The 102500-nt window shown below is 41.7% G+C and overlaps 2 protein-coding genes across 3 annotated transcripts in view; one reads left to right on the top strand and one right to left on the bottom strand.

The window, feature by feature from the left end:
* Positions 1-27028: 27028 nt before the first annotated feature.
* Positions 27029-59771, bottom strand: LOC147032902 (melanocyte protein PMEL-like). Of its 2 annotated transcripts, none has more exons than XM_085870922.1 (11): positions 59506-59771; positions 53162-53296; positions 48648-48794; positions 45294-45401; positions 44820-44981; positions 43550-43954; positions 40344-40925; positions 40033-40132; positions 38542-38747; positions 38089-38176; positions 27029-29177 (listed from the first exon to the last, which is right to left on the bottom strand). In XM_085870922.1, exons 1-11 carry the CDS (start codon positions 59573-59575, stop codon positions 29036-29038), a joined length of 2145 nt encoding a protein of 714 aa, XP_085727048.1. In that variant the 5' UTR covers positions 59576-59771; the 3' UTR covers positions 27029-29035. The 2 variants fall into 2 exon arrangements, 1 of the variants encoding a protein (XP_085727048.1); XR_015055399.1 differs by having other exon boundaries at positions 29041-29177; positions 38558-38747.
* Positions 59772-73747: 13976 nt separating this feature from the next.
* Positions 73748-102500, top strand: part of LOC147032903 (uncharacterized) — a 56543-nt gene continuing 27790 nt past the window's right edge. Inside the window, exons 1-5 of the mRNA XM_085870924.1 lie at positions 73748-73907; positions 81987-82115; positions 86546-86668; positions 88666-88926; positions 100774-101034. Coding sequence (XP_085727050.1) covers positions 73862-73907; positions 81987-82115; positions 86546-86668; positions 88666-88926; positions 100774-101034 — 820 coding nt within the window. The 5' untranslated portion in view covers positions 73748-73861. The remainder of the gene's footprint in view (positions 73908-81986; positions 82116-86545; positions 86669-88665; positions 88927-100773; positions 101035-102500) is intronic.

A 102500-nucleotide genomic window follows, 5' to 3' on the forward strand; every position in this document is an offset into this window, starting at 1 on the left:
TAATACATAGTCTCTACCAATGAGTGGCGTGCATTAAGGGAAAGGGTGGGAAGTTTGGGACTCCAGGAAGCACACACAGCATCCTCGCTCCCTTCTCGCATCCCCCTCTCTTCTTTCTTCTCTCTCTCTCTCTCTCTCTCTCTCTCTCTCTCTCTCTCTCTCTCTCTCTCTCTCTCTCTCTCTCTCTCTCTCTCTCTCTCTCTCTCTCTCTCTCTCTCTCTCTCTCTCTCTCTCTCTCTCTCTCTCTCTCTCTCTCTCTCTCTCTCTCTCTCTCTCTCTCTCTCTCTCTCTCTCTCTCTCTCTCTCTCTCTCTCTCTCTCTCTCTCTCTCTCTCTCTCTCTCTCTCTCTCTCTCTCTCTCTCTCTCTCTCTCTCTCTCTCTCTCTCTCTCTCTCTCTCTCTCTCTCTCTCTCTCTCTCTCTCTCTCTCTCTCTCTCTCTCTCTCTCTCTCTCTCTCTCTCTCTCTCTCTCTCTCTCTCTCTCTCTCTCTCTCTCTCTCTCTCTCTCTCTCTCTCTCTCTCTCTCTCTCTCTCTCTCTCTCTCTCTCTCTCTCTCTCTCTCTCTCTCTCTCTCTCTCTCTCTCTCTCTCTCTCTCTCTCTCTCTCTCTCTCTCTCTCTCTCTCTCTCTCTCTCTCTCTCTCTCTCTCTCTCTCTCTCTCCCCCTCTCCCCCTCTCTCTCTCTCTCCCTCTTCATATCTCTCCCTCTCTCTCTCCCCTCCTCTCTCTTTCTCTCTACCTCTCTCCCCCCTCTCTCTCTCTCCCCTCCTCTCCCTCTCTCCCTCTCCCCCACCTCTCTCCTTCACCCCACTCTCCCTCTTCCTCTCTCTCTCTCTCTCTCTCTCTCTCTCTCTCTCTCTCTCTCTCTATCTCTCTCTCTCTCTCTCTCTCTCTCTCACCCCTACCCTCCTCTCTCTCCCCTACGCTCCTCCCCTCCTCTCTCTCTCCCCTCCCCAGCCTTCTCTATTCCTCCCCTCCCTTTTTCTCTTCCCCCCTTAATCTTGTCATCAATGTTGCGAAGGGTTGTATGAACTCGTCCATACTATGAGAGATGTTTGCCTGTGTGTGTCACCATTTTTCTCAGAGATGGCTGAACAGGTCTTTGTAAAACTTTCAGTCATGTTTGAGCCCCAAGGAGTGTTTTAAAAAAAATTGAAAAACTTGAAGAAAAAAAATGGTCGTTTTAAAAATATATATTTTTATTATTATTATTATTATTATTATTATTATTATTATTATTATTATTGTTATTATTTTAAAAAATCGATCCATCGTGCCTAAGCCTTTGTAGCTATGTAAAAGGTAATATTAAATGATCCCTGACCACATTCCTTAGTATGTGTAGGAAAGTATTTTAGACCCCCACAAAAAATAGACCAGACAACGCCAGTTACTCCCACTAGTATATAATACGTACATTTACCTTATTTTTGTATGATGGCCAAAATATTTTTTGTATGATTTTGTATGATTCAAAACAGCTGTTCACCATCACCTCTTATCGTCCCCCATCCAAATCCTCATTCTTTTCTACCCCCGTTAATCCACCCCAAGCCCACCTTCAAATTCCCTGCTTTCCTTCCTGAAATTCCCTGTAATGTCCATCTTATTTACCCTGTGTACCCCGCCCCATCCCTCTCCTGCCCCCCTTTTGCTCTCATACGAGCCTCAATAATTTTTTTTTTTTAAAACAGCAAACTGCTTGAGGAATGTTGTGTTGAGTGTTGTTGAAGTGAAGGTTTCTCAATTCTCATGCCATTGTGAGATAATGGAAGGTACACAATGTTAAATCTATTCAAAGCACACACATCCTACATCACAGCCGTTGCCATAGCACATCCTGCATTATTCGATGATGATGAAAATACTGAGAAACGACATTCCTCTGAATCAAATTGATGTTTACAATTGGACATTGGGGTGTACATACAGAACCTGTATGTGGAAGAGATACCAGGCTTTTGGAGAAGGGTGGGTTTCATGTGCATGTACCGGGACGGTCTGATTGTACAATCATTCCGACGGTCCCATCAGTCGTTGGGTTTTTTTATTTGACAAGGTGACGTTATGGCCTTCTGGGTGATTCCTCTCTTGTTCCTTTACAATCAGATAATCTACGTGTCCCCATTTGATGTATACAGTGCAATACTAGAGGGGGAGCACTCAGTAGAGTGCAAAACCTCCGCCACCAATACTGCTGGGTCACTTAAGTGAACCTGATATCCCATTCATTGTAGGTCAAAACGGATCAGACTCTACTGAACCACGATTGAATAAACTAAACTAGATCGACGCGCATGTAGAAATGCCAAAAAAATAAAATCGAATTTTTTTTGAAAAAGAAGTTGCAAAATTTCTAATTTTTAACCTCCACCATCTTCGAAGATGGATGGAGGTTACTGTTTTCACCCCTTTCTGTTTGTTTGTTTGTTTGTTTGTGAACAGTATTACGAAAAAACTCCTCGACGGATTTTGACGAAACTTGGTGGGGGGGGGGGGTTAGGTATGGTCCAGGGATCATGCCATTAAATTTTGGACTTGGTCCCCCCCCAAAAAAAAATAGTTCGAGAATTTATTTTTTGATTTTCTACATGTTTTAAGTGATTTCCAACCCCCCCAAAAAATTTTTACCCCCCCCCAAAAAAAAATAGAGAATTTTTTTTTTGCATTTCTATGTTTTAAGTGATTTCCAACCCCCCCCCAAAAAATTGTTATCCCCCCAAAAAAAATTGTTAGAGAAATTTTTTTTGCATTTATACATGTTTTAAGTGATTTCCAACCCCCCCAAAAAAATTGTTACCCCTCCCAAAAAGAGAAAATTTTTTTTTTGCATTTCTACATGTTTTAAGTGATTTCCACTCCCCCCCAAAAAATGTTTCCCCCCCCAAAAAAAAATTGTTAGAGAATTTTTTTTTTTGCATTTCTACATATTTTAAGTCATTTCCAACCCCCCCCCCCCGCCCAAAAAAATTGTTTGAGAAAATTTTTTTTGCATTTTTACATGTTTTAAGTGATTTCCAACCCCCCCCCAAAAAAGTTACCCCTCCCAAAAAAGAAAAAAATTTTTTTTTGCATTTCTGCATGTTTTAAGTGATTTCCAACCCCCCCCCAAAAAATTGTTACCCCCTCCCAAAAAAATTGTTAGACAAATTTTTTTTTTTGCATTTCCACATATTTTAAGTTATTTCCGGCATAAAACATGTGTCAAATCACTATGCGGATCATACGGATGATCCGCTGTGGCGACCCTTAATGGGAGCAGCCGAAAGAAGAAGAAGAAGACATATTTTAAATTATTTCCAACCCCCCCCCACAAAACAAATTTTTTGAGAAAAATTTTTTTTTTGCATTTTTACATGTTTTAAGTGATTTCCAACCCCCCCCCAAAAAAATTGTTACCCCCCCCAAAAAAAGGAAATTTTTTTTTTGCATTTCTACATGTTTTAAGTGATTTCCAACTCCCCCCCAAAAAATTGTAAGAAAAAAAAAATTTTTGCAACTTTTTTTTCAACAAAATTTCGATTTTTTTTCATTTTTACGTTTTAAGTGATTTCCAACCCCCCCCCCCCCCAAAAAAAAAATATGTTGGAGAAAGGAACTATAACTCTCAGCACTGTTGACATCATATTTAATGAATAAGATATAAGGTTCACTTGAGTGACCCAGCAGTATTGGCGGCGAGGTTTTGCACTCTCCCGAATGCTCCCCCTCCAGTTTGTTTGTTTGTTTGTTTGTGAACAGTATTACGGAAAAACTCCTTGACGGATTTCGACAAAACTTGGTGGGGGGGGGGTTAGGTATGGTCCAAGGATCATGACATTAAATTTTGGAGTTGGTCCCCCCCCCATGCAAAAAAAAAATTGTTAGAGAAAATTTTTTTTTTTTGCATTTCTACATGTTTTAAGTGATTTCCAACCCCCCCTCCCAAAAAAAATTGTTACCCCCCCAAAAAAATTGTTTTTGCATTTATACATGTTTTAAGTGATTTCCAATCCTCCCAAAAATTGTTACCCCCCCCCAAAATAGAATTTTTTTTTGCATTTCTACATATTTTAAGTGATTTCCAACCCCCCCCCAAAAGAATTGTTAGAGAAAAAAATTATTTTTTGCATTTTTACATGTTTTAAGTGATTTCCAACCCCCCTCCCCCCAAAAAAAATGTTGCAGAAAAGAACTATAACTCTCAGCACTGTTGACATCATATTTAATGAATAAGATATAAGGTTCACTTGAGTGACCCAGCAGTATTGGCGGCGGAGGTTTTGCACTCTCCCGAATGCTCCCCCTCTAGTTTTTTTCTCTAACAATTTTGTTTTTTGGGGGGGGGGTTGGAAATCACTTAAAACATGTAGAAATGCAAAAAAAAAATTCAAATCTTTTTCAAATAAAATCGAAATTTTTTTGAAAAAAAGTTGCAAAATTTTGTTGTTTTTTTTTCTCTAACAAATTTTTTTTATGTTGGAAATCAGTTTAAACATGTAGAAATGCAAAAACAAAAATTCAAATATTTTTTCAAAATGGCCGCCATAGCGGCCATATTTGACTTTTTTTACCAAGTTTAAAATCTAATGGAATGATCCTTGGACCATACCTAATCCCCCCACCAAGTTTCGTCGAAATCTGTCAAGGAGTTCTTCCGTAATACTGTTCACAAACAAACAAACAAACAGACACGGGTGAAAACAGTAACCTCCGTCCATCTTCGAAGGCGGAGGTTAACTCGAGGGGGAGCACTCGGTAGAGTGCAAAACCTCTGCCACCAATACTGCTAGGTCACTCAAGTGAACCTGATATCCTATTCATTCAATTTGACGTCAACAGTGGTCACAGAGTTATAATTTGCAACTTTCCCTTTTACTTTTAACTATTACATACTCAATTTATTTGTCATAACTACATTCCTTGAGACAGAAATTGATTTTACGTGGGTATATCCACCTGAAGTTCCAAAATCAGCCGCAATTATAATTTTGGCATGTTTTTTGTTGGAAATCACTTATAACATTTTTGAAATGCAAACAAAAAAAATTCAAATATTTTTTCAACATGGCCGCCATAGCGGCCATATTGGATTTTGGACCGAGTCCAAAATTTTAATAGCATGATCCTTGGACCATACCCAATCCCCCCACCAAGTTTCGTCAAAATCCGTCGAGGAGTTTTTCCGTAATACTGTTGACAAACAAACAAACAAGCGAACAAACAAACAGAAAGGGGTGAAAACAGTAACCTCCGATCTTCGATGGCGGAGGTTAATAAATGACCTTAGATGACCATCAGGCCTGGTCAGCAGGTTCATGAAAGACTTGGGCTGAAACTTGTCCCCGCCAACCACACAAAAAGGTGGTAATAATTGTGGCCATTGTGGGAGAGAATATAAAGTATCGCAGACAAGTCGATGGCCTCTCTCTTTTATACTGGCTCTTCTCCAGTCTTGCCTCCAATCCTCTCTCTCAGCTCTCCGACTCTCTGGAGCTCCTCCGGGATGCAGGCATTTTCCAGGAACCCCCTCGTATTTCAACTGAAAAATTCCAGGCTTTCTCAAAAAAAAAAAAAATTCACACCAGGGGCTCAATCAAGCAATGCACCACGATCTCATGTCATCCCCCATCCCTACTTGCAATCTTTACTCCCCCCATTAACTCTCCCCCATGCATCCCGTCCATTAAACACTCCAACTTCCAAGTAATTGTACTTCGTCCCCTCCCTTCTGTCTTGTTTCGTTGTTAGCTCCTTCTTGCTTAGTGTGTCCAACTGTGGTCCCTCTGTCACTGCATCACCTTTGAACCCTTTGTTACCTGGCTGTGAATCTTGATATTGTATATGAAAAAAAATTAAACAGATTATCATGATAAGGGCATCATGAATGATTTAAGTGTTCAAGCTGTGAGCACGTCTGAAGATTTGAGCCTCTGCTCTGGGCCTCCTGTTGCTGGAGAATAAAGCCCTAGATGGGTGGGGATATAACAGCTTTGATCTTCTCACATTATAGTCATAATTTTTTCAATCACACCTGTCACTCTCTTTCTGTCGAACATGCATCGGAGCCGACTGGCGCTGGCAGCTCGACAGATTCACAATTGGGAAGGTGGCACTTGGACTCTGAAATGTGTGGGCCTCTTTTACTCTTGGTTAGTTATTAAATGATATTAACTATCACTTGCTATAACTTGCCAAAATTCCTCAAGGTACAACAACTGTGCATGCAAATATGTGTGTTGCAGTGAGGTGTGCGTTTAAGAGAAAATCAGTTGGTGCAATCCCCTGATGAAGAATCTTAGTGACCATCTTTTTTATTATTTATTTATTTATTTATTTATTTTGTATGCATTGTCGAGGCTCGTATGAGAGCGAACACACAACGTACAACAATGGGGGCAGGAGACAAGAGGGGCAGGAGAGGGAAGGACAAAGTGGGGAACAGAGACCGTGGGAGAGGGATGGGGCGGAGAACATGGGGTGTACAAGATGGATATTACAGGGACTTTCAGGAAGGAAAGCAGGGAATTTGAAGGAGGTGGGTTTGGGGTGGATTAACGGGGGTAGAAAAGAACGAGGATTTGGATGAGGGATGATAAGAGGTGGTGGTGAACAGCTGTTTTGAAGACCTGGAGGGAAGAATGGGATTGAAGAGAGAGTGGGAGTTCGTGATTCTGGTAGTTTTACCAGAAGGGGGTTGCTGGTGGACCTTGAGCACACTGCGGAAATATGTGGGGGGGGGGCATTTAGGGGACAAGTTGATTGAACAACAGTCGAATATGTCACCTGTGAACCTGGTTAATTATCTCCGCCACCGAATGTGTATGGGGCTTAGGTTTTCACCCCTGTACGTCTGTCTTTCTGTGAGCAGGATATCTCAAAACGTTGTGGACGGATTCGACCAAAATTTGGCGGACAGTTTGGGTGTGTGACAAGGATGAATTGATCCGACTTTGGTGAAGATCTGGATCTGGATCCGAGAATTATTTAATTCAACCCGCAAGGCGGGAGATGGGGTTTTTACAATCGCTAGTGTGTGTGTGTGTGTGTGTGTGTGTGTGTGTGTGTGTGTGTGTGTGTGTGTGTGTGTGTGTGTGTGTGTGTGTGTGTGTGTGTGTGTGTGTGTGTGTGTGTGCGTGTGTGTGTCTTTGGTTGTTATCTCCATATGTGGGTTTCAGAATGCAGAACAGAGCTCTCCCATGTCTCAAAGTATCTATGTGTGTGTGTGTGTGTGTGTGTGTGTGTGTGTGTGTGTGTGTGTGTGTGTGTGTGTGTGTGTGTGTGTGTGTGTGTGTGTGTGTGTGTATAATCCTGACTATAATTCACAGACTGGTGTGTCTTTGTGTGTTTGTTACCTGAACAATTGAAGATTCGCAAGTACTGTATATTGGTTAGTATGGTCTGTGATTCTGTTTGTTTATTTGTCTGTCTGTATGTCTGCATATCCATGACCTACACGTCACAATTTTAAACCGATTTTTACGAAATTTCACCAACTGGTACAGTTGGTCATAAGCAAAAGCCTATTGATTTTGGGGTCAAAAGGTCAAAAACTTTGTCAGATTCCTAAAATCATAAATTTTCATCAGACTGACTTGAAGTTTGAAGAGGATTTGTATATCAGGTCAATGAATTCAACCACCAATTATTTTTGAAGTCAACATGGGCCAAAAGGTCAACATCGGCCAAATGTCAACAACTTCGATGAAATATCTAAAATCCTCAATTTTCATCCAATTGACAAATTTGAAGACGATTTGCATCTCAGGTCACCAAATTCAACCACCAATTATTTTTATGGTCAAATTTATTTTCGGAATTTCGCAAGTATAGTGCTCTGCACAATGTCTTCCTTGTTTGTGTTTGTTTGTTGCGCGACTTCTCCGACAATTGTGGGCCGATGACATCCAGACTTGCGACAAAGGATCAGCATAACTCCGATTCATGTATAGGGGTGTTTTAACAAAATATTTTCTGGTGGTGTTGGTGTGGGAGAGAGAGAGGGGAGGGGGGGAGCAAATTGTCTACATAAATGTGTATCGTGTAACGCCGCCTCCAGGTGAAGGAGGTCAGGTCAGGTCAGATATGGGAGCATGCACAAGATCAGCACGTCACAGTGTCCACTTTCCGCCGGTACTCCAGGGGCCTCCGTCTAGCCATCCCCAGGCAGATGCCTGGACCATCCCCATCTCCTTGAGATGCCGATCAACCTGCTGCAACCACGAGGCACGTGGTCGGCCCATTAGCCTCCTACACTCATGAAGCTACCTTGCTGAGAGAATCTGGTGAGCAGGATCGTCAGGAAAATGAGCCACATGTCCATACAGCCGCAGCTGACACTCACGGACTATGCAGGTAACAAATCTCATTTGAATCTCTCTCAGCAACCGCTCGTTGGACACAAAGTCCGACCAGCGATAGCCAAGGATTCTCCGAAGAGACCTGGTACAAACAGAATTAAGTCTCCATCTCAGATCCCTGTTCAGAGACCAAGTCTCACATCCATCGAGCAAGGCTGGGAGCACAAAGGACCTGAAGACTTGGACTTTCGTTCTCCCACACAGGTACCAGGAGTGCCACACCTCATGATACAGTGAATCGATGATTCCCCAGGCCCCATGCAGATGTCTGTTGACTTCTGACTCACAGCCAGCAGAGACATGAATATCACTGCCAAGGTAAGTGAATCTCTGCATTACTTCAACATGCTCACCACAAACAGGTACAGATATGATAGCAGCAACCAGCAACAGCTTTACCCCATTTCACCCGGTTCACCGCAGCCTGTGTTTCCACAAACGAAGGTGGACGACAGTTTATTGGAGTGTCAGCAATAGGGATTGTAACACCCCTGACATCCAACTCCACAGCTGGTGGATCACCTTGGTACAACCGCTCAAAGTAACCTGCCCAGGGGGCCTTCACTTCAGACTCCTATGTCAAGAGCCTACTACTCTCTGCTCTAACTGCAGTGCTCCGAGGGATGGTCTTGGATGAACATAATGCATGAATTCCCCTGTAAGCGGGACGAGAATTACATGACCACAGGTGATGCTCTACCCCGTCACAGATTACTCGCACATAGGCCTCCTTGTCCACCCTTAGTGCACGTAAAGTTTTACGCCTCAGCTCCCTGAACAGCTCAGCTCTGCCACGGCCCTTGGACTCTGGGCAATGGTATCCAGTGTCACTTGAGAGATAAAATTCTTCTTCGCCCTCCAGTGAGTTCCAAGATATCTACCGGCAGCATCAAGGATGGTGTTTTTGAAGGCACTCCGCAACTCTTCAGGACCCCCCAAAGCACCCAGACCCCCCAAATCTCCACTCAGGCTGTTCGCAAACTATTCAGCTACTCTCTTATCCCTGAGCTTGCCAACATCCAGCCTCAGCTGGGATGGTACCATTCTCCTGGATTTAAGGTGCAACTTAAGAGTTGCTACAACAAGCCTGTGGTTGGTACTGAGGAACTGAGCACTCCGGTAGAGCCTGCAGTTCTGGATCATCCTCCAGCGACCATCAACAAGCACATGGTCACTCTCCTTTGCCACACCGCCAGCGTTGGAATACCAAGTCCAGCGATGAGCTTGTGGGCGCTGAAACCATGAACCAGCCACCCTAAGTCCATGACTTCTTGCAAAGTCAAGGAACTTAGTGCTATTCTGGTTCATAGTTCCTGACCCATGGGGACCAACACATGTCTCATTAGCGTCCCTATCAGTTTCAGTCGATGCATTGAAATCCCCCAAGACTCAAAATGTGTCTTGCCTTGGAACTGATCAACCACAGACTCGAGCGTGGAGTAGAATGTGTCCTTCACTCGCCTCAGTCAGAGCATAAACAGAGACCAGGGAAATGACACCTAAGGAGTGACGAATCCTCAATCTCATAATACGCTCGTTGACCGGTGTTACCTCAATTATCATTGGAGTCAGCTTGTTGGACACAGCTACAGCAACTCCTCGGGTATGGTAACCATCAGAGCGACCAGACCAATAGTAGGTGTAACCACCTACCATGATCTCACCACAATCCGGTCTCCGAACCTCAGAGAGTGCTGCAATACCGATGTCCAATGCTTGAGCTCAGATGATAAGAGAGACAGGTGATCATCCTCTCTTAGGGATAGGACATTCCAGGCACCCACCCGAAGGGACCGCCTCAGGTTAACCCAAGGAGACCGCCGTGTGGTGGATGACACCTCAGCACCACCGCGATCTGACCCGGGAAGGTTACCCTGTGGTTTCCCTCCTATCATCAAAGATTGGGGGTCCCGAAGGCTTTGCCCCAATCCCGTAATCCGGTGAGCTGTCCTGGGAAGGGAAGCTGCACAGGAGGTATTCCCATGGAGTGGGTTTTCAGATTTTTTTTATGCTCCTGTAATGTTTTGCAGAATGAAGGGTTTTACGGTGGCCGGAGTTCAAATCCTGGCACAAACCTCCTCATAAGATGTAACCCAACTGCAGGAGGACGTCCGTAGACACAGCTGGGCACTAGATATGGATGGCCGTTGGCTCACAAGGAGCTCCTCCGCCCTTTGACAGGTTTTGTTTTTCATCCTGCTGGGTGTCCATATCATACAACCTCCTCACCAAGAAACTTGGTGGGGGAGACGGTTTAGTCACCGACAACCCGACCACGGAACAGGTTAGTACAAGTTTACATGGTACATGTAGCAAGTCACAGATCTAACCTGACCTGACCTTCGTAATACCCATCTCATGTCATCCCAGTGTTCCATGCATGTGAAGTAGAGGAGGGTATTACAAGTATCTACCATTTACCTTGCAATATTCCTGTCCCACCTATGCCTGGTGTTGGTTTAATGGTTAGGGTGATGGGCTTGGGCTCTTTCGGTCTTGAGTTCAAATCCCACTTGGCTGTTGAATTAATACTCGGTGGGGTTGACTCAGCCTGTCATCCTTCTGAGGTTGGTAAAATGAGTCGCAGCTTGCTGGAATGATTGAGCCATTTGAGTATCATGTGTTAGAGTGGTGACCCATCCAGGATTGTGCCCAAGAGCCCAGGAGACTGCTTAAGCAGCACTGACGCTCTGTACATAGTATGGTCCTCATAGATGGTTGTGGCATACCCGCTCCACTGTTCATGTCTTCATGAGTGGTATTGCTCATATTGCTCGTCACAGCAGGTTCTTTCCCATGAGGGGTCATGCCGTCATCTTCAGGGGTCATGAGAACTGGTGGTGGCTCATTCCTTCTCAACAGATGACTTCTGTTTCTGCGAAAACCACTCCTGATGCCGTTATCAACCCAGTATGATCTGGAGTGTGAATCCACTTTTGTAACGATGGCTGGCTGCCAGGTGTTCTTCCTCCTGATGGTCACAGTGTCACCCGGCTGCAGGTTAGCCAGTGATCTTGCTGATCTGTCATGATGGAGTCTTTCATGTTCATGCAACAGAAGCTATTGATGCAACAGAAGCTGAAACAGAGAGTCTATCAGATAGACTCTCTGTTTCTGCTTCTGTTGCATCAACTGTGCTCTGGGATCTGCGATTGCTGGTTTGAGCAGCTACTTGGTGACTGGTATCTTGGATCTCAAAATCCTGCTCATTATGATCTGTGCCAGCGAGAATTATGTACCTGTGACGGGGGTGTTTCGGTACTCCAGAAGTGCCAGGTAAATGTCGTCATCAGCTTTCTTCATCATCTTCTTGATGGTTTGGATAAAGCGTTTGGCCATTGGACTGGGCAAATCCAGGACTGGATGTCGACTGTTTGATTCCCCAGTTTTGTGTGAACCGCCTGAACTCTTGGCTGTCAAATGGCATATTATCACTCATGAGGTCTTCTTGAATGCCATGACGTGCGAAGACCTCCTTCATCTTAGTGATGATCATGGTGGCAGTCTTGTCCTCGATCTTCAACACCTCCAGATACTTTCTATAGTAATCAACCACCAGGAGATAGTCCTTGCTTTTATATGTGAGGATATCGGCTCCCACCTTCTGCCATGCAAGCTCAGGTATGGAGTGTGGTCTCAACGGCTCCTTGGGTTGTGCATTCCCATGGCTGAGGCAAACTGCACAGTCGACCACTGTCTGTTCAATGGCTGTCGTCATGTTGGGCCAAAACAGAGCACCAGCGGCCCTGGCTTTCATTTTCTCAGCTCCCATGTGACTCATGTAGCAGAGCCAGTCATGTAGCACTCTTCAGTGAGCTCGGGATCACAATGCGGTCACCAACACACAGCAGTCCATCAGCTATGTACACCTCATCTTTGACCGACCAGTAGTCTTTGAGGATGCTCGGAGCACTGTGCTTCTTTTTTGGCCATCCCATCATGGCTGCCTGCCTTACCATCTGGAGGTCAGGGTCCTCAGCAGCTGCAGCTCAGATCTGCTCTTGTCTCATGATACTCACCGGCATGTCACGCACCAGGCAGTGAACCCTGACTTCCATGTCATCCTCCATCTGGTCGTCTGATCGGTCACCAGGTAAGTATGCACGACTCAGTGTGTCGGCGTGACACTACATACATGTACTTACCTGGGACATACCTCACATCTAGTTCATAGCACTGTAATCTCAAAAGCATTGTCTGCAGTCACTGAGTCGCGTTGCCCAGGGGTTTCTAGAAAATTGCCTCTCGAGGGCGGTGATCCGTCTGCACATTCACTGGCTTCCCGTACACATACTGGTGGAATTTGTGCCATGCGTAGCAGATTGCCAACAGTTCCTTTTCAATCTGTGCACAGTTCTTTTCAGTATCTATCATGGACCTTGATGCGTATTGAACTGGTCGACCCTCCTGGAGAAGACAACAAAGAATCCCACTCTGGCTAGCATCTGCTTGGATTGTCACCGGCTTGGAGGCGTTGTAGTATCTCAGAACGGGTTCCGTTGCCAATGCTGCTTTGACCTTGTTGAGACTTTGTGTGTGTTCCACTTCCCAGCTCCAGGCTGTATCTTTCTTGAGCAGTGCACGGAGCGGTGCCATGGTCCCAGACTCGTTCGGTATATATTGCGTTAGGTATTTGACCATGCTCAACAGGCGCTGCGGTGCTGGCTTGTCTTTTGGTGTTGACATGTCAGCAATTGCTCAAATGTTGGACTTGTCTGGTGTCAGTCCCTCTGGAGTGATGATGTTGTCCATGCACAGCACTTTGGACACTTGGAACTGTACCTTGGTCCTGTTGAACTTCACCTGTTGTTGGTGAGCTCTCTGCATAACCTTGTGCAATATTTGGTCATGTTCTTCTACAGTTTCAGGGGCAATGATCATGTCGTTGGCGATGACCTGTACACCCAGAATGTCGCTGAAGGCCTCCTGGTTTCTCTTGTGCATGATTTCACTTGCTGACAGTATGCCAAAAGGCATGAGGCAGAATCTCATCCTTCCCCAGGGTGTATTAAATGTGCACAGGTAGGAGGACTTGTCTGTCAGCTTCACATGCCAGTACCCATCAGCCATGTCAATCACTGTGAACACCTTCTTGTTGTTCAGTTGTCTCTGCACATCACCTGGTGTAGGCATTGAGTATCTCTCTCTCTCTCTCTTGATTGCATGGTTCAACGGCTTTGGGTCTAGGCAAATTCTCATGCGACCATCTTTTTTTTCAGTGATTAGGAGGTTACTAGCCCATTCGGTGAGCTTGTTGACCTTGGCCACTACACCATGTTTCTCCAGCTGCTCCAGAGTGTCTTTCAGCTTCTCATACTTTGCATAGGGAACACGTCTGGCGAGCTGAACAGTCGGTGTGACATCTGGATTCAGCTCAATTTTGTACTCCTGCTTGTACTGACCAGTGCCTGTGAACACATCTGTGTCCTACTCGAGCAGCCTCTCCTTGGTCAGTGGAGCACGCAGTGAATCTATACGCTTGATAAGGTCCAGCTTCTCACATGCGTTTTGCCCTAGTATGGGAACAGTGGTTTACTCAGTTACATCGAATTTGATTCTCCAGTCCTGCCCTTTGTGCTTGCAGGGAATCACTGTTGTACCCAATGGCTGAATCTTGCCATCACCAAAAGCAGTGAGCATGACGTTGGTGGGTGTTATGGAGTGCTCAGGCATTGCAATCGTCAAGGTGGCAAGCGAGATTACGTTACCTGGGCACCTGTATCGTGCTTGATGTTCACCACACTCTGGCCACCTGTAAGCTGTTCTTGCCACCTGCCCGCAGGCCGGGTGACGTCATCATCTAGGATACCGATGAGCACTGAATCTATGACCAGAAACTCTTCAGTACCTTGCTCAGGATCTGCATCCAGAAGACATACCCTTCTTGTGCCTCCACCCTTGCCCAGTGATTCTTGCCTCCACACTTGGCACACGTTTTACCAAATGCCGGACACCTGCGTGGCCCAGGACTGTGCTTCTGGCCACAGTACTCACACACAGGCTGAGTAAGGCTTTCCTGTCGCCTTTTTATAGCTGCTGTCATGGCTCTGGCTGCAGGTTTGGCCTTGGCTTGCTTGGGAAAGGTGGTGTGCTGTTGTTGCCTCTCTTTATCCACTGCATCGACTTGCTTGGCACCCTTCATGTCATCGAGCTGCTGCCTGCTTGATTCGGCGGCATGGCACGTGTCCAAAGCTTTCCGCAGGGTGGCCTCACCTTCCTGAAGAAGTCTCTCCTTATATCTCTCGTCTCGCACACCAAACACAATCTCATCTCGAATCATGAGTTCTTCTTGAGGTCCAAACTCATACATCGCTTCACTTATCTGACACCATTTTCTCGAAAATTTCTAAATGTGCCTTAGGGCCAGTCGAGGCTTAATCCAGCACTGGCTAGCACCATTATTGTTTGAAATATTGATTAATAATTTGGACTGCAGGGCTAAGAATACAATTTCAAAGTCCCCATGGGTCAAGTTTAGAAATAAGGTACATAAGCAAAGGGTGGGGTGATGAGATTCAACAAAGCCTTGAACCGAGACAGTTGGAGAGCCCAGTGTGGTTTAATCAAACTTTTGAACACAAAACGTTTAAGGTGCATGTGATGTCAGGTTCCATGGGGGCTCAGGAATGGCCATTCCTCAGTGTGCCAGTTGGGGCCACTGGGCCAGGTTGGCACCCAAATGGGCCATTAAAAAACGACCTTGATCAAAACGTGTTGGACAAGATTTGTTTTATGCAAAAAGGTGTAGGACAAGATGAGTACATAGTGATTCTCAAATTGAGAATCATTATATATTGCAGATAAAAAGTGCACATCATCTGTTATCACCTTACTGTAACTTTTAGGAACAGCAAACAACACTAATTAGGCTTCATTAGGCGATGAATCCAATTTTTGACCACATCGTTCATTTATATTCAATAATGTGAACACAGATGACTCAAACAAAGGATGTTACTTAAAAATGGTAATTTTATAGCCTACGGTACTTGGTACTTCGTTACACATTGAAGGTCATCAATGGGGCCAATTTCATGTGGGTGAAGAGGGGGTCGTGGCAAGGGGTGGTTGAAAATTCAATTTTAATCAAAATATCAAGCACAAGCTTCATTTTTGCATTGTAAGTGAAGGTGCATATACCAACACCCCACAACTTAAGAATGCTAATTATGGGGCCTAAGGTACTTAACAGCAACAATAATGAAGCCTCATTAAAGACCATTAGTTAAACTTTTGAGCACACAGCTGCTTTCAGCAAAGACTGCTGCTTAAAAAACAAGCTTTAATTCTTGATAAATCAAGTGACTTGGCAATAAATGGGTTTTAACAGATAAAAATGTCAACAATACATCTGTGAACACAGATCATTATAAATTTCATCCTTCAGTGAATATTGCCGCAGGCAGAGTTACATTTTAGAAGTGAGCTGGGTCTTTATACACGGCCAAAATGTGGAAGTGCTCAAACTGTGATGTATGTGGTTAATAAGTGGAGATTCTGAAATTCTGGCAACGACGACTGTTCCTTTGACGTTGACACCAATTAGTTGTTACTCGTGATGGCTCCCGTCTCTTCACTGATCCATTTAATCAAAGGACAGTATGTTGCATTGCACAAATGTATTGCATATGTCTCTCTGTGAATCGCGATGAAAATGTCAAATGAAGTGAAACACACGAAAAAAAAGGTTCTTTTAGAACATATATTTGTTGTTGTTGTTGTTGTTGTTGTTGTTGTTGTTGTTGTGGCTGTGGTTGGTGTTGTTGTTTGTGTGATGCTACTGTGTACTTTTATACATATTTAAGCATTCTCCTACAGAATATATAGGATAGTGGGAGACTTATAGCTGTTGTAGGTTTTTTTTTCTACCATTTTTTCCTTTCCTTTCTTCCCCCTCCTCCCCCAATTTTATTGGCATCCCTGAGTTTAGTAGACCCCTTCGGAGTACTAAACCACCATTTAGGTTTTTTTTTTCTGCAAAAACATTTTCCCACCATTTAAAAAGTTTTTCTTTCCTTTATTTTTTTCTGCCAATGTCTTAGCTGTATCTCGGAACCAGCTGAGACTTTCGGAATGAAATTTTGCATCAACAACACTGAACAACAAATTTCAAAAATTTTTTTTTACTGGAGATGTGTAAAGTGATTAAGACTAATGTGGGTACGCTGATTTCAAAAATCATAACCATTTTGCTGTATCACGTCAGGATTTTCAGGAACAGAAATATTCCCATTGCCTAGAAGTCAGGATTTCAATGAAATTTACATATGTCTTTAACATGTCTATTTCGTACAATTGTTGTTAACTTGTGTTATATTTCTTTCTTTCAGATAAAGATGAGTAGGCGTTCCTGTACCAATCATCCTGACAACTTCTGTTATGTCTGTGGTCGGTATACCAAAAAAGATCAACAGCGAAGTATATCTACAGCAGTGAAAATGAAGGCCGCCTACTTTCACTACTTCGTGTGTAAGGTGGGGGACCAAGAACAGAGCTGGGCACCACACATCTGCTGCACAAGCTGTCACACAACCTTGACTCAGTGGTTGGTGGGCAAGCGCGCGAGCATGCCATTTGCGGTGCCCATGATATGGCGTGAGCCGCAGAATCATCATGATGATTGTTATTTCTGCTGCACAAGCATCGCCGGCTTCAACAAGAAGAATAAAGGTCACATCAAGTACGCCGACTGCGTCTCTGCTCGTAAACCTGTGCCTCATGATGACGAGAACCCCGTTCCAACACCTCCAGCTGATCAGAACATAGCTGTAAGCAGTGGTGAAGAGGATGGTGATGATGAACCTTTTGAACCCGACACTCAAGAATCACACCTTCTGAACCAGGGAGACTTAAATGATCTTGTAAGAGATCTCTCGCTGTCAAAGGCGAAGGCAGAGCTGCTTGGATCAAGGCTGCAGCAGTGGAATCTACTTGAACCTAACACCAAGATATCCTTGTTCAGAGCACGTCACAGAGACATGGCTGAGTTCTTTGAGATGGAAGACACGATGACATTCTGCAGTGACATCAACGGTCTGTTGAAAGAACTTGGGTGTGATCACGATCCTGCAGACTGGCGCCTCTTCATCAACTCGGGGAAGAACAGCTTGAAGGCTGTTTTGCTCCACAATGGCAACGAGAAACCATCAGTCCCACTGGCTCACGCGTTCGGCATGACAGAGACCTATGAGACTATGCGGCAGCTGCTTGATTCCATCAAGTACAATGACTTCAACTGGCACATCTGCGGAGACTTGAAAGTGGTGGCGCTGTTGTTAGGGCTGCAGTCAGGCTACACGAAATACATGTGCTTCCTTTGTCTCTGGGATAGCAGAGACGACAAGAATCACTGGACGAAGAAAGATTGGGAAGAGCGAAAAGAGCATGTACCTGGTCGACACAACGTGAAGCATGTCGCCCTTGTAGACCCAGCCAAGGTTTTCCTTCCACCACTCCACATAAAGCTCGGCTTGATGAAAAGTTTTGTACGGGCAATGGATCTGAATGGGTGTGGGTTTTTATACCTCAAGGAAAAGTTTGGCAACACCTTGTCGGAGGCCAAGATCAAGGCTGGTGTCTTTGTTGGACCGCAAATCCGACAGATTATGAAGGACGAAACTTTTCCGACAACTCTAAACCCCAAAGAGCTGGCAGCATGGAGGAGCTTCAAAGCTGTGACGGACAACTTCTTGGGGAACGAGCGCGCGGACAACTATGAAGAAATAGTGCAGCAGCTGCTGGAGTCCTTCAGGAAACTTGGCTCCAGGATGTCCCTGAAAATCCATTTCCTACACCAGCACCTGAACTTCTTCCCTGACAACTTGGGAGCAGTCTCGGACGAGCACGGCGAGCGATTCCACCAAGAGATTTCACTCATGGAGACGCGTTACCAAGGGCGGCACAACCCGAACATGATGGGCGATTTCTGCTGGTTCCTGCATCGTGAAACTGACACAGAGCAGCACAAACGCAAAGCCAAATGCCTAAAGCATTTTTAATTACATTCTAGTGGAGTTTTTCTGTAATTTCTATAATTTTGAAGCATTCATGATGAAATAAATGAATAAATGAATTTTTGTAAATTTCATTGAAATCCTGACTTCTAGGCAATGGAAATATTTCTGTTACTGAAAATCCTGACGTGATACAGCAAAACGGTTATGATTTTTGAAATCAGCGTACCCAAATTAGTCTAAATCACTTTACATATCTCCAGTAAAAAATCTTTGTTGTTCAGTGCAATCAGAATAAAAACTATGCGGGGTTGACTTAATTCCTGACATTGACCTAATTTTAAGGTCATCACCTAATTATAGACACTAGTGCGGGCCCATAGGGGCGGGCCCGTAAGTGAGTGCCAGTATGTGCAGCCTCTCTCTCTCTCTCTCTCTCTCTCTCTCTCTCTCTCTCTCTCTCTCTCTCTCTCTCTCTCTCTCTCTTCTCTCTCTCTCTCTCTCTCTCTCTCTCTCTCTCTCTCTCTCTTCTCTCTCTCTCTTCTCTCTCTTTCTCTCAAACCTCGAAAAGGCACATCCGCGGGTCCCCAGCAATATTCCTGGCAATTTTCAATCGTGCAAAATAAATAATAAATAAATAAATAAATAAACGTTAATTGTGATGTCATTCGTGATGTTATAGCACCGTGTTCTGTCATTGGTCGACAGATAAATGGCCGTAACTTGGGAACCGCTCGTCCAATTAATATCAAACCTTGAAAAGCACATCCGCAGGGCCCCGGCAATATTCCTGGCAAGTTTCAATCAGATCGGACCGTCGATCCTGCAAAAAAAATGAATAAACAAACAAACATTAATTGTGACCTCATTCGTGACGTCATAGCACCGTGTCTTGTCATTGGTCGACAGATAAATGGCCGTAACTTGGGAACCGCTCGTCCGATCGATGTCAAACCTCGAAAAGTCACATCTGCGGGTCCCCGGCAATATTCCTGGCAAGTTTCAATGAGATCGGACCGGCGGTCGTCGAGAAACAGCGGTCGCAGACAGACAGACAGACACACACAAACGCACACACACACACACGCAGATTGCTGGAATTATAGATAGATTTCAATATTTTACACCGTAACTCAACTCAGATTTGTCTGATAAAAACAAAATTTCCCTCCCAAGATAGCCGAGAGCAAGGCACATTTATGCTTAACCCACACTATTCCCTTTCAAGGTGAAGGTCAAGGTCAATTGGCGGTGTGAAAAACACATTTTTCCACCATTTAGAAAGTTTTTCTTTCCTTTCTTGTTTTTCTGCCAATGTCCGAGCTGTAGCTCGGAGCTGGCTGGGACTTTCAGAATGGAATTTTGCATACTAATGGGAATACAAATAATGTGGGGTTGGAATATTGTTGACCTTGAGCTAATTTTAAGGTCATGACCGAATTATAGACATGTTAACATTTTTAACTACAACTCAACTAAGGCCTGTCCAATCAGAACTAAATTGTCCTCACTTGATAGCCGAGAGCAAAGCACATTTATGCTTAATTTACATCTCAACCCTCTGAGTTAAAAGTCAAGGTCAAATGGCAGTCTACAAAAATAAAAAATGCGTTTTCTTTTTTTTTGTCATCGCTAAAATTTTCCAATCCAGAATCTCAAGGACCATTGGCCTTCCAATATGTTCTTGCATCATAATAGTGTACCGACACTGATGTCGTGCAGCTGTTTGATTTTTGTCCTTGACCTACTTTTATTGGATTGTGACCTAATTAACAAAAAACACCTTTTTGATCATAACTTGAATAATTTTCCTCCAAATTTCATGATGTTGAGTTTTATGGGTAGATTGTAGATGGCGACACATTTTTTTAATATACACTCTATCCCTAAATGTTGAAGGTCAAGATCATATGGCAGTTCAAAAATAATGTATTTGTTTTGTTACACCCACCCCCAGGGTGTCTGCAGGGCAAACACAGTCCATATCAACCCCCTTCTGGTGAAACTACCTAATATCATCCAACCACCAGCGAGGTTGGATCACTGCTCACCTTGACTCATTTGTTCCTCTGTTTCCCCAATTGTGGAATCAATGTCCACATTGTGTTCAATCTCATTCTTCCCTCCAGGTCTTCAAGACAGCTGTTCATCACCATCTCGGATCGTCCCCAATCCAAAACCATGATCTTTACTTCCCTTATTAAATCCCCTCCCCCCAACGCTACACCTCCCTAATTCCTCCTCCTTCCAAATTTCCAGTTTTTCCCTCCTGAGAGTTTACCTCTTTATCCATCTTGTCCACCCCATGCATCCTCTCCTGCCCCCCCCCCATTCCTCCCCACACCAATTGTTTGTCTGCCTCCCTTTGTGTTAGGCTTCGGATGTTGTTGGTGTTTCTCCACTCTCTCTGCTGTTCCTTTTGGCCTGTTGCATCCTGATCCGTTCAGTGTACTCGTACGTACTAGCTCTTCCACAAGCCTCGACTATGTATATAAAAATAAGGCTCAGCAGGCAAAAAAAAAAAACATTAATTTCTTGACCAATTTTGACTTTTGACCCCATTAAATGGAAAAGCAAACACCAGAACAATGTCTACCTACTGTACTTTCTAAAGGCTGTGGCAACATATTTTTGTACTATGTTTTGTCTGTGTTGTTTGAAATATAGATGATTGACAGACCAGAAACCCTAATTTTGTATCTGACTTTGACCTTTGACCCCTGTTGAATCGAAAGAAAAGCATAAAACTAATGTCTATCTCCTTGAATCTGTTGGAGCTGTTGGTCAGCATCATTTTGCCAATTATTGTCTGGATTGGTACAGAGGCTTGGAAATCCCAAAACCTTTAATTAGTGACCATTTTTGATCTTCAACCCTTTTATAATCCGAAAAACTAATTTGATTAAATTTTTTGTGCATATTCCTATCGAAGCTGCTTTGGTTAACTTTTTGGTTATGAGAGAGAGACAGAGAGACAGAGAGACAGAGAGACAGAGAGACAGAGAGACAGAGAGACAGAGAGACAGACTTTTATGTCCTTTTATTACAAAAGTATAAAATTAATTTTACAAAACATTTGCAAAACAAAGAAACAATGTTAAGGAAACATTTTTAGGAAACAATGGAAGAAACAATTCATGAATACATCAAAAGGAAAAAACAAGTGTTTCATTTGTTACACAACAAAAAACATTTTTCACACATCATTTATCAATAAAGTCCTGCGCTTTTCCATAACTGCTACAGCAAAGATACTCCAGCTGGATTGGAGAAGAAATTAAAGTTCTAAAAGTCAATAATATATTACAAGCAGAAAGATCAACACTTTCCACCTTCTTTTTTCTGGTTTATAAATTGACATTTTCACCTCAATGACCAAAAAGTTAACCAAAGCAGTTTCAGGTTTACATACAGAGGACATAAAGTAACCACAGATAAATTTCTCAGAAGGAAAGGCAAAACCGAGTTTCAAAAAAATGTCATGTAAAAAATTAAACAAGGGAGCAAGTCTTGTGCACTCAACATATGCATGATACAGCGTTTCACGATTCTCACAGAAAGGGCACTCTTCCAAAATTTCATTGGAAAATTTGTGCAACAAAACATTACAGGGAAGAATCCAACGCACGAATCGAATCTCCATTGCAAGTCACCTGAAAGTTTTGAAATTGGAGCTGTGTCTTGACTTCGCCATGCAGGAGTAAGCGAAGAAAAGGTTGAAAAAGTTGACAGGTGCTCTTTCCATTGGACACCAAAAGGGCCTTTCACTAAATCAGCAAAAATAAAATGAGCAAAAAAGTCATGTAAAGTCTCTTTCTCAATCGAGTTAAAAGGTACAGATTTACCATGACAACTCAAAAGCAACACAGGGAAAGCATATTGGTTGAACAAGCCACCAGATTCAAAGAGGTTCTTAAATTATACTCCCAGATTATTTAATGCTCTTGAAATTGCAAGAAAAATCTGACCAATAATCCGAATTGACCTAAAGCCAGAGAGGCCAGAAATTTTACAATCGGACTTCCATCTTTCTCTTTGAAAGTCCAACAAATTATGGACTGAAAGGAAATCTGACCCTACAAAGTGCTGGACAAAGGTCCTGGAAAAAGGAATGGCTGCAAAGAGGGGGTTGTAAAAAATTGGTTCATTTATAAACATTGAGGTGGTAAAGGAACCGGTCTCACGACGCAGTGACAAAGCTTGCCAGGCATTGATGACACTCTGCAAGTATTGAGGAGGCGATGACACATCAGTCTTTGTGAGGTCGAGAAAAAAAGCTCATGACCATATCCCAGCTGACCTGCTGGCTTCAGCAAACACAGGGTTAAACTCTCCCAAGGCATGTGACTGTAAATAAGCTTCTTTACGAAGAGAAGGTGGAAAGTCATTAGCCTGCTGGTGATATTAACAAGCTCCTGGTCCCCCTCATTACGAGGAAGGCTGAGGACACCTGGTCGGAGCCAATGTTTACCACCCCAAACAAAAATAATCAATTGTTGATGGGTGTTTTTGATGAGCCACTCTGGTGGCTGTAGCACCATAAAACTGTGCCACAGAGTGGAAGTGATCAAATTGTTGGCCACCAATACTCGACCATGGTAAGGAAGTTTAAAAAGCAGCCCTCTCAATTTTTGGAGTTTGGAAAACACTTTAGTGGTTCATCCATCCCAATTTTTTTGGATACATCTAGAATCACCGAGATGTACGCCCAAATGGTACACTCCATAATTATTCCAGGACAAATTTCCAGGGAGCGACGGGAAAGCAAAACTTGATGTTAGTCCAAAAAAGGAGGTATAACTCTTCGACCAGTTCACCTTAGCTGAACAAGAAACACAAATTTTTTAAGACCTTTAAGTAACTCGCATACATCATCTTGGGTCTGCATTACAGCACAGACATCATCTGCGTATGCTATAACTTTTATGGGAGGCTCATTTGGGGAAGCAGAGAGCCCTGACGGTTTCTCCTGCATATATATATATATATATATATATATATATATATATATATATATATATATATATATATATATATATATGTATATGTGTATATATATATCTGTATGTATATATAATATATATATATATATATATATATATATATATATATATATATATATATATATATATATATATATATATATATAGTTGCGGTTCTGCAAAACCGCATGCCTCTAAGGCAATGGCACCCAACATACAGCGATCCCCAGGCAGTTATTTCATCAGTCTTCGTGCAGTCAGACCTTTCCCTCATTTCTCGTTGGTTAACCGGACGAAGTGTGTTGCACGGGTCTTATAGCTTGGTCTAATAATTATATCTCTATCTTACATTCTATTCTGATTTCAATTTTAACCCTTTCATTTTTGCCATGATACAAATCCAACCAAGCAAGGAGCACACATACACGATGTGAATAACAGACACACGCACAGCCCTGTAAGAGACTCACCACCAATACTGTACAGGACGCGCATGGCGCGCCCTTTCATTCAAATCTGCACGCCAATTTACAATGGCGTCTCACCTTGCTCAACCTTCACTCACCAAAAGTTCACCACCTCGACCACCAACATCTCACGCACATAGGAAAGGTCATTCCGTGCCTCCTTGCACCCCCACATCGATACAGTTCGCCACCAAGCAGAGGCATGCTGCGCGGCTCAACCTGCGGGTGGCGTGGGGGCGGGCCAAGCATGTTGGCAGTGCCGGCTGCATCTCGCTGGGGATGCCCCGAATGGGCATGTGGGACCGACGCGACCCTCGTCCAGTCACCAGAACATGGCAGGATGAGCAGCGAGGAGAGGGGTCACAGCGGGGGGGGGGGGTTGCAGGGTGGTGTGAGGCTCTGGTTCGTGTCACGCTGGATGTGCACAAGACCGCTTCCAGCCCAAGGAGCCTGGAAGGGTGGGGCTATGATTGTCGTGGCCCAATAAGGAAACACGATTCGGGTCACAGCACTTCGCTTTGGGTCGTCACCCCACCCTTCGCCCTGGACTTGTAAAAGGTGGATCGTGAAGCCGTCCGCCCTCTCTCTCTCTGCTCTTCTCCACCTGTCTGCCTTGCCCTCTCCTTCGCCTCTCTGCTCCGTCCTCTCTTCACTGCACCTCGTCTGCTGTCGCTGCATCTACACTCGGGGTTGGTGTGCGACAGACGTTCTTCTGGACCACGAGCCTCAGGAAAGTGATTAAGCAGGAGATATCGTGCCGACTCTTAATGTGAGATCATTCAAGCGGAGCGTCCCCCAAAGCGTACTAGGTTACGCGGTCGGCTGACCTTGCCAGGAATTGTGAGGCTGTTAATCCTCATCTGCTCTCCTTCCTTCTGGCTATCTAATCTTCATCAGGTTTGTGTGTGTGTGTGTGTGTGTGTGTGTGTGTGTGTGTGTGTGTGTGTGTGTGTGTGTGTGTGTGTGTGTGTGTGTGATGGTACCTTTCGCAGCATAAGTTAAGATTGTATAAGAGATAACGGGATAAGTCTGCTCTGTTTCTGCTTTTGTAAATTTCTTGCCTTTTGTCGCACCCCACAAATTCCATGCTATCCCTGCGTTACATATCAATAAACCCCATTCACTGTGCCAGATACCATTCCTCGCTTAATTGTAAATAAATGCTTTTTATATAAATCTTCCCAGCTCGTTTTCGTCTTTTCCTTCATTAATCCAGCATGGTCCGTATCCTAGCTTAGCCGGAACGTTATCTCCCAACGATCTATTTTCAGCCGGTACGTCCTTGGCAGTTATGCTCGGCTGCATCTGATCCCGTTACGTGATCCAGTTTGAACAAGGCATACTGAGGGCGTGTCCCCCGGTAATTAGATCACGTGACCATAAGGTAACAGGTATTCAGTAGACAGAGGACCCTAATTCACGTGTGTTAAGTTGTTGGTGTTCACTATCTGTGTGTGACAGCTTGCGATTCCGGAGAGTCTGGTGGGAACCAGAGGTAGCTTCTCCCCACCCCCCTCTTTTGTAGTCTTCTCGCCCCAACCCCTGGTCCACAACCATATACAAATCTATATATACACTGTATATATATTGTATATATTGTATGTGTGTGTTTGTTTGTGTGTGTGTGTGTGTGTGTGTGTGTGTGTGTGTGTGTGTGTGTGTGTGTGTGTGTGTGTGTGTGTTGTGAAAATCACGCATGTATACATCACGAATCATGTGCATATACAATCACAATGGTGTGTGTGTGTGTGCGTTATGAAAATCACGTCTGTATAATCATGAATGAGGTGCACGTACAATCACAATGGTGTGTGTGTGTGTGCGTTATGAAAATCACGTCTGTATAATCATGAATGAGGTGCACGTACAATCACAATGGTGTGTGTGTGTATCCAAGCCATATCTTTCTTTTTGGAGCTTTTGTCAGTAAATTTTCAACAAACTTTTATCATGAGAATATGGAGAAAATAATAAAAAAAAATTGGCCAAAATGTGAAAGGGCAAACTCAAAGAGTCTATAAATAGCCCCTATTACCCCACCCTTTTTAACCTTAACCCTGCCGAGATGCCCCATTATTTTATTTTATTTTTATATCGCTTCTATGTTTCTTCATTTTATTTACCGTTGAGTTTCAGTGTGTCCGTCAAGGCCATCACTTTCTGTTTTTCTTTTTTTCTTTTTTACCATTTAAGCTTTTGTCATCAAATCTTCAACAAACCTTTGTTAAGAGAATATGGAGAACAAAATGAATAAAATGTACAATCATTTAAATTTTGTTTTTGTCAAGTTTAGTTTGAGTACAAAACGGAAGTGGACACACTTTGCATTTTGAAATGCTTTCTAGTTTCATATTTGCATTCATCTGTGGTTTTATCTCATAATATTTTGCTTAGATGAAGGTTTTCTTTTCATGTACCTGCATCTTAACCCAGACATGTGGGTGTGGTGCCCAAGATAGCTTAATGAACATGTGTTCTTCAGAAGTGACATAATTCGAATCATTTATAAAAGCCAAAAGATTACAAGTCTTGAATGATCACACATCCTCTATTAGGCCAAAGCAGTACCTTTTGGAAACCAGTAGGATAGTTTGTGTTCATACCCTGACCAGATTAACTAAAATTGAATTTCAGCAGAAGATAGACCAACATCTAATGAACAAGAGCTGATGCAATTCATTCCCAGGTAGACACATAATCTTTTGCGAAAAGAGACATAATAACCTCACACATTCTTATTCCCATGAATGAACAGTTTTGCAAGTAAGAATGTTTCTTTGGAGGCATTTGACAAAATAATGACAAATATTATTGCTTTAATAGTTTATTTGCCACATTAAAAATCATCTCTTAGTACTGCATTTGGATTAATAGGTAGTAAGCGAGAAAATGACAATATAGTATAACTAACTATTTGCATGCTTTGAAATCAACCAGCTTTTTAATGCAAAGAAAACAAAACAGACACTTTATCATGCAATGCAGACAAACATTGGCGTTGGTGGACATCTATTCATGAATGTACACGTACAATATGTATGAATGTTTACATTTTTGTGCAAACAAATCAGACATACATTAGCACTTTTAGCAATACTGATTTTATGAAATCATTGCCATTGAAAATAATTGTTTTTGTCATTTATTACAAATCAACGAAGTGGCATTTTCACAACTCCGAGGTAAATGATAATTAATTAATTAATTAATTAATTATTCTTAATCCTGTTACACGTGACATGTGTCACAGAATGGAGATTGAGCAGAAGTCTCACTCTTGGTATCATCGTGTTTTATTTTTTTTTACACAGTGCATGCGCAAAGTCCATCATGTTCTCAGCAAGTCTACAGATCTCGCCATAACCATAGCTGCAATGGTGCCAGAATCTACTTTGGGTGAAAAGAAGGAAGAATGTTCTTCAAAACGTAGACGTCAATCAAGGATAACTCGGTGTGTTTGGCTATTAATTGGTCGGAAAAAAACAAAGAAGGTATAATCTGGATGAGTTTCTTTTTGATTTCCAAGAGATATTGACGCTCCATCATTCGAATGATCTTTGATCTGGTAATTACTATATGTCTCCAGGCCTATTGCATCTCTGGATGAACTAATTATTTCGACATCATATCATTATTCTTCTTCAGTTAACATATGTCTCTTTGCAGTTTGTTCAACCACTAAATCATAGAAAATAGATAATATTCATAAAACTGTCACATTCTCAGACCAAGTCCCAGCAAAATTTCAGATAATGTAGTTCACCTGTCACGTTCAAACAAGGTATATATTCAGTTGTTTTAATCCTTTTTGGAGTTCAGGTGATGGAAGTTTGATTTCAACAACTTTGAATGTCAAAATAATCTGCTCAGCTAACAGTGTAGTGAAGTGTTCACTGACACCAAAATGATTAATATCTGATGCTATTTTCTGCTTTGTTACCTCTGAGAGGTTATGTTTTCACCCCTGTCTGACTGTCTGTCTGTCTGTCTGTCTGTCCGTGAGCAGAATATCTCAAATAGTTATGAACAGTTTTGGACGAAACTTGATGGATAGGTTGTGTGTGTGTGACAAGGACAAATTCAATTCGATTTTGGTGATGATCTGGATTCAGATGCTAGAATTTTTAGCAATTCTTTACCATTGAGAGATGGAATAAAAAAAAACGATATATCGCACGAATTATCTCAAAAGTTACGGATGGATTATAAAAAAAACTTTGGCGGATGATTTGGGGAGGTGACAAGAACAGGCCGACTCGATTTTGGTTCAGGTTCGGAAGCAGATCCGGCCTATCAGTGGGATACAAAACGTCAACCGTTAAACTTGGTGGAGCTATGCAGTCTACCGAGTGCCATTCTAGGTTTTCTCGTTGAAATTATTACCACCAATCTCATTCTTGATAATACACTCCGGAGTAGAAAGAATTGATTTCAGATCACCTTCCCTTCGACTAACGTGTAATCACTTGGCTAGAATGTTTTTCAACTACAGTATGTGACTGATCTAATTCTTAATGGTCTCATGCATGATGGTCTGTATGCAGCTTACGCCAGTGTTCGTGATAAATTGTTGGGTAATTTTGTGCTGCGAAAAAAAAAAAAACAGCAATAAATAGTCTCTATCAATGGAATAAATTTAAATAGGAGTAACGAGACGGAACACTTTGTAATTAATTGACCTCACCCCATCCCCCCTCCCATCCCATCAATAGTTCCCCTCTCCTCCCCTGGCCATCGGCCAATCTACTCTCTCCACTTTTCATTTCCTGGATCAGTGCTTGGTTTTAACAGAATAAATCACAGCTAAAGTGGCTAATTTTAATAAACCTCAATTTCTTTATAAATGCAGCAATATTTCTCTGTTTATTAAAGGAATGGACTTGAGAAGTCCAATAAAATGATGTTGTTGTTTATTCAACAGATATGCAGGTCTTCCATGCTTTATCACTTTAAGTTAAATCAATTTCAGGGCCTTATGTTACGTCTTCCTGTCCATGGGTCAGTGTTGTATATTAATCATTAAATTGCAAAACCAACAACGTAGTCATATTTACTTGCATGCTTTCTCACAAATACTACTCTTTCAAACCAAGCTCACTTATTTGCAACAGTGATGAATCCACTTGCTGAGAATATGACAGACTTGTATTCATGAGGCTATGTGCAAATGCAATTCACAAGGACACAAGGATCAAAGGATGTCAATGCGAGTGAGACTGATGGCCAATCTGTATTCTGTACTTTGATGCGTTAGCATTTATCCCAACTTTAGCAGCCTTTGGGTAAAGGCTGATTGAGCTATGCACAATTTCTGAGCAGAGGCTCAGCCTCAGCTGTGTCGTGTCTGAAGAATGACTGAAGAGTGAGAAGAAGTTCGTTCTGTCCCATCATCCACACGAAGGATTCATATGTGGCTGACAACTGCGGCGAATGCTTCCTCCTGCCAGAAAGTTGTACTTGTGACAAATTATTACGTCAATGAACAAAGCACAATATAGTTCATGTCATAGCAACACCAATAACAAAAATCAATGCAAATGAAAGCTCAAAGATTCCAGTAATGCTGCAGGACAAAGCAAAAACTGCATGAGTTTGGTGGCTTTTATGTTGGTTTTGGGTTAGGAATCCAAACGAAGGTGAAATTATCAAATCTTTGCATCAAACGGTTAATATTTTCTGGATTAATCAAAATATAAACAAATACTGAATTGTAAGAGTGAGTTTATTTGTTGGTTTGTCTGTTATTTATACGTTTTCAAATCCCTGGGCCAATTTCCCGGAAATTTCCTGAACCACATTATTGTCATGCTTGGTGTTGGCTTAATGGTTAGGGTGGTGGGTTTGGAATCCGAGGGTCCTGAGTTCAAATCCCGCTCGACCATTGAATTAATACCAGGTGGGGTTGACTCAGCTTGTCGTCCTTCCGAGGTCTGCAAAATGAGTACCAGCTTGCTGGTATCCTGTGTCGGAGTGGTGACCCATCCAGGATTGTGCCCAATAGCCCAGGAAACTGCTTCGGCAGCACGGACGCTTTGTCCAGAGTATGGTCTCAATGGATAGATGGACATTATTTTTACACATGGAAGGTCATTATCACAATAAAAACTTTCAATTATTAGTCAAGTTAATGTAAATCCGTTAAATAAAGGTGCATGTACATTGAGTGCCACCCTGAGTGGGGGGAAAGATGGCAGTTGGATTGCCCCTGGGCTGCTCAGCGTTCGAAGATCAATTATTACCCCACACACATGAAGCGAAAAGCAGAGCTAAGCAATTGGTTCACTTTGTCTGTCTACAAATGTCAGTTTATGATCTAGGAACAATTTGATTTCCATTTCATGTTATTTTGAACAGGAATCAGAACATGAATCAGAAAACGAACTTGTAGTCTAGAAGAACTTTGGCTTTGAATTTGTCTTGATCGTGCATTGGCAGATGAGTGAAATAATTTTTTAGTCTGTCTGCCTGTCCTCGCAGTCAAACAAAATTGAAAATCATTATAATCAAGGAAACTTACTCTTTGTAAGGGAGTCATAAAGGACACTAAGAACAGGCACGAAGAGGTAACGTTATGATTTTTTAGATCCTCGTGGAGGATCTCTAAGTCTTACTCACGTTGTTGTTCTTCATCTTCTTCTTGTGGACTTTTTTGTTTCACAACCTACAGTTTTCATGGAAACTTCCTGAAACTTGGCGCATATATGTAAAAATACCCTGCGCAGACAGTAACCATGTCCGATTTTTAAACTTCCTCCGAGAAAAAAATTATGACGTCAAAATATCTCCGCTAATGAGAATCGCCTGAAAAAATTATCTCCAAAACTAGGCAAGCTTTTTGAATTCTGTTTGCGGGAATCGAACAGGGCATTAGCAGAGATGAATTACCGCACATATGATACATCACTATGACGTCATATCAATTTTTATGACGTCATTCCTATTTTTTCACATTTTTTGTTTTACAACCCAGAGTTTTCATCGGATCTTCGTGAAACTTGCCATGTATATGCAGAAACCCACGCGCAGGCAGTAACCATCTCCGATTTTCGAAATTCTTCCTCGAAAAAAAGTTGACGTCATAATATCGCCGCTAATGGAAATCGCCGATACCATTATCTCCGAAACTAGGCAAGCTGTTTGAATTTTGTTTGCGGGAATCAAGCTGGGCATTAGCACAGATAATTTATCGCAAACATGAAACATTACAATGACGTCATATTCGTTTTTATGACGTCATCATTAAGAGGACGAGGATCTTAGCTCATTTGAGCTTGTTAAAAAAAGGTGTTGCAAGAGATGGTGCATCAACGGCAGTAAACTTCCCCAAAAAAGTTTCTTTTCTACAACCTTTAAAATTTTTATTTTATATAAATTAAATTACATACTTTAACAATGTAGAACACAAATCGCCTTGTTGGCACTTTCAGAAACCTTCCGTTAAGCAGTACTCGGACAAAACATTCTGGCATTTTCCATCATCTCAACCAATCAACTTTGCTGCTCGCAGACCTTTCCCATGTTCTTTTTTTCAAACCTGCATGGGTGGGATAAGGTGTTCTATGAACTCTATAGTTCTGTCTGCAATGAACCAATTGCATTTAAATAATTCCATACCAGTATGCAGAATGGAAATCAATATACAAAGGGTCCTCAGTCTCCATGGGATTACACTGAGTATAAGGAGGGGTCGCCATCGCTATCCGATACGACCTCAGACAAAGATATGAGGAAGTCATTTGGCCCATCATTGCTGTGGGGCATTCCCGAGATAATTTTGCTTCAGCTTTAAACAGCAATCTTGATGTTTCAATAAGGTCGATCTAAACAACCCCATTTTAATAATATGTACCCTTTAAAGGAATTTCAAGGGAGGAGGAGGCAATGGGGCCATCAAACCCTGTGCTGGTATTGACAATTTATGGTTGTTTGTCCATGTTTTATCTATTTAAATGCTGAGCGTCAAGCAAGGAAGCAGCATGTAGTATTTTTTTAGATCTTTGGTACGACTTGACCCCAGGGTTCGATTCGACTGCCTCCCAGAGTTACACCAGATGCTCGAACCATTACACTAACGAGTTTGGTAACCCGACTTGTATTTAGATAAGACAGGTGTCCCTCCATGCAGGGACACCTGCATTTTCACAACGATCCTTCATTGTATATATTATTAACCCTTTTAATTCAATGATATCAACCAAACATAAACTCCTCAATCAAAAACATGATTAACTTTAAAAAAAATTCCAATTGTAACATGTTCCATCATACAGGGCATTGTATTTAAAGGCGAAGTTTATCCTCTGCACCTGAGATAAATCACCAACAGATAACAAAACCTTGCATTTTGAATCTTCAACTGTTTTCTTGAACTCGCTACTCTGTTATATATTCCTGTGTCTATTCTTGTCCTTTTTTGTGTGTTTGTTTGTGTTGTTTGATGAATTATTGTTTTGCCATTATGGCGGAAAGCTTGACAAGCAGTTTTTCCATTTGAACCTCAGTAAATGTTTTTCATTTTTGTATTTTCCTTCCCGTCTGCTCCTCATTGCTTTCATCCAACTCCGATGTGCCCTCCCTCTAGAAAAAAAAGCAACTTGCCATCTTTGGCAAAAATTGATAAAATATGAGGGCCAGTCAATAAGTAACGTTAAAATTTCGATATAAATTCAAGAATGAAATGTGTGTAGTTATAGACGACATATGTTATATCTCTGGGTAAGAGTCATACTGTATTTTGCCTGTTTTAGATCTGGCGACATTGAGCATATGACGTCAGTCGAGCAGTTCCAAGATGGTGGCTCCCTTAGGAGAATGCACCAGGGAGGAGCAACGTTCTGTCATCCGTTTCTTGGGACATGAGGGTGTAAATCCCAGTGAAATCCATCGCAGAATGGAAATGGAATATGGTGACGCATGTTTGTCACTGCAGCAGGTGTCCAACTGGGACAGGAAGTTTAAAAATGGAGCATCCAGTGTGGCAGTCGCTGATCACTTGGGCCAGCCCCACTCAGCTGAAACACCATAAATGGTTGCAGGAGTTGAGCGCATGCTAAGGGAAAACCGTTGCATTACGCTAGATGAAGCAGTCTCTGAATTGAACATTAGCCATGGTTCAGCACACCATATCATTCACAATGTGCTGGGGTTCCGCAAAGTGTGTGCAAGGTGGGTACCTAGACAACTCATACTCGAACTGAAAGAACGGTTAGCGGATGCATGTGAAGAACTTCTGCGACATTACGAAACAGAAGGTGACGCTTTCTTACAGCATGTCATGACTGGGGATGAAAGCTGGGTCCACTACTTTCAGCCAGAAACGATGAGGGCAAGCAAAGAGTGATGCCATTCAACTTCACCGGAGCCAAAAAAATTCTGCACACAGCCGTCTGCTGGAAAAGTGATGCTGACGCTCTTCTGGGATAGCTTTAGAGGCCCACTTGGAGAGCATTGCATGCACACAGGGACCACAATCACAAGTGCATCATACTGCGACCTCCTTAAAAATCACCTGAAACCAGCAATCAGATCAAAATGTCATGGATTACTCACTACCGGTGTTTTGCTGCAGCATGACAATGCTTGGCCCAATACTACCCACACTACAGCTGCAACAATCGAGGACATGCATTTTGAGTGTCTTCCTCATCCACCCTACTCGGCAGACCTCCCCCCTTCGGATTACCACATCTTTGGGATACTTAAAGAGGTGGTTGGTGGAACCACTTTCCGATCGGACGAAGAGGTCCAAGAGACGGTGCATGAATGCCAACACATGCAGCCAAAATATTATTTTTGTGGAGGAATCCAGGCCTTAGTAAAATGCTGGAAAAATGCATTGAGCACAATGGAGATTATGTTGAAAAATAACACAGTTGTTACACATGTACTGAACATGCAATAAACAATTTGTGAAAAACATTTCAAGGTTACTTCTTGATTGGCCCTTGCACATATCTTCTGGTGGGAGCTCAGAGATCTTTCAGTTACTTCATGGTGGATTCCTTCAATTCGCCTCCATCAAAAGAGAGAGGGTATTGTAATCAGCCAGCATGTCATTGTCAGAGAGAAAGCGAGTGAGATATAGAGAAGAAGAGAGGAGAGAGAAAATATAGAAGGTGTGTGTGTATGTGTGTGTATGTATATATGTATATATGTGTGTGTATATATGTGTGTGTGTATATATATATATATATATATATATATATATATATATATATATATATATATATATATATATATATATATATATATATATATATAATAAAGTACCAGCCACATCTCTCACCTGCAAATGGTGGGAATAACCATTCAGCTCTCACCTTATCAGCGAAACCCAGGTAGCTAGGATTATATAAATAATTGACACCTCTCACACTCCTCCACCAAAAGAAGCTGCATAAAGCATTCCAAGAAGGTAGACACAAGGTAAGCGATTTGCCATTTCAAACCCATCCCAGAGGTCATCCGCAGCTATAAAGACGTTCACACATAGTACACACATGAGAATCCCAATGTGACACACCCCTCAGCTGCCGGACCTGTTTCATCATTAATTGGTAAATCATCGCTTATTGGAAAATTTATATATTTGTATGTGTGTATGTATGTATGTGTGTGTGTGTGTGTGTGTGTGTATGTGTATATATATATATACATATAACAACATATATACATATAACAACAATGTATGAATGTATGTATGTGTACATGTGTGTGTGCGAGGGTGCACATGTGCGTGTGTGTGTGTGTGTGTGTGTGTGTGTGTGTGTGTGTGTGTGTGTGTGTGTGTGTGTGTGTGTGTGTGCGCGTGTGTGTTTGTGTGTGTATCAGACACACCTCCTGACTGTTATGGTGACCATCGTCACAAATTATGTCTCACGGTAAAACCGCATAATCCGCAAAGAACAACCGTACATCTGCCACACAGACCATCGTTCCCACTAATGCAAACCATTCAACTGGAAGGCAAGTGATGTGATCTGCAGTAAATCAAAAGATGTGGAGTAGGGTGTATCACTTTTGCAAAAGTAGTTGCTGGAATGAAGCACTATGTGCATATCGATTCCACTCGTGAAGTTACGTGATCGACCAAAGTTTGAAAATTTTTCCACCTTTTTTGACCGTGGGCCGCCATTTTGAAATTTCAGGAAAAATCCATATTTTTGGAAATAATATTGAATTTTGAATATTAAAAAATATATATTTCTCTGTGTTTCGATAGCCGAATGCACTTCAGTAGGCACCAGTATGATAGTAAGTACCCATAAATATTATTCACAACTTGTCCCAACATTTTGAGAAGGGGTTGCCATTTTGGAATTTCACTGAAAATCCCATATTTTGACAATTATTGCACGGCACATTGTTTGGCATTTACAGAATATCAGTAGTAGCGTTTTCATAAAGTCATTATTAATGACAAATGAGAGCATGATCATTTAATTCTGAGAACAACCAAATATGTTTTAAGTGACATGGTTTTCATGTATGACAACATAACAATCTCGCAAACAAGCAACCACACAGATATCTTATAGAGAACATATCGTTTGTTTTGTATAGTCTGGGTAAAGCTTCCTGTGCTCTTCCACGCACTGCAGCAATGCTTGACGTTGTTTCTCATCATGGCACGTATTAATAAAGTCAGACACTAGCTTAATTCCTCTTTCAGCGAGATCATTTACGACAGGCAAAGAATTAGCAGTGACCACCACACCAGGTGGGTGGCGAAAGCCATCTATTTTCTCAAACTTGCTTTGCTCCAAGACCAGTTCAAGATATCGGATGTTCAACAAGTGTATTTAAACAGAGTGGCCAAGTTCGTAGGTCTGTTCTATGCTAAAGCATTCCTACAGAGTCCACTTAGCACATTTGCGGCACGACACGATCTGAAGTTCATTGCTGACATGTTCCTGCACAAACATTATGACAGTGGTGTAGCAGATGCTTGTATCTTGTCGTGCAATTGCCATACTTGGTACTTAACACCTCAGTTAGTTGTGTTGTCCCGAGCTGATAACGGTGTCCCGAACACAGAGAGAGTGTTGATGGGACAAGTGTTAATTGATACAGAATGGCCTGAGAAGTTCGTCTCTGGCAAGACACAACTTCCCCACGTGGAATTTAATTCAACTGATGACATGCCAACGCTAAGGTCTTTCATTAGCCAAGAATCCTGGCTGATGTTTGACCTCCTAGGAATAGACGATGATCAGGAGTTGCTGCAGACACCTGTGGCTATGTGGGACAAGTTCGCTAGTTACAGGGAATTTTGCGAAAGTGCTAATTCTTTGCGTGTCATAAATGATCCAGCTGAAAGAAGAATTAAGCTGGTGTCTGACTTTATTAATACGTGCAATGATGAGAAACAACGTCAAGCATTGCTACAGTGCATGGAAGAGCACAGGAAGCTTTACCCAGACTATACAAAACAAACGCTATGTTCTCTATAAGATATCTGTGTGGTTGCTTGTTTGCTAGATTGTTATGTTGTCATATATGAAAACCATGTCGCTTAAAAGATATTTGGTCGTTCTCATAATTAATTGATCATGCTCTCATTTGTCATTCATAATGTCTTTATGAAAACGCTACTACTGATATTCTGTAAATGCCAAACAATGTGCCGTGCAATAATTGTCAAAATATGGGATTTTCAGTGAAATTCCAAAATGGCAACCCCTTCTCAAAATGTTGGGACAAGTTGTGAATAATATTTACGGGTACTTCCTATCATACTGGTGCCTACAGCCTACTGAAGTGCATTCGGCCATCTAAACAGAGAAATATGTTTTTTAAAATATTCAAAAATCAATATTATTTCCAAAAATATGGATTTTTCCTGAAATTTCAAAATGGCGGCCCACGGTCAAAAAAGGCGGAAAATTTTTCAAACTTTGGTCGATCACCTCACTTCACGAGTGGAATCGATAGGCATATAGTGCTTCATTCCAGCAACTACTTTTGCAAAAGTGGTACACCCTAATGTGGAGTGATGAGCACCTCCCCGGTCTCCATTGGACATTGTCCCACACCAAAGAGTCAAAGGCGATGCTCACCATAACTGTCAGGAGGTGCGTCTGATGTTTAATGCCTAATACGGTCATTGTTGGTGAGATATTTATTGGTATGCTGCTATGATGGTTGTAAATAAGTCTGAAATACTGATCGGTGGTGCCGTTTGATGGTTAACTGATGTTGACCATGTAATCTTTGTCTGGTTGACAGAGTTGCTGGGCCGACACCTCCAGGTTTGAGGTGACACTTTGGTGTAGTATGATGTCCATTCGATATCGGGGGCATGCTCGTCACACTCCACATGTTTTGATTTACCCGCTGATCACATCATTTGCCTTCTGGTTGAATGGTTTGCATTAGTGGGAACAATTATCTGGGTGTTAGATGGATGGTTATTCTTTGTGGATAATGTGGTTTTACCATGTGAGACAATCTGTGGCAAAGCTCACCAAAACAGTTAGGAAGTGTGTCTGATGTATAAACAAAGAATGTGATCATCATCAGTTAGATATTTGTTGGTATGCCATCCTGATGAGGGTAAATGAGCCTGAAATCCAGATAGGTGGCTCTGTTTGATGTTCAACTGATGTGGACCATGTAATCTTTGTCTGTTTGACAGAGTTGCTAGGCCAATGCCTCTGGGTTGGAGGTGATGCTTCAATGTGGGAGTATATCCAATGGAGATCAGGGGAGTACTCGTCACACTCCACATGTTTCTGTGTGTGTGTGTGTGTGTGTGTGTGTGTGTGTGTGTGTGTGTGTGTGTGTGTGTGTGTGTGAATCCGCACGTAGACGAGCTATAATATCACACCCTGGTGTGTGAAAGGGGTCCCTTGAGAAATACTCTCGTGAGGCTTTGAATTGTTGTGTTCTGTCTTGTTCCTTCATCAAATTCAATTGACCCCAATATTTTGAGAATTTCAAAGGCTTTATAATTACTTGATGCAGTGATGCCTTTTGTTGGAAGAGGAAAGCTGACAGAATGGTTGCATTTTAAATTTATATTCAAGAGTGCAAGTCGGTAGATCATTATCAAAGGAATTATTGATTAATTTTGTATTCAAATTTAACATTTCCTTATTCACTTTCTTGTGATGACCTGAAAATTTGCAAAGAATGTCGAGCAAAGCCGATTCTAATAATACAGCCTTGAGAGTGTGATTAATCTAATTAATAAGTGTGAGGATGCAAGATTGCAGCTTAATAACTCAATGTAACCAATGATGTAAATTTGCCTTCAAATTCCAACTGGCGAGTGAATTTAAATGTACAATGATTACGTAGGATACATATTTGAAAGTTTGTTAATGAATTCAAGGGGTACACAAACTTACCTGTGGATTGTGAATGCCAAAACCACCAGAAGGAATCCTGCGATAATCACAATCCCGACAATCATTCCTGCAGAAATATTCTCAGGAGCTGAAACAAAGAAACAACAAAAAATATCGAGATTTGTTTGTTCATAAAGGTGTAGGGTGTAGTGAACTGTGCATTAATTAAATCAAGGTGTAATTACTTTAAGGACAGGGGTAGTGTAGTCAGCACCACCCAGGAAAAGAAAGAGCAAGGAAAAGTAAATAAAGATAAAACTGGATGGTGACAACGAAAATTATATATATGTACAGTATATATATATATATATATATATATATATATATATATATATATATATATATATATATATATATATATATATATATATACATACATATATACATACACAATGATTTGATGATGTCGAGAATGTTGGGGAGTTAGAGATATGAGATTCAGAGTAACGGTACCCCTTTGGACAAACACCTCCGTGCTGGCGAGTGCTAAACTTTGTGAATTGACGAGCGTGACATTGAGGCAGTAGCTTCCTGTGCTGTTGAAAAGTTCCTGTAGATGTATTGCACAGTCGGCTTGATGAGGCACTGGGCGGCACCACTGCCCATGCGGCGAGGAGCAATCATTATCTGCCACCGTCGTGCACACCTCGGTGGGGATGCTGTTGTGTATACAAACACAAATGTACACATATCCTTATAAAATATACACACAAATGGTGAGATAGTGAATAAATAAAAAAAATAGCTATCATGACAATGTATTTTAATTCTTTGGAAAAAAAAAACTTGTTTACCAAAATCCATGACTCAAAAATGCCATAATGACAATGGAATATTTTGGCACAATTGTGCTTTCAGTGCCATGCTGTAGCTAAAACATCAGAACCATTTTCACAAATCTACATTTACTAATGATCAAAATGTAGGAAAACATCTCACGATTCAGTTTATACACTTATGTCACATTGTGCAATGGAATCGTTCACTTGCCCCATCAGCATTAAATGGAAAAACATCATTGTCTATTGTTTTCCCTCTTGGATAAGAGGGACACTTTCACCAACCTCCATAGCGTAACGGATAGAGTATCTACTCTGTGTCTTGGAGGTCGGTGGTTTGAACCCCAGCCTCATGATTTTAAAAGGATAAAGGATTCTTAATTTCATCACATCAGAATATAATAGGTTAGAGTAAATTTTGATGCTTTTGACAGAATACAGGGTGTTTCCAAAGTCTGGAATTGTTTGAATTTTTTTGTTTGAGAAGATGCCTTTGATGTGGATAGGACATCATGGACTGATAGAATGACCCCCAGGTAGTCAAGATTTACTGCCATTTGACTTTTTTTCTTTGGGGACACCTGGAATCAGAGATTTATAACAGAAGACTACGTGCTATTGAAGTTCCAAAGAATGAAATCAGAAACGAATGTGCTAAAACCGATGTTAATGCTTAAAAAAGATGTTAAAAAAACCTACATACAAGAATTGATATGTGTATTCATGTCAGTGGCTCGCAATTTAAGCAATTATTAAAATATCATTGTAAAATAAATATCCCTATGATTCTGGACTTTCGAAACACCCTATACATTCAGTAAAATAGCGAGTTGTACGTGGCACCTGTAAGTAGCCTGTTAATTCGATTTTCTAGCCAAAAAAGAAAAATACCAAATTCAATTTTAATGTCCTTATCATAAGTGTATTCACACTTTAACAGTGGATAAGGTGATTACAACCAGCACACAGTCCAATTCCTATCATACACCAACCTTTTCAGTCAATACATGCCCTGTGACAAAATTAGTACTTCTTTACAACATTTAGAAAACTTTGTTTTCAGAGCCAAACTCAATTAACCTATGTATAGCATGCAGCACTTGAGGACGCTGTGGGTTTGTTGGTACAAATGTTGTATGTAATGACACGTCTTGCCTGCTCTGACCTGCCATTGCACATGACAGTGAAGTCCAAAGACGCACTTTGCTCATTCGCAGCCTGGACGATTGTAAAGGAAGACTCCAGGTCAACAACTGTTATCCCTTCTGCAGAACAAATGGAAATACCTTGTGATACATTCGTTTTAATGTTAAACCGAGGACAATGACACCATGAAGGCAGTTTTATTCAACATGGCCAAATATATTGGGTGAATGTTTGTCTACATTCAAGAATTGCTTTATCGCTACGGATTATCTATGCATCAAATTGAGGAGTACACTCAGCCAAAATCGTGTGAACCGATGTGTCACTCACCGATTAAATCAATACTGGCACGATAAGTACCATAAAGGTAGATGGGGCATTCAGAGTTTTCAGGTGCTTGACGCTTAACAAGCACCAAAGCAGCGGGAGCATCTGTGGTATTCATTGTTGTGGCAAACATTGTGGTTTCATTGTCAAATGTGGTGGTTGAAAAACTGGTTTCTGTTAAATTTTCTGAAGAAGCTGTATTATATGTAAGAACTACTGCAGTAGTCATACTGGTGGAATCGAGGTTTATAGTTACAGAATCAGCTGTGTTTACCGAGGTGGCCACACCCATCGTCGACAATGATATGTCGCTAGTTTTACTGGGCGACATGGTTGTGGCATCATCATTTGTCAGTTCCACTGTGCCGGGTGAGGAACTACTGCTGCTGTCGGTGGGGCTTGCTGAGATTGAGGAAACCATCCCAGTAATGGTGGACAACACCGTAATATCGCCTCCTTCAGAAGATGGATTTGGAGTGTTTGGCGATAAGGAGCTTAATCTGTTTGTAGTTGGAAATACACTGCTCATGACCTTCGTCATCACCGAAACCTCTGGTGTGCTCAAATCATCGATCATTGTTGTGTCTGCATGTATAGGAAAAAAAAAAGAAGAGAAGTAACAAAAAGTTTAGTATCAACAAATCATTTTCTTATTTGCAATAAGCAACACAATTCTTCACATGATCAAATATCATGAACATCATCTAACCTTGGGGGAAATGAATAAACATCAATGTGCTACAGGCATCCTTATGACGATGATAAATAGAGCTTATCTATCACAGATCATATTTCTAGACATTAAACTGCAACTAAACACTAGTATTAGGCATCCACAACCATCCTTGAACATATTGTGGAACATCTGCCAAGGTCCTTGTCACTTGTGCAAATGAGATGAAAAAGGACTTCACTGAAAGTTCCGCTCAACACAAAGTTCAGGATAATATTTTAGTGTTCAATATCTTCAATGTTGTCCATTGTGCTAAACCGGCAGCAATTGTGCTACGCTGTGGACATGCCGCATATGATAGAGATCAGAGATGGTGCAAGCCTGATGTTCTCGAGCTCGAGTTGAGAAAAGCTTTCAAACAAATAGAGCCCAAGCAAATGTTTCTTCCTGGAAAATAGTTTCCCAGGAATTCCTATAAAATTGCAGGAAATTGATTCGGGATTCCTGCCTTTTCCCAGTTTATTTTTTTTGTCCGTTCAGACTCGGAAAATTTGGGCTCGAACCATCTCTAGTGGCAATTTTAGAGGTGCTTGTGCTTGTGCAGTGTGCTCTGTGTATTTCCTTTCCCAACATGAAAGAAAGACTCATCAATTTGTATTTTAAAGCCTTCAAAGCCAACCCACAACAAAGTTGACGAGATGAGAAATGTCTGCAATGGTAAAAGATACATGATAATTCATACAAAGCTACAATGTGATTGGATGGAAAATGTGGCTGGTGTCCAATAAAAATCAGTTTTCTGTAGGCATTGGTTGTGGGGTTTCTGGTGACGTTATCAGGAATAAATGGGCGACCAACAAAGGGCATGGACCACCTTCCACTCGGCCTCGGCCAAATTAACAATGTTGGGAAAAAGAAGAAGTCAAAACTGCATCCATATTCCATGAGAAATGATTAACGAGAACCTCAAAAGTGGCAGAGCACAGGGATAGGTTCCTTATCCCGTCCGTAGCTTGATTACATGGAAGAGGAGATGCTTTGGCAAGAATGCCACATAGATGTGTTGTTTGTCGTTGTTTAAACGAGAGAGCTGAGCAAAGCAATGCGAGTCTGAAAAAGACGGGAGAATGTTCGGAATGTTTGAGGAAGTGAGGGAGAGAAGTTGTAAAAGTGTGAATGCACATTGAATGCCATTTCACTTTACAGCTGTTGGAGGAAACCACTTTGCAAGTAATATGCTACAGCCATCCCATTGAGCTGAGACTAGAGCTATGATTCATACAAGAACTGCAATTCAAAAGTTGTGCTGTTAGATGCACTTCGATCATGGTCAACATTGGATGATCGATGACAGATTAATAATAAGGGTATTATCGAGAGAAAGATTTTCTCATTGTTTTGGGGTTTTTCAACATCAGGCATGCTTAAAATAAGTTTCACTAAAGAGTGTTAACAATTTAGCATACCTTGCATGAGCTGGACGCCATGGCAGGGAATTGGGGGGTGGGGGGAACGTTTAAAGAACTCACGAATACCCCTTTCAATTGAGATTCTTTGCAAACAGCAAAAATAACACTTTGACCACATCAGTGTCGGCTCGGCCTCAATCCTTATTCCACTTACATTCCCAATTAAAATTAATTTCCACCTGCACATAAGTGGTTCACATGATGACTACATTTCCCCTTCCCCATGGGGTACTTCGATTTTTGTATGCAGCACAAGGCTGAGGGGTAGCATCATTGGCTGAGTACAAAGCTGTGCCACTGATGCAGTGCCCTCTATAGGTTAGAGCAGGAATTTGAAATATATTCAGGGTTTTGACAATAGTTCACCTACTCTTTGCGAAAGACACCATGGCATCTTTAACGTCCACCAACTAATGCCGGCAGATGGGATGGCCAGTTTATCGTCTATCCGAGGGACGGCACACACACACTAATGAATCACCCAGCCTGTGAAACACCAGGATGACAGTTTATAGCTAGGCTGAGATTCAAGCCCAGGTGAGACAGCTTAGAGGTGAATGTGCGCACCTGTACGGCCACCCTGCCAGCTTTAAAGTACTGATCTGCTCAGATTTAGTTATTGTGCACTGTTCGCCTGGTGCTCTGTTGGGTACTGAACAAGTATTCTTCACCAAAAGCAGGATGAAATGCTCTGCAGCATTTGCCCATCTGTGCATTGGATTAATGCCTACAGCAGAGTGCACTCTGCCATATGTATCAGCATTAGGAGAGGAACAGGGAGTTGGGTTGGCCGTGCATCTCACTGAGCCTTGCCACATAACACTGGGGTAATAGGCTTTACCCTGTCTTGCTCATTAACATCACTTTACAGCTCTCTAACTACTGAAAGTATGTATTATTTGCTATGAATTGTACATACAATTGAAACAGACCATAATTTGTAATAGGTGGTGTGTTCAAAAAGTTATACGACCAAAATATTCCAGTACATCATAACAACGTTGGCCATTGCTATGATAAGCAAGCAAAGTTCTTAAAATAGGTTTGTATGTGCATGGTCATATTACCCAAGGCTGGTCGTTGGGAGGTGGGATCGAATGTTGTTAGGATCTCACTGGAAGCTGTGATGATGCTGCGACTTCCCTGACTTGGAGAGGAAGGGAAAGTGCGTGGCCCAGTTGTGGTGGGACTTTGTGTCAAAGGGCATGGTCGTGAAATAGTTGCCTGCACTACCAAGCGTGGGAGGTAAGTACCAGGCACAGAGTAATCATGTGTAGCTGATGGTACGCGAGCAATGAGTGTACCACTTTCATCACCAAATTCCCACGTGTAGGTTAGGTCAGCCTGAGCCAGAAACCTTCTTGGGTCATGGATATTGGCTGCAAACTCAATAGAAGCACCAGTCACGAAGCGGTTGTCACCAGGCAGCCGATCTTGAGCTTGTCGCATCTCGACTGTCACCGGTATCTGGTCTGTGGGAGTCGTACAAGTTATTTATTTTACAACCATCGCAGATCATTTGATTGATTACATGATACAGGTTTGACAGGAGGTTGCAGAGTTGACACCCTCATTCCTTTGAGCTGTCTAGACTGGGTTCAATACTCAACCCAGCTTTGAATTGTTGGATTGAAGTTTTGCAGGCAGAGTGTCACATCACAAAATGTGCTGTCCTTCATCTAGTGGGACCAGCTCTGCTGACATTAGTTAGTGGACGTTAAATATCCCACGGTGTATTTTGTAAAGAGTCGGTGCATTATTGCTGGTACCCTCAACAATTTCCAAAATCCTGCTCATGAGTGCATGAAAAACTTGGGGCAAAAACTTTTCTCGGGCAACCCCACAAGAAGTGTGAATTGATGGGGTTGTTAAAGAAGTTGTTTTAGCAGATGATAACTTAGCCAGTGGCTCAAAACATTGATAACCTTTTTGTTTACTTTCTTAGAGTGAATTTCAGTCCTTACTAAACTTGCCTTTGACCTGTCTAAGTGGAAAGTCGAGGTTCATCTCCTGATCCAACCACAAACTGAAATCTCGAGCGACACATGGAGGGTTTTGCATCATAAAGTATGCCATCATTTCAGAGGGAGCAGTAATCTTATCTGTGTATAACTTCCTTGTGGAAGTTTAAAAAAAATACCATGGTTTCTTTCAAAAAGAGTATGCCATTATTTGCTAGAATTCATGTTCCTCTTGTCATCAATGGGGTAGTACATCAACATGGGTGGGAGTAATGAGGCACCCGACAGACACTGCACATGATTTCAGGTATGGAATGTGGCCTCATCTCATTTTCCTGTTCTCTTTGCATTTCATGAAGTGTATTCTGACACTTACCGGTGATACTATATATTGTAGAAGCTTTAGCAACAGGTATGTACTGCTGTGACTTCCGATGATGGTACACCACCAGCACCATCATGTAGGAACCCAGCGCAAAATTATCCGATGAGAGGGAGAACTTGGATGATGCACGACCAAACTGCTGCCACTGCTGACCTAGAGAGAAAAAGAGTGATGTGCTGAGAGGCTGGCGTAATGGACCATGACCCTATTGTATACTTAAGAGCAAACTACATGCAGCTATTCTATCCGTGGATACAGATAGTATTAAATTCAAGTAAACCTGGATAATTTTAGAGTTATAGGTTAATTTGAAACTCTGCTCCGAACTTCATTCTGCAAAGCAATTCCTCAAGTTTGTGGATTTTTCACCCTTCAAAGCAGTAGTACAGCATTTCAATATGCAGGACCACAGTCTCCTTAAATTTATTTGAAATGAAGCTCACATTGAAAAGCAAGGAACATTACCTCGTGTAGACCAGACATACACAAAGCGCCTCCTCCTACGGCCACCTGGTGGCACGGAAGCATCCTTTAAGCCTTGCTCTCCGAGCTCCGGATAAACAGAGGCACCACCTGCAGGAAACATGCGGAGTGTGCACTTGAAACACACCCCTTTGAAAAACTTAATTCTACTTTATAGATAGGCATCCTTTAGATTATGACATTCAACAAATTATATGATGTGCGATTACTCCAAATAACCAAAAAATGCTAAACCTTATTTCCAACATTATCAAGTGATTTTTTTGCCGAGATTAGACAGAAGTGAAAATAATAAGGCATTTCCTAAGCTGTCTGCTTGTGTTACTCTGAAGGAATCCGACGCATTTTTTGGGCTGGGGCCGCAGAATCATGGGAATTGATCAATGTATATATATATATATATATATACATTGATCAATTCCCAAGAACTCGTGTACTGCCTTGATGTCCTGCGAGCAACAAACGGAGCTCACATTGAAGTGCATTGATGGTGTGCACGAAACTTGATGAGTTTCTGTATCGTATAAGCCAAAGGGTATTGTATCCTTTGTGGTTCTAAATATGTTAACAACCAAAGTAGACCAGATCATTTGGAATACCATGTATAACAATACCTACTGGAGTACTTTTTCTTCTGGATAAGTACATTTTTAAATGAGGAGGCACAAGACCATGTATATGCAGAAGCATAGTAATGAGAGATTTGAATCACAAGTGAACTGAACTTTGAATTATTCTGATACCATCTCACACCATCAATTGCTCAAAAACTTTGGGAAGCTCGATCTCACGTGAGGCTCAACATTATATTAAAAAAGGTCATTTTAATACTCTATTACTTACAAATATGGTGAGGAGGATAAAAGGGAGTAGATATCGGGTATAGAGAAGGGGTATGGGAAGTCGCATATGAAAATGTATACCATTTATCATCAATCGTGTCTAATTATATATATATATATATATATATATATATATATATATATATATATATATATATATATATATATCATTAACACCCCCCACACTCCTCCATAAAGCAACCCAAGAAGGCCTGTACAAGGTAAGGCTTGGAAGCAATGGGGATCAGCGGAGTGCTCATCACACTCCTCATATTTCGATTTTCCTGCTGGTCTCATCACGTGCCTTCTGGTTGAATGGTTTGCATTAGCAGGAACAATTGTCTTGGTGGCAGATGGATTGTTGTTCTGTGTGTTTTATCTGGTTTTACCGTGTGAGACATTATATATATATATATATATATATATATATATATATATATCTATATATATATATATATATATATATATATATATATATATATATATATGATATATACATATATATATATATATATATATATATATATACATACATATATGGTATATACATATACATATATGGTATATACATATACATATATGGTATATACATATACATATATGGTATATACATATACATATATGGTATATACATATATATATATATATATATATATATATATATATATATATATATATATATATATATATATATATTCTCCACCGATGATCAATATATGTCGACAACAACCATTGAGAGGGTTTTCATCATAGCATACATATGCATGAAAGGGATGTTACCCTCTTTACCTTTCCCCCTTCTTGCTCTTTCACTTCTACCAACCATCACAAGCAATAATGGTAAGTCTTTTGAATTTCTCAGCCTCACCATCAGCCGGAGCCTTCCGAGAGCTGACCACATAGAAAAGCTGGCCTCCAAAGGTAGCCGCAGATTGGGTGCCTGAATCAATTGAAGTCTTTTCTTAAAATCAGATGATTACAAGGCCTTTGTCAATAGTTTCATGAAGTACTTCTCTCCCTTTTAAGCTGGTGCTCCAGCATCACATTTATCTCTCATGGATTTTGTAGAATATAAAGCTCTCAAAATTATTTGACTCTCCTGTGATGAAGTCTAAGCACAAGGTCTGTTACTTTCACATCCCAGGGTGGTCACTATTCTTCAATATTGCTTCCTCTGCTGCATGAGTCCTCTAACCCTCTCCATCTACCCAAAGATGCATGTGTTCCTCCAGTACCCACCACCTCCTGGTTAAACTTCCAAAATCCAGGTTCACTATTTTATTCCTTGCTTCTTCCATCAATGACACCACCTTCCAGTGGATTTTCTGTCTCACTCTTCCCTCCAGAGCTTCAAACATTCAGTGCATCACCATCCCTTGTAATTCTCAATTCTGTCCCATGACATTTGTTACCCCCATTCACCTTTTACCCACCGAACCATCTTAATTGCAAGTTTCAATGTTTCTTCGCCTCCTTCCTTTCCTCTTATCCTGTTCGTTCTTTCCCTTTGTGTTTGTCCCATTGTCAGATCCACTATACCCTGCTCTTCTATGAACCTCGCTCCTCTGAAGAAAAAAATGGCCAGAGGTTTCGGGAGAGAGAGGAGATAGGAGAGAGAGGCCCCTGTTTAACCACAATATTCTTGTCAGCTTCCAGACCCATCACTAATTGCTCTCATTGATTATCAGCCTAAATTTGCATAGAGAGGGTTCGGCACAGGGCTACTAGATTGATGGCAGTCAATAGACTCAGCTATGAGGAGCGGCTGAAGGAGACAGGGCTTTATACACTTGAAAGGTGGCAGTTATGAGGAGATATGATGGAGATGGTTAAGATAATGAAAGGGATCGATAAAATAAGTGCAGATGAATTATTCAGCAGAGTAGACAGTGATAGGACCAGGGGCCATAGCCTGAGAGTAAAGAAGAGGAGAGTTGAAATGGTAGTCAGGTAGGGGTCTTTTACTGAGAGAGTAGTTGATGCATAGATTTGTCTCCCTGGAAAGGTAGTGGCAGCAGAACCAGCAGATAAGTTTAAATTAGAATCAGATGGGTACCTGGAAGTTATGGAGATGGAGGGGTATGGGGATGTTGATAAGACTTTTAGGTAGCTTGAGCATTGATGGGTGATTGTGTACATGTGTATGGAGTGCTGTTGGTGGGGGTCTCATCAAGGGGTGTTGTGTGGTTGGCATGTTTTTATATTTTTACCCGTTCATGTCCCCTCCCCTGGGGGAAAAAATACAAAAACCACAACCCCCCCCTCCCCACAAAAAAGCACCTAATTAAAAAAAAACATTTTGCATTTTCTTATTTTGATCTGGTGTTGATAAATTAGTGCGGTATTGATATGGCACAGGCATGATGGGCTGAAAGGCATGATGGCGGAACAATTTCCTTGTGAAGGTCCTGCTAGGATTCAAACAAGAAAGATAAGATTCGTAAAAAGGAAAAATGATTGTGAGGAGATGAAGGCGTAAAGTGGCCTTGTTTACCAGTGTTTTTGGCCATGGAAGGCCAGACCACATCTCCTTCTGATGACTCACACTGCCCCCCTGGGAAGTGAAGTCTTGCAGTGAAACTTGCGTTGGCTCCTGTCATCGTGGGTCCATCATTACGCAGATCCACAGTCACTCGGCCTCCTTTGACACAGTTTAGGTAAGAGGGATGAATTGACAGTGAGACTGCAAAACTGCAAAAACGTACGAAGGAGCATCCTATCTGCAGACGTAAAAAATATAAGCTTTATACATTTGATGAACTGAATTGTAATTACATTTTGCAAGCAGCTAAATATATTCAGTAAATATAACGAATGAGTGATCAGAATGAGCTCTTTAACAGTTCACAGGTGTAGTAACATTTTTTTTTGCAAAAAAGGTCAAAAGTTCTAAAATAAAGCCATTGTTTACATTCTAATGGGTTGATGGGCGATGTTGATGCAGAGTTTGTGATTCTAAATTGAAAACAAACATTAATGGGTGGAACTTATGAACAGAAGTGAAAAGCAAACAGTGATTGTCATATTGTAGCTTGTAGGCAAATGTTGCACATCTTGAAAAGGCATGTGAACAACCTACATGGTTCTCACCATACTTTCGGAAAGTCCCAAATCTCTTGTGATGTCTGCTGGGCTTTTACTTTTCATCTCAATTCCTTAACGATTTTCAATTTCACTGCAAGTGAAAGGATGGATCTTTTCGTTTTGGCTTTCTTGCTGAAGCTATGTTGTGATTTTAGCAGAGCTATTGCGTAGATCAGGAGGGTGTTTATCAGAACATGATAATATGCTGATAAACACACTGTTTGGCATGTGCGTGGACGTGTATGTAGTACATTACAGTATGATAATCATTTTGCATGTTTTCAATATATGTAATGAAGAAGGCATGTCTTGCTGGGTAAGCAAAACCCTGCTGTGAAGCATAAATTGATCATATCATGCAACAAGCTGTTAATAAATATTGTGAATTGGAGATCCAGTAACTTTCCATTTCCAAAAAAAAAAATTATGTTTCAGAATAAAACTTCCATTTCGTGTTCTCTCCAGTCCTCTTCTAAGGGGTATGTCCATGGGGGTGGGCACGAGTATGCCTTGCCCAGCTGAGTGTTTCCCTTCCTTTTCCTCGGCGTGTCTCTGGGTGGAAAATTGCTCCAAGAGGGTGATGCAGAAATGCAGGGAACAATGAAATGATTGTTTCTTTTGATAATTATTATTTTCGGCAACCTTATCTGTATTTCGATGATTTTTAAACATTGGGCCTTGTGTTTGTGTTCAACTTGCCGGGACAAAGCGATTGTTATATCTGGGTTTTCAAGCAATGTGGATCATTATAACAGGGTAAATATGCATGGACCAAAACGTTCTGAATGTGACTATCATTACAAAGAAGGGTTTGTTATAATCAGGGTGCTTTATACAGAATTGCACATGCAAACCTGCAATGCATTATTCATTGAAACTGTCCGTAAATGATAAATTTTTAATACTTCCTACCACTGTACACCATCCATCAACGATAAATGTTTACTACTTTCTACCACTGTACACCGTCCACATGCCTGGTGTTGGCTTAATGGTTCGTGTGGTGGGCTTGGGATACGAGGATCCTGAGTTCAAATGTCACTCAGATGTTAAATTAATACCAGGTGGGGTCGACTCTGCCTGTCATCCTTCCGAGGTCGGCAAAAATGAGTGCCAGCTTGCTGGTATACTGTGTCGGAGTGATGACCCATCCAGGATTGTGTCCAACAGCCAAGGAGACTGCTTAGGCAATACCAACGCTCTGTACAAAGTATGGTCCCAATGGATGGATGGACACCATCCATGAATGGCATGTTTTCTGTTGCCTACCACCGTACATCATGCCAAAAGGACAAAAACCCACAAACACTTCTCAAATTATCCCATAAAACCTAAAAAAAAAACTGCTTCCTTTGGGAGTGATTGTACCACGCAAAAACATGTGATGTGCCATTGTCTTTGGTCACATGACCTTCCATGGGCAGGAGCAAAGTTCCGTGGACTGACCTTGATTTACAGATAGTTACAGACAGTTTTGTGACTTTTCCTTAATTAAATTGTGATTTTGATCTACATCAGTCAGCAAAATTTCAACTTTCTAGCCCTCCTCTTTCTAGTAAAGATATTAAATACATCAAAGGTATATTGAACACGAGCAGGGGTGCCTGGCGTTGCCCGGTATATTTTCTGTGGGGGCATAAAACACTTCCCGACACCCACTAAGGAATGGGGTCGGGATCATTCCATATTACCTTTCACATGGGTAACAAAGGCTGATGCACTTTTTAAAATGAGATTTTAAAATGGCCTGTCACGGTCGCCCGTCCAACTCAATATCCTGCGAGATTTGCTGAAAACGGTGGAATTGTGACTGTTAATTGTGCCATGACCATGAGACCCGTAACCAAGAGATTGTAAAATCACTTTGCACAGAGAGAAATGTACTGTACCCTCCAGGCTGGTCACAAAGTCCTGTTACCCCCCATCTACCCCTCCCCCCTTTCACCATCTTCCCTGGTACGCTTCATTAAAAAAATATATATATATAATATATAAAATACATATTTAAATTACTACTTTGGTTTTTACAACAATAAAAGTTTCATGAGTTCATAGTTTACATTTATACCTCTCGTGTATTTGTCAGGTTCTGCGGAGTGGGTAACGGGACTTTGTAAACACCCTGAAGATTATTGTCTAAGAGACGTTGTAAAAGTGTTACCTTAGAAGTGCAATTAGATGTTATTTGTCGAATGGATGCGTGTGAAAGTACTGTCGATGTTTGTGGGTTAATTATGACCCCGATCTATAAATATGGCGACATTCAGGAAGAAGAAGATTCTAGAAGAGGTTTATTTGTATTAAAATGTGTGGTAATTGTTTTGTATTTGTTCAAATGTCTGTGTACTTGAATATAACTGTCATTAATCAAAAAGGCTTTGGCACTATACAGTGATAACAACAACAACAACAACAACAACAACAACAACAAACAAAAAACGAACTTTTTCAAAAATTTCTAATTTTGTTTTGTTTTTGCCTAAAACAATCCGACACTCACTGACGAACCTCTGAAAGTTTGATGAAGATCCATTCAGCCATCTCTGAGAAAAATGGCGACACACAGACATACAAATAGCTCACTTTTTGTTTAGATTCATGTCAGCAGGACAGTCCACAATGGGTTAAGAACCTGACCAAATTCTGACCAATATCTTGCAATATTACATCGTACCAACATACCATAAAGGTATGTTGGTACTCTGTGACAAAACCCCCACCCCCTAGAAAATGGTACAAAGAGATTGTTTGAACACAAAATGGGACTTTAATCCAGTTCTATGTACACTTAAATTCTAAATTTTGACTAACTGGTTCTGGAAAAAGTTTACAAGTGTGAAAAAGAGCAACTTGATGGCCATTTTTATCATGGTCATTTTGACATCTGGTGAAAATAAACTAGTCTAATTGGACAAACCTACTAAATGAATGAAAGAATGAACCATCTTAAATTCTGAGTAAATATGCAGTACCATTATTCAATAAGAGAAGAGGTGTCAATAGATGCCTCCAAAGTAGATTATCTATCTTCTATCTAATGTAATACCTTATAAAGAGGACATTGTTACTCTATTTCTGCATTACGCTTGGTGATTGACCATTCCAACACGTTGATTTCAGTACTTGGTATTGTAGACATTGTACAGTTTAAGTAGCTTGCTTTCAAGATGGCCAGGAGGGGGGGGAGTGTTTCCCCCTCACCAACCCCCATTAGGCTATGACTGCCATGGTCCAATAGGGAACTGATACTGGGCTCGAGTCAGACCTATGTACAGAAGATTAAATTCATTCAACAAGAACCCGGAGAATGCCGGATGCATTCACCTAGTTGGGGGTACATAATGCAACGGATGGCTCACCATTGCTTTCTCAGCATAAGTATAGAGTAGGAACTTTCAATTTGGCCAGGGTCTTGTCACACAATGGCCTATTCTTTTCAAAATGGGGCCTTTGATGTCCACATGTGACAGCCGGCTTAAAAAAAAAATACTCAATGATGCAAAGAATTGCTGCAAAGCATCAGGATTGCAATTTAAAGTCAGATTATTTTTTTCCATGAAAAATGATCATTTACAGAAGGCAAATACTTTAAGTCCAAAGCAATTTTGACATAAAATTCTGATTGGGCAAAGACAATCAATGTGGATACTGCTCGTAACCTGAGCAAGATACAGTATGTCGAGACTGCTTTAAAGTGAAGTGTTTGAGAGGAAAGAGCAGTCATGGGAGATATTGGTATTGGTGTGACAAATGGTAGGGGTGAAGGGTAAGGGAAGGGGGAGTCAAATGCCACAATATTTGCACATGCAAACATATGGCTTTTTCAGACCTTTTGTGGTTTTATAAGTGCTTCTAATATTTTACAAGGAGAGTTTAAACTAATCAAAGTTGAGATTGATTGTATCTGTACTACAAACACTTTACCTCTCCATGCTTGGTACCAGCGTGGATCTCCAGAATTCCATGGTGGTGACAAGTCCCTTATTGCTGAATGACTGGCTTCTTCACGAGATGGAGTCCTCTGGCGATCTCTCGTTCTCCATAATGAAAGTTCTATTCCTGCATGGCACGCATTACGTCATGAGGATTACATGTAAAGAAATGACGTACATTTTTGAAAACAAAACGCAAGTCTAAATTAACAGGAATCAAGTAACAGGACCCTTTTGCAAATTTAAACTTCAATAACTTTGGATGTACACGTGATAAAATCAAATTGGAAATGACATGAAAGCATCAGTTATAAAGGTTGCACAACACAGTTCCAATCGTGAGGATTCTAGATAACTGCAATATTTCGTAATAAGATCGTTCAATCCGATTTTCCAACTTGTTGAAAACGTGCAGTTGCTGCTGAGTGATTTCAGGAAATGCATGTGTGTTGCGAGCCCAAAGTTCATCCAAACAATGTGGCTTTGATGAGTAAATAACGGTTAAAATTTGAGTCTTATAAATAGAATTCCAATGGGAACCAGTCAGGCGCACGAGGTGGTCAAGCCATTGGTCCATGCTTACTGATCAACTAGTCTGGGAAAACATCATCCAGAAGCACTAGACATTGGTTTTTGGTGAGTCGTTCATGTTGTCAGACTTACTGAGGTTTTTTCAGTTTGCCAAATTCAGAAATTGTGGCAGTTGACTTTACCACTGATGTGGTATGTTGCCTCATCAGAAAATGTCAACTCTTCAAGAAACCCAAGGGAAATGTAGATTCAACAACAATATCAACAAAACTTTATGCACTACGTAGAATTAAGAACTATTCTTATCGGTGAATGTTTGCGTTGATGTGCAAACCAATAGCACAAACCTCAGCAAGCCAGTCGCTTGACACTTCAACTTTTCAAAAAATGTATTCAGTCAAATGGCAGTCTCCGGTATTTCTCTCCCTTTCAGCATCAGGGACAGTTGTAAACGCAAAGAGCAAAGACCGCGTTGGCTCACTACGAGGTCAATATCCCATCTCTTGCAACTTTTCAATCCTTTCCCTCTCTCACTGTTTTTCAACTTTTGTTTTACTTTATTTCAATTTAACTATCTAACCTCTCCTCAGTCTGCTTTACTTTCCTTCTCCTTTCACCTGTCCTCTTTTCTCTCAAAATCCCGTTTTCTCTATCATTTATATTAGTTTACATTACTCATGCTGAGGCCGAAGGTTGGGCGCATGAGTGTTGTGATCTTCCAGTCTGTGGGTTTGTCTGTTTGTTGGCAGAATAACTGGACGAATGCAGCTACAATCACCAAATTTGGCACACAGCTTTATGTTGTAAACATTTCAGACAAGTTCAACTTTGAGCTTACAAGGAGAAATATAAAATGGAAATTACTCCAGGACTATATTTATTCACACTGTTGCCAGAAAAAAGCAAAAGTTAGTGCCATCTAGGGAGGGTGGTTTTGCACAAATAGAAAACAATGGCACAAGTCAGCACCTCCATTGAGTGAAGTTCCTGTTTCAATTATTATTACTTATTACCTCCGCTACCAAAGGTGGAAGGCGGTTGTTTTCATCCGTCTGTATGTTTGTTACTTGCGAAAATTGAAGATTTTTCAAGTGCATTGGTTGGTCGTGTGCATTATTATGTCTGTGAATCACCTACAGGACACGATTTTTAACCGATCTTCATGAAACTTCAACGCCTGGTAGAGTTCGTCATAAGCAAGAAGCGTATTGTTTTTTGGGTTTTTTTTTTTACGTCAAAACGTCAACATAGGCCAATGGTCAACAACTTGTCAAATTTGTTAAACCCTCAATTTTCATCCGATTGACTTGAAATTTGAACAGGATTTGCCTATCTGGTCACTGAATTCAACCACTAATTATTTTTATGGTCAAATTTGTTTGAGGGATTTTGCAAGTATCGTGTTCTGCATGATGTCTATCTCGCTTGTCTGTTTGTGTGCTATGCAGGATATCTTGAAAAGTTGCAGACAGATTCGGATGAAATTTGGTGGGAAGATTGGGTGTGTGACAAAGTCAAATGGATTCGACTTTAGTGACGATTCGGGTGCGATAATTTTTATTTGAAGTGATTTTTAACCATTGAGAGATAGAGCCAAAAACGATATATAGCACGATATCTCAAAAACGTTGTGGACGGATTCGGATGAAACTTGGTGGACATGTTGGGTGTGTGTGACAAGGAAGAATTGATTCAATTTTAGTGAAGATCTGAATCCGAATCTGGATACGAGAATTATTTAATTTTTAAAGTGATTCTTCACCATTGAGAGATAGGGCCAAAAACGATGTAGTACTGTGTAGTATGATATTTCAAAAATGTATTGGGCCACATATGATCTCATGTATCAGGCATTACGTGGCGGAGGTATGTGCTCTCCCGAATTTCCTTCTAGTTTACTGTTGTTGTATTATATCAATTTTATATTTATTTGTATCGGTTTTCAAAGTTGCTTTAGATTATTTATATAATCTGTGCCTTGTTCCCCCCTCCCCGCCCCTATTATTTTCACTTTTCTCTGACTCTCAGTCACTTTGTATCCCCTGTACCTTAACTGTCCCGCTGAAAAATCACTCATTCTTACCTACACTCTGACCGTCACCTCTCACCCACTCCCACTCCACCCACCTTATATCTCAGTCACTCCACCTTCGTCACCTTTCTTTCTCTCTCTGTTTTTTGCTCCAACTAAGCGTGCGTGTCCAAAATGTCAGCTTCTTGTTTGCCATATCTCAATCAACATATGATTGAATTGTTTATTGTTCCACATTTCACAACAAAAGATATGATTCATACAAATTTCAAATTCAGAATAATACAAACGTGAAATAAATCAAAGCGTCAAATGAGATAAATAAGACATGGATAGTTAATCAGTGTAAAATGTGAGGAACCGAAATGAAAAGCTGAGTTTGTTAAGGATTGATTGATTTAATCTATTTCTGAATTGTACTTTCATATGCCATTTGCAGTTTGCTTTGCCACAATGTTTCCATCCAAAGTTATGAACATTTAAAGTTGCACAAAGACTTTATAAACACCCTGCATTACAATTCATGTTTGGGTGCACCATTTGTGCTGCGCAAGCTCCACAGCACACCAAGCCCCACACCCTGGTTCCCGTTGGAAAATTTTAATCTGTACTTGTATATCCGTGGTCATCTCGGACCCAGATGCGGTTGGATATATGACATGGATTATTTGAGTTAACACCGACTCTGTGACTTTGATATAAGCATCTGAAACACGTTTCGACGTCACTCCGCACTGACCGAACTAGTCAGAGATGGGCCGTGGGATGCTGGATGGTGCGTGGGCACATCGGAAGTTGAAACCCCCTGCTAAACTTAGCGCGTAATATGTTTTGCACCCTTCGACACCCTTACCAGAAAGGGATCAACGAATGATACGGGTGCCTCTGTGCCTGAGAAACAAAGGAAAGCTATTTAAATGTTGTTGTTCGTCTTTTGGCTGTTCCCGTTAGGGGTCGCCACAGCGGATCATCCGTTATGATCCGCATATTGATTTGGCATAGGTTTTATGCCGGATGCCCTTCCTGACGCAACCCTGGTCGCCTCTTACGACACAGGGATATGGATTGGGTTTCGCCATGATTCCGGGCTGCGCTTGGATCCCAAGCCGCTGCTCTAACCACTGCGCCAACACCAGGATTATACCATATATATATATATATATATATATATATATATATATATATATATATATATATATATATATATATATATATAGATATATATATATATATATATATATATATATATATATATATATATATATATATATATATATATATTGTTCAATCGGATGCATATAATCAGCATTATATTGGTAGCCTACATTGTACGGTGTTGTTGTGCATGAACAAGCAAGCTAATTTAATATTGTGTAAAATAAATGTTCATTAACCTTAACAATTTTGTGCAATTCTCACTTTAAAAAAAATTATATTGTTTAATCGGATGCATATAATCGGCATTATATCGGAAGCCAACATTGTACGGTGATGTTGGGCATGAACAAGCAAGCTAAGTTAATATTGTGTTAAATAAGTGTTCATTTAACCTTAACAATTTTGTGCAATTCTCACTTTAAAAAAAATTATATTGTTTAATCGGATGCATATAATCGGCATTATATCGGAAGCCAACATTGTACGGTGATGTTGGGCATGAACAAGCAAGCTAAGTTAATATTGTGTTAAATAAGTGTTCATTTAACCTTAACAATTTTGTGCAATTCTCACTTTAAAAAAAATTATATTGTTTAATCGGATGCATATAATCGGCATTATATCGGAAGCCAACATTGTACGGTGATGTTGGGCATGAACAAGCAAGCTAATTTAATATTGTGTAAAATAAATGTTCATTAACCTTAACAATTTTGTGCAATTCTCACTTTAAAAAAAATTATATTGTTTAATCGGATGCATATAATCGGCATTATATCGGAAGCCAACATTGTACGGTGATGTTGGGCATGAACAAGCAAGCTAAGTTAATATTGTGTAAAATAAATGTTCATTAACCTTAACAATTTTGTGCAATTCTCACTTTAAAAAAAAATATATATATATATATATATATATATATATATTTTTTTTATTGTTCAATCGGATGCATATAATCGGCATTATATCGGTAGCCTACATTGTACGGTGTTGTTGTGCATGAACAAGCAAGCGAAGTTAATATTGTGTAAAATAAATGTTCATTTAACCTTAACAATTTTGTGCAATTCTCACTTAAAAATTTTTTTTGTTTAATTGGATGCATATAATCGGCATTATATCGCTCATCGCCCCCCCCCCCTGCTCTCTAAATATCGGTCTCTGCATTGGCTCTTGAAAAACCCATCGTCGGTCGACCTCTAATTTGCAGTCTCCGTTGTATTAAAGGAAGTAGTGACAATATGCTGTCTCTGTGCCTGCACGTGACACTTATATGTAGATCGGTTGACACTTGCTGGTGGAATATGAGCTACCGTTCACTCAGAGCTATGCTTTTAATGAAAGTAGTACAGGTGTAGAAAAAAAAAGAACAAGTACAGAAGGGTTCCTCAGCAGAATGGACAAAGATTGGATCAGGGGCTATAGGAGTAATGGAGAGGAGAGTTAAGACGGTTGTAATTTAAGGGTCTTTCACTCGGAAAGTAGCGAATGCATGGAATGAAGAATGGTCATTCTTCATCCGAAAACAGCGTTCACCCACCAATAAAATGAAATTAAAATACTCTTCGTTACTAATCGTTTATTTTATTTCTAAGACGCTGGTGATATCCCTGAGTCTGCCACACTTTTCTCATCCCCTTATCCTTTTATCATCCCTAATCTGCCATCCCCCCCCCCCCATTGAAATGAAGTCATTAGCTTGACAGATTAATTTAATCTGGTGTTGGTGTAGCACAGGCATGATGGGTGGAATGGCCACCACCTCCTACGTTCAATTTCCTTGTTATAGCTTTGTGGCAGCCGGTGCCCTTCCCCCACAGCCAGATGAAATAATCTGTGAGCAGGATATCTCAAAAAAAGTACGGACAGATAGTAGTACAGGTTTATAACTTTGTGGACAAGTTTGGTGCTTAATTATCTCGATTTTTGTGAAGATACAGATCCAAGTACGAGAAGTTTTAAAGGGATTCTTCACAATTGAGAGATCGGGCTAAAAGCGATGTATGGCAGGATATCTTGAAAACGTTATGGACGGATTCGGACAAATCTTGGTGGGCAGTGGGCAAATCTTGTGGGCAAGTGGGCAGATTCGGACAAATCTTGGTGGACAGATTGGGTGTGTAGCAACAACGAATTATTTAGATTTTGGTGAAGATCTGGATTCGAATAAGAGAATTATCAAAATAAATCTCCAAGTGATTTTTCACCATTGTGAGAGATGAGGCCAAACATGATGCATCAAACAGTTGGGGACGGATATGGACGAAACTTGGTTGGCGAGTTGGGTAGGTGACAAGAACAAGCCGATTAGATTTTGGTTCAGGTCCAAATCCAGATCTTGCCTATCGGTGGGATACAAAACCGAAACGGTTCAACCTGGCGGAGGTATGTGCTCTACCAAGTGTCGTTATAGTTCCATGTGGATTTATTGCTAAGCCTTCAAATAACTCACCTTTTTGACATTCACCTTTGCAGTTATTATTAGCTCATAAAATGGTCTAACATCAAAAACACCAAACTTGATGATTACTAGTAGGTGCAACACACAAAAACTCAGGGCTATAACTATATAAACTTACGATTGTCAATAAAAGGACCGAACAAAAAGGGCAAACCTTGGGCTGTGCAGAAACTCCAGGTCAGCAACAGCAGGAAGATGGCCTGGGAGTCAAGTACCCGTGCCATAGACGATTGATGACAGATGACAAAGTCAACCCGAGGCTGCAGATTTTTGTGCTGGCTTTGCAGCGACGTGCGTTCCTCGGTGCCTTGCGAAGAAACCCTGGTAGCCAGGAAGCTCCTCTTTATCGATAAGAGATTGTATCAAGCACTGGAAGTACACTCACTCGATACGCGACGTTGCACCCATTACCGAACCGACTTCAGCTGACAATGATCTGAATTGAATTAGCGGTTCCCCTTATATGCTGCGCAGGGTGTCACACGAGAAATGATCGTTGGCAGCGAAATGTCACGTGATGGGTGCCGGTGCATGGCACATCACCTTTACTGCTTATGTCACAGATGACGGGTAACATCTTCGGGGACCTCCATTTTGGTGAGCGAATCGTAACTTTCATCAATTTGCTCCTAATGTTTAGGAAACTTTTGCCACCGTCATGGATTAGTGCATCCACTTCCAGCCCCCCACGCTGCCTGATCATTGAGTGAAATCATTGCAAGTAAAGACCCTCAAAACCACATAGTGATTGATACTTATTTAAAAACAATTCAAAAACCGCTACTCAGTCTTGTTCAAAGTGGACAAATATAGGTCGAAGGAGAAACGTATGCAAGACATAGATAGGATTGATAACAATTGTTTTGAAGACCTTGATCGCGTAACTGCTCCTTGAAAGAAACGAACAATATAACAAGTCTCAAGATACCTGAAAGCGCAATCACTTAGAAAAACCGAACATATGCTATTTGCAAACCAACGACATGTCATATTCTCAGCAGTTCAGATTTTTAAAGTCTGAAAGTCAGTTCAGTCTGAAAATTTTAAAAGTTTATTTCTTTCAATTTTTTTCAAGTTTCAAAAAAAGTTTCAATTTTTAAAATTGAAAGTGTCGAATGGACTGGGGATTATATGAAAACGTTACACTACTGATTGCATCGTTCCTGGGACGCAGTTATATGTATACGCCACTGACACGGTGTCCCCCGAGATCCGAGATGAGACAACATTTTGGAATTTAACTAGAACACCGGCACACAGTGGCCTACCGTTATCGACAGGCATCATGGGACTTTAAAGGTCCACCAGCGAGCTTCAGCAGATGTGACAGCGGGCTCAATGTAACATCTCAAAGTTCTGATGGTATTTCTTAAAGGTTATTACCAAAAGTATTCAGCTCATTGTTTTAATATTATACTTAATAATTATGTATACTGTATATTAGGGAATGTAAACAGTGGAGAAGGAGCCTATAGGTAATTGATATGTAGAATAATTAATGGTTGTGTATTTATGGAGTGCAACAGGATGGTGCAGAGGTAGCACTTTCTCTTTGAACTAATTAGTTTGGGTTGGATTCCCAACCCGACTATAAAACTGTTGGATTCGTACTTTGCAAGCAAGGTATCGAATCAATGCATGTGCGCAGTCCCTTGGAAGGATGTAAAGCTGGCTATCTCATTTACTAGCAAGAGTTGGTGGATGTTTAAGATCCCACAATGTCCTTCGACAAAGAGGAGGCAATTTATTGTCGGCACCCTAAGCAAATTCCAAATTCCTGCTCTAGCTGCTGCTGATAAGGCAGTGGCAAACCACGCAGTGTATTTCCTTTGCTACTGCTGCAAATCTAAGAAATTCCAAATTCCTGCTCTGGCTGCTTCTGGGAAGGCAAAGGCAAACCACCCAGTGTAATTCAATTGCTATTGCTGCAAATCCCACAAATTTCAAATTTCTACTCTGGCCGCTGTTGGAAAGGCAACGGCAAAAACCCTCGTGTGTAAGTTGCGATGAGAATTCTGCTGCAACACTGAAAGGGAGGATGTTGAATAATTGAATTGCAACTGCAGTGACAGCTTTGCACGCCAATGGATGAAGAGATGGTGAGGCAAAATTGAATGTCCGCACAAACAAGTCAGGAGCTTCTCTGGAATCTGGCACATGATGAGCCTTGTGAAGATCATGAGACCGCGAGGTTATGGGAATGCACTAAAGACAGGAATGTTTGCATCGCATTTCCGTCCTTGTGGAGGTTTTATGTCCTCTTTGTCACCAATACAAATTCCACAAAGGAGGACAAAAGTGGAATGGTTAAAAAAAAAAAAAATAATAATATATATATATATATATATATATATATATATATATATATATATATATATATATATATATATTAAAAGATTTATAGAACAAGAAACTGGACAATTGCTTCGCTATTGTAGTACAACATCCTGCTTCAATAAAAATTTACATCTTTAAAACTCTCAATATCAACAAGCACCATGCTCTGGCTGTGGCTGGAAAGGCAGCAGCCAGAGCTGTTTGAGAGTTGCCTCCTTTACACTTCAACAGTTATTTCTTCAAACTTCTACAAACACTCCACTTGTTACAAAAGTACTTGATTACTCTTGTAGTGTAGCCACATACTGAGACTACAAATTAGCAACCCGACTACAATGTTAATTCCACTACATAAACATAAACTTCTTACAAACTGTAGGCTTATGCACATTTCCAATAACAGCATTCTATAATTATCTGCATTTGTGATTGGTTAGTCTCACTTAATAAAAACAAACCAGTAGGAAAAACAACTGCTATTTGCAAGAACTCCCTGAAATTGTATAGCAGCTTCTTATACGTTTGCTGAATTGAAATAGAGGAGTTTCTAATACTCTTAGCTAGACAATAGTAGGGAGGCAGTGATGTAGGGATTGTTATGTGATGGCAATATTGTTAGCGACTCTCAAAACCATCACCATCCATATCTTGTTTAAAATATTTGTTAGACTGAAGTTTGACATCACGACATTGGTTAGTTTTTTATTGAGCATAAATTTTTACTTACGAAATCTAAAGATTTCGCAAGTATATTGATCACTTCCGTCCTCTGTGTGTTTCTTTGTTTGTGTGTGTGTTTGTGTGGTTTTTTGTAGGCACGATAACTCGAGAACGGAAGAAGCTACCAATGTCAAGCTACACCACTTGATTCAGGAGGGTGATGGCTAGCGCTGATTAGATTTTGGTCAAAATCAGTCAAAGGTCAAGGTCACAGTGACGTCAAACATAATTCTGTAAATTCATGTGGAGAAATGGAGTATTTTTGCTTTGGTCGACGTTACGAGTTCGTTTTAACTTCGATTTTAATTTTGTCTTTGGTTTTTGCGATCGCTTTGGATGCTTTATACTCGGTTGTCGAAATTCTGGTAAAAATCGGATGTTTTGGAGACGTTTTAAGATTGTATAAAAAAAATTCACTCGCCGCATGACGGTTCGTCACGTGGAGCAGCGCGCTCGAGCAGAGGTGGCGTTGAGTCACGTAAAGGTTTTGCGTGTGCGTGTTGACGGTGTTTTCGATAAAGATGGTGTTTAAAAGTCATTTTTTATCCCAATAAAGGTTATCGTCGCATGCCTGACTCGCTAAGCCGTCGGATTATGTAAAGATTGTTGGTGGATGGCCGAATATTACGGTTTTGTGACTTTGATAAAATAATATTAAATAATTGCGTGGAGAAATGGAGATTTTTGCTTCAGTCGATGTTACGAGTTCATTTTAACTCGGAACGCAATTCTGTTTTCACTTTTGGTAACAGTTAAGTATGCTTAACACTAGGTTGTCGAAATTCTGATAAAAATCTGATGTTTTATGAGATTTATGTCGGGTGTCGTGGCTGAGGCTAAACTTAAGATTATGCTAATGAGGGGGATTGTAACACACGGCATTACGCGCTCGTTTTAAAGTCAATTTCAATCCTGTTTTCACTTTTGGTAATGGCTAAGTATGCTTAATACTCGGTTGTCGAAATTCTTGTAAAAATAGGACGTTTTATTAGATTTATGTCGGGTGTCGTATTTGAGGCTTAACTGAAGATTATGCTAATGAGGGGGATTGTAACACACGGCATTACACGCTCGTTTTAAAGTCAATTTCAATTCTGTCTTCAATTTTGGTAACAGTGAAGTATGCTTAACACTCGGTTGTCGAAATTCTGGTAAAAATCGGATGTTTTATGAGAGGTTTGGTTCAGAATCATCGTAGAAACTTCTGGTTTGCGTCGCTACCTTCGCGAGAGACAGCTTTTATTAGACAAGGTCAGAGGTCAAGTTGACGATTTCGTAATTACCGGTCTATGACTGCTTGTTTTATTTGTTGCTTCATCCTGGGTTACCTTGCTGGGGTATTCACCATGTTTTTTGGCCTGCTCAACCATGCCTCAACTTGGAACAGGCCACAACGATTTTTTTAAAAACCTTTTTAACTGAGCTCCTTGGACTTTCAACTCCCCCACCTGGACTCCCTGGAGAAAAATAACTGAAAATTTGAAATTTGTTTTATTTTTGTTTTCTGCCTGTAAAAATGTTTTTCTAGCCGTGTAATTACAAATAAATGGTAGTTTGAATCAAAGACTATCTTGCTTTCTTCTTTGTTGAGTTTATCACCAATACTCTACTTAGTGGTACCAGTCAAAGAAGCAGTTATTGCCTGGCTTTCCAATACGTAATAATTCTTCACAGTTCGTGCACCAGTGTGTTGTCGAGAAACGTTTTTGCCAAGTCCTTATCCTTTGCCCTCGGGTTCCTTTGCTTAGCCATAAGGTACTTCGCTCTGCACACAAGACAACGATTATATTGGTAGTCGCATGTGGAGCCTTTTCTACACCATTGGTGAGCATCCCGTTTCAGTCATCGCTTGTCCTGAAACTCTGCTGATGGTCGATTAGCAAATGCTGCTCCAGTAGATTGAACATCTCCTACAAGTTCCTGACAGTTTCTCTACCCATTTTCACGATCACAAAATGGAAAAGATTCCCCGATGGATCAGCTTGTCCTTTATGTACTGTTTGAACGACGTTTGGTTTGAGTGGGGATCATTCCCTCATCAAGTGAGAGTTCACAATCTGGAACAAAGTAATGCTTGAACTTCTCAATCAAGCAATTTAACACTGGGCGAGTCTTGTATATTTTATCAGTCTTTTCAAGCTAGGGATCTTCCTCATTCACACAATGTAGGGGAGACCGGATTGTAAGGAACCACGTGACCTTTGACCTTTGGAGAACCGGGTGTGTAAGTTAGTGTCACGTGCTTCGACCGCCAGTACTGCTCGTACCTATCTTTATGTATCAATATTTCCATGGTGACTCGGAGACCCAAAAATGCCTTCAACTCTGCCAAAGTAAGAGGCTATTGTTGGAAAGATTTTGCTGCATCATTGTTTGGTTTGGCTACAATCACATGTTCAACTTGGCAATTAGTCTCTGTAAGAAGTAAATCCCAAAGGACATCTTCCCAGAACAAGCTAAAATAGTCAAGTGGAGTACTTTCCACATTTATTACATTTGGTAAATTTTTAGGCCCTGGTTGCTCATTAGGTGTCAACTGGTGTTCATTGAACCCTGCAGTGGCTCTTGTCCATCCTTGGGAGGAGTCAGGCCTTCGTCTATCCCCTCCGCTTCCTCCACCATGACCATGCCCTCGACCTCAACCATGCCCCCTACCAACACCTTTGGGAACTCCCCCCAGCATTGTCATCAGGACTATTAGTTTCACTTTCTCCATTTGAAAAGTCATTCTCTGACTCAAAATCACTCTCATTACTATAATCATCCTCATCATCTATTCCTTCCTCATCTGAGCTCAACACTTCATCAACAGCCATCATGTTTCGACTCATTTTGGAATGATTTTTTTTGCGGGAAACCTTCAAAAACTTTTGTGAATCTTGTGCTATTACATCCACAGATCATGCACTACGGCGTGTACACAAGGATGGGTCGACTGGCATGTGTAACAAAGCGTGTGCCCAGCACAAACCTCATTTGCACTTGCACATTTTTTTTTCGAATGAGACACTCATGGCACACACGACAGGATGGATGGAAAGCGATAGTTGAACCACCAAAGCATGTGCACGGAAAAAACCTCCCTTACACTTCCTGAGCTGTTAGTGGCGGTGCAGACTTAAGATCAGGTGCAATATAACGGAGCCGCTAATTGCTCAGGAAGTTGCTTGTGATGTTCTTGCATGTGGCGGCTGGTCAGTAGCTCAGATTTATGGAGGTTTAATTAGTGGCTGATAAACTGGCCACTCGGGTTTATGGAGGTTTGAATGGCGGCAGGTTTACTGGCCTCTAGGGTTGAAAGGGTAAACGATAGGTTTTTTTTTCCGCTTTCCTCATTCATATTATCCAATCCTTGATCATCATACCTACGAATCGCTGGGTACATTGCAATGCTTATAAACGCCAGGAGGCACCACTGTTTGTGGCTTGATTTCATTTCTGCCTATGCCATAACCTCAAGAATCTCTTAAACTAAGCCAAATTACAAAATTTCAGTTCACAAAATGAAATTAACAGTATTTCCGACTCTCGCACATTTTGAGTTTTTCTTTTATTACAATTTTTGGTGTGTTTGATATTTTATGTTGTATTCATTTCCAAATTCTTTAAACCACTCATCAATGCTCATTTAATTTATGAGAAAGATAGAATCCATTACCCCTTTTAGTTAATTTTAACCAGCTTGTGCGAAAGAAGAAAGCATGTCTTGAACTAACAATCTCGCTTTATCAGGCAGGCTTTCAAGATTTTCAGCAAAATCTACAATTACACCACTTCCACAAAATTTTCTCCAACTCTTTGTTATGTCTTTCTATCTATTTTTGAGTCTGGAGTTGAGCCTTCCTTTCATTATCAGTTTTTACTACTGTGGAAATACCACCCGTCAAAGCTCCCGCTGCACCAAGACCTGACAATAAAAGAGGGAGGGATATAATAAATCCTTCACTTGTCTCCTTGACTGAATATTTATTCAACATCGGTTTTGACATTGTAATTTTCAGTGAACCAGTATTTTTCAAGATTTTCACCTGTTCTCTTATGAGCAAAACATCAATTCTTGCAGCTCCTTTTCTCTGAATTGTATTAACATTAACCATAGAAGGCTTTTGGTTTTGTATGCATAATTTTAGTTTATTAAGTTTGATTTGATAAAGATATACCGCAGTTGGCACTTTCCTTCTCATTTATTTTTCAAAAATTTTTGTGACACTAATCATAACACCATTATCTGTGTTAATCTGTAATTCTCATTCTTCCAAAAGCAAATAATATGTAGCAACTTCTTCTCTCTCTCCTCTTTCAATGTATAGGGAAGTATCCACTCGATTAGACTTTATGGTTTCCTTTTGAGAACACAGGTCAATTCCGTAGTTTGTAAAGAGGCTTTTCAATGCAACCATATCCAAAATGGGTTCTTTATTACCATTGCTTTCACACACCTCTTGGTGAAACTTGTAGGCTTTGGCATAATAATTTTTATCCCAATCAATTTCCAATCTGTCTCATGGATAAAATGCTCCAACCAGAGAAACCTGAAGTTATTTCAATGTAGCATTATCACTCAACACATTATTCTTATCAGTGACACCACCTGCATCTGGTTTCTTAAAAATGAGCCACAGGTATTGTTGTGGTTCTGGGAACTGCATGCATCCAACAGATCGTGGTCCCAAGACAGTTATTCCATTATTATATGTGTAGATAGTCCCTTCCCTTTTGTCACGCAGGACAACAGGGGCATGCATTGCGATGATTTCATAGCTAGCTTTGCTTACATCAATTTTTCTTCATTTCGTCCCCACTCTTCTTTTCTGATTATTCCTGAGGTAAATCTGAGCCACGTGCGCCTTCGCTGTGAGATGGGCCCTCACGGAGGAGAGCGCGTGTGGCGCCGCTGTGAGGAAACGATAACGCGTGGGCATTAACAGCGCAGAGCCCCGTTCCCAAGCGAGCCCTCAACACGTGTGCAGCGAGTCATACAGTGCCTTTGGCAGTTCGGGATTATCAACTCGAGCTTCCGATGATCTGGGGAATATTGCCGGTTGCATTAAAAAAGGCAAACGAATGAATATCTCTTAAGAGGCTGCACGAATGGTGTTTTTCACAACAAAGGAAGCACAGCAAGCACGACGCCCACGCTGCATGAAACACGTACGGAGGCCGATAAAGGTGACTCCACGCCACGTTGGGCGGGATGCAAGGATGCAAAGTAAAGGCAGCGCGTTCCTTTTCAACCAAATATCTGATAAATATTGGTGTTCGCCCCGTGCACACTCTAGCAGAGTCGTGCGGATGTGAGCGCTGGTTGTGTGCATAATGGCCGAACGACGCGCACTCTATGGAATGGACTTGAAGGCAGACACATACGCCGCTCGTGACTTTTTTATTGTACAAAGCAGGGCACGAATGCATTGCTCACAGCTTTGTATTGTATTTCCTCAATATTTGACACATATCGGTGTTCGCCCCATGCATACGCTAGCAGAATCAGGTGAACGCGAGCAATGACCATGTGGGCCATGGCGGATCCATGCGTACTGCGTGAAACATGCATGGATTTATGCATAACAATGTACCTTCAGCCCTCGCTGGCAGCAGCGGATTCTCTATGGATGGTGAACGTCTTCTCGTCTCTATTGCCAGCGAAGTTGCGATTGAGCAGGGGAATGTTGAACAATGCAGGCCATATTGGCGTGTGCGGAGTGGGCGCGTTGATCGGCACTGGTCAGATGCTCGAGCAGGCATGCGGGACCCTTGGCCGGTTGCCAGGGCATGGCCCGGGGGTTTTTGCGGGACGATTCGCGTGCCAATTTAGGTGTGGGCAATTCGTGTCATGTCGTGGGGTCGGAGCAGAATATTTTCGCTGTCGGAATTGACCTTGCAGGAAACTAAGTGGTGCATTTTCCGGCAAAAGTTAGCTAGCTGCGTGAGGGGTCGGGGCCAATATGAGCGCCTGATTCAGGTGATGACACTTCGCTTCGGGGTGGCCCCTTGCCCTACGCTGCAAGTCCTATAAAGGTCGGAGCAGTCCCTCCGCCTCTCGCTCTCTCTCGCCCTCGCCCCTGCCCGACATTGCCACGACCTGCCTCCTGCTGCCTGGCCTCTGCCTCCTTGTCTCTGCCCACACGACGTTGACCCCACCCACCTACCTGGTCCCACCTACCTGGTCCCACCTATCACTCCATCCACACACTCTGGATTCCACCCTTTCTCCACTCAAGCCCCTCCTTCACGCCCATGGTCTCCACACATGCTGCTGAAGCCAGCAGACGATGCGCCAGCTGCCAGGTACCACACCACGGAGCATGCCCCCCCCCGAAACGTTTTGGTGGCACATTCGTGCAATCAAGTACAAAGGTACCGAGATCATAGCCTCAACTCCTCTCCCTTCTTGTTGCAATACTCCCTCTTCATTGGGTTGTGTGTGTGTGTGTGTGTGTGTGTGTGTGTGTGTGTGTGTGTGTGTGTGTGTGTGTGTGTGTGTGTGTCCTGGCACCTGTCTGATTAAGTAAGACTGCAGAAGGTCATTATTGTTGTCATCATTATTGTTATTATTTTCGCGTTAAGTCTGCTCTGTGTCCGCTTTTGTAAGTTGCTTGTTTATTTGCTGCACCACACCTCGCTCCCCTATCTCTGCACAACACACCCCAATAAATCCATGATCATGTTTTGGAATCTGAGTGGAGAAAGGGTGGAATGTTCCCTGCTTGTTTTTGTCTTTTCTTCCATTGATCCAGCATGGTCCGAATCTTAGTTGAGCCAGGACTTTACTCCCAACGATTTGTTCCTTTTAGCTGGTATGTGCTTGGCAGTGTCGCTCGGCTGCATCCGATCCAGTAAAGTGATCCGATCCGGTAGAGTGATCCGGTTCGGACAAAGCATACCGAGGGCATGCTCCCCGGTAATTAAATCTCGTGATTAATTCGGTACCCCAATTAACCCATAGACGGGAGGACTCTTGGTCACGCGGTTGAACAATTGGCATCCACGGTCGGCTAAGCGACCTGCCGCGTCACGGAATTATCCGTGTGCAACGGCCTACAATTCCGCGGAGTCTGGTGGGAGACGAGATAGCTTCTCCCACCTAGTGGTCTTCTCACCCGACCCCTGGCCCGCGACAGTATCACGGCTTTCCTTCCAGAACACCTAACTTACCCGTGTAAGTGGTTTGGTTCAGTTTAATGTGTTGACATGTTCCTTTAAGCTTAAGTTGTGTTACATTTTGCGATTTCTTTGAGTTAAGTCTTCTATTCAACATCTCTTCCGTCTTTGCATTTCGAATATATTCACAAACATACCAACTAATTTCATCAATAACAAATTTATTCTGTGCAGCGAAAGCATTACCAACCCCCAAAAGCAATCTATTTCCATTATTATCATTCCTTTGTAGTTGAAATCTAATTTTAAGTCCATACAGAAATTTATCATAATCACAAAATCCAAATATACCTTTGAGGGGAACTGCCACGGTAAAACAATTTTTTGCTTTTGTTTTATCGTTATATATTGCCTTTCTTTGACTATATCCAAGGTCTGCGTTTGTTCCTGTTGCCATATCAGGAATAAAACCTTCAACAGCACCCCTACCCATTCTATCAATGAACGAATATTGTATAAATTTCATCATCTCAGATATAGCAGAGATATACTTAACCACTTCAACGTCTTGTGTTCCAATATACAAATGAAAGCTATCAAACATTTTCCAGTAAAAAATTTTTTGCGATTGTTGCGTTTGTGTTATTTGCAGCCTTCGTGAATGTAAATTTTCACCACAAGAAACTTCCAGCTAGATCCAAGTGAGTTTGTTGATTATTTATTTCAAAACTTTTTGTTCCATTTGTATTCCAGTCTGTTCCTATTATCACAATTACCTTGAAGTAATCTTTTTTAGTGGAGTTTGAGATAATAATGGAATCTTCCAAATCATAGATACAATCAATTGCTTCCATACTTGTATTTATTTAGTAAAAAAAATTAAAACTTTTGAAACCCTGGCCCTATTATTTGGATTATCTTCTTTCTTTCTTGGGGAGACAATTGAGTTTTGCCTTTCTGAATTTCTTTGATTGCTTGTAATGTATGGGATTATAAACCATATAATGGGACATATATGTATATGTATGGGACATATTTATATGTATGGGACATATAAATGTATGGGATGTACATTTGATTTGACCATCTTTTATACTTTGATAGCACCTGCAATGTTTCCCATGGCAAAAGCAGTTGAGCCGATGAGGTCTTTATGTTTAAGAATTGTTGAACCTTTACCCATTGGAGTATCCATTATTCCATCTCCTTTATTTCTAAATCAATGTCCTACATGCTGTTGTCTCTTAGGTTGAAAGTATCCTCAACCAAGATGCATACCTTCACCCTTATAGTATAGTAAAAGGAACATCCCATCCCCATCTTTATTAATTATTTTACATTTTCCCAACTCGTCTTTCCTCACAATAACCATTGTATTCATTTATTGGAAAACTTCATGAAGGTGAATTATGATGGATATAATTTCTCCATTTAAAGAAATCATACGATTATCTTAATTGGTTATCCTAAAATTTACTCTTTTTATGGTTTTTCCTGACACAGGTGGATAAAACAGATTTTTGGGTTCCATATTGAATTTATCGCCAATTGAAGTGGAGTCTGTGCTGAATGAAAATATTGTATTTTTTCTTATTCCATCATTATAAGCACCATCAATCAAATCACAGTGAATTAATGCCGAATTTATACCTGAGGATATTGGAATGACATACTATCATAGATACTATCAATGACATTCTATCATAGAAAGCACTTTGTAATTATTTTTAAGTTTAATAGTTGATTTTGAAGTGTATTTTTGAATATCTATACCAATATTTTTTGGTTCATCACCCAGTTCTTTCATAAGGCGAGCAATTTTCAGAAGATATTTGGGAAATCACGTATGCTCCTGGTGAAACTGTTATAATTTTGTATCTGCTTCCTGGATTATAACTGAACTTATAATTTTTCTTTGTGATATTAAGCAGGGTATTATAAATTTCCATCACCAATAAAGATGTTTCATATGCTTTTGTGGGGTCAAGTTGTAATGGGTATGCGACTGAAGCCGTGTGATCACTCGTCATGAAAATAAAACGAAGGATTGTGCTTCTCATCTTATTTAATCATGGTTAAAATATCTTTGTATTGACATTTATTAATTATTTTCATCTTCATTAACTGGTCTGAAATGGCTGATGCTTCATTAAATCAATTGTTGTTTCCAGCCTTCTTACTTCTGAACAGCAATAACAGTCTATTCACCAATTGTTATGGTTAATTCGGAATAAAGCTAACATGTTGCGAAGATATACCTGAACCAAGCTTACTTTAAGCATATATAATAGGTTTCTCCTTCTCATTATTCTTACTTTTACCAGCAACAGAAATTCCAAAATCAAGTGAATTTAGTCATTCAATATATACTCTATCATCCTCAGTTTATGTGTTCAACGGTTCAACAAAATATCTTGAACCTTGGAGACTATCTTTTGTTGGAAGAAACATTTATCTGGAAGTTAGTTTAACGCTTGGTCGAGCAGAACTCAAGAACATCAATTCATCATGAAATATCAATATCTTTGCATTAACTAGACAGAACTGTGCTGATTCTTCTGTTGATATGAAACCAGCTTTTGTTTTTGAATCTGTTGAATAATTAATCATTGTTCTGAATTAGCCTTCACAACATAATCAAAAGGTCGACTTACCTTTCCCAGCTCTTGCAATAATCATTCATGATCATATTCTAGTTCTCCTACATCTTCTAGTTCTTGTTCTGTCATTTGACAAAATTATTTTCACATTTGAAGTTTTTTTAGGAGTGTGTTCTATCATTGTAGAAACTGGGGCTTTTTTCATCTTTTGCTGAGGAGTTTTTAAAAGTGATAAAAAATTTTTTTATTGCGTTTTCATTCATCTCGCTTCTTCGCCCATTAGTTTTTGTCTCTATTTCTACTTTATGTCTTCCTGTTGCTTTACGACTTTTAAACTTATCTTCTGATGTTCAGTAAACCTTCTAGCTCTTTCATTTGCTTCCATTTTCTGTATTTATTTTTTGAAAAAATCCTTTCGTATCTCATCTTGTTTGACAAAAATATATTTATATTTTCAAGTTGTGTGTTTCACATAATCATCAAATTCCCTTTCACTACATTACGTTGAACAATTGTCTCTCCAAATTTTTTGTGTATCTATTGAATTTCGCTTGAATAAAATATAAAATATTAGCATTATTTCTTATCTTGCAACGAGGGAGTTGAAAGTATGATTGGCTAAGATAAATGCAATTAAAAGAAGAATGTCTCCATCTTGTATAGAAGCTCTCCATAACCATTTGGCTTCTCTCATTTACACAATCATCAAATATAAGAAGGTTCTTTTTTGATTTATCCAAATATTGAAGTGGAAGGTTTATCATCCATATTATCACAAAGATTACAAGATAGTGAAGGAGAGCTTTTCTTTTTACATTTTTGAGTATTCCAAAATAATTGTATATCTTCAATGATATAATCATTTAGTTTGTTTTGAAGTTTAAATAAATGTATAATGTCTTTTTGAAGACCTCCATTAAAACCTTGTGAGAGAAATTGATACTCAGGTTGATACTACGGCACCCTCTGTGAAGCGACGCCTTGCCTGCGAAACAATAATAATCCATCAGTTTTGTCGTCAGGTCAGGAATCAAACCCAGACGAGACAGCTCAAAGGAAAGTGTGTAACTTCTGCACCATCCTTTTGGACTAGTCTGTTAACATCATGCTTTTAAAACATTTACAAACCTTCAATGTGTCTACATCACCCTGTATAAAACAGTATCGCTGCCCTCAGTTGGATTTGAACCCTCAACATCCTCAGTCACATTCCAGTTCCATTGATCTTTACATTATGTATTCTTGAACGCAAATGAACAACATTTATTACAACAGGTTTAACAAAAAATATTTCTTCAAAATCAAACGATATTGAAAGTTATGAATCTTAAGGGTATTAAAATCAAACAAAACAAAGGTGGTGCAATAATGTTCCACACTCTTTAAGTGAACTGTGAGGCACACACAAAACATCTTAAATCCATACTGTACATAATTTGGAGGAGGTTGTATCAGACTGGAAAAAATGTGATATGGAAAAAGGGTGATTCAAGCAGCTGTAATTCCCTACAGGTAAATCGACACCAGCAGGTACTGCCTGTTTTTTTCTGCTCAGGGGACAGCAGGACGTGAACACATGAGCACATGCTTAGAGGAAAATAGAACGAAAATAATGACAATTGTGCACTGTCATTGCCACCTCCCACCTGCCCACACCTGTACGATTCCACGAGATGCGATATCACAGCCATAGAAGTAGTTCTCAAGGAAAGATCTCAAGGAAACCTGTACTGTGCTTGAGGCGAGGTTGGGATGCAAGCATTTTGCTTCCTTTGCTTGTTGCTCACGACATTTCAGGGTGAGTTCTATTTACTGTTGATACTTTAAAAATGATTATAACCTTAACCTCAATGTAGACCTCCAAGTTCTTGTCTGGGCCATACATTTTTGTTTGTCTATAGGTTCTTTTATTGTAATATGTCTAAGAAATAGGATGAATTTCTGACAAGTGTTACAGAGAAAAGCAAGATCTAACTTAAATAAGGAAATTCTCCGTCTGTACAATTCTGAGCAAAAGTTCAGGTTATTCCAATGATGTTCATACTTTTGGGTATATTCATGAAATTAACAGTGAAAACAGTCATATATGTTTGTTATTGTAAATTAACAGCCTTTATAAATGCATGTGAAACAAACTGCTTCAGTAAATAACAGGAGGTATCATTTTATAGTATCAGTCAATATTTTGCATGTCCGCCTTTGCCTTCTTGAGTACCATCACTCTTTTACTTGTGCTTCCTGTATACGACTGCACACTCTTGCATGAATATTGTGCCAAATATCCTGTAGTACATTTCACAATTCTGTGAGGTTAGTTGGGTTCCTCTTGTTCTTCTCTTTTTCCAGGTAATCTAATATGGCCTTGATGGGACTTGTATCCAGACTCTAGGGTGGCCATTCTAATATTTGGAGCACACAAACTGTAACCTTGTTCTCCAAATACTGTTTTACTATATTGGAAGTGTGTTTTGGTTAATTTTCTTGTTGGAAAATGAATCCTCTTACAATAGACACGTCGTGGTACACTGCCAGTGATTTTTTGTGAGGGAATCACTGAAAACAGAAAATGGTGGTCGGAGGGGGGAGGGGGGAAATTGGGGAAGATGCGAGAAGTTGGAGAGCAAAGTTGTTTTGTGAATGTATCTAGTCCTTCACCACATTCGACTTGCTAATAAATAATAATTACAACCTATAGCGAGGAAATGCTTCACTATTCCATTTATTGAATACATTGGATGCTCAGAGGCCGTCCAATTATGACGTATGCAAATATGGCTGAAATACGTAGGTATTTCCAGGAAATATCGCTAGCTTAAGGTTGTTAATGTCGAGTACTTCCAGCAAGGCAGTTAGTTGATAAATGATGAATAAAACTTAAAAGGTAAATCAAGGTAAAGTTTGAGGGCTCCCCAAGATGAAGGGTCGCCAGCCTGTGCTCCTTGAGCATCATCTTTGTTAATCCGGGTGTGACATGCAAGGACCCCAAAAGTATACAGAAAATATGGTGGGGCTGGCCGCAAAACTGTGGGAGTATTACTGTGTAAAATCAATGTACTTTTAATGTTGATGATGAAGCTGATAATAATGACTCGGGTTTACCGAACGAGCAAATGTTTTCACGTGCAGCAAATGGCGAAACTACGAATTCCGAACCCGTGGATGAGTTTATATGCAGAGACGGAGCATCTTCAACAGGTGGAAATTAAAAATCATAATTGCATTGAGAAATTTATGAAACCTCCCACCGACCTTAGAATGGAGGAAAAGTGGCGACATTCAGGTGGAAACTCAAAATCACAATTGCATTGAGATACAGTATTACTGAACTCACAAATGTTTCCACATGCAGTAAATGTTTAAACTGCTAATGCCGAACCTGTGAATGTGCTAACATGGAGAGTGAGAGCGAGAGAGCGAGAGAGCGAGAGAGCGCGAGAGCGCGAGAGCGAGAGAGAGAGAGAGTGAGTTTGGAGAGAGTTTAGAGAGAGAGAGAGAGAGAGAGAGAGAGTGAGAGAGTGAGAGAGAGAGAGAGAGAGAGAGAGAGAGAGAGAGAGAGAGAGAGAGAGAGAGAGAGAGAGAGAGAGAGAGAGAGAGAGAGAGAGAGAGAGAGAGAGAGAGAGAGAGAGAGAGAGAGAGAGAGAGAGAGAGAGAGAGAGAGAGAGAGAGAGAGAGAGAGAGAGAGAGAGAGAGAGAGAGAGAGAGACGGAGACTTCCTATGGGTGGAAACTCAAAATCATAATTGTATTGAGAAATTTATAAAACCTCCCACCCAACTAAGGACACTGGATGGGACCCCAAAAGGTTCCCCAGAAAGTTTGGTGGGGCTAGCCCCAAAACTGAGGGAGTAGTTCAGGGATGGATAGACAGACACTCTTGCTTTATTATATGCTGTAGATGAGAACTAAATAACCCACTAATGGTGCCACAATACTAGACTCAGACGATAAACAAAGGGGATCACAAGCAAGGGCATAAAACAAGTCATGAGATGGTGGCATGCAGGTTGCCAGTGCATAGGTCGAAGTTCAGCTCATGGCGTCGAATGCTGATGAGGAGCAATGAGGTCAGGAGATGAGAAGACGGTGATGGAGGTGGCATCCGTATCTCTTCAAAAGCCGTCCTTTCAATCTGGGCAACGAATCAGAGATAGAGATGTTATCTCTCCAACGTCCAAAGGTCAACTCTGTACTTCCCGTGCATGAAGGGTCATGGCCTTCAACACCTCTGGGACTGCATTTTTTTATATACCTTGTCGAGGCTCGTATGAGAGCTGACACACAACGCACAGCAAGGGGGCATGAGACAAGGGCCTTTGTGGGCAACAGGTCCCGTCAGTGGCCACCTGCAGTCTGTGAGCGGTGCCATCTTTAAGGCCACTCAGCCTTGGGGGACGGCCCTGAACAAAAGTGTTCCATCCCTCTCCAGGGCTCTACAGCCGACTATGCCCCCATGGCTTGCAGTTCTAGGGCCAAACGGCCCATGTAATGTCCTTTAAAAGCGTGATGTGCTTTTCAGTGTCTGTGCCCACAAGTTGTCCACCTGGTCTCACCTGTTACCGGAGGTTTTACACAGCAATCTTACCCTATTCTGCTCAAAAAGGATGCTCACGGCCTTCTCGGTGCATGTTTGACAAGCTGACTTACCCATGACATTTTCCCTGATAAAACTAGAGGGGGAGCACTCGGTAGAGTGCAAAACCTCTGCCGCCAATACTGCTGGGTCACTTAAGTGAACCTGATATCCTATTCGTTGTAGGTCAAAACGGATCAGACTCTACTGAACCACGATTGAATAAACTAAACTAGATCGACGCGCATGCAGAAATGCCCAAAAAATAAAATCGAATTTTTTTTGAAAAAAAAGGTGCAAAATTTCTAAGTTTTTTTTTTCTCTAACAATTTTTTTTTTTTGGTTGGAAATCACTTAAAACATGTTATAATGCAAAAAAAGAAAATTCAAATATTTTTTCAAAATGGCCGCCATCGTGGCCATATTGGACTTTGGACCAAGTCCAAAATCTAATGGCATGATCCTTGGACCATACCTAATCCCCCCACCAAGTTTCGTCGAAATCCGTCCAGGAGTTTTTCCGTAATACTGTTCACAAACAAATAAACAAACAAACAAACAAACAAACAGACAGGGGTGAAAACAGTAACCTCCGTCCATCAAAGATGGCGGAGGTTAATAATTGAACTAACTGACTCAATCACATGGTTCATATAGTCTTTCGACACTTATTGAACCCCCATCTCATTTCCACATAAGAATACAAAGGGTACCGTTGAAAAGCTAATAATCGATTTACTTGGAACAAAAATTAGTGTCTGTTTAATCACAAAGTTGTCTGTTTAAAAAGCCTGTTTTTATTGGATTGAAGAAGAAAATGCACGAATGGGAGCTTAAGGCAGCGGTTCCAATGGGAACATTTGATATTCTACGACAGCAGAAATCATTTAGAAGGACACGGAAGAAGCACACAAAATCATATAGCATAGAAATATTTCTCGAAGCAATACAAAAGTATACAAATATCCCCAAGTGGGCTGACGGTCATCTCTTGAGGTTGTCGTAAAGACCTCTGCTCAATCCAAAATCTGGGAAATGTCATGGATGTTAGACTGGAGTCAATTTAATGATTACAGAAATTGAATTTTGAAATTCAAAAAAGAGAAAGTTTGAACAGAGATGTGAACCCATTCCGACTCGATCTACTGGTACCAAAAGTTACCAGGTGAGATTTGGGGGAAATGCCCGAACCCTAACCCCAACCCTTGATCTGAAATAAAAAAAAAACATCTAATAATGAGCAATCATGCAGACCATCGAGTGGAAGGGCTTTATCAGGTTTCAGAGCAACCAGTTGGTAAATAAGGGATGAGTATGGTTCTGAAATTTCAGGGGGTAACCCCCCCTCCCCCCCCCCGCTGGGAACCCCCATGATCTGAAATCGAAAACTCGACGCCCAAGCGATTGTCCGGGATACTATCTTGTATTCATGTGTCAATTTACAGAACTATCAGCCTGGTGATAAGAGAGGAGCCACAAAAAAGCAAATCGTGAACAGACGACTCGACGACCGGACGGACGGACATCTGGACATCACGACCCATTTAAGGTCATCTCTTTGAGATCGAGATGAGATGACCGAAAAAGTACACAGAAGGAGCACACAAACAACACCAACCACAGCCATGTGATGACAGCATAAACAACAATAATTAAATGAAATAAAATATCCTTTTTCATGTGTTTCACTTCATGTATATATGTACTGTATGTTATGTATGTTATATATGAGGTGTGTTCAGAAAGTATCCAATCTTTGTTCATAAAAAAATACTCGTATCCAGATACAACAAACTTACACTAATCTCCTTCCGAGTAGTCTCCTTGGGCTGCCACACACTTCTCCCAACGGTTCTGCCACTGTCGGAAGCAGCGCTGGAACGCCTCTTTTGAGATGGCGTGCAGCTGGTCCGTTGCATTCCGCATGATGTCTTCCCTGGACTGAAATCTGGTCCCTTTCAGGGGCATTTTCAGCTTGGGGAAAAGCCAGAAGTCACACGGAGCCGTGTCGGGAGAGTAGGGAGCCTGACGAATCACAGGTGTGTTGTGTTTGGCCAGGAAACTCTGTATCAAATGTGAAGAATGGGTGGGTGCGTTATCGTGATGGAGCTGCCAATTGACCGCTGCCCACAGGTCCGGCCGTTTGCGTCGCACAGCGTCACGAAGGTGACGCAGTACCTCTTGGTAGTTCTCTTTAGTCATGGTTGTGCTGTGTGGTGCGTACTCGTGATGAACCATGCCACTGGAGTCAAAGAAGACGGTCAGCATGACATTGACATTGCTGTGGACCTTCCTTGCTTTTTTTGGCCTCGGGGATGTTGGATGCTTCCATTGTGATGACTGGAACTTGGTTTCTGGGTCGTACCCATAAACCCAGGTCTCATCGCCAGTGATCACTGTGTTGAAGAAGTTGGGATCGCTGTGCACAGTCTCCAGCATGTCCTGTGCGATCTCCAAACTGAGTTGCTTCTGCTCGATCGTTAGCAGCTTTGGCACGAACTTTGCTGAGATTCTCCTTAAGTCCAAATCCTCAGTCACAATGGAATGAACGGATCCAATGCTGACGCCCGCCTCGTCTGCAAGTTCTCTGATCGTGATTCGACGATGCTGCATCAGCAGGGTCCTCACTTGGTCAATGACGATCTCATTTTGGGATGTTGAGGGCCTACCAGAACGTGCTTCACTTTCCACTGATGTGCGACCATCTTTGAAGCGGTTGTACCACTCTTTTATCTGTGTGGTGCCCATTGCTTCCTTCCCAAAAGCCTGTTGAATCTTTCGGATCGTTTCCACTTGGAAATCGCCAAGCTTTACACAAAATTTGATGCAGTCGCGTTGTCAAAGTTTTTCCGTCATTTTGACAAAAATGAAAATCCGACGTCGCTCACTTACACTTCCTCACTCATCGGCGGTCTGTCGGCGACTGACAGCTTCTGCAGGCGGGAAAATATTCACGCATACGGATTAGGATCACCTACATCCATGCAACAAACCACGCCTCCCTTGCTTCATTTGCTTACGCACGAAAAATTAAGGTTGGATACTTTTTGAACACACCTCGTATGTATGTATGTATGTATGTATGTATGTATGTATGTATGTATGTGTGTATGTATGTATGTATGTGTGTATGTATGTATGTATGTATGTGTGTATGTATGTATGTATGTATGTATGTGTGTATGTATGTATGTATGTATGTGTGTATGTATGTGTGTATGTATGTATGTGTGTATGTATGTATGTGTGTATGTATGTATTTATGTATGTATGTGTGTATGTATGTATGTGTGTATGTATGTATTTATGTATGTATGTATGTATGTATGTATGTATGTGTGTATGTATGTATGTATGTATGTGTGTATGTATGTATGTATGTATGTGTGTATGTATGTATGTGTGTATGTATGTATGTGTGTATGTATGTATTTATGTATGTATGTATGTATGTATATATGTGTGTATGTATGTATTTATGTATGTATGTGTGTATATATGTATGTCTGTATGTATGTGTGTATGTATGTATGTATGTATGTATGTGTGTATGTACTGTATGGATGTATGTATGTGTGTATGTATGTATGTATGTACTGTATGTATGTATGTGTGTATGTATGCATGTATGTGTGTATGTATGTATGTATGTATGTATGTATGTATGTATGTGTGTATGTATGTATGTATGTATGTGTGTATGTATGTATGTATGTATGTGTGTATGTATGTATGTGTGTATGTATGTATGTGTGTATGTATGTATTTATGTATGTATGTGTGTATGTATGTATGTGTGTATGTATGTATTTATGTATGTATGTGTGTATGTATGTATGTGTGTATGTATGTATTTATGTATGTATGTATGTATGTATGTATGTATGTGTGTATGTATGTATGTATGTATGTATGTATGTGTGTATGTATGTATGTATGTATGTATGTATGTATGTGTGTATGAATTATGAACTTTATATAATCGAAAATGGTTTGGTCAATCTCCATCAACTTTTGCATACTTGCCCAGTGCATACTTGCATACTTTTGCATACTTTGCATACTCGGAGTCAGGTAATAATAAGTATTCCTTTTATGCCGTGAGGTGCATAGGGCCGCTGAGGCAGTTTCATTTGGCTAAGGAGTACAATCCTGGATGGGTCGCCACTCCAACACAGGCTACTCAAATGGCTTATTACACCAATGGTCTGGTACTCATTTTATCGACCTCAGAAGGACGACAGGCTGAGTCAACCCACCTGGTGTTAGTTTTTAACAGCATGACAGGGGCTCAAACTCAGTACCCTAAGATCGCCAGCCACCTTAACCGTTAAGCCAACACCAGTGACCAGGCTTATTCTCAGGGTCAAGTCATGGGCACAAAATATCACCCCACACCCCCTGTCTGAGATGGTGGGGAGGTGACTTGCTTTTCACCTGTACATGTGGAATAGTGCAAGTGGTTAATCACTGATCCCTGCCTGAGGGAGGGGGAATTGACATCTTATTTCACTACCGGAGGGAGCGGGTATTACTCGAATTACTAACAGATTACATATTTAGGCCAATAAATGTTATGCGGTAAATCCCAAGCATTGTTTCAGTTTTATTGCTGAAAACTTGCTTTATTCGCTCCTCTTTATTTTAATTGTCACTTTTTCACTTTTAACTACCGGTCATTGATGTCATCCTCACACCATCGCAGTATGGTCTCCTGAATGAGATGATAAAGGGATTACCTTGACAAGAGAAGACAGCACGGGAAAAAAAATCTACTGATCACATCAACGAAGGTCAAAAGGCTTTTACCTGAGCACATTGAAATGACTAGTCCTGTGCTGGCAAAACTTGGCATAGAATCCCATAGATGTTGGTCCTTTCAGGACGTCTCCGGGAGCGTCACACACTCTTCTCATTTCCTGTTTCCAAAGAAATAGTTTTTTAAAAAACATGAAAAACTTTTGAACTCTCATTGTGTGTATTTCAATTGTTAACATGTCCATAATGCCAGAACCCATTTTCATAATAAAGTACTGGTACACAGAGAGATTAGATGTGAAACATTAATTTAGTATTTTAATGAAAGGAACTAGTAAAAAAAAAAATGGAGACTATTTCTGTAAAGTCAGTCATTGCTACATTAAAAGCTGTAATAAAAGAATGATGTTTACCATCTTGCAGCCCTGAAAAATTGGGACTGCAGACGCTGAACCTGGTCCTTTTAAACTACTGTATTAAGCATTCCCTGCACTCTGGACTAAACCTCCTTAATGTACTTGTTTTGCAAACCTCACTGACGCCCATCTAGCTAAGAGTTATGGAGAAAGTGAGGAAAATCCTGCGGAGGAAACCCAAGCAGCCCACAACTGTGAAAATGAATACGGCAACGACTCAAGCGCTTGCATTCCCGAGAGCCAAAGTGGTCATCTGAAACCTGGTAATCATAGACAATATTTCGCTTTGTGCTTTCAGAGTTATCAGCTTTCATATTTTGTTTATCTCTGTTTTTTCTTTCAAAGATGCACTTGAAGCAGAAAAAACAAGGACATTGGCAACAACAGTACAATATATTTTGTGTGCAGCTGTTCACAACGAGTCGTGCAGAAAATAATGGGAACAGTTTGGTGATGGAGTACGTAAAGCCTTGCATTGCCCTTTCTGGTTTAGGTTTGAGTCCCATGGCTGTTCAGTCGAGATTTCCAGACAGTGTGATGAAGTCACAATCAACTTGTCCAGGATTTGTGTTTAGCCACAACAATGTTCAAGACTTGTCTTGAACACCCCGTTACTCTTTGAAAGTGTTGTCCTCTTCCACCACCATGCAGGAATTGACAGTGCTCTGTTTTATGCCATCCTGGTGCTTTGCAGGCAGGGTGTTCCATCAATTAGTAGATCATAGTTCGGACGGGATGATAAGATGTCTGTTCTGTCTGCTGGCAATCACTTGTAGACATTAAAATCCCATGCATAGCATATTTCGGCAAGAGCCGGCCAATGCGTGCCACACACCCTGGCCATTTATCCATAGACAGAGCCACATCCACCTTGGTACACCTCAGATGCATCAAGGTCCATAGCAAGTTTGATTACTGCTCTCTCTAATGGGAAAATACTCCTGTTTTTCATTTATCTGGCCGAGATGATGTTGTAGAATCCAAAGCTTTCAAAATAATTTGCATCTGTAACAAAAAGCATGAATTGCAAGGCTGGCTGCTCTTTCATCGCAGACAGGTTGGTGGCTTTTGTCTTCTTCATTTTAATGTCAGTTGTGCTACGGTCTTGCTCCCTGTGTGCTCTCAGTTCTCTGCCCCTGCCCATCCAAGACACCGGAGCAATTATTCCATTAACACCCTAATTGTTAGATTTCCAAAGTCCCGGGTTACTGCTCATCTCCATGAGGCTTTGTTCCTGTTTGCCTCATGTTAAATCGCCTTCCCGAGTCCGTTCAATCCTGGATGTTTCACCACTATAACATCGTACAATTGGCTTGGGGGCCCAATCCTGGATGGGTCACCACAACAACATGCTTTAATTGGCTTGGGGGCCCAATCCTGGATGGGCCACCACAACAACATGGTTTAATTGGCTTGGGGGCCCAATGTTGATGGTTCGCCACTATAACATGGTATAATTGGCTTGGGGGCCCAATGCTGGATGGTTCACAACTATAACATGGTTTATTTGGTTAGGGGGCCCAATGTTGATGGTTCGCCACTATAACATGGTAAAATTGGCTTGGGGGCTCAATGCTGGATGGTTCACCACTATAACATGGTTTATTTGGCTTGGGGGCCCAATGCTGATGGTTCACCACTATAACATGGTATAATTGGCTTGGGGGCCCAATGCTGGATGGTTCACAACTATAACATGGTATAATTGGCTTGGGGGCCCAATGCTGGATGGTTCACAACTATAACATGGTATAATTGGCTTGGGGGCCCAATGCTGGATGGTTCACAACTATAACATGGTATAATTGGCTTGGGGGCCCAATGCTGGATGGTTCACAACTATAACATGGCTTATTTGGTTAGGGGGCCCAATGTTGATGGTTCGCCACTATAACATGGTAAAATTGGCTTGGGGGCTCAATGCTGGATGGTTCACCACTATAACATGGTTTATTTGGCTTGGGGGCCCAATGCTGATGGTTCACCACTATAACATGGTATAATTGGCTTGGGGGCCCAATCCTGGATGTTTCACCACTATTACATGGTTTATTCAGCTCGGGGGCCAATCGTGGATGGGTCACCACAAGAACGTGGTTTAATTGACTAGTGGGCCAATCCTGGATGGGTCTCCACTATAACATGGTTTATTCAGCTCGGGGGCCAATCCTGGATGGGTCACCACTATAACATGGTTTATTCAGCTTGGGGGCCAATCCTGGATGGGTCACCACTATAACATGGTTTATTTGGTTAGGGGGCTAATCCTGGATGGGTCACCACTAATACACAGGATACTCAAATTGCTTATTTTCACAGCAAACTGGTACTCATTTACTGACTTGGAAGGATGACAGGCTGACTCAACTCACCTGGTGTTAATTTGTCATGGTACTGGGTCTTGAACTCATGACTTTAAGATTTTAACCCAACTACCTTAACCATTAAGCTTTCACTGAAGCTTTTTGTCTGAATGGCTTATTTTTTTTTTAATGCACTGCTCACCTTGTTGGAATCTGAACAGCAAAATACTATATTTTTGAAATGCATATTATTTAAAAAACTTAATTAAACAACTCTGTCAAGCTCATGAATGTACTAGTTATAGATCATGTTGTTTTAATTATTTTTGATACCTTTTCCAGTATTTGTTAAATGCATCATGACTCTCAAGAAATAATGAATTAAATTACTCATCTCATGAATCCCACAGATACCATCAAAGGTGGCCGACTGGCGGCCATTTTAGTTGTAAAAAAAACCCCGGTATCGAACATGTCCTCAACCATTTCTCAGACCTGCATTTACCGATCTTGTTCAAACTTGGCACACAGATAACGACTGAGGGCTTCCATGTGCCCGTCATTTGTTTTCGAGATCATATCCAATTCGACTTGCGGCCATTTTGTTAATTAAACATGCCCCCAACCATTTCTCAGACATGAGTGGTCTGATTTTGCTCAAACTTGGCACAAACACAGTACGTGATAGCATACACGTGCACTTCACTATATTTTGCGATCTGATCAAAGATGGCCGACTGGTAGATTGGCGGCCATTTTAGTCGTACATTAACATGGGTTAACCCTTTAACTCAATTCAGCAAAATGACAAACAACGGGGCCTATGACTTTTTCTTGTTTAAATCCAAAAGGATGTTGGAATGGTACCCGAAGAAGTATGTAAACAAGGCACGGATGGTCATGAGAAATGATCATGTGAAACCATGACTTCATCTTTGTTTAAATTATCGTTATCCCCAGAAAAGTGTGTGTGTGTGTGTGTGTGTGTGTGTGTGTGTGTGTGTGTGTGTGTGTGTGTGTGTGTGTGTGTGTGTGTGTGTGTGTATGTGGTGCCCATATAGGTCTGCTCAACCCTTGTGCAAATAAAGATATAAAGAGATAAAGAAGATTTTCCACAGGGTCGGAGAGATCATTGATGAAAATCAGAAAAAGAACAGGTCCCAGAACGCTGCCTTGAGGAACTCCAGCCTGGACAGGAAGAGGGGATGAAAGAACTCCATTTAGGACCACACGTTGACTGTGACAGGAGAGGAAGTTTGCGAGCCATGAGTGGAGATGTCCTTGGATACCAGAGGAAGAGAGTTTGGTGAGCAGGGCAGGGTGCCAGACCGTGTCGAAAGCACGTGATATGTCGAGGGATAATGGGATATGGCTCTGATTTCATGTCCGGCATTGAGTAATTCCATCCATTGTTGGGAGAGCAGAAGTAGCATATCCAGGGTAGAGTAACCTGGTCTGAAACCAAATTGATGATCGGAAATCAGGCCATTTGAGAAGAGGAAGGATTTAATGTCTGAAGCGATGATGGATTCCATAATCTTGCTGATGATTGGGAGAAGGCTGATTGTTCTGTAGTTGCAGGGATCTGTTTTTGCACCTTTTTTATGCAAGGCGGTAATGTTTGCTGATTACCAAGCAGATGGCAGATAACCTTGAGCAAATGAGAGGGTGAATAGAACAGAGAGAGGGTGAGCAAGAGCAGTGGAGCAGGTTTTTAGGACATGTGGGCTGATGCCGTCTGGACCGGTTGCAGAATCTGAGTCGAGGTTTGACAACAAATTCTCCACCTTGTCAGAAGAAAAGGACACAGAGTCCAGCAACAGTTATGTGTGACTGGGTAAGGTGGGTAGAGAAAGCGATGGGTTTCAAACACAAGATTTCGATGCAAACACCGAGTTTAGGCATTCAGCCTTTTTGCATGCGGTATCAGCAGTGCGGCCATTTGAGGTAAGGGAGGGGATGGAGAGGGAACATACACCAGAAACAGATTTGATTAGACGCCACCAGAATTTGGAGGAGGGAGAGAGGTTTGAGAGTTCAGACTTGAGATTAGAAAGATGTTGTTTTCCACCTCTCCTGAGGGTAGATACACACTTGTTCTGAGCTTTATGGAAGGAAATGAGATTGCCCTCAGTTGGGTTTGCTTTCAATGAGGCAAAAGCAAGTTGTTTCAGGACAACTGCCTCACCACAAGCTTCAGTGAACCAAGGGCGGGAGGAAGGGGAGGACAACTGAAGATGAGAGGGAATAAATCTGTGCATGAGGGAGAGCAAGTTTCTTTGAAAGAATTCCCAGGATGAGTTGATGTTGAATCATTAATTCTGTATTAATGTTCATGTCGAACAAGTTATATTTCTCTGATAAATATGGTTTCATATTGTTTTTCTTAGACTGTTTCTTTAACGACGACTGTGAAAGCAATGATTGCAGTCATGAAGAAGAAGAAGAAGAAGAAGAAGAAGAAGAAGAAGAAGAAGAAGAAGAAGAAGAAGAAGAAGAGGAGGAGGATGGATGTAAGTGATTCCAGTGTTGTATTTTTATATTAATTATACAGATGAATAAGTTAGCAGAGAGGTAACGCACTTTTATATATTATATTTCTGATGGATTAAGATCTGACTACAAACTGCCAACCTGAGTGCTTATGAAGCAAGGTGTGGCATCATGAAGAATGTTGCCTTTTCTAAAACTATGGAAGCCATCTGTCCTATTTGCGAGCATTTAGTTTGTGTGCAGGAATGACCCCAAGATGACTTTCGAAGCAGGCTATTGTGTGCAGGTACACCAGCCAAATCCCAAATTCCTGCTCTCTGATGAGTACTGGGAAAGCAATGGAAAATGTTAAGTAAGACATTATGTATTTTCCCTTGCTTTCCTCACACTTACCGTTTCATGATTATGTGTACATATATATATATATATATATATATATATATATATATATATATATATATATATATATATATATATATATATATATATATATATATATATATATATATATATATATATATATTGTGTCAGAGTCCATCGCATCCTAAATGTGCGACGGTGCGATGGGTGTAATATGTTTTCAAAGTCGAGATTCCCCCTTGGTCGAGAGGTTGGATCAGGGAGGTGGCGTTGGGCGGCAGGAGGAAAGTATTCACACCCCACCACTTTTGTCACATTAACAACAAAATGTGGCAAAAGTGATGGGGTGTGAATACTTTCTGAAAGAACTGCATATATATATATATATATATATATATATATATATATATATATATATATATATATATATATATATATATATATATATATATATGTAGCCTCCCATCATGCCCAGCCTTTTTTGGCTGCTGGTTGCATCATTGGTTAGTGGCACAGCCATGCTGCTGATGCAGTGCCCCTATTACCAATACACTGGTGCTCATTTCACCAACCTCAGAAGGATGACAGGCTGAGTCAACCTCCTGGTGTTAATTCAGCAGCCAACGGGGCTCAAACTCAGGACCCTGGGAATCCAAGAAACCACCCTTACCACTAAGCCAACGCCAGGCTGTAACAGGTTGGGTGTGTGACAAGGACGAATTCTTTACATTTTAGTGAAGATCCAGATCCAGATTCTGGAATTTTAAGAGTGATTCTTCACACTTGATAGATGGGGCCAAACACCATATTTTCCACCATATTTCAAAAAGTTGTGGATGGGTTATTACACAACTTGGTGGTTGATTCGGGTAGGTGACAAGAACAAGCTGATTAGATTTTGGTTAAGGTCCAGATGCAGAACCGGCCTATCAGTGGGATAGAAAACATAATTACTGGTCTACCTGGTGGAGGTATGTACCTTTGAACTGTCTCGAAGACTGGAAAGATTACGAGCAGTGTGAATTTGTTGCTGCCATCGCCATCTTGGGAGGGCCACTCGTTGCAGACATATTTTGACTCACGTGATTCACTTACCTCGATTTTGATTAATTTTGAGTTGAAGGTCAAAGTCGATGTGAACACTTTCTCACGTAAACACAATGCAACGTGGGCTGCAGTGAATCATTGACTGGGCCTAGAAACATGGTGGTGTGTGCATGGAGAGCAGGCTGTGCAATGGCAACACAACGGTACATGTAACGTGAATAGCCATAACCCTTCCAGTCTTGCATACAGTTCAATGGTATGCCCTCTAACGAATGCTGTTCTCGTATTTCCTGTGTTGATTTGCTTATCATATTCTCGTGGCCATGTGCAATTTCTGGAAAAATACAGGAATATTTTCTGATGCCATTTTCCTGTTTGTGATATTTGTACAACTCTCCTCCATGAGCCTTAGACACTGAATAATGTGAAAATCATATTTCAGAAAAAAAAAATAGCATTTGATTGAATCACAATTGTTCTGCTTATAGTTTTGTGCTTTCCAACCTTCATTTTAACCGATCCAGTTAAGAAGTCTATCTTTAAGACCTTTATTTGCCTTAAGGGCTGCACTGCGAATCATGGCACAAACTAAAGGAATTATATCCTCCAGGGCAACCCAACAACCTGACCCTGTCAATTGGACTCATTGGAACCACATTTGTCAAGGTACTTTTGCACACGACTGACAGTGGATATGCACGAAGCGAGGTGGCCCTGTTCGATGTCAAAACCAAGAAAGTTATGCAGAAGAGAGACATTGAGAATGGACTGAATGTTCTGTTCAACGGACTGACACCTGATGCAACATATGGGATCACACTACCAATTAAATGTGATTGGGACTTCCATTCTGCGATCACGTTTGACACATGTAAGTTTTACTTCCTATTTTTCGACATGATATGACGAATCAAAACCTTTTTGATTTCCAAATAATTGTTTTTAAGTTATGGTTTTCTGTTTACAATTGCAGTGCAGTGTCATACATGGTGTCCATAAAGTCCTTGTGCAACGTTGAACTTTTATAACTTTTGATGCACACATGATAAAAACAAACTATCAATGGTTCATGAAAACAAAAATCATAAACTTTTAAAGCAATGCAGTCAAACGTTTTTATGTTTCAACATAACTGTCATCTGCAATTATACATTTTTCAGTCCGACTTTTAAATTCTGCTGCTGAGTGATGCCATGAATTGCATTTGTGATGATAGCTTTCTCCAACGAATGGGATTTTGATGATTAAACAGTAGTTTTCACATGGCTCCATAAAATGTCCAATGGGGACAGGTCAGAGGAACAAGGTGGCCAAGCAAGTGGTCCACATCTACTGATCCACTTTTCTGGGAAGACAACTTCCAAAAACTCTTGCACACCACAAGCAAAGTGTCAAAAGTACCGAGATGTCAAAGGTCAAAGGAAAGGCAAAGTTTCAAAGCACACCTCCCCCCCTTCCTCCCTTGTCCTACCCTGCCCCTCCCCTCCCATCCCCTGCACTCAAAGCCTCCTCCCCTCCCTCTTCAATAAATATGGACCTCAAATATCTGGGGCCTTCGCAAAAACCTTACAGATCTTTCCATACAGGTTGCCACTGACAAACCAGACAAAATCTGCCTAACAGAAACTTTCCTCCCTCAAGACTCAAAAGTATCTCTCCCTGGTTACTCCTTCCTCTGGTATGACAGACCTGAGCCTCATCCTGATGGAGGAGTTTCTCTCTTCATCAAAGAATGCATTCCTCACTCTCCGTGCACTGCATTCACTTCCCCTCCACTCGCACCTCATGTTTATCTGTGCACTGTACCGTCCACCAAACAGTGATGACTCCATTTACACCTCACCATCCGAAAACATGGACCAACTTATATCTTCTCATTCGAACTCTCTCTTCCTCATATGTGGTGACTTCAATTGTCATCATGTGGGTTGGCAAGGTGGGGGTACCTCTCTCACCTGTCATGACACTTCAGAAAAAGCTTTCTGCGACTCATTGGGACTGACTCAATCAGTCAATTTCCCAAGCCGGATCACAACCAATGGTACTCCACCTCTTCTGGATCTGATTTGAACAAATTTCCCTGAAAATATCTGTTCTTCCTCCACGCCAAATGGTTCTTCTGACCACGTGCTTGTCAAAGTGGACATCTCTCTGGCTGTTATCAGAGGACCACTTCAGTGCCATCGAGTCTGGCATTTCACTGAAGCTGACTGGCAGGGTCTCCAAGCAGCCATCAAACTTCCATCACTACTTTCTCCAACATCAACTCATCCTGGGTGGGAATTCTTTCAAAGAAACTTTCTCTCCCTCATGCACAGATTTATCCCCTCTCATCTTCAGTTGTCCTACCCTTCCTCCCACCCATGGTTCACTGAAGCTTGTGGTGAGGCATTTGTCCTGAAACAACTTGCCTTTGCCTCATTGAAAGTAAACGCAACTGAGGGTAATCTCAGTTTCTTCCATAAAGGTCAGAACAGTGTGTGTCTACCCTCAGGAGAGCCAGAAAACAACATCTTTCTAATCTCAAGTCTGAACTCTCAAACCTCTCTCCCTCCTCCAAATCCTGGTTGTGTCTAATCAAATCTGTTCCTGGTGTATGTTCGCCCTCCATCCCCTCCCTCACCTCAAATGGCCGCACTGCTGATACCGGACATGAAAAGGCTGAATGCCTAAACTCGGTGTGTACATCGAAATCTAGTGTTCGAAACCCATTGCTTTCTGTACCCACCTTACCCAGTCACACCCAACTGTCCCTGGACTCTGTATCCTTTTCTCCTGACAAGGTGGAGAGCTTGCTGTCAACACCTCAACTCAGATTCTGCAACTGGTCCAGACGGCATCAGCCCACGTGTCCTAAAAACCTGCTCCTCTGCTCTTGCTCACCCTCTCTCTGTTCAATTCACCCTCTCATTTAATCAAGGTCATCTCCCATCTGCTTGGAAATCAGCAAACATTACCACCCTGCATAAAAAGGTGCAAAAACAGATCCCTGCAACTCCAGACCAATCAGCCTTCTCCCAATTATCAGCAAGGTTATGGAATCCTCATCGCTGCAAACATTAAATCCTCCTCTTCTCCAATGCCTTGATCTCCAATCATCAATTTGGTTTCACACCAAGTCACTCTTCCCTGGATATGCTGCTTCTGCTCTCCCAACAATGGATGGAGGTCCTCAATGCTAGACATGAAATCAGAGCTATATCCCTGGACATATCACGTGCTATTGACATGGTCTGGCACCCTGCCCTGTTCACCAAACTCTCTTCCTATGGTATCCAAGGCCATCTCCACTCATGGCTCACAGACTTCCTCTCCTGTTGCGGTCAACATGTGGCCCTAAATGGAGTTCTTTCATCCCCTCTTCCTGTCAAGGCTGGAGTTCCTCAAGACAGCGTTCTGGGCCCTGTTCTTTTCTGGTTTTCATCAATGATCTCTCTGACTCTCTGGAAAATCCTCTTTGTCTTCGCTGATGACACCACCCTCTGCCGTACCATTTGTCATCCCTCAGACTGGCAAGCAGCAGCTTCTTTGCTCACTGCAGATCTGGGTAAAATCACAAACTGCTCCAACACGTTGAGCATGTCTTTCAATCCTGAGAAATCTCACACTCTCAACTATGTCTTTCCGAAAGAACCTCACTGTGTTTGGAACCCCCCCCCCATCTATTTTCTCAACAATCCTCTGGAAGAAGTCTTTTCTTTCAAGCTTCTGGGTCTCACTATCTGCCATTATCTTTCCAGGGAAAGCCACATTTCTAACCTGGTCTCCAAAGCCAGTCGGCGACTGGGAATCCTCTGTCGTGCAAAGTCCTTCCTCGGCCCACCTGAGCTCCTGACCACATACAAAGCTTTCGTCCGTAGCCTGATGTAGTATTTCTATCCCCTCTGGGCTGGTGTTTCTGCCTCCCACCTTTCTCGGCTTCATGCTGTGGAAACCAAGGCATTACTGATCATTGGCATATTCCGCGATAAGGCTGATTCTTTGGGCCTCTCACCCTCTCTCACCACAGGCAGGTTGGTGATCTTTCTGTCTTCTACCATCTGCTCTCGTGTCTCCCCCCTGCTCTGTCTGCGATTTGTCCCCACCATATTTCCACAGGGCGCACAAGGTCCGCCAATAACCCCCTTCTCGTAAAACTACCAAAATCACGAATCACTGCTCACCTTCACTCTTTCATTACTCTTTTTCCCATCTTTGGAATAAACTCCCTCACTCTGTTCAATCCCATTCTTCCCTCCAGACCTTCAAAAAATCTGTTCACCACCACCTCTTATCGTCCCCCATCCAAATCCTCGACCTTTTCTACCCCCGTTAATCCACCCCAACCCCATCTCCTTCGGGTGCCCTGCTTTCCTTCCTGAAAATCCCTGTAATGTCCATCTTGTATACCCCATGTTCCCCGTCCCATCCCTCTCCCTTCCACAGATCTCCTAATGTCTCTGTTCCCCACTGTTTTGTCCTTCCCACTCCCGCCCCTCTTGTCTCATGCCCCCCCCCCCTCCTCGCTGTGCGTTGTGTGTTAGCTATCATACGAGCCTCGACAAGGTATACAAAAAAAAAGAAAAAGTATATAATTCAATTGAAACAAGAAAGAGCAATCAGAGATTGCAGCCCCTCGCCAGGACTTGTTTTGTGTGGTGTTTATGTTCTGGTGTGTTACATCATTAATTATAGATAAAACTATAACTGCCACTTTATAAGTGCTGTCAGTGATGACCGCGTACCAAGATGCCCTGCTTTGATTGGACACTTGACCCTGACCAATGACATTTCTTATTATTCAATTGAATTCACAACAGGATTAAAGTAAATTCAATGCAAATCAAATGGAAGACCTAATAGGTACAGTCCTGCGTTGGAGTAATCACAAGGAACTCAAACAAGAAAAAGCAAAGATGAAGTCATCAAGAGGAACCTGGATAGGATTCGGATTTCAGCTGCTACTCCTCCACCCTGAAACCCATCCAGGTACAGCCAAGTAAGTGAGCCTTATTCAAAAAAAAAATAATCCAAAATAACTGATCAAACAATTAAATAATTTTGGCTAACAGACCATGTGTCCGGTCAGGTTAAAATTTTAAACCGATATTCCCCATGGTTACTCGATCATAAATGTGAAGTTTCACGTTGATCGATGAAGCGGTTCAAGATAATTTTTTTTAAAGATTTTCTTTCAATCCAATTTGGCCGCCAGACCGTGCAACCTATCAATTATTTGTGAACACCCTGCTATCCACAAGGCATGGAGAACCTTTGTGTGAAGTTCCCCTCAATCTGTCCAGTCGTTGTGGAGAAGAAGATTTTTTTTTGTAGGTTGTCGGGTAAATCCAATATGACTGCAAAACCATGTGATTCTTGGTGTGAACTTTTTGTTCCTCATGGATATGCGATCACACCTGTAAAGTTTCGCCTCGATCTGTTAAACTATTTCAGACAAGAAGATTTTTGAGGGTAAAAAATAAAATAAAAAGAATATGGCTGTCGAACCACGTGACTGACAATATGATCAAGTTATTTTCTGTGGACCAATTTATCCCAAGATGACCATCGCAAATGTTCATACTGATGAGATGTAGTGATATATATATATATATATATATATATATATATATATATATATATATATATATATATATATATATATACATATATATATATATATGCAACTATGATGTCATAACGAAGTCACCTATGACATCATTAAAAAAATATCACACATTCCCAACATGGAGTACTTGCCATGGGCCAAGTTTAAATTTTTTCCTTCGTGCAGTTTCCGAGATATAGAGGTCCAAATTTTTTCCTGTTTTTCCAACGTGGCTGCCATACCACATGACCTATGACATCATAATTATCATTACAACATTCTACATAAGTAGTCTCCCCTGGTGAAAATTTCATTTCAATCTGACGAGCAGTTGCAGAGAAAAATACTCATGTTCTGTGCGGACAAACGAACTGACAGACAGACAAACAAATGGACCCAAATGCAATGCCCTCTCGTCTGATGAGGGTAATAAAATAAATATTGTAAAAATGAAATAATAAATAATTCTGGAAGTTTACTGCCATTGATGCAGTGTCTATGACACCATCTTCTTTGTCGTTATTGTGTTTACTGCTGTAATCAGAGCCGCGAGGCTCCATAAACGCCATGCACCCAGAGTCATCGGCTACAGCCAAATACAAAAAATAAAATCAAATATGCTAGGGACTTTATATTATTCTCCCCTTTTCCTATATTAATTTTAAGACTGATTTGTAGAGTCGAGGATGCTTCTGTTTCAATTACCAAAGTGTAATGGGGGTACGCCCGACCAGGGGATCCCCAACTCTGACTGTAATGAGAGCGAGAGATGAACCTTCAGTGTTTAGGCTTTATTCCATTTGATTGGAGCCGCTTCTACGGGCACACCGGGGAATACAGGTTCAGCTAGGAGTACATAAGCAGTAACGTATACATGGGCAATTAATCATTGCAGAATAAATCCGCGTAAGCACGGAGTTCGATATAATCTCCATTCTCACCAGTCAATGAGCTCCTTCAGTTAACGAGCATGAAGTGAACAGCCGATGTAAATGGCAATGCCCCGGGGACAATCACTCGTGCCGCAGAGACCTCCCCTTATACGCGAGACGCACAACATGTGATCCCGCGTCATGTCCCTCGATTCACGTTAATTCACCACATTCTCCTCACCTTTAAAATGTAACTAGGGGCCCATCTTACACACCATGATTGCTTTAGCACTATAGGAGTATACATTTCAAGCAACGCGGACTAATAGATATACAGAAGCATACATGCCAAGCAGTGATTATTTTGAGTTGTAGGAGCATGGAAATGAGCATCGATATATGATATAATGGGCATATAGGAGCATGAGCAGCGAGAATGCCGATAATCCCCTTTACAGATTGAGTCGTCGAGGGGGCCTTATTCGTCGACCTCTCCGGGAGTAAACGGCAGTTTCACTTGAGGGAGACTCCCGATCCTCTTGGTGAGCCTCGACTTGTGCCGGGGATGACTCCTCGATCGCTCTCGGGTGGAACGCGGCAGCCCCGTCGCCCGGTGGAGTTCCTGGGGGGGAAATGTCAGAAGGAGGAGTGCCAGAAGGTGGTGTACCGGCGGGAGGAGTACCTGAGGGAGCCAGATGGCGAACCGACACAGTGGTCTCCCTGCCATCCGGGAGCCTGACATGAGCATACTCTGGATTAGTGTCAATGAGTTCGACCCCCTCCACCAGCGGTTCATACTTGCTTTGTCGTACCGGGCGTTTCATGAACACTGTACCGGGATGGGTCAGCCAGTTGGGCACCGTTTGACCATCAACATAACGTCGTTGGTGAGTAAACATTCGTTCGTGAGGAGTCGCATTGGTGGACGTGCAGAGCAAAGAGCGTATGGAATTCAGAGCGTCGAGAAGGGTAACCTCCCACTGCTCGGGGCCCAGTCCTCTCGATTTCAGCGCCAGAGTTACGGCTTTCCAAATAACTCCATTATACCGTTCCACCTGCCCGTTTCCCTGTGGGTTGTAACCCGTCGTTCGACTAGTTGCTATGCCGTGCTCTGATAGGAATTGTTTTAGCCCGGCCGACATGAAACACGGCCCTCTGTCTGAATGTATGTACGAAGGTCTCCCAAACATAGCGAAGAGGTCAGAGAGACATTTTACGACAGTGCCCGAGGTCATATCCGAGCACGGAAACGCGAAAGGGAACCTTGAATATTCATCAACAACGGTGAATATGTATCTGTTGTCTGTTTCGGTCGGCAGGGGCCCTTTGAAGTCGATGTTTAGTCTCTCGAAGGGGGAAGTAGCCTTGATCAGTCTGCCAGAAGCCGCGCCATAGAATCTGGGTTTTAGTTCAGCACAAACAGGGCATGAAGCATTCATTTGTTTAATATCTTCAACAGAATAGGGAAGATTTTGTCTGCGTACGAAATGTGCCATCCTGGTTACCCCTGGGTGGCACAGAGACACATGGAGGTCTTGCAAAGCCTGACTGATTGTTGCCGAACTGTAGACCCGGGAGAAGGTATCTGCAGCAGGGTTTTCTTTCCCGGGCCGGTAAACAATGTCGTAACTGTAGCAAGCTAGGTCTATCCGCCATCTCATAATTTTTTCATTCTTAATTTTCCCGTTATTTTTCCCATCAAACATGAATGCCACGGATCGTTGGTCCGTAACGAGCGTGAAGTGGTTTCCCAGTAAATAATGTCTCCATTTCCGCAGCGCTTCAACGATGGCGTACGCTTCCTTCTCTATCGCTGAGTGTCTCTGTTCGCTTCTAGAGAGAGTTCTCGAGAAGAACGCGACCGGCCGCCCAGACTGATTAAGTGTAGCAGCTATGGCGTGATTTGAAGCGTCGGTTTCCACCACGAAGGGCACCGAGCTGTCGATCGATAAAACCACGGACTTACTGATATCATCCTTGAGGTTGTGGAAAGCTCTTACAACAGCGGCATCTGGTGGAAAGTTTTTGCAATGCACTAGGGGATGTATTTTCTCGGAGTATTGCGAAATCCATCTCGCATAGTAAGCGAACATCCCGATCACCCGGCGCATTGTCTGCAAGTCCTGAGGTGGTGGAAGCTCACGGAGCGGGCGCAATCGCTCAGGATCAGGCTTAATTGTGCCGTCGGCTATTGTGTAGCCGAGAAGGTCAATTGACCTTGCCGAGAATACGCATTTCTCGTAGTTGAGAGTCAGATTATATTTTCTAGCAATGCTCAAGAATCTGTCCAGATTCCTATCATGTTCCCTCTGATCCCTACCGCACACTGTGACATTATCCACGTAAACAAAAGTGTCTTCGAGGTTTTCATCTGAGATGATGTCGTCCATAACCCGTTGGAAGCAAGCTACCCCATTCGTGACACCGAAAGGTATTCTCCTGAATTGGTAGAGGCGCCTCCCTGCCTGGAATGCAGTGTAAGGTTTGTCTTCCTCTCGGATGGGAATTTGATGATAGGCGCTTCGCAAGTCGATGGTACTGAATACCTTATAATTGGCCACGCGTTCGACCATCTCATCTATGCGCGGCAGGGGGTAGGCGTCGAGTTGGGTGAAGCGATTGACCGTTTGGGAATAATCGACAACCATTCGTTTCTTATGGTTCTGACTGCTGGTTACTAACACCTGTGCGCGCCATGGCGAATCGCTCGGTTCTATAATTCCCTCCTCCAGTAATCGCTTGGTTTCCGAAGTGATGAAATTCATGTCAGCAGTGGTATATCGCCGCGATTTGATCGCTATCGGTTTGCAGACTGGCGACAAGTTAGCGAACAGCTGGGGGGATGTCACCTCCGCGGTGGTCAACGCATTTAAAATTAGACGAGGCTTGCTTCCTCCAAAGGGTATTTCGACGCTCGTGTGCTGCTTGAGGACATTATGACCCAGAATTACGTCTGCGCACAAATCACGAAGCACCAGTACCTTTACATCCCGATGCGTGTACCCTTTTACGTCCAATTCAACATTGCAGTACCCTCGTACGCGGGATTGTAGTGAGGTGGCGGCCATGCATACCGTATTGTCAGTCGGGTGGATTACCCATTTCCTGCCCTTCACTAGCGAGCTGTTGACGAAACTTTCAGAGCTACCGGTATCAATCAGTGCCTCAGCCATATGCCCGTTAATTCGTACGTTGATGATAGCCTTGGATAGATTCCCCGGGGAGGCTGCAGTCAATTTATTTTGCGAGTAGAGAGCCGCAGAAGTGGGTTTATTCCTCCTTAGAGTAGATTTACATACCCTGGCATAATGCCCTTTCTTGTCGCAATTCATGCATGTGGCATCTCTGGCGGGACATTTTTGACGAGGATGCCTTTTGTACCCACAAAAGAAGCATTTACCAACCGGAGCAGTTGATGAGGAGTTTGACGAGGTCTGGGTATCCGGCTCCTCGGGTGTTTCTCCATCCCCTATGTCTGGCTGTGTCTGTGCCAGTGGGGTTCCTTGAGTTCCCACCGTAGCAGCGTTCATTAGCAGCATCGGTGTCCCAAATGACTCAGATTGCTGCTGAGCCGTATCCATCGCTCGTGCCTGATCGACTATCTTGTCAAGAGTGGGTTGCGCTTTCTCTAGTAAGCGTTGCCGTATGTGGGCTGATCTGAGTCCTTGGATGAATGCCTCCCGTGTGGCTTCCTTTCGGTGTTCCTCGGCGCTTACGGCCCGGAAGCTGCCGTCTTTTCCCAGCTGATTCAGAGCTTGCAGGAACTGATCGATTGTCTCCCCGGCTGCTTGCTTGCGTGTGTTGAGAAGATGTCGTATGTATACCTCGTTCTTGGGCTTCACGTAGAGCGCTTGCAGCACGTCGATCGCTGCTTCGTAAGTGTCGCACTCCGAGAAGAGCCTGTACACGCTGGGCGAGACATGATTCACGAGGGCGGCAAATTTGTCAGCTCCCTCCTCGATGATGGTCAGATAGTGTGAGAAGGAACAGAACCAATGCGACCATTTCATTTCTGCGTCAGTCGCGTTTGGGTCTGCGTCGAACCTCTCTGGTTTGTAGATCTTGTCCATCTTTGGTTGAGAGAGCCGAGAAAATCAAATGGAATAAATTGTAATGAGAGCGAGAGATGAACCTTCAGTGTTTAGGCTTTATTCCATTTGATTGGAGCCGCTTCTACGGGCACACCAGGAAATACAGGTTCAGCTAGGAGTACATAAGCAGTAACGTATACATGGGCAATTAATCATTGCAGAATAAATCCGCGTAAGCACGGAGTTCGATATAATCTCCATTCTCACCAGTCAATGAGCTCCTTCAGTTAACGAGCATCAAGTGAACAGCCGATGTAAATGGCAATGCCCCGGGGACAACCACTCGTGCCGCAGAGACCTCCCCTTATACGCGAGACGCACAACATGTGATCCCGCGTCATGTCCCTCAATTCACCTCAATTCACCACACTGACACTATGAAAGAGACGTGAACTGGATTCTCCATACAGAAGGCATTGAGTGAGAATGTGTTCCAGGTCTTCAGGAACTTTACACTGCTCGCAAAACCCCATCGGGTGACACCCTATCCTATGTAAATTGGTGTATAGAGCAAAATGTCCAAGTCTGAGCCTGTACAGGATTCCCTGGTCACTTTGGTAGAGTCGAGGAACCAAGACAGAGGACTCAACTGAAGGGTGTACCTTAAAACACCATCTACCCTTGGTGGAGGTCACCCATCGAGATTGCCATTTTTTGTTGATGTGGACCCTAATTAGATTGGAGAGTTCTAATGGGCTCAGAGGGATGGGGGTGACGAGATCAAACCTTGGTGCCCATTTGATTTGGCTGAATGGATTTCAAGCCTCATTGCCTCCATTTCCCATGTGAGCAGGGATCCAGCACAGGTCAATGAGCATGCTCCTCCAAATGGCCATGTTAACAAAGTGAAGCACCTCAAGAACCAGGTCCTGCCTACATCCAAACTGTAGGGACTCCAATGCTTTCAGACCAGAGAGCGAATCAGAGAAAATAACTGTGCTTAGGGGATTAAAGTCGATTATCCATTCGAGGGTCAGAACAATAGCAAAGAGTTCAGCTGAGAGCACTGAAGGGTGGTCAGAAAGCCTAGAGGACTCAATCACCTTAACGGCTGGGATACAAAAAGCAGCCGCTGGTCTCGCTAGTACCAGATCTTTAGAACCATCTGTATAGACATGTAAGGATTGGCTCCAAACCGTGTTGATATATTCCATGGCCTGGTTACACGTTATGACCACTTTGTCCCTTTTGGTTTTCTCCCATAGATCCAGGTGGATGTGAGGCGTTCCTAGAATCCAGGAGGTCCAAACTACCACTTGTTCGGGGGATTAGCTGGTAAAGAATCCAAACCCATTTCTTTAGCTGCCCTCACACACGTCAGTCCGAAAGGAGGAGGGAAGGAGGATTTGCCGAGAGCTTCATACTCCCAACAAGCCCTTACATGAGCCTCGACTGGGTATACAAATTTTTTTTTTAAGGCCAAGAACAGTGCTTTATCTGTGTGGTTGTCCCCGGCGGAAATGCTCTTATCCCAGTACCTCAAGTTGGACCCCTCCCAACAGAAAGATGAAGGCAACTCGCCAGCCTCCGCAAGCAGGGCACAGACTTGCATGCTCTTAAAAGCACCCAGACACAACCGTATCATTTTGGCTGAGTGTTTTGCACATGTCCCAAAAGGCTTGATTGTTGTAATCAAATTGGGAGTGGATCAGGGTTTTATACAGGAGAAGGAGACTTTCATGATGAACTCCCCAAAATGTACTGGTAAGACTTTGTGGAAGGTTAACGCCTTTGGCACATCCAGCACCAAGTTTTTTTTTAATATGGGTGCTCCAGGTTAGGCCCTTGTCGAAGGTAATTCCTCGAAAGGATACATCGAGGGAAGCTTGAAGTGATCATACATCTATTCGATGATGATGCCTGTAATGAGAGTTTATGCTGTTGGAAGGGATGTTATAAATCTGTATTTTTGAGGCTGTTGTGTTTTAAGATTTTTTTTGTTGTTGTTTTTGATTGTTGTGTTTTTACCAAGGTTTTTATCTTACCCCATAACCTTAACCCTCTAAACCCTTAACTCTATCCCTAACCCTTAACCCCTTTTAGATTTACCACGAACACTTAACCACTTAACAGCGAACCCTTATTTTATACTATTTTGCTATTTTAAAGCAGTCTTCTTAACCATTACATGATTTATCTGTTACAATCATCATGTCCTTTGTTCCCAGTACCTGTTCCTCCAGAAATACTCTTGGTTGAGCCACGCGATAATGAAATGGTTTTACACTGGGCACACAAAAAAAGCAACGATGAAACTTCGTACAACGTCACAGCACAAGCAACAAATGGCACTGTTGTTCGCAGCTTCATGACAACAAAGAACCACGTGGTCATTTCCAATATTCATCCAGGACTACTACTCTTCATCCAACTGAGTACTGTGTCGAATCGTTCACGTAGCAAGTCCATCAATATCACCGCATCTTCATGCAAGTTCCCTGCAATTCTAATGACTTCATCTTTATTATTCTGCAGGAAAAATACAAATAGAATTATCTTATAACAAGGGAACATTATTTTATTTTGACATGTGAATCAATTGAGTGATTCATTGAGAGGGAAATGGTGTATGTGTGTGTGTGTGCTTGTTTCTGCATATAAAGTGTATTTAAATTACATATACATAATTATATATATATATATATATATATATATATATATATGTATATATATATATCTTCTTCTTCTTTCGGCTGCTCCCGTTAGGGGTCGCCACAGCAGATCATCAGTATGATCCGCATCGTGATTTGGCACATGTTTTATGCCGGATGCCCTTCCTGACGCAACCCTGGTCGCTTCTTACGACACAGGGATATGGTACACCTATTTTAACCGGGGTATACACCGGCCCAGTACACTGGTACTCATTTCGCTGACCTCGGAAGGATGACAGGCTGAGTCAACCCCCTGGTGTATTAATTCAGTGGCCCAACAGGGCTTGAACTCAGTACCTTTTGGATCCCAAGCCGCTGCCCTTACCACTGCGCCAACACCAGGCTATATATATGTATATATATATATATATATATATATATATATATATATATATATATATATATATATTGTTGTGGTTGAGGAAATTCGCAAACCATCATTCAGGTCCCGTAGGTGAGATATCTCTGTAAGTACATGTGTAGTTAGCCCCAAACCCGTTGTTTAGAGGGAATAAATGTGATTCATTCGGGCTGCGACCCTTTAAGATAGCCGTTTTTCTGTTCTATCTTTATTTTGAACCAACCACATCTCAACCGCCATCACACAACAACCACCAACCGCAACGCCGCTTCACAACAACAACAACGCCAACAGCCACGACCTTTACCCTCACAGCTCGCTCCAGCAAACATCGCATCACCGCCATTCCAAGCGTCACCGTGGCCAGGGACCGCCACTTTAGACCCTCCACCACCTTCGCCTCTCCTTCTGCGGCCATTCCCGCACCGCTTGTGGGCACCGAGCGTCAGGCTGTCCTGGACTCCTACAGGGCGCGCGCCGAGCCGCGGGTACAAAGTGCGGCCTTTCCGAGGAAAAGTCGGATCAGGAATGATACACGCCCACTTCCGATCCGTCCAATCAGCAAGTGCGGGGCGATTTGGCCCCGCCTCCAGGTGCGTTGGAGAAGAATCGATATATGCAAATTCGAGGATCAGGGGAGATTCACGCCCCTTTTTCTCCGTCCAATGGGCGAGCGTGGCTCCACCCCCAAGCTCGTAATGATCCAGAAATTAGCATATGGGTTCTCCTGCCGTACTATAAAGCACCGAGCGCGGGGCGAATTTAGTTTTTTTGGGGCTCGGGCGAGTTGGAGAAGTGTGGCAGCGACAGAGAGTTTTTCGGTCAAGGGAGTTGGAGAAGAGTCAAGGCGAATTGGAGAAGTGTGGCAGTGGCAGAGTGT

This window comes from Eptatretus burgeri, chromosome 2 (genome assembly GCF_056783735.1).
Source record: "Eptatretus burgeri isolate ZD-2024b chromosome 2, Ebu_testis_v1, whole genome shotgun sequence".
Lineage (NCBI taxonomy): Eukaryota > Metazoa > Chordata > Myxini > Myxiniformes > Myxinidae > Eptatretus > Eptatretus burgeri.

Coding starts and splice junctions, on each gene's coding strand:
- LOC147032902 (XM_085870922.1), bottom strand. CDS start 59,575: ATGGCACGGGTACTTGACTCCCAGGCCATCTTCCTGCTGTTGCTGACC. Junction 43,955..44,819: donor TACAATATATAGTATCACCG/GTAAGTGTCAGA, acceptor CGACTCCCACAG/ACCAGATACCGGTGACAGTC. Junction 29,178..38,088: donor TTGGCATTCACAATCCACAG/GTAAGTTTGTGT, acceptor ACTTTCTGGCAG/GAGGAAGCATTCGCCGCAGT.